This window comes from Macaca nemestrina, chromosome 4, assembly GCF_043159975.1.
Source record: "Macaca nemestrina isolate mMacNem1 chromosome 4, mMacNem.hap1, whole genome shotgun sequence".
Taxonomy (NCBI): Eukaryota; Metazoa; Chordata; class Mammalia; order Primates; family Cercopithecidae; genus Macaca; species Macaca nemestrina.
The window spans coordinates 166,946,576-167,090,754 of NC_092128.1; the positions used below are offsets into that span (position 1 = coordinate 166,946,576).

The 144,179-nt window shown below is 34.3% G+C and overlaps 2 long non-coding RNA genes across 3 annotated transcripts; both read left to right on the plus strand.

Moving 5' to 3' along the window:
- The first annotated feature begins 21,363 nt into the window (after positions 1-21,363).
- LOC105472830 (uncharacterized) lies at positions 21,364-42,597 on the plus strand. Of its 2 annotated transcripts, XR_011621756.1 has the most exons (6): positions 21,364-21,441; positions 28,918-28,977; positions 32,205-32,359; positions 33,180-33,222; positions 41,475-41,651; positions 42,295-42,597. It is a non-coding gene; the product is annotated as an uncharacterized lncRNA (long non-coding RNA). The 2 variants fall into 2 exon arrangements; XR_981848.2 differs by lacking the exons at positions 33,180-33,222; positions 41,475-41,651; positions 42,295-42,597 and adding an exon at positions 32,524-33,081.
- Positions 42,598-58,405: 15,808 nt separating this feature from the next.
- On the plus strand, positions 58,406-114,809 carry LOC105472829 (uncharacterized). Its single transcript, XR_981846.2, has 3 exons — positions 58,406-58,477; positions 58,592-58,648; positions 114,792-114,809. It is a non-coding gene; the product is annotated as an uncharacterized lncRNA (long non-coding RNA).
- Positions 114,810-144,179: the final 29,370 nt, after the last annotated feature.

The following is a 144,179-nucleotide window of genomic DNA, read 5'->3' on the forward strand; positions in this document are numbered from 1 at the left end:
GAAAACGTATCTTTCCACTTGCCTTTAAAGCATCTGTACTGAATTAAGTGAGGTCTGGATGTTATGGGAATGGCATCTAGATTTCAGATCTTATATTAGGATCATTACCATTTATGTAGCATTAAATATTTTAGCTCTTTTAGATTCTGCACCCTAAAGAAAACAGCTTCACTGTCTATGTTCAGATTTTTATGTTGTGGAAATTAAATAATTATAACAATACTGGCTATATAAGTGTCACAGATCTCAATATTAGAAAACAAATATAGCAAAATGAAGAATAAATATTATTTCATTAAGTAAATCTATATAGTAGAATAAAATATATGATATGAACGAAAAATAAAGTTTAATATATTTAACATTCTGAAATAATTTTCTGTTTTACTTTTTTATTACAAAACTTAAAATTACATATATGACCCACATTTATGTCTCATACTGTATTTCTTTTGGAGAGCTCAGCTCTGGAATGTTGCAAGAGATTGACATAATGGCTGTGAAGATTTTTCTATTGACCTTCAATTCCCTGTACTTACTTGCACTATATATATATATATTTTTTTCTTTTTGGCAAATCACACTCATCATATGTTAAACTTGGGTTAGTTAACCCGTATGATAATATTAAAAACAACTCGATTTAACCTGAGATTATTATCCTACTTGAGATGCAGATTTATTTTTGCTATATTTCTTTGAATATGACTGACATACCTTTAGTTAGAGGCCAGTGTTCTTCATGCAAAGTTTTATGTCAACCACCAGTACCAGAAGTCCAAATACTTCTGTCCAATTCATCTTGATATTAGAGTCACCACGGTAAACACAACACAGTCAATCACGGAATGGAAGAGTACTTTTACTCACGTACACAAAACAGAGGGAGACAAATCCCTATTGCATGCATAGATCTCCCATGGTTGGTGCCCCCCACAACTCAGAACAACTACCCTACGTGCACGCCTCTAAAACCACAGTACAAAGACCTTGACTCACACTGCATGGAATCTGAAATGCTGAAGCTGAGGATGTGTCTAAGGACCATTGACACACATGTGCAGGCTCTTTATCTCTTGTTGAGGAAGCGTTCCAGGCCCATGGTCTCTTCTTATATGGCTGGGTAACATTCAAAAGACTGTGCACATAAGACTGCTCTTCACTATATGTTTTATTTTCATCCCTCATTTCTTGGAACTGGAAAGGTGAAAGGAAACATTTTACATTCTACTTTGGGGCTATAGATATTGTAAAAAGAATCTGTTCATTTTTTATGTTATAAGATAATTTTTGAAATATTTTAATGGTGAAATTATTTAGAATTATACTGGTTTGATACTGTTTTAATAAATCTGTTGAGGTGTAAAGTTGCCTATATTACGCGCGCACACACACACACACACACACACACACACACACACACATATTTCAGCAAGAATTTGTTTTGAGCAATCTAAAATCAAATACAACACATGAAATTGGAGTTGTGGGTATGAATTTAAAAAGGCAAGAAATAAAAGTAAAACAAAATCTTCTGAATGTAACCATTGTGTAAGTAGTCATGTCACGTTTTTCTAATGCAAAATTCAAAAAATATTCCCATACTTTACACTTGCTGTTCTCTTACAGTTTTTTAAATGGGATTTTAAAATGCAGGTATCCAGTGTTTTCAGTGACTTTTATCTATCCTAAAGTGGTTTCAGATGAGTAAAATATCTCAGACTACAAGAAATAATTTTGCTCTTGACTAAGAAAAAAAAGGTGTATTAGAATACTCAGAGAAAATTTTTTTCTAGAAATTGTTATAATAAAAAAGGTGTACTACTTGTTCATATTCTGGTTAATTAGATTGTAGCACTGAGACTTCATTCTGTGTGACAGTGGAAATATGCCTAAGTAACATGCCCAGTAATCTATTACTTGGATTTCTCATGACTATTGCTTTTGTTCAGTAAATTATATAGCTGCTAAGTATGAGAAAATGGAACTAAAAAAATTAATTCATTAAAATAGTAACTAAAAGGGAATAATATCTATTGTAGCTTTAAACTTTTAGTATTTTTTTCTTTGAGATATTGTACAACAAATGTAATTTATCTGAGAACATTAAAATGTAACATTTTAGAAATTAACATTTGTTTTAATAGAATGTAATAAAAAGCAAAAAAAGAACATTTCCTTTAATAGAATATTATCATTCAAATACATTAACTTAACATGTCCTTTGATAGAATGTTATGAAAATATAGAAAATATAGAAAAGATGTAATGAATACAAGTGTATAAAAGCCATTATATAATTTATTAATATTTATTCCTATTATACGTAATTTTGTTCTTGACTACATAGGGAAAATACATAATTACTCAACTTATTTATTCGAGCTTCCCAGCATGAACCCTCTAATTTTGTCTACCTTCAGTCAGGACTTCCCTGTCTCACCCCCACCAACTCCCTGCCTTCTCCAAATTCAGCCTGTGCCTCCAATCTGAACACTCCCCATTTCCTGCTTCAGACCCCAGGTCAAGATAATCACCCATAGATTCCTATGCACTGCTCTGATATGGAAAATCTAACTGTGTACCATATCTGTGTGTAGATTGTGAGGCAGTGATGTGTAGAAACTATGGACTGTTTTAGCATCTGAGTACATAATCTATGCAAAACCTATGCATCCTTAAAAATATAGTCTAATAGACCTTCTTTGTCATTTCCACACAAAAAGAATCACTTACAGTGGTCTGTAATTTTTTGTGAACTTCTAACATTTACTACTCTTTAAGAAACCTGACGGAATGAATACCGCTGACCAGTAAACTAGACACTGCAGAGGAATCTTAAAACCAGAGATGCCTTCTTCCTTGGAGCTTTTATTCCAGTGGGGGAGATAGATAATAAATAAGAAAATGAAATATTACAACACAATTTAACAGTACATTAGACACTGCATTGTTCATAAATTGCAGTGACTCAGGTAGGACTACCAGTAAATTACACCTTAGAATGAAACACTTTAATAAACTAAGCAGATTGCTTTATCCTTAACCCTAAAGAGGGAATAGTCATGCTGAGAATATAAAGCTATCAACTAAGCTTGAGGAAGAGAGAATGGTATTCTTGGAGATTAAGGGGCACTAACTAGAATAAGCTGCCACAGCAAGGAGTTTTAGAGAGTCATAGAACATGTTTCAAGAGCCAAAAAGTATTTTGGCCTTTTGATATGATGAGGGGTGTAAAAGCCAACAGATTGCAAAGTTGTCCAGGAAGCGGCTTAATGAACTTTGCCACTTTACTTTGAGCTGGCAGCAATGCCAAGTTGTCACTGAAAATGACTTCTCTTAACTTAGAAGTACTACTGCATATTGTTTGCTGAAAATTCTGTTAAAAACAAAACATACTTTATAAAGAATTTATGTAATATTCACTTTTTTATATTCATAAGCATCTCTGTAACAGTGTCAGTTTTATATTTATAATAGTTGAATTTTTAAAATTCTGCTTGAGGTCAATTTTTAAGGAAGGGAACTTTTAAATAATTACAACTGAATTGTCAGTAGAATTGTCTTCTATAGTTTTCTAAAATTCTAGTTTAATACTTCCAAATTCAAACATTAACTTTAAAAGATACAAAAACAAAATTGATTTTGAATAAATATTTGATTTCAGTAATTATATTTGTCATCAGCTCCTCCTTTCAATTAATATCTCTTAGAGAATCTATCCTTATCTCAATTTTCACCTTGATAATGATGAGTAGCTGGATGCAGTTGTTGGAGACTTCGAGACACTTCTGAAAGGCCTTGGAAGGTTTCATTCAATCTGATGCTTCATGTTCCTCATAGGAAAGAAAATCGTGATAAGAAACAGAGACCTGAACTGTGTTTAGAATTTATTTGTAAACGACAAGGAACAAATTCCATGAACAGGTCCCTCAAACATGTGGCAGGACACATTTGCGTATAGAGTTATTAATGTATGCAATAGTTAGGTAACAACACGTTTCAGGAAATCTGTAAAATTTTAATGCAGAAAATAATGTACACAAAAATACGATGAATAATTTTTAAATTATTTCTAAACTTGCCCTAACATTCCTGTATCTATACCAAAAAGATATTTTTAACTTAGTCTTTTTTTTGTTGTTGTTTGTTTGTCTTTTTGTTTTTTGAGACGGAGTCTCGCACTGTCGCCCAGGCTGGAGTGCAGTGGCGCGATCTCGGCTCACTGCAAGCTCCGCCTCCTGGGTTTACGCCATTCTCCTGCCTCAGCCTCCTGAGTAGGTGGGACTACAGGCGCCCGCCACCGCGCCCGGCTAATTTTTTGTATTTTTAGTAGAGACGGGGTTTCACCGTGGTCTCGATCTCCTGACCTTGTGATCCGCCCGCCTCGGCCTCCCCAAGTGCTGGGATTACAGGTGTGAGCCACCGTGCCCGGCCTTAACTTAGTCTTTCTAAGGAGTTGGCATAATAAATTGAAGTGAAATAAATAGTGTACTCAGTTAAACAATCAATATTGATATCAGTTATTAGTAAAACATTGACTTTATTTATCATCACAACTTCTCTTCATCTGCCAGTAAAGTTACCCATGAAATTTATTAATAGACTGTATATGTTTTAGAAAATATTCCCCTTTTTTTTTGCTTCCAACATTCTAGAAGCAGATTTTAGTAACTAATAGAAATGTGAATGTTCATAATGTAATTCATATGAATCTTTTCCAAAGCAAAATTTCAATGGGCAAAAATATATGATTATTTAGGAGCAATGTAATAGTATTACAGTAATTTTCAACAAATCATATGCAAAATTAGTGTAAGCAAAATAGACTTGCATTAGTCTTTTCTCACACTGCTAATAAAGACATACCCTAGACTGGGTAATTTATAAAGAAAAAGAGATTGAATGGACTCACAGTTCCACATGGCTAAGAAGGCCTCACAATCATGGTGGAAGGTGAAGGAGGAGCAATGGCACATCTTACATGGTGACAGGCAAGAGGGCATGTGCAGGGGAATTGCCATATATAAAACCATCAGATCTTGTGAGATTTTTCACTATCACCAGCATGGGAAAACCTGCCCCTGTGATTAAATTACCTCCCACTGGGTCCCTCCCAAGACACACAGGGATTATGGGAACTGCAGTTCAAGATGATATGTGCATGTGGACACAGCCAAACCATATCAAGACTCATACACACACACACACACACACACACACTCTTAATGAATTTCACACATCCACATTCAAGATATGAAGACGTTGGAAGGGACAAAAGAGTCAACAATTCAGACGATACCTGTTTGCCTCTTTATAAAAATATTTTAGAGATAGGGACTCAATCTATTGTCCAGGATGGAGTACAGTGGTGAGATCATAGCTCACTGCAGCCTGAAATTCCTGGGCTCAAGCAATCCTCCCTTCTTAGCCTCCCAACCTTAAGTATTTCGGACTGCAGGTGCATGCCACCACACCCAGCTATTGCTTTTTAAAATTTTTTTAGTAGAGATGGGGTTTCCCTATGTTGTCCAGGTTAGTCTGGAATTCCTGGCCTAAAGCTGAACTACTTCCTCAACTTCCCAAAGGGCACACCTGGCCTTACCTCCTTTTACTTTTACTTTTTTTTTTTTTTTCCAATAAAAAAAGAACCCATTTTATTGATAATTTTGCATCTATGTTCATTAGGGATATCAGTCGGAAGCTTTCTGCATGTGTCTGTCAGATTTTGGTATCAGGCTGATGCTGGCTTCATAGCATGAGTTAGGAAGAAGCTGCTTCTTTTAGATTTTTTTGAATAGTTTCAGCAATTGGTATCAGTTCTTCTGGTAGAATTTGACTCTGAATCTATCTTGTTCTGGGTCTGTTTTAGTTGGTAAATTCTTTTTTTTTTTTTTGAGTTTCTTTGATATTTTATTATAATTAAATACTTTTTCTGCATATATTGAGACAATCATAATTCCTTTAAATTTGCTTTCTTAGAAACTTTTTTTAAAATTTATTTATTATTATTATTATACTTTAAGTTCTAGGGTACATGTGCATAACGTGCAGGTTTGTTACATATGTATACTTGTGCCATGTTGGTGTGCTGCACCCATCAACTCGTCAGCACCCATCAACTCGTCATTTACATCAGGTATAACTCACAATGCCATCCCTCCCCCCTTCCCCCTCCCCATGATAGGCCCCGATGTGTGATGTCGCCCTTCCCAAGTCCAAGTGATCTCATTGTTCAGTTCCCACCTATGAGTGAGAACATGTGGTGTTTGGTTTTCTGTTCTTGTGATAGTTTGCTAAGAATGATGGTTTCCAGCTGCATCCATGTCCCTACAAAGGACACAAACTCATCATTTTTTATGGCTGCATAGTATTCCATGGTGTATATGTGCCACATTTTCTTAATCCAGTCTGTCACTGATGGACATTTGGGTTGATTCCAAGTCTTTGCTATTGTGAATAGTGCCACAATAAACATACGTGTGCATGTGTCTTTATAGCAGCATGATTTATAATCCTTTGGGTATATACCCAGTAATGGGATGGCTGGGTCATATGGTACATCTAGTTCTAGATCCTTGAGGAATCGCCATACTGTTTTCCATAATGGTTGAACTAGTTTACAATCCCACCAACAGTGTAAAAGTGTTCCTATTTCTCCACAGCCTCTCCAGCACCTGTTGTTTCCTGACTTTTTAATGATCGCCATTCTAACTGGTGTGAGATGGTATCTCATTGTGGTTTTGATTTGCATTTCTCTGATGGCCAGTGATGATGAGCATTTTTTCATGTGTCTGTTGGCTGTATGAATGTCTTCTTTTGAGAAATGTCTGTTCATATCCTTTGCCCACTTTTTGATGGGGTTGTTGGTAAATTCTTTATTACTGATTCAATTTCAGGAATTGATATTGGCCTATTCAAGGTTTCAATTTATGCAAGGATTGAATCTTTTCCTGATTCAATCTTGGGAGATTGTGTTCTAGGAAGAATTTATCCATTTCCTCTAGATTTTCTAATTTGTGTGCAAAGAGTTGTTAATAATACTCTGATGATCTTTTGTATTTCTGTAAAATCAGTTGTAATACCACCTTTGTCATTTCTGATTGTGATTAATTGGTTCTTCTCTTTCTTTTTGTTTGTTAATACAACAAAGGGTCTATCAATCTTACTTATGTTTTCACTAATCATCAGATACATGCAAATTAAGACCACAATGAGATACCAGTCAGGGATGGCTATTACTAAAAAGTCCAAAACCACAGATGCTGGTGAGGCCACAGAGTAAAGGGAACACTTATATGTTGTTGGCGAAAATGTAATTTAGTTCAGCCACTGTGAAAAGAAATCTGGAAATTTTTCACAGAACGTATAGCAAAGCTGCAGGTTCACCCAGTTATCCCACTACTGGTTATATACCCAAAACAAAACACATTCTATCAAAAAGACACATGCCCTTGTATGTTTATTGCTGTGCTATCACAGTAGTGAAGACATAGAATCAATCCAGACGCCCATTAATAGTAGATTGGATAAAGAAAATGTGGTATAGATACACCATGGAATACTATACTACCATATAAAACAATGAAATCATGACTTTTGTGGCAATGTAGTTGGAGCTGGAAGCCATAATCCTAAACAAATTAAGACAGAAACAGAAAACCAAATAGTGCATGTTATGACTTCTAAGTGGGAGTTAAACATTCAGCACTCATGTACATAATTATGGGAACAATAGAGACAACCAACTCAGAGGGTGGTGGCGGGGGTGGGTGGAATTAAAAAATTACCTATCAGGTACTATGTTCACAACTTAGGTGACAGAATTTTTACCCCAAACTGAAGTTACCCCAAACTTCAGCATCATACAATATTTCCATGTAACATATCTGCAGATGTTATGTTAAATAAATAAAACTTGAAGAAAAAAAAAAAAAAGCAAAATGTGCTCAGAGGTCTTACAAAGCTGACTTCCAGTCTTGTCTTATCACTAGGAGATGTGTCACACACACCCCTCTAAATGGAATGTACTCAGAGAAAAAGAGATTGTGGAAGTAAATTAGATCAGTGAGTTAACGGTGTCTGCCATTTCCTAATTATTTATATTAGCTTAAAGTTTTCTGAACATTTGGGTTATGCCAAACTGAACAGCCAATTACTACTTGTTTAGCATTCCTGAGTCTCACCCATTCTATTCTGGTAGAGCCTTTTTGTCATTGTGAGAACAAAAATGCCTTTGGGCATTTTCGAATAATTCATAGCCTGATGTCACCTACATTGAAAATCACTTAGTTAATTTTATACGCAGTCATGCAGCACTTAACACTGGGAGACACTTTCTGAGAAATACACTCCTGGGTCATTTTTCCATTGCTCGAGCATCACAGAGTGTACTTTACACAGAATAGGATGGTACAGTCTACTACACACCTAGGCTATGAGGTATAGACTATTGCTCCTAAGCTACAAACTTGTACAGCATGTTACTGCCCTGAATATTGTAGGCAACTGTAATACAACAGTAAATATTTATGTATCTAAACATAGTTAAATATAGTACAGTAAAAACATAGTATAACAGATACAAAAATATTATCAGACTTATGTAGAGCATTTAACATGAATCGAGGTAGCAGGACTGGAAATTGCTCTGGGTGAGTCCGCGTGTGAGGGGTGAATGACTGAGAAGGCCTAGGATATTACTGTGCATGGCTATAGGCTGTATAAACACTGTACACTTAGGCTACACTACATTTATAAAAACTTTTTTCTTTAATAATAAGTTAACCTCACTATGGCTTTTTTACTTTATGACTTTTCAAATTTTTTGTAATAACACTTAGCTTAAAACACAAATACATGGTATGGCTGTATAAAACATTTCCCCTATATCCTTATTCTATAAGCTTCTTCTTATATTTACATTTTTTAATTTTTTTACTTTTTGAACTTTTAAATTAAAAATGAAAGCAGAAACAGACATTAGCCTAGCCCTACACGGGGGCAGGATCATCAAATATCACTGTCTCTCATCTCCACATTTTGTCCCACTGGAAGGTCTTCAGGGGCAATAACATGTCTGCAGCCATCATTCCCTATAATAACAATTTCTTCTTCTGCAATACCTCCTGTAAAACCTACTTAAGGCTGCTTTACAGTCAACTTTTTAAATCTAAGTCAAAGGAGTACACTCTAAAATAACAATAAAATTACAGTAAATACATAAACCAATAACATAGCTCTTTATTATCAGTATCACGTAGTATGTACTGTACATAATTGTATGTGCAATACCTTTATGCAACTGGAAGCACACTACGTTGTGAATAATGAATTGTGCTATGACTTTACAATGGTTAAGATGTATCTGGGCAACAGGCATTTTTAGCTTCATTATAATCTTACCGGACCACCTTCATATATGTGGTACATCAATGACCAAAACATTGTTATTCAGAGCATGGCTGTATTTTCAGATCCAAAAAGTAGTTATTATAGTATCTCCTTTCTGTAAAATGGCCTAGAATTATTTAATACCTGGATTTAAAAAGAACATACAAAAATGAGGCACATAATTGAGGTAATCGGCAAAATAAAGCTAGTGAGACTTAAGTTTATATAAAGTGGATCACTAAGTTTTACCTTAGTTTTAACAAAAAGAAAATATCTTGAAACACAAACTAAGCCTTAATTAAAATTTTGGTCTAGACCGTGGTTATCTTAAATGCACTTTTTCTCCTACTGCAATTCTTCTCTTCTTCCCACAACTAAACATCAGTAGTGACATGTTGCCTTCTACCTACTCAGTACATGAGTATTACTAGCACTGTTAGTTCTTTCCAAATTCCTCTTTTCTTTTCTCTCCTTTTCACTCATCCTCAGTTTTCTTTCTCTCTTCACCATCCATCAACAGTTTCTAGGAAATTTTCTCTCAATAATGTTGCAGAATGATTTGTTTTGTTACTTTGTAGTGGATATTATTGACTGAAAATGAGCCAATGTGTTACTTCTCTCTGGGCTACTAGCATTTCACCAGGGCAGCCTACATATCCACAGAAATAAAAGTGTAGTTGGACAACTTTAGGCGTTAGAAGCAAGTATAGCCTGTGCATAAAATTACCTCGCTACATTCTGGGTGTTAAGGGTGTGCAAAGAAAGAAAATACTGTTAGCTCTTGGAGAATTGTTTTTGACAACATCAAAAAAGGAAGGAACATTTTCTCTAATTGTCATGGGTCTCAGAAAACATGACTTTAGTCTAAACACTGTTCTTCTGTGACAATAATTGAATAGGAATTGCTGTCTGGATATTAGATCCACTTCTAAACTATCCCCCAGTTTGCCCCAACCACCTAGCTACCTCTTTCCAGATAAATACAGCCATCCCTATTCTCTTTATTTTCCATGATATCTGATATTCTTCCCTCTGCTTCAAATCATTGAAATGTTCTCCAGGACTCTTCTTACTCCTTGTATTTTTCTTCTCTGCTTGTTCCCCAATTTCTTTTTTTATCTGAAGACAATTTCCCAAAATGTCAATGAGTTAGCACTTGGATATCCCAGTCACTTTTTTATTTATTTCTGACAACCTACTCTACTAACTCTTTCCAGCCTGTCTCTCAGCAGATCCAATTAGAGATGTCCATGATTCAAGAACAAGATATATTAATGAGGCTGCATGGTATTCTCAAGCCAGAGTAGAAAATATCTTATCACATTTCTTTCTAAAGAGATTATGTCTTCACATTTTCCAATTCCAATAGAGTTTGTAACTAAATAATTATGATAGCATTATCCATTAATTCTTTAACATGAAGGATAAAAACAAAGTAACAAAACAGGTTCTTGACCATTTGTTATCTGCTCTGTAATCCCACATCATTTCATATTTTTACTTTGAGCTCAGTGAGTTTATACATTTTAAACATTTGAATAAACATTTTAGTGTGATCAGATGACAGGAAAAGGCTTTATAGTTTTTACTTGGTTGTAATTTTTAAGTTCCATCCTTCCTCATTCACAAATTATGTGTATTCTTACTATAATGGAACAGGAAGATAATATTGAGATAACATATTTCCCATGCTGGCATTATTTACTGGCAGAACTGACAATAATAGTTCAGACTTAGGTATTATTGAGAAATAGCTGGGAACTAATATAAGCCATATTTTAAGAGAAAAAATGATTATGTTATATGATAGACCTGAAAGTATATTTTATACACTATTCGCTAGACGTGGAACATGAATCTACTTGCTCATACCTTCAGAAAACAACACTTATGAGATTGCATAGAAATTTAATGTCTCTACAGAAACTTGGTGGGAATTGAGGTAACACAAATCAATACAATTAAACATCTATATGGAGAATAGGAAAGTAAAAATGAGTGTAATAATGTCACATTATGCATGAGAAAATGCATACAATTATCTTAAGTAGAATTTATTTCACAAATAGTTTGTATTTATCATGCGAAAATAGCCACATATATTTTAATAAATAGTTTCAGGCATGGTTTCTTTCCCATGTTTAGGAAACTATTTAATTTGATGATAGCTATGGTATTATATTAGTCTTGGCACATTAAATAAGTATTCTGAGCGAAGGAGAACTAACAAAAATTGGTAGTTTAAAATCAATTAGGAAGAAAATATGATAGGAACTAGCAATTGTGCTTGTGGCATAGTTTCTAAAGCTTAATTGACCTTCATAAGGTACTCGTAGTAAGTAGGTTGTATCATATTACACTGGTAATAAGAGATGGAAAATAGTTTAAAATGAGGTTTTAAAATAATAAAATTAGGTGTAATTTTTGTGATAAATTATATTCTAGTTACTCATGTCTACATATACAAAGAGTTTTAATTGTCCTTCACTTTTTTGCACTTTGCAGATACTACATTTCTTACTAATTGAAGTTTATGTCAACCCTGCATTGAACAAGTCTATCAACATCGTTCTTCCAACAGCATGTGCTTACATTGTGTCTATGTCACATTTTGGTAATTCTCACAGCATTTAACACTTTCATTATTATTATAATGTCTGTATGATGATATATAATCAGTGACTTTTGATGTTACTATTGTAATTGTTAGGGCACCACGACCTACACCTATACACGGTGGCAAACGTAATCCATAAATGTCATGTGTGTTCTGGCCATTTCCTTGTCCTTGCCCTCTCCTCTCCTCAGGCCTCCCTGTTCCTGGACTCACAACAGTATTAAAATTAGACCAATGAATAACCCTACAATGGCCTTGAAGTGTTGAAGTGAATGTGTCACACATCAGTCACTTCAAATCAAAAGCTAGAAATGATTAAGCTTAGTGAGGAAGGCATGTGAAAAGCAGAGATTAGCCCAAGGTTAGGCCTCTTGTGCCAAACAGGTAGCCAAGTTGTAAACGCAAAGGAAAAGTTCTTGAAGGAAATGAAAAGTACTACTCCAATGAACACGTGAATGATAAGTGAAACACCCTTAGTGTTGATATGGAGGAAGTTTGAGTAGTCTGAAAAAAAGATCAACCTAGCCACAACATTCTTTTAAGCCAAAGCCTAATCTAGACCAAGACCCTAATTCTCTTTAATTCTGTGAAGGCTGAGGGAAGACAGGAAGCTACAAAAGAAAATTTGGAAACTAGAAGAGGGTGGTTCATGAGGTTTAATGAAAGAAGACATCTCCATAACATAAAAGTGAAAGGTGAAGCAGCATGTGGTGATGTAGGATCTGTAGCAAATTATCCAGAAGATCTAGCTATGATCATTGATGAACGTGGCTGCACTAAATTGTGGATTTCAAATATACATGAAACTGCCTTTGGGAAAAGATGCAATCTACGATTTTCATAGCTAGAGAGGAGAAATCAATGCCAAGCTTCAAAGCTTCAAATGACAGGATGACTCTTTTGTTAGGGGTTAATGAATCTGTTGACTTTAAGTTGAAGCCACTGTTCATTTACCTTCTGAAAATTCAAAGGCCGTTAATAATGACACTAAATTTCCTCTCCCTGTATTCCATAAAGGAAACAGCCAAGACTGGATAAAAGCATATCTGTTTACAGTTTGATTTACTGAATACCTGAAGCCCACTGTTGAGACATGCTGCTCAGAATCAAAGAATTCTTTCAAAATATCATTGTTCACTGACAACGTATCTGTTCATCAACAGCTCTGATGGAGATTTACAAAAAGATTCGTATTATTTTTATGCCTGCAAACACAACAGCAATTTTTGTCCCATGTCTTAAGGAGTAATGTGGACTTTCAAGTCTTATCTATTTAAGAAATACATTTCATAAGGCTATCATAAATGCTGATTTCTCTAATGGATTTGGGCAAAGTAATTTGAAAACTTTCTGGAAAAGATTCACCATTCTAGATGTCAAAAAGTATATTTGCTATACATACGAGGAAGTAAAAATATAAACATTTATATTAGTGTGGAAAAAGTTGATTTCAACTCTCATGTATGACTTTGTGGTGTTAAAGACTTTAGTGGAGGAAGTAATTGCAGAGTTATTGCCTATCTCTGAGTTACTATCATGAGATTACTACAGTCTCATGATAAATCTTGAATTGTTGAGGAGTTACTTTTTATGAATGAACAAAGAAAGTGAATTATTCAGATAGAATCTACTTCTGGTGAAGATGATGTGAACATTGTTGAAATGACAACAAAGGATTTAGAATATTACATAAAGTTAGTTTGTATAGCTGCAGCAGGGTTGAAGAGAATTGATTCCAATTCTGACAAAAGTTTTACTATAGGTAGAACTTCTACCAAACATTATTGCATGCTACAAAAAAGTTTTATAAAAGTAAGAGTCAGCTGATGCAGTGAACCTCATTGTTGTTTTATCTTAAAAAAATTGCTCAGCCTGGATGACATAGTGAGATCTAGACTCACGCAAAATTTTTACTTTTTAAAAATTAACTGGGCATATTGGCATGCACTTGTTGTTCCAGCTACTTGGAAGGCTGAGATGGGAGGATCTCTTGAGCTCAGGGGTTCGAGGCTGCAGTGAGTTATATGATTGTACCACTGCCTTCAGCCTGGTTAACAAGATGTGACCCTGTCTCTAAAAATAATAATGATAATAAACTAAAAATCCTAAAATATAACCTAGAATATATTCTTCTCAACATTGGCCTTGGCAAAATTTTTTTCTTAAGTCTCCAAAAGCAATTTCCACAGAAACAAAAATAGACAAGTGGGGCCTAAGTAAACTAAGGAGCTTCTGCACAAAAGAAACTTATCAACAGAGTAAGCAGACAACTTACAGAAAGGAAGAAGATACTTACAAAGTATACATTCTACAAAGGCCTAATATTCAGAGTCTATAGGGAACTTAAATCAACAGGCAAAAAGCAAGTAACTGCATGAAAAATGGACAAAGGACTTAACAGACACTTCTCAAAAGAAGACATAAAAGTGGCCAACAGTCATGAAAAAATGGTCAGCATCACTAATCGTCAGAGAAATGCAAATCGAAACCACAATGAGATATCATCTCACACCAGTCAGAATAGCTATTTTAAAAAACTCATAAAGCAGCCGGGCGCCGTGGCTCACGCCTGTAATCCCAGCACTTTGGGAGGCCGAGGCGGACGAATCACGAGGTCAGGAGATGGAGACCATCCTGGCTAACACGGTGAAACCCCGTCTCTACTAAAAATACAACAAATTAGCCGGGCGTGGTGGCGGCGCCTGTAGTCCCAGCTACTCGGGAGGCTGAGGCAGGAGAATGGCGGGAACCCGGGAGGCAGAGCTTGCAGTGAGCGGAGGAGATCGCGCCACCGCACTCCAGCCTGGGCGAGAGAGCAAGACTCCGTCTCAGAAAAAATAAACGAAAAACAACAAACAAAAAAAAAAACTCATACAGCAACAGATGTTGGTGAGGCTGCAGGGAAAAGACTCCACACTGTTTGTGGGAATGTAGAAAGCAGTCTTAAGATTGTTCAAATAACCTAAAACAAAGCTACCATTCAACCTAGCAATCCCATTACTAGGATTCTTTATTTACCCAAAGAAAAATAAGTCATTCTACCAAAAAGACATGCATTCATATGATCATTACTACACTATTCACAATGGAAAAGACACGAAATTAACTCAGGAGCCCTCCAATTGTAGACTGGATAAAGAAAATGTGGTACATACACAGCCTGGAACACTACATGGCCCCAAAAGAGAATGAAACTATGTTCTTTGCAGCAACATGGATGCAGCCAGGGGCCATAATTCTAAGCAAATTAACCCAGGAGCAGGAAACCAAATCCTGCATGTACTCACTTATAAGTAGGAGCTAAACATTGAGCACACATGGACACAAATACAGGAACAATAGACACTGCGGACTACTATAGTGGGGAGGGAAGGAGGAGGGTGTGGATTGAAAGATTGCCCATTGAGTACTGTGCTCCCTACCTAGGTAATGGGATCTGTACATAGACCTCAGCATCACACAACATTTCCACGTTACAAAGCTGCACATGGAGCCTCTATATTTAAAATAAAAGTTGAAATTTAAAAAAAATACCATAGTCATCTTAACCCTCAGCAACCCCCACCCTGATCAGTCAGCAGTTATTATTAAGATGAGAGCTTCCAAAAACAAAAGGATTATAACTCACTGGAGGCTCAGATAATCGTTAGCATGTTTTAGCAATAAATTATTTTTAATGAACATGTGTACCTTTTTAGGGATCAAGCTATCATACACTTAATAGGCTACAGTATAGTGTAGATATAACTTTTATATGCACCAGGTAATGAAAATATCATGCGACTCATCTTACTGTGGTGTTCAGGAACCAAAATTAGCAATATCTCTGAGGAAGCGTGTATATTGAAATGTGCCTAATGACATCACCCTAGGCTTTAAAATATATTCAAGTAAGAAATTATTTAAACAATACATATTGCAAAGCATTTCAATAATTCTTGTTTATTTCTATGAAAAGGGCTGAGGTTTTGTACATTTTTTGTATTAAGAGCAGAAAGACTAACACATAGTAGACCTTTGATTAATATTTGTTAAACTAATGAATAAATGTATATACAGCTAATTTGTGGGTGTTACAAATTGGGCAATTTGTATATATAAATACATTAATAAGTTCAATAGTTAATATTTTAAAATAAATCTCCTTAATATTCTGTGTCAGAGTGGGAAAACACTGACGTGAATTAAGGGAGAAAAAAGATGATTATTTTTCCAAAAGCTGGTTTTCTCAACCTTGGGACTTTAGAAACTTTGGGGTTGGATAATGCTTTGTTGTGTAGAGATATACACACATCATAGGATGTTTTGCAGCATCCCTGTCCTCTGTCCACTAGATGCTGATAGCACCATCCTTCAGACTGTGACAATGAAAACTGTCTTCAGATATTGTCTTCCATATTTCCAGATGGGGCAAATTTGCCTGCTAAAAAAAAAAAAAAAAAAAAAAAAAAAAAAACTTTTCTAAAAAATAATATGGGTGAGAAAGGTCAGGAGTAGCTGAAGTAGGGGTGAATCCAGTATTTAAACTCAAATTTAAATCAATGTATTTTGACACGGATCAAGAATCTTTTGAATATATTATGATAATGTTAAAAATGTATTTGAATCTGAAACCATGCTAGGAACATTCAAATTCTACATGTTTCTGAATTTCAGAGGTAAATAAAAGATATCTTAATGTTTTTCATATTTCAATAACTATCAAGATAAATAATGATAATTTTATGACTAATTACTGCAAATGGTCAGCTCATTCAGACTAACAAAGTGAGTTTCAGAAAAACTAGGGCCTGCTCCTAATCCCACAGATTCTATTGCTATTTAAGCAGACTCTACTCCTTAAATCCTCCCATGGCACCCTCAGGTTCTCATAGGACTTTGTGTTCTTATTCATTTTCTCTCTTATCTGCTGCTTTTAAAACTCCCCAGAAAGATGTTATTTTTTTCACTATTCTCTTTTCTTGTTGTTGTTGTTGTTCCTAGTCTAGGCCTAGCTCCCAACAAAAGTTGAGTAAATGTTTTATAAGTGAATGAATAAATTAATAACTTTGCAAGAAATGCAAGTGGAAAAATTAACTGTATTTGGGGTAGCTGTCATTCACTTAGCTCACCTGGTTTTATTCCTTAATTCAGTACTTATTTAATATACTGAACATATCATCATGTCTCTGACTTAAAGGCTTCTCAGTTTTTCCATGAATTTTCCTGTAAATCTCATGATACACTAAATGGTGCTTGATCAACATGCCTAACACAGACATCTAATTTTACATTCAAAGAGCATGATGAATGTCCCATATTTATTACATAATTACAAATAGTTTTTAAAAACCACACCTTCAGCAGGAGTGCAACTATCTTCTGTTCAGGTGAAAATACAGATGTTTCAAACTTTTTAAAGTTCTATTTATGTAATTTGTTAAAAAATCTTTCTGTTACAGAAACATAATTGAGAAGGAACAAATAATATTATGGCATTCAAACCATGATATCTATTTGCTTCTTCCTGCCTGTGCTAAATTACTAGCTGAGAGAAACTTCATGTTTGGGCTATCATCTAGGCAAACTGAAGGAATAAATATGTTCTGCAAATTGATTTTGGAGAATAAACCCTCAGTTGCTGCCAAAATCTAGACATTATTGCTATTAATTATAGTCAAGTTAAGGTTGCATAATTATGGCTCAGAATAAATTAATACCAGGGTAAGTTGCAGGAAAGAAAACAAAAACAGTATGTTTCAGAATATTTTAAAAAGTATACGTACTTTTGTCTCTGGTGAAATAAACTAGGTGGACTCTCAGTAATGGATCATTACAGAGACATGCCAGAGATAGCAGTCTTATGTTCATACATTGGCTATGACAATAGTTACCTTATAACCACACCTACTATGTATTACCTGGTTACTGTGGATACACATTAACTAGATTAGCAGATTGAATACTTACAAAGTCAAGAGTAGCAGGTTCTGTCATGTTTCCAATGTTAGAGATGAGAGAAATGAGACAGATTACCAAATTTACCTATATTTACACAATTAGCCAAAGTAACTTTGACTCATTAATAAATAATCCATAACATAATTCATTCTTTAATTAACTAATTAGGGGATCAGTGTTTATTTGGAGGAGGATAACCAGAAAAGTACATTTTATGTGATTTAGTCCAAGACATTACTGTATAAAACAAATAGGATTAAAGCATAGAATGCCATAATGCCTAATTAAAAGAATTAATAGCAGCTATTGAGTTTCACTTTTATGCTGTTACATTATGAGAGTTGAGTGAAAATTAGTGCAGAATAAAATACAGAATTAGTGTCTTAATTTCATTTTAACTATATAATAACAAAATAGAATTTGAAATTTAAATATATAAATAATAATATTGTTTTTCTTTACAAGTCAGTTTGTCTTATTTTTTCTCAACAAACTTTCGTAAAAACGATTTTAGAATTATTACATTGACTTTCACTATGTACATGCTTTAAATTTTCCTCTTGTGTAATATTTAAGATATTACTGATCAACGAAGTGGGTAAAACAGGTAGACAATGGTGAAGACAAAAAAATATAGCAGTGCTATGTGAACCTCTGAATTATCAAAAATGAATTATAAAACTATTACATTCATCAGACTTTTTAAGGAGATGTATCTACAAGTAATATCATCCCCTTTCTCATCCAGAACTATGAATTTATCCTTGGATACATATTAGCAAAATAATAATTCACAATGTTTTTTAAATTTATGAGTGCCTTTTCAACATGTGGTGGAAGTGAATGTCGAAAACTCATATTCTGTTGAAATGTGTCACATAACTGTTGGTCAATGTCTGCAAAAAATCTGTTTACACATATATTTCTAATCTTATTTGAAAATGTCAGAGACAAATATGTGTAAGAATTAAATTTTTAACACTAACCTTGAATCTGAAGAAATTGGTACTCTAAAAATTCAGTTGACTTACTAGAATAAATATTTGATCTGTAAAGCAATAATAAATTTCAATGCAAATACAATATAGAATACAAATTCTGAAATATGCCACAGACTGTTTTAAATAAAGAAGGCTTGCAAAAGTGTAAAAGACAATCTGATCCCGTCTTTCAGTTCTATTCTTAGTAAATGATGCTGTGCGTCTATTCATCCTGTGAAAGCCAAAGAAATAGGACTATAAAAAAAATTCACCTCCCTGTCTTTCAGTGAGATATTTTTTTCTGCGTATTTTATAGGATTTTTCACATTATACCTTTGTCTTCACTGACAAGAAGTGTGACTGAGGGTCATCAATTGAATTTTGCAGTTCTATGCATCGAGGTCTCATTTTCCACCTTTTTTGCTTTATCCTTCATAGTTTCTAGAAAATTGCAATAGTCAGTTCAATGAAACCTGCAAAGTGGATGAATATGTACCTGAATTTATATTTCTAAATTAAATTGATGTTTCCCATTACTTCAAATCAATGACATTAATAGGAAGAACTCTTGGATATATCTGCTTCTAATAAAACTGCAGAGGATCTAAAAAACTAAATTATACTCAGCCCAAAGGCTTTTCACTTTTATTTTATGTCAAAATATGTAACATTATTTTCCACAACTAGCATTCAATGCAAAACGCCCCTAATTTCCAGGTTTGTCAATCTCAATCAATGGCTGATTGAGATTTCAATACCTGATGAAAATAATTAATATCAAAATGGTCCATATGGCTACATTCTGGAGCTTGAAATAATGATTTAGGTGAATACTAAAGTTTTAACACATATATTAAAGATGTAATGTACATGTTAAAGTATTTTAAAATTATACAATTTAGCAGATTTAGGTTGAAATTGTCAAATGAATGTAGTTAGATTCATAAGCCCCTTGCAAGAATCTGTGATAATTTCTCATTTTTAAAATAACTGATATTGTTTATATATTTGTGTTTAGAAACTAGTAAATAACATTTCCTTGAGTGTATCTGGTTGGCACAGCTGTATTATAAAAATGAGAAATGAATTATTAACAATTTAATTTGCAATCATGTGAAAGAAAACATTCCACAAAAATAATAAAAATTTTAATATTTTAAAACTTTTATATGAGCATAAATAGTGAAATGTTACTGTTGCAAAAGTGAACCATCCAAGGATTATGTAAAAAGCATTTATAGGTTACAAACTTAAGATATTTTTTAGTAAAAAGTGAATTAAGCAATAATTAAGCTATTATCACAATAACAGCCTACCTAAACTATAAATTTCTCTGCATTTTTATATAATTGTTTACTCACTCATTTCTAATGTCATGTTTCCAAATGAGTTGAACTTAGGGAAGGAGGAAATTAAGCACTATAGAATAAATATTCTATAACACATATGGAAGTGTCTACCATGGTAGATATATCCTCATTCACTCCATTTCCAGCAATGGACGTTACTTTCTTTTGGAATATCTAATTTTCATATGGTAGAGTTTCAAATTCTGGAATTTATTGGCTTAACCTTAACAATTTAAAATATGGAACAAAACTGTAAAGATATTTCCATATAGCAGAGTACAATTCTCTAAAGTTCTGAGCTTATAATCACTAAAGGGTTCAAAATTACAGACGTAACTCTATTTTTGAAGTAGAAAGAAACAGGCATACAGGGTGATGAATTATCTTCCCCCAAAAGACTTCTGCAATTTAAACTAATGGTGAAATACAGACTTGCAAAAGCTAGTAAGTTTGGTTTCTTGAAATCAACAGATTTGTCAAAACTGTGATTTGCTATTAAGGGAATAAGGTTCTTATAAATTTAAATATTACAATTGGAAAGAATCGTCTAAGAAATGAGAACAAAGGAAGTGGTTTCTTGGTATGCACACCTGTGTGAATTAAATGTCCTGGCCAATTTAACTTTTCAAACTGAGACATAATTCCCAGAACAAATCAAATGAAACAAAACTACAAGTATTCTAAGATTGTATGAGTGTCAATCAAATTAAAAAATGCTCTTTTTATTAATACAGCGAGTGACGGAAGCAGACACTTAATATTTGCAAGCTTCTAGCACCCGAATTACAAGAAATAAACTATGTATTTTAACTACATTTTTGTTTTGCCCTCTAACCCCACTTCAGCACTCTTCACGCATCTATTTCTTTCACCTCTCTCACAATTGTGCATAATATCTATAATCAGCCTGTGAAGAATGGGATAAAAGAATAAAACTTTTATAAAAGAATAAACTTTTATAAAAGAATAAAAGTTTACTAGAATCTGCTCAAAACATCGTAATAGAAACAAAACCAGACATACCGAAAACATCTTCTGTTCCTTGAATGAATGACAGGGGTCGGGGAGAAGTTCCGGTTTACTCTGTACTCAGAGTCAGCAACTGAAAAGATAACGGATCTCTCATTCATAAAGCACGACTCCTGTGCCTATGGAAAGCGGGGTGAGGAACAAACCTAAGGTCTAGGAATGAGGAGGGTCAGAACTGGTATATTTGAAGTCATTTATAAGAAATGGCTTAAAAATTTGGAAATTAGAGTTCGGAAAGAGGTGGGCTTGTATCCTAATTCCCTGACTTAATACTAGATTTATGAATGTAAGTGATAATTTCTTTTGTATTTTTTAAATGGAGACGGGTTTTCTCTGTGTTGGTCAGGCTCGTCTTGAATGACCTCGTGATTCGCCCGCCTAGGCCTCCCAAAGTCCTAGGATTACAGGCGTGAGCCACCGAGCCCGGCCTGTTATAACATTTTTCTACCTTTTCTGAATTGACATATTTATAGGGTACGATGTGATGTTTTGATGTGTGTATACATTGTGTAAATATTGAATCGGGGTATTTAGTATACACATCTCTATACATTTATCTTTGTGCAGAGATCATTCAAAGTCATCTTCTAGTTATTCTGAAATAAATAATACAATATTGTTACCCACAGTCACCCTATTATTGTGCAATAAAACGCCAGAACTGATTCCTTCTATCTAACTGTAATTTTGTACACATTTACCAATCTCTCCCTATCCCTTATCCTTTCTCCTTATCCTCTTCAGTCTCCGGTAACCACTTTTCTACTCTCTACTTTTGTGAAATAAACTTTTTTAGAGTCCAAATGTGAGTGAGATCGTGTGGTATTTTTCTTGCTGTACCTGGCTTATTTAATTTAACATAATGTCTTCCAGGTTAATCCATGTTGTTGCAAATGACTTGATTTCATTCATTTTAATGGCTAATAGTATTCCATTGTGTATACATGCCATATTATCTTTATCCACTCATTCATTGATGGATATCTATACTGGTTCCATATCTTAGATATTGTGAATAGAACTGCAATAAGCATGGTAGTGTAGATACATCTTCCACATACTGATTTATTTCTTTTGGATATATACACAGCAGTGGGATTGCTGGGTCCTTTGGTAGTTCTATTTTCAATTTTTTGGGAAGTCTCAAAACTGTTTTCCATAATGGTTGAATTAATTTGCATTCCCTTCAATAGTATCTTAAGTGTCATTGGTGCCAGCATTTTTTTTTTATCTTTTTGATAATAGCTAATTGGAATAAGGTACTATCTCATTGTGGTTTTGATTTGTATTTCTCTTATGATTAGTGACGTGGAGCATTTTTTCATATACCTGTTGGCTATTTGTGTGTCTTCTTTTGAGAAATGTCTACTCACATGTTTTACCCATTTATAAAGCTAGATTACTTTTAAAAAATTGAGTTGTTAGAGTTCCTTATGGTATCTGGATATTAGCTCCTTGCCACATGCATAGTTTGCAAATATTTTATCCCATTCTGGGTTTCATCTCTTCACTCTGTTGATTGTATCCTTTGCTGTGTAGAAGCTTTGTATTTGATGTAATACCGTTTTTCTATTTTTGATTTTGTTGCTTGTGCTTTTGAGGTCTTATCCAAAAAACCCTTGGTCAGACCAAGGTCATGAAGCATTTTCTCTGTTTTCTTCTACTGCTTTTATTGTTATAGGTCTTAAACTTAAGTCCATTTGAGTTGATTTTGTAGACAGTGAGAGACAAGAGACCAGCTACATTCTTCTGAATATGGATATTTAGTTTGCCCAGCAGCATTTATTGAAAAGAGTGTCTTTTCTGTAATCTATGTTTATTTCTAAAATTTTACTTTATTTTTCATTGACATATAATTGTACATATTTATGGAATACAAAATGATATTTTTGTAAATGTATACAATGTGTAATAAATAAATCAGAGTAATTTTCATAACATATCCATCAGCAAACCATTGATTATTTCTCTGTGTTGTGAACAAACTCCTCTTTTCTAGCTTTATGAAAATATACAATAAACTATAGTTAACCATATTTAACATACACAACTGAACATGAGAATTTATCCTTTTTATCTAGCTGTAATTTTGTATCCACTAACCAACCTCTCTCCAACCATCCCTCTCCTTATTCCTCCCAGCTTCTAATGCTCACAATTTTATTCTTTATTTCCATGATCTAAATTTTTTTTAGCCTGAATATGACTGAGAACTTGTGGTATTTATCTCTCTGTGCCTTACTTGTTTTACTTAACATAATGGCCTCCTGGCTCATCCATGTTGCCATAAATGATGGGATAGTATACTTTTTATGGCTAAATTCCATTGTGTATATGTATCACATTTTACTAATCCATATATCTGTTAATAGACATTTTGGTTGATTCCATGTCTTAGCTATTATGAAGAGTGATATGATAAAAATGGGGGCTCAGGTATCTCTGGGATATACTAATTTCCTTTCCTTTGAATAAATACACAGTAGTAGGGTTGCTGGATCATTTGATAGTTCTATTTTTAGTTTTTTGAGAGAACTCCATCCTGTTTTCCATAATGGTTCTTCTAATTTATAATACATTTCCACCAATAGTGCATACGAGTTCCCTTTTTTGCACATTGTCATCAGCATTTATTTTTTACTTTTTTGATAGTAGCCATTCTAACTGGGGTAAGATGATATCTCATTGTATTTTTGATTTGTATTTCCCTGATGATTAGTGATGTGGAGCATTTGTTCATATATTTGTTGGGTTTTTGTATGTCTTCTTTTAAGAAATATTTATGCTATTTGCCTTATTATTATTATTGCTAATTGTTTGAGTTCCTTGTACATTATGGATACTAGCCCCTTATTAGATGAATAGCTAATATAAAAACAAACACACAGGCCAATAGAACAGTAAATAAAACCCAGAAATAAATCCACATATTTGTGGCCAACTGATTTTAGCAAATGCACCAAGAACATACATGTGAAAAGGAGAGTCTCTTCAATAAATGGTACTTGGAAAACTGAATATTCATATGCAGATAAAGAAAACTGGACCATTACCTATCACTGTACAGAAAAGTCAATTTGAAATAGATTACAGACTTAAATATAAGACCCAAAATTATAAAACTACTGGAAGAAAACATAAGGAAAATGCTTCAGGACATTGTTCTAGGCAAATATTTTATGGTTAAAACTTCAAAAACACAGGAACACAAATAAAAAAGAGACAAATGAGACTACACTATATTTAAAAGTTTCTGCACAGAAAAGGAAGCAATCGACAAAGTGAAGAGACAGTATGTGGAATAGGAAAAATTTGGGGACAGGTGGTCAAGTTAAATAAACATACAGAACAGATTCATTTGCCTTTGAGTAGGATCTTTTCTCACATGCACCCAGGTTTTAATACTACAAATACTTAAATGTGTGCTTCACTTCTGGCTTATGATAAATAGCTGAAAATGGAGAAAGTTTGAAATTTTTGCTAAATAGCTAAACAAACAAATGTCTACAATGGTGGTAAAATTAAACAGACACAGATCTGATATGATTAAAATAAATAATTGATTGTTCATCAGAAAAATCCATTAGTTTCATCTGATATAAATATTACTAATTATAAAAAGGACACTATTTTAATAAACACCTTTTTAAACCAATTAGGGCATAACAAAATTATATATTTTTACCATTTTTTTGAGGCAGGATCAAGTGTTTTTCATTAAGCATTAAGTTCCATATTATCTTTCAAAAGACATTCTTTAGATATATTTAAACATTTTCTTTTGCTTTTTTAAAAGTAGAGTGAAAATGTCAAGATGCTTAGAAAACAGCCTAACTGCATATTCTTGTTGATTTTGACAGTTTAATTTTAGTCTGTGCCTGTTACCTGTTCTTCTGAATATTTTTTTAAACAACTTGCCCTTATCTTAGAAGAATAGATATTTGGTTAAAAAATTAACTTTATCAAGTCTTTAGAAACTTTTGACCTGTTTTTCTTAGGGGAAAGCTTATACACTATTGGGGGGGAACGTAATTTTTAGTTCAACCATTGTGGGAGACAGTGTGACAATTCCTCAAAGATCTAAAGAGAAATACCATTCAATCCAGGAATACTATTATTGGATATATACCAAAGGTGTGGAGCTTCCCAAAGCCTTGGGAGCCCACCTTTTGCATTAGCGTGACTTGGTTGTGACACATGGAGTCAAAGGAGATCATTCTGGAGCTTTAAGATTTGACTGCCCTGCTGGATTTCTGACTTGCATGGTTCCTGTAGCCCTTTTGTGTTGGCCAATTTATCCATTTGGAATGGTTGTATTTACCCAGTGCTTGTACCCCCATTGTATCTAGGAAGTTACTAACTTGCTTTAGATTTTACGGGTTCATGGGTAGAAGGGACTTGCCTTTTCTCAGATGAGACTTTGGACTGTGGACTTTTGAGTTAACGCTGAAATGAGTTAAGATTTTGGGGGACCATTGCGAAGGCATGATTGGTTTTGAAATGTGAGGACATGAGATTTGGGAGGGAACGGGGTGGAATGATAATGGTCTGGCTGTGTTCCCACCCAAATCTCATCTTGAATTATAACTCCCACAATTCCCAGTTGTCTTGGAGGGAACCCAGTGGGAGGTGATTGAATCATACGGGTGGGTCTTTCCTGCACTGTACTTTTAATAGTGAATGAGTCTCACGAGATCCAATGGTTTTGAAAAATAGGAGTTGCTCTGCAGAAGCTCTTTTTGCCTGCTGCCATTCAGGTAAGATGTGACTTGCTGCTCGTTGCCTTCTGCCATGATTGTGAGACCTTCCCAACCATGTGGAACTGTAATTCCATTAAACCTCTTTCTTTTGTAAATTGCCCAGTCTTGGGTATGTCTTTATCAGCACCATGAAAACAGACTAATACAATGGATACAATGTACATTGTTCAGGCGATGGTTACGCTAAAAACCCACATTTCACCACTATGTATATATCTACATAACAAAACTGCAGTTGTATGCCCGAAATCCATATTTAAGACATAATGATAATAATGCAACAGTTTCTTCATAGTTCCATTATATATGTCCAAATTTTAACAGTAAAGCAGCATCATTTGTATCTATATGATTTCATAAATGATTAGACAATTATATATTAAATATAAGAAATTAAATGTCTATAGTTTTGTAGACTTGCATAGCATATATTAAGGCATTGATATTAAAAATTCAGAGAAATAAAATAATTTGAATATGAATGTGAATGATAAAAAATCTTATTTAATTACAAAATAGTAGGACTCATTAACATGGAATATCTTTTTTCATCCCCCGTAAATGAAATAATCTCCATCTGCCAATGAGTTATTTTATTTAAAAGCTAATTTAAATCAATCAATATAGTAAATTTTTAAAGATATTCATTAAAAAGTAATATGCCATAAGCATCCAGGAGCAAATTTTAATACAATTTTTGAAACACCTAAAATTTAGGGTTTACTCTTCAAGAATATCAACAGTATATAATTAAAATAAGCAAAATTTGGGAAACAAAAAACCAATTTGGATGATGTTACATTTTAATGCATTTTATTTATTTTTATATAAACTTTGATTCCAAGTCAAAACTGTATTAACATGGATCAGAGATAATAATAATTATTATTTTTGAAATGGAGTCTCACTCTATTACCCAGGTTGAGTGCAATGGCGTGATTTCGGCTCACTGCAACCTCCACCTCCCAGGTTCAAGTGATTCTCCTGCCTCAGTCTCCCGAGTAGTTGGAATTACAGATGCGTACCACCACGCCGGGCTAATTTTTTTTGTAGTTTTAGAAAAGATGGTCTTTCACCATGTTGGTCAGGCTGGTCTCAAACCCCTGACCTCATGATCTGCCCACCTCTGCCTCCCAAAGTGCTGGGATTGCAGGTGTCAGCCACCATGCCTGGCCTTTTCAAGCAAGCCAAAACCTCCTTTAAATATTTACATGGTTATAATTTGTATTAAAATTACCCTTTTTTCCTCTGTGATATATTGAAGGTCAAATGTGATGAATCTGGAACCAACAGAAAAGAGATACAATTTTTTAAGATACATTTTAATGTACCATTGATTGAAAAGAAACACAAATGTTTAGGTTAGCAAGGAGGTGTTTGGCTACTAAGTAACTTAAAGAAGATGACAGTGAAATTTTGTGTTACAGTTTAAATCTTTGGAAGCAGTAACACAAATAAATTCAAATATCTCATCCATTGAAGAATTTTAAACCACTTATAAGGGCTTTTAGTGGATTGCTAGAAAGACATACAATATGAATTTTTAATTTATTATTTATTTGTTTATTTATTTTATAAGATGGAGTCTCGCTCCGTCTCCCAGGCTGGAGTGAGGTGGCGCGATCTCAGCTCACTGAAAGCTCCACCTTCTGGGTTCACACCATTCTCCAGCCTCAGCCTCCCGAGTAGCTGGGACTACACCCAGTTGGCGCCCAACACCACTCCCTGCTAATTTTTTTTTTTTTTTTTAATGTATATATTTTTAGTAGAGACGGGGTTTAAACATGTTAGCCAGAATGGTCTCGATCTCCTGTTCTTGTGATCTGCCCTCCTTGACCTCGCAAAGTGCTGGGATTACAGGCATGAGCCACCGCACCTGGCCAAATTTTTAATTATTTTAAACATACACAGAAATGACAACACGATCTAAGAACTGATGGAATGCACGCAGTCACAGTTCACAACTATTATATCTGAGCCACTTGAGTTTCCTAGGTAATTTCATTTCTTAAGAATAGCTCTAAATGTATGGGCTAAATTGACTTTATCAAAGTTGACATTTAAAATAATAGCAAGAGGTGACTGTAATTTGAGAAATGATTATTAACTACAGCATGTCAAATCTTGAGCCCTTTTAAAACACCTGGGCCTGAAATGCAAAAAGTTGTCTTGCCTTATTGGTCATTTCCAGGATATGATTGTATATGTTATATATAACTACCCAAGATTTAAACATCTGTAAGTTAAATCAATACTATTGAGGATGATAAGGGATATGAGTAAGAACTTATAGAATTAGTATTACCAAGAACTGTGAGTGCCCTAAGTAGCTTACTTATGTGATGCTACAAAGCTCAAACTTACAACTTAAACCCCAGGAAAGTTGCCTTTGCACTGAGGAACTCCGCTGATTCCCTGATGTCCCCCTGTGTGTGACTGGTGCTCTAGTGTGTCAACTGAGGGACACAAGTCATCTGAGCATCTTGTTAAAATGTGAGTGCTGTATCGGTAGCACTGGGCCCTGAGAGTCCGCATTTCCATAAGCTGCTAGTGGATTCTGATTCTGAAAGTCCCCAGACCACATTTTGGGTGAGATTTAATAAGTTTTTGAGAGAAACAGATACCAACATGGATTCTGGTTATTTTATTTTTATCATACTTTAAGTCTCTGGATATTTGTAAAGGATAATTATTAACCATTTATCAGCTGCCACACAATATAGTCCAATTCTTGTGTTTTATGTTTAATAGTCAACCAAACCACTGTAGCTAGATATTGTGAATTTAAGATATACTCATTTATTTATTTTATTGTGAATTTATTGTCTTTATTTATTGTATTTATTTAGTAAGCAAAGTTTCGAAGTTCTCCAAAGAAAAAGGAAAAAATGGTTGATGCTCAAATTTAGGTATGTCTGATTCCACATTTGTTATGGTTAGTTTCTAAATATGCTGTACTCAGATATTTAAATCAGATAATTTTGAAAAAGATACACACTTAGGCTAGCCTCTGGATTTCTATAGCTTCTCTATGTAGATATAAGATGGGGATTTGAAACTGTAGAGGATCATATAACTGGGCTCTTAGCTGATAATCTAAATCACTACCTCTTTTTGATTGTCTTTATTGTGTACATTGTTGTCCACAGTTTCTGGCCAGGGCCCGTTGGCCACTACTTAACTCATCCACACTCTCCTGCTCTCAACAGTTGAGTTGTGCACTCACCAAGAGACAGTTGAGAAGATTCCAAAACATATATATTGTTTGTTCAAATATTCTCTCAACTGACAAAATATAGTACAAAAGAAAAAAAAAAAGAGTTGGGGAGTGTGTGTGTGTGTGTGTGTTTTCACCTAGGAAAACCAAGTAGAAAATTTAGAAATATTTGATATGGGCAAATATATATATATATACACACACACACACACATATACACATACACATATATACATGTATTTGTATATATATGTATTATACATTTGCATACATTATATGTATGCAAATATATATATACATGTATTATTTCTGTACTTTTACCAAATATCTATTCTTCTAACATAAGGGTAAGTTGTTTTAAAAAATGTTCTCAAGAACAGGTAAGGGGCAGAGACTAAAATTAAACTGTTAAAATCACAAGAATATGCACTTAGGTGGTTTTCTAAGCATCTTGACATTCTCACTGTACTTTTAAAAAAGCAAAAACATTTAAATGTATCTAAAGGATGTATTTTTGAAATATAATATGGAACTTAGTGCTTAGTGAAAAACACTTGGTCCTGCCTCAAAAAACTGGTGAAAGTATATAATTTTAATAGGCCCTAATTTTTCTAAGAAAGTATTCACTGAAATAAATTATCCTTTTTATAATTATTTTTATATTAGATGAAACTGACTGATATTTCTGAATTAATAATCAATTATTTATTTTAACCATATTAGATAAGTGGTTGTTTAATGTATTTTACCACCATTGTAGACATTAGTTGGTTTAACAAGTTAGCTAAAATTTCACATTTTCCCCAATTTTGCGTATATATTCTGAGTGGACCTGAAGTGAAGCACTCGTTTAAGTGCTTGCATTATTTAAAACTGGGTGCAAGTGAGAGAAAAATCATACTCAAAGGCAAATTAATCTGTTCTGTATGTTTATTTAATTTTATCACCTTTCCCCAAATCTTTCCTAGCGGATTAAAGTTAGAATAAATTGAGTCCAATTCAGTAGACTGTTACCTTTGTAGGGGGGTTGTTTTCGTAAGACTTCTCTAAATAACGTCTCTCTCTTCCCATCGCCACTTTGCTTGTAAGAACAGTGTCCCTGTAGCTAGAGCCCACACTGACTTGAAGCACACATACAGAACTACAAACTGTTTAAACATTTAATACATAAGTAAAACCAAAACACACAACAAACCGATGTTAGGAAACCTACACTAAAATAAGCAGTAATATAGAACTGCAAATCAATAATAAGAGAAATATTTACTCCTAAAATCTGGTATGCAACACTGATGTACCACTAGAAAAGAAATTGTCTAGATAACTATAATATTCAACAGTAACTCTGCACTGATGGAAAACACTCTTTTTTTTTTCAGTATCAGTTATGTTTATGTTTTGTTTATCGATTCTGGGTTTTCGCTCTTGAATAAGATTTCTCTTGATTCTATAAAGTTCTCACAGTTTCAAGATTCTCCTCCAAAAATATTTTTTCTTTTTTACATTTAAGTCTTATACATATGTCTATCATAAATAAATAATGTATTCAGTGCTTTTATCTGTAAATATGTCCCCAATTTTGATTATGGCTGATCTTGTATATTTCTTTGCTTAATGGATATTAATTGGTTGTTTTATCCAGTCTAAGTGAGAAGTCATAGAAATAACGTTATTTTCATCATATGTTTAATGATTAATATATATTTTCTTTGTGTAAAACACTTTTGTAACTTAAAGGTAATTTTTGGAAAGATTCATAATTCTGTTTTTCTTTTAGTTGTTCTTTTAAAAAATCATTGTTGTGAAAACACATACCATAAATTTTGCCATCTTACATCTATTTAACTGTACATATTAGGGCCAGGCATGGTGTTGACTCACATTTGTAATCCCAGGATGCTGGGAGTCCAAGACAAGAGGATTGCTTGAACCCAGGATTTTGAGACCAGCCTGGGAAACATATGGAGACCCTGTCTCTACAATTTTTTTTTTTTCTTTTGAGACAGAGTCTCACTCTGTTGCCAGGCTGGAGTGCAATGGCACGATATTGGCTCACTGCAACCTCCGTCTCCCAGGTTCAAGCGATTCTCCTGCCTCAGCCTCCCCAGTAGCTAGGACTATAGGTGTGTGCCACCATGCCCAGGTGATTTTTGCATTTTTAGTAGAGACAGGGTTTCACCATGTTGGCCAGGATGGTCTTGATCTCTTGACATCGTGATCCGCCCACCTCAGCCTCCCAAAGTGGTGTGATTACAGGTGTCAGCCACCGCACCTAGCCAAGAATTTTTTAAAATAGCCAGGCATGGTGGTGTGCACATGTGGTCCCAGCTACTGGGGAGACTGAGAAAAAAGAATCACTTGAACTTGAAAGTTTGAGGCTGCAATGAACTGTGATCGTGCCACTGCACTCCAGCCTGGGTGAGAAAATGAAACCCTGTCTCAAAAAGAACTGTATATCTCAGGCATGTTAAGTATATTCACATTGTTATGCAAAAGACCTCTAGAAATTTTACATCCTGTAAAACTAAAACTCAATACCCTTAAGTGACAGCTGCCCACTTTACTCTCTCTTCAGCCGTTGATAAACACCTTCCTCCCACTTTCTGTTTCTATGTGTGTGACTACTTAAGACATCTCATATAAGTAGAATCATATTGTATCCATCATTTTGTTACTGGCTTATTTCAGTTGACATAATATTCTCAAAGTTTATCTGAAAATGTGACAAGACTTCTTCTAAGGCTGAATAATATTTCATTGTACGTACATGTCAAATTTTTTGATGTGTTCATCAGTCAAGAAACATCTGGATTGTTTCAGCCTTTTGGCTTCTGTGAATATTGCTACAATAAAAAGGATGTTAAAAAAAAAAAAAGAATTGATGAACCCTAAAACTAATCAGCATTTTTTCATTGATAGGACTAGAAAGAAATGAGAACATCTGTGATGTCGATCAGTGATGTGAAAATAGTACATGGAAATCAAGCAAGTAAAAATGAGAAGATCTATCAGAATTGTTAACACGGTTACTTATGCTAAAATCACCTCCATTGATGAAAAACCTAATCACTAAGGTCATTCAACTTTCACTTTGTAAAATTGTACTCTAAACAAAGGACATATCCTAAGGATGTGAAACAAAAATAATACATCTTTTAATAAACTTCAAGCCATTTTTCTCCAAGTGTAAAACTTAAATCAAATTAAAACTATTAATACTTAATTTCGTTTTTTCCAGAATATTATATGTGATTTAAAGGCCACTGTACAGCTATTTTCTGGCTCTGAAGGACCCTCACGAGATATCAAATCTGTTGGCACCTTGATCTTGGACTCCCTGGCCTCCAGAACTATGAGCAATAAATTACTAATTCTAAGGGATTTTGTTATAGCAGCTCAAATGGACTAAGATGAATCGTCTAAAATCTAAGCATTTTTTTACTTGACTAAACACTTTCTAAATTTTATTGAAACACGTTATTGTAATTTAACAGTGTATTTGGACATTTTAAAATAAGCATGTTTATGTTTGATGTCGGAATTCTCTGTTTCTGAAGTAGTGAAAGTTTTAGAAAGAAATTCAAGGGAGATATTAGCATATGATAGTCTTGTTTACTTCCAATTAACACAGAAATACTTTTTTTGTAACAAACACTAAAAATAGTTAAACATTATTAATCGTTTTTGCCAATGTGTATCTTTGTAAACTGGGAGTTAAAACACAACATGTGTTTCCCCACTCTTCTCTTTCATAGTGTAACACTGTGATTTTGTACTATGAAAATTTATTATATTAAAGCCGACTTGCTTTTTAAAAGTAGATTATTATCTTGATCTTTTACAAGATCTTTTACTAGACTGTAAGCATCATGTTCATTTTATTCACTAGCACAGGCCTGGCATCTGGTACAGAGCACAGCATATACTAGCAAGCTCAGTAAGTACTTCTCACATGAGCGACTGTTTTGATTTATGAGGACATGGTGATGACTGTTTTCCTCTCCCTATTCCTTCCTCAACTTCCTTCTTCTTGTGTGTCTTTCACTTTACACGCTTCCTGTTCTATTGTTTTGGACAATGTCTTGCTCTCTGTCCTTTTTTTCTGTCACTGATGTGTCTTACTCTTTTTCTCTTTCAGAATAGCTTTCTTTACCCATCTTTGTGTTTCTTTTGTAAACTTACGTTCTCCTGTTCTCTCCTCTGTCAAAAACATGATATGAAGTAAACATTTTTTATTTGTTGTATTATTAAATGAGTTTCATCTTTTACTAATTATTTAGAGAATAAGGTAATTACAATATGTTTATACATTTTTTCCTCTTAAAAACATAAAAAATATGATTCCTATTGCAGTTTGGTGTTTATTTTTATTTTCTATTGGATTTTTTGTATGTGTGTTTCTAGAAACCTAGATTTTTTAAAGAGCTAACCTATGGAAATGTAGACTAATCCAATTAACCAAAAACAAATCCCCCAAAATTAAGTTCATTGATCAAATTTATTTTCTAAATTATTGGTGCTATATAGATGAAACTTTATTCTGCATTATTTCTAAATTGTTTGTTTAAAATTATTATTGAGTTTAACTTAAATTTAGAATATTTGTAGCACAATACTATTTAAATATAACTGTAAATTAAGTTCAAAAATAAAATTCTTGTTCTTGTAGTATAATTTCACTAATACAACCAAAGTAATATTACTTAATAGCAAAAAACATTAAGAATCAATATAAATCAAATTAAAGACATTTATCTTGTTATATACCATCATTTAAATACAACTATATTAAGTGTAGCATTTTATTTCATTTTTAATTGTTTATTCTTTTGTTTAAAGTAAAATGCCTTATATATGTATATATGCATAAATATATACAAATATTGAATACATAAATATTATTTGAAATTTTTGTACTTTAAAATTAATTATCCTTTTAAACAATGTACTTATTTTAACCACTACTTATGATTTCAAAGAAACATTTAGCTAAATCCCCCTAAAATAATATTGTATATATGAATTGTTTCAATACACACACATGCAAATGTTTTCCACTTAGTATTACTATAAAATTGTTTAACTTGGTAATAAAGCCACATGCTGGTATACTCTGCTGAAATGTTAGTATTTTATAGATTATGATGTTAAATATTTATCTCATATTTTGTTTTTAACTTACCTAATATACTTTGCACAATCTAATCTGTCAAAATGCTACCTCTTTTCTATATGTGAATCCTCATTTACACTATTTTTTATGGTATAATTTAAATTTTCTTCACACATAAAATGCAATGAATTCAAGATTCACGTGTTCGTATTTGGTTGTAAAGAGTTTATCTTGTTGATCCAAAATATGCTGCTATTTATTTATTTTTATTATGATAAAATCTAAAACACCCAAATAAATATTGGAAAGAGCTACTTAGTCATGGAAATCTGAGTCATTTGAGAAATATTATTATACATACCTACATAATTTAGATAATATAACCTTATCAAGTCAGTATTTATCATGTTCATTTTACAGTTATAGAAATTAAGGCTCAAATAAATTGACAATATTATATACATATAATCAGCAATGCAAGTGCAAATTCAATTCTGTCTGATTCAAACTCTATGTCATCTTAACATGATTTAGTTACTCCTGTTATCTGTTATGTATCCGATAACTTTGTCTTTTTTTAATGTGTACATAATTGTACCTCACTATTATAAAGAAACCACCCCAAATTTGGAAAGATTATCTCCAAAGATAAAATGTAGCATCCAAAAATGGGCCCACACAAACATAGTCAATTGATTTTCGACAAAGTGTGGTGGTAATTCAGAGGACAGATATCTTTTCAACAAATGGTGATGGAACAATGGGATGTCCTTATGTAAAATAAAGAAGCTAGACACAAATCTTACACTTCACACAAAAAATAAATAAACTTCATATCCTGAGGTATATCTACATCTCTCACTCTCTCATGTTCAGTCTCACTCTCATTCTTGCTTCTTGCTCTCTCTCTCTCTGGGCACCCAATAACTTATCAATTGTAGGATGCTAATGCCTGACCAAGTTGCCTCAACTTGAGACAAATTTGAGGGGCCATTCCAGTCTCACAGGATCAGTTGAAACTTATACATTAACTCCTTTGCAGTCCAAGGTCTCCTCCTCCTTGCTCCCACAATGATTTTATAGATGTAACTCCCAAGAGCACTCTTAAGTAAACATCCATCACTCAAAACCATCTCAAAATTTGCTTTCCAGCAAACATGATCTAAGAGAAACTGGAAAAAAGACTAGAAAAAACAATAGGTCCTTGAGATTTATGCTATCTTACAGTTAGGCCATAAATAGTAAAACTGTAAAGTAGGAGAGAAGGAGAACAGTCTTCAATGGGGGGGAAGATGATTGCTTATCAAGAACATGTGAAAATTAATTTCTTCATATGGGATTTTCTAAGCTAATCCCTGTCCTCCTTCCTTTAGTTTCCAAGGGATCTGACAGGATGTTCTTTGTGTTATTCTCTTTCAATTAATCTGCAGTGATTTAATCCTCTCAGCCCATTATTTAAAGCTAAATTAGCAGTGCTGTAACATGTATTAAGATGTTGAGTAGGATATAGTAGAGATAGAAAAAATAGTGTCAAGATAGAAGATAATTATGATGAGTGACTCTTCACCTGAGTTTATTTATTATCAATAGAATGAATACATCATCTGGTTTTTCAATGAGTAATAATTAAATATATCATCCTCTTTTTTTTTTTACTTTAAATTGAGCTATTACTGTATTTTTCTTGTTTTTTGTTCTACCTTAATTCATTTTTTCTAGACCATTAATAATCTGTTAAAGAAAAAACCACATTTTATAAATATCACTGCATATTTTGGCACAAAATAATGTAGGTGTTTTCCCCCCAAAATCTGCCCTCTCTTTTCTATCCTAGTGTTTTGAAATAGTCTCTGGGTAAATTTTATGTTGCAAAATTTAGTGTACTTTCAATTTATTTCACCCTTTCCTCATGGTACAAAATCCATTCCTTTTAAATTAATAGACACTGACTCATATTGAAATTAATTCTTACATTTGCTTGCAGGTTTTAAATGAAATTTACTCTAAATATTGTTAAGATAATTCAAAGTTATGAATCAAATTACAATGGAAGTATGAAATATACCTGACAAATGAACATATTTCACTGGGTGTTTCAGAAAAATTGAGAATTCCACAAAAATAGAAGGAGGTTATTGAACCTCCTTCCTGTAAGTAAAAGAAACCTAATTCATCCTAGCTGATCTTAAAGTAGGAAACGGCTATGAGAAAATTTGATTTCTTTCAAGGGTAGACCAAGACACGTGTCCTGAGTAGGTTCATGGAGTGAGTGGCACATGTCAAGTGTGACACCATTGGTGTGATTATATAATAAGAGCAAAAATGAAGGTCAACAGTCACTCCAGTCACTTATATTATTTTTTCTTTTTATTTTATTTTTTCCCTTTTTTACTCTCACTGACATATAGTGCAGGCGAAGATTTTTGAGTTTTTGTAATAGTTAACAGATGAATGGAGGAGAAAAGCAGAGATAGAACATTATAAATATTAGTTCCAAGGACTTGCATGAAGTGTTAATAGGATATTTCTCAGTGTGTTACTAAGGGAAATGAAAAGTCAGGTTGAGTCTTTGTTGTGATTATCCTCTTAAGGTGAGGAGATGTTGAATTTTCTATTTATATTTTAGTCAATCCTGGCTTTTGCACATGGCAGGTACTGTTTCTCCAGAAATATTAACATTTGGCATTTTTCCTATGATTAAAAAAAATTTCTAAGAAATCTCATAAGAAATTCCAACGGATAGAGTAGCGAAGTTCAGGTGTGTGTTTGCGTAGATGTGTCGTGTAGACACATGTTTTCAAACGTATCCATGAATTGAAGAAGAAACAGAACAGATTGCACTTTGGTTGTGTTTTACTCTTTAGAAGTTTCTCCAAATTCTACATTTTACAAAGGGATATTCAAAATTCAATGCATGGAAATTTTCACAAAATTAAGAGCAAGTTATTAAAAAATAACACCTATGACTACATATACATATATATATCTGTTGCCAAACAAATTTTATTCTTAGATAACGCATGCTGATTTATTCACAGGTGTCTACAACTCAGAAACCCTTCAGAAGCTGTCATATTCCATATCCACCTTGTACTAGTTTCAATGCCAATGTTTCTAATACAGAAGGAAAAAATCAGCCCCACTTAAAGTGCCTCACTGTACACCATGTTCACTCACAACACACTCACACACATTGTTACCTTGTGTAAAACAAGAAAGTGTTATTCTGTTTTCTCCCATTTTATGTATTATTTAGGACAGGCTTGACTGCTACAGTTACAAATACACCCTGAATGGAATCTAGCAAAAATTAATTCTCACTCATTCAAGTCCAAAGCTAGTTGGTAGCTCTCCAGAGCAATTTTATTCTTGTTGTAACTCAGGAATCTAGGCCACTTCTATTTTACAGTAACTTTATGTCCACTTGTAGCTGCCATAATTGCAGTGTCAGTGGAACAGTGGCATGGAGAACTTCCACTTGCTTCTAACAGCCTCCTACCAAAAGGGACACATTCCACTTCCTTTCACAGCCAATAAACCATCTAGTCATGTGGTTCCAGCTTTCCTTTTTGGAAAACTTGGAAGTCTTCCCAAATCCCAACAAAAGAGGGGAGAGCCAATATAGTGAGCACAGCCACAGCTACCACACTGTATATTAGCTATGTGATCATGAACACTTCCATAAACCTTTGCAAATTCTAGACTTTTCATCTTAAATTTAGGACGTAAAACTGATCTCAGAAAGTCACTGTGAAGATTAAATAGGATAACTTATGTACCTCAAGTAACACATCGTGTAGGAAACAAGACATGTTAGTTAGTTAGTTTAGTTAGTTAGTTTATTTATTTATTTTGAGACAGAGTCTTGCTCTGTCGCCCAGGCTGGAGTGCAGTGGCGTGATCTCAGCTCACTGCAAGCTCGGCCTCCCGGGTTCACCCCATTCTCCTGCCTCAGTCTCCCCAGTAGCTGGAACTACAGGCGCCCGCCACCACGCCCGGCTAATTTTTTGTATTTTTAGTAGAGACGGGGTTTCACCGTGTTAGCCAGGATGGTCTCGATCTCCCGACCTCATGATCCGCCCGCCTCGGCCTCCCAAAGTGCTGGGATTACAGGCGTGAGCCACTGCGCCCAAGCCAGTTCTTTCTTTTTTTAAAACAAGACCCATAATTATGTGATGATGAATTATCTCCCTTGGCTATATGCTTAAACACATTTATTAAAAATCCTCAAGTTCCAATTTTCACTTAGTACTGTTTTTGCAAGTCTTTCAAATTAGAGACGGAAGATCATTCAGGGACAATGAGAAATGTAACATGAATGCAATGAGTCTTCCGGGAATATGCATTGACAAAAGCATTTTTAACTACCTGCTCATAATACGTTTACTTGGAAAATGAATAGTAGGTGAGTAAAAATTCTCTCTCCCCTCTTAGAGTCCCGGCTGGCTCTGATAATTAAATTGATCTAAGATAGATTAATAGGAGAAAAGCATACAAATTCAATATAAGTTTTACATGCCACAAGAGTTCTTACAGGGAAATGAAAACTCTAGTAATTTGCAAAACCTATATGCTTTTGTATTAGGTTGAACAAAAAGAGGCAATTGTGGAAAAGTAACTGAATTATGTAGAGTCTAACGGAAGATAAAAATAATTAAACGACATTTATTGGTACAGATTCTCTCAGCTATGAGAGAATCAAAGAATTTTTCTTTTCTCCTGATACGAGGAGGACATCTTTTGTGTGAGAGTTTTAATCTGTTTTCAAGACAGAAAAGGGAAGATTGCAATGACATCCTTTCATTCACTGTTTTTCAGTTGCCTTTAGATGAAAGCAATCTTTATGGTAAAGTGGCATATTTCGGGGTGCATATTCTGTCATCCTTCATACTTAATATCAATATGTCTATAAAACTTTTAAAATTGAAAAGTTCATGGGACTATCTTGTAGAACACATATTTTCTTTTTAATTTTATTTAGTGTTAAGAAATTCTATATGCCTGAAATATCTATCAAACTAGAACCATGCAATGATATCAGGAGTAGAGCAGACAATTATTTGGAGTAAATAAATCATATTAAATATGTACAATGAATACTAAAAGAAATATTAGAAAAGAAATCTCTTTACAGCTGAAGGGAAAGTTACAGCTATTCTCAGGAACATTTATAGTACGCATTCTCATTTTATACGGTGTGGGGGCTTTCCGTCTTCAAAATATTAGACATTACCTGTTTTTGCTTTCTGAATCAGAAAATATTGTGTGTGTGTTTATTTAACGTCTAAAAGTTGTTTCAAAACAGTATTTAATGTAACAGGGATGCCTGATTAATGTCTGTCATTGAATTGATAGTTTAACAGATTGCATTTGTTTTTTAATATGAATATACACTGAAAAACAAAAACATACACTCTCTCTACATATATATGTAATACTCTCTCTATATGTATATGTCTCCTCTATTTTAGAGTTTTATTTTCCCACTGCCTCATTTTTACCCTAACCCAACTGTCCTCCTCCACATACGCTTTACAAATGGCTTCCATAGTTTCCTTTTCTTCTGTTCCCCTTTCACTGTAAAATTTACTTACCTTATTAATAGTAAACAGAACTGGTTTCCATCTTGGTTTGGACACATGTGTGACAGGTTCCATGTGATCTACATTGTTAGTAAATAATTTCAACCACTTCGTTGTTTATTTTTATTTTTATGTTTTTATTTTTTATTTTATTTTATTTTGAGATGTAGTCTCGCTCTGTGGCCCAGGCTGGAGTGCAGTGGCCTGATTTCTGGCTCACTGCAAGCTCCGCCTCCCAGGTTCCCGCCATTCTCCTGCCTCAGCGTCCCGAGTAGCTGGGACTACAGGCTCCCACCACGTGACCGGCTAATTTTTGTATTTTTAGTAGAGACGGGGTTTCACCATGTTGGTCAGGCTGTTCTCCAATTCCTGACCTTGTGATCTGCCCGTCTCGGCCTCGAGCATGAACACATAAATTGAAGTTGAGGCAAGATAAAGAATAAGCAGTCTCCAGCAGAAAGATTGCCTTTTAATGTCCTATTGCGTCTTTAGGGAACGGAAGTCTTCTGTAAGCATCGTGTATCTGTAGCAGATAGAAATCTCCTTTGATCAATGTTGCATCAGCAAAGAACATTCCTATGTAAAATTGATACAAACTTTGAGTGCACACATTGTGAAATCTATGTTAGAGATCAGCAGACATGCTCACATTGATCAAAGGAAATTTCTCCTGATCTCTAACACAGATTTCACAGTGTGTGCACTCAAAGTTTGCATCAGTTTTACATAGGAATGTTCTTTGCTGAAGCAATACATTTCCCAAGCTAGAATTGGAAATCTGAATTTAATAGCACCTATCAAATGTAATTTTAATATGATGGATTTTTCTTTTTTAGAATGGAAAGCTTAATTCTCCTTATCTGAGTTAGATGTAAAAATTCGCATCCTAGATGACAGTTTAGCTCTTTCGTTTGTGGGTGTTTTCATATGTTTCCTTGACCCTTTTAAGTCCTTTTAGATTCCTAATTAGGCCAAATTCTTCTTCTGAATTACTGAATATAAAAAACAGTCTTTAACAAGATTCACAGACATTCCATATCCTTTGCCAAACTTACTAGTATTGCTGTCAGTTTTATGCTCCACCTAGGTAACATTAGGAAGCACTTTGTTTAACTGGCTATGAAAATTATAGATGAAATGATGTGTAATTTGAAGTTTTCCATTTTTTTGGCATGTAAGATTTTAAGACTGAAATAGTTTCTTGAACTCTATATTTATTGATAGCGAATCAAGGAAGACATCAATAATTAAATAATAGAGAGAACATTATTTTATTTAAAAGAGGCATTAACAATGCCCAATGGAAAATTTTAGCTCAATATTGTATGGTACGGTTTGATTGTTTACCCTCTCTGAAACTCCTGTTGAAACGTAACCTCCAATGTGGAAATATTGAGAGGTAAGGCCTTTAAGGGGTGATTGAGTCATGAGGAGAAATTGGGCCATTCCTGGATTAATAGACTATTGGGCTAACGAATTATTTGGTTTTCCCAGGAGTGGTACTTGTGGCTTTATAAGAAGAGGAAGAGGGAGTTGAGTTAGCACATTCATCTTACCTCGCCACATTATTATGTCTTGTGCTGCCTGGTGATTTTGCACAGAGTCCCCATCAGCAAGAAGGCCCTCACCAGATGCGGACCCTGGACACTGGACTTCCCAGCTTCCAGAATTGTAAGAAATTTCTGTTTTAAAAAACAAATTACCCTCTTGGGTGTTCAATTATAGCAACAGAAAATGAACTAAAATATTATGTCTGAAATTTGTGTGGTACAGGTTTCCAGAAAGGAATTTCTTCATTAGCATTTAATCAAGATAATCATGGGCTTTTGCTTATGTTTTCAGGAAGTGTCAAGGCACATTATTTAAATGATGAAAAAGGTTATAAAGAAATAACATAGCCTTTTCATAGTCAGATAATGTCATATTTAAAATGGAGCGTTAACCTGTGTGCCCAGCCAATGCGGGGAGAAACATAATCTGTCAAATTTCAATACCATTTTAACACTCTTTTCAGAGTGCGAAATACAGGCAAAACAGTTGAGAAAAATGCAACATATAAACCAAGTAACACAGGAAATACGTAGAAGTAATAAATGCTGGTCAACTCATGGTATCTAACTATGTATAATTTTTAAATTAGTATATAGAAACATAAGAACTTATAGTGTGGGTATCAGACTAAACCCAACTGTTTACCACCTCCTTTCCAAAGTCTCATTCAGTGTCAGAAATCCTGAAGCTCAATAGGATTTATGTTTGGCATACATTAAACTACATTGTGTTTTACATCTCTCCTCTCTTTGTTTTCTGTTAGGTCTTCATAGCTTCTGGCTTGGTCCACTGGAGGAGTCTCTTGCTCACTGGCTCCTTGCCTCAAATCCATTTGTGTCATGGCCGGCCACCAGAGTGACCTATCTAAACATTGTATTTCACCATGCTTTTCAGTGTTTTAAGCATTTCTCTGGCTCCCCACCATCTAGAATATATAAATTCACAATACAAATATCACAATATAAAGATTAACATGATGGGCCCCTCCATATTATAAATTTCACAGGATTCTCCTCTTTCTTAGTCACTGTTCCCTTGTATTCCTTGTTTCAACACCCCAAATGACTTGCTGTTTCCTGAATAAATCCATACAACATACTGCTTTCTCCCCCATTCCTTTCTTTTATCTTTTTTTTTTTTTTTTTTTTTTTGATGGAGTATCACTCTGTTGCCCAGGCAGGAGTGCAGTGGCATATCTCAGCTCACTGCAACCTCTGTCTCCCAGGTTCAAGCAATTATCCTGCCTCAGTCTCCCAAGTAGCTGGGATTACAGGTGCCTGCCACCACACCCGACTAATTTTTGCATTTTTAGTAGAGACAGGGATTCACCATGTTAGCCAGGCTGGTCTGAAACTCCTGACCTCAAGCAATCCATCCGCCTCAGCTTCCCAAAGTGCTGAGATTACAGGCCTGAGCTGCCATGCCCAGCTCCCCGTGCCTTTCTTAATGCTGTCCTCCACTCTGCTGTGACATTCTACTTGCCCTGTTTGTTAGGTTTTTCACTTGATTCTTCCTTTACTATTCAAGTGTTATCTAATTAACTTAGCTCCTCGTGAGTAATGTTCCTCCAGCCAGGTTAATTTACCCCTTCTAAATACTTCTGTAATGTCCTCTGTATATATTATTGCTTACTGCAATTGGCATTTGCCTTAAAATTATCTTTTTGTGATCTACTTTATGACCAGGTTGGTAGCTCCTTGAGGTCAGCAACAATGCCTTAATTATCCCATTCTTAATTATCACATTCTCATGTCAATGGAAATACTAAATAGGTCCTTAATGAGCTGGATCTTAACCTCTGAGATGTTTAAAGAGATGTACTGAAACTTTCAACATCACTGTTCATTTAAATAGACACACTTTTTAAATCACAATTACATATATGCTCAAAATATAGTCTACATATTAAGTATATAGGAAATAAATATTTATAGGTATATTTATTAGAAACATTTACTGATATATTTAACACAGATGAGGTTAAATATTAAAGGTTTTCTTCTCCCGGTATAGTGCATTAGTCTGTTTCTTTGAGCAGCTGCCCCTGGTGTCAGCTTGCAGGAAGTCATTTAAAACCAGGGACACCAGGGTAGTTTCCATGGAAGCAGAAATTAACCATTAACAATCTCCTACATGGTTCACATCTAGTATAATCCCCATTGCAGAGAGAAACGGAGTCAAATTACTATTCTAAAAGACAAGTAGAAGTAAGAGCAGTTATCTTAGTAGTTATTTTGTATATTACTGCAAAGGTTCCTTGGTGATATGTATCATACGTTAATATAAAAAAGAAAAGAGCCACAATCTAACGACTTTTCCAAAACATATTTTTTAAGTGACTATATGATAATAACCTTTGTTATTTTAGGTTGTTAAATATCTGTCCTACCAAGGTTGGACGCAGTGGCTCATGCCTGTAATCCCAGCACTTTGGGAGGCTGAGGTGGGAGGATCACGAGGTCAAGAGATCAAGATCATCCTGGTCAACATGGTGAAACACCGTCTCTACTAAAAATACAAAAATTAGCTGAGCGTGGTGGTAGGTGCCTGTAATCCCAGCTACTTGGGAGCCTGAGGCAGGAGAATAGCTTGAACCTGTGAGGTGGAGGTTGCAGGGAGCCGAGATCGCCTCACTGCACTCCAGCCTGGCGACAGAGCCAGACTCCGTCTCAAAAAAAAGAAAATATATGTACCCTACCAAGTATCTCCCCACCCTAGGTTTCCTTTGTTTTAAAAATAAATACTTGTATTTGCCCATAGTCAATTATTTCTCCACTGCAAAATAAGAAAATAAAACAATTATATTTTAAGTATTAATATAAATTCATGTATTAAAGTGCTTTTTTTCAAAATACATACATAGCTATATTTCTCTAACTCTGTCCTTAGAAATATACCAGAAGCAATGTCAGGCCACATAATATATTCTAGCACCTGAATTCTGATTACTATCTTATCACTAAAAAGAACCATGGTAAGCTTATAAACGATAGGATTTCATTTCTCACAATTCTGGAGGCACGGGAATCCAAGAACAAGGTGCTGGCAGATTTGGTGTATAGTTAGGGCCATTTCCTTTACAGATGGATGTCTTCTCACTATAACGTCACTAAACTCCCTTGGGACTATTTCTTAAGGGTATTCTTCTCCTTCATGAAGGGGGTATCTCATGACCTAATCACCTCCCAGAGGGCTCCACCTCCTAATACCATCACCTTGGGGCTGGAAACTTCAACATATACATTTGGCAAGGCATAAATATTCAGCCCATTGCAAGAGCAAAATGTGTATGTGACACTGATAGTCAGCATCCACGATGATGCCTGATGGTCTTTCTGATGTTCGTGCCCAGGCTGATCGACATGACCAATGGAATATAGCAGAAGTGACACAATGTGACAACAAAGGCTAAGTCATTAAAAACAATTGCTTCTGCATTGTGTTTTTTTTTTTTGAAACACTGTATGTACAGCCAGCTGGCATGCTGTGGGGCCCCTCAGCAGTCCTATGAAAAGCCTACATGGAGAGAACCACCACCAAGCATGAACTTCTACCATATCACCTTGAAAGCAGCCGCAGTCAAGTCTTTCAACCTCTGTCACTTCAGATGACATCTTGATTGCAACTTCACGACAGAAATCCCCAGTGAAGGCTTTCCCAAATTCTTCACCCACAGAAACCATGATAGCTTTTGCTTTTAAGCCATTAAGTTTTGGCATTATTCAACATGCAGCAACAGATAACTAAGGCAGTTATATAGGGCGAATTATATCGCCAAGTGTACTCACAAGATTCTACAGAAAATACAAAAGTAATTCAATAACAAAGGCAAAGAATTTCGTACGGCAGGAAGAAAAATACTGACAGTCATCAGAGTGGACTGAAACTTTCTGGTGTTGCACCGTACCCAGAGCCTTTTCTCAGTTGCATAGCACGTGCTCTGTCTTCAAATTACAAACCACTTCAGACCAACTAAATGAAAACATTGGAAGCTCAGTAATTTGTGATCCATCAACTTGCTGTGATTCTGATGTGTGCAAAAGTTTAAGAATTACTGCTTTCTGTGATCATCTCCCTCTTGGAGGTATGGAATTACTGATGTAATAACCATAAACAAGGTTCAATGTATTCCATCAGGGTCACAACAGCAATCTAGAAGCCATGGGTCTAAGTCCCATGAGGACAAACAAGAATCTGCAAGTGGCTTGAGATCCTTTCTGTTGTCATGATGTTCACATAGGCTACATTTCAACTGACTGTGGGGCTCAGACCATACAAATTGTTACAAGGCCCATGAAAGGGCAATGCTTGGAGGATGTTTTTGTAGTTGTTGTCAATAACTCATCTCTTTCCTGACTTCCTTTTCTGCAGAAGTGTGAATTGCTAGGCCATCATGATGCTTTATATCAGTAGAACAATTCCAGGCGAAGGCTGTGTTTAAATAAAAGAAATTTGACAACAGGAATCCATGTAGATTGTGCCTTGTAAAATTACTTTAGACACCTGCCAGAGATGGTGAATTCCCCTTCAAAGGGTTTAATAGTGTAATGCCCTTGGTTTGGAGGCCCCACCTCCTTGTACTTTCTTGTTTTTAGCCTGCAAGGAGCACTCCTGCTCTTGTTGTGCCCTTACTTGCCTAGACATGTCCCGACATGCCTTGTGCTGTAGCAGAAGAACCACTCCTACCCCCTTCCTCCCTACTTGGAAAAGTTTAAGTCTTAGCCAACCGGGATCAGCTTATATTGTGCAGTCCAACCCCAGCTAATAAGGGAAGGACACAGGGATAGGGACTGCATTAGGGATAAAAACCCCTTCCCACCTTTGTTTGGTGTGCTCTTGTGATCATGGCTGACACACACAGCACCCTTCTGCAGAAGTAAATTGCCTTGCTGAGAAAACTTTTTGCCTAAATGCTGGTTTTCACTTTGTGGCACCAAGCACTTGTTTCTAACACACCCTCACAGATACACACAACTCAAAGCAAGGTAAGCATGCATTACAAATCAGAGATCCAAAGACATAAATTATAACCACATCAAAACTGCCGCCAAAACAAGGTGGGCCTGACTCTTCTGGAAATTGTGTATGTCAGTAAAAGCCATGGAAGTCTCAAGTGGAATCACTAAGTTTTTACTGAGTCATGGTAATATTAGTCTGAAAGATAAAATGCCATAAAGATGAAGGAAAATTAACTCTGGTCTCCCGGTATGAACTAGAAAACCACTCGATGATATCAAGGGACTATAAAATTTGTATGTGTTTATGTTGTTTACAGATGTATCTGCTGCTTTCTCTCAGGAAAGCTTTTCTTTCCTAGCATCTCATCATACCTATTTCCTTCAAGCGTCTCTCACAGTGATGGTGAATATTTATAATCTGTAAAAAGATTATATACTCCTAAAGAAAATAGACTTATTAATGTACAGATCTTTCTATAAACAGAAAAGATAATCATAAGTGAAATCAGCCTGCTCAATAATCAATAACAGTCTATCATACATATTCAGACAATTTGAATATAACCAACAAATCACCATGTTTACCAACTCTGCTTGCTTTTACAGCATATTTACATTTACATATGTAAATGTAAATCCCTTTACAAATACATATTTGATCTTTTTTTTTTTTTTTTTTTTCTTGAGACAGAGTCTCACTCTATTGCCCAGGCTGGAGTGCACTGGTGAGATCTCAGCTCACTGCAACCTCTACCTCCAGGGTTTAATCCATTCTCCCACCTCAGCCTCCTAAGTAGCTGGGATTACAGGCATGCACCACCATGCCTGGCTAATTTTTTATTTTTAGTAGAGAAAGTATTTCACCATGTTGGCCAGGCTGGTCTTGAACTCCTGACTGCAAGAGATCCGCCAACCTCAGCCTCCCAAAGTGCTAGGATTACAGGTGTGAGCCACCACGCCTGGCCTGATCTAGCTTTTTAATTAACTTCTGTGTTTTCAAATTTAAATCATTTTTCTACTTTTATTTATAGAAAGTCTTAAAGTTTGTGAATAAAAGGGTTTCTCTTCTCTGAAAAGGTGGTTGGTGGGGAAATCTTTTATTACACTTGAGTACAAAGAAGAATCATTGAACTATTGTGTTAGTAACTGGAGTGAGTTTAACTGGCTTTTGGCTCCAGAATCCCTTTGTTAGTTTTTTCCTCCATGGAGATTTTTTATTAAGTGATGAAAATGATATTAACTACTCAAAAGCAGAAGGATCTTATTTGCACTATGTAAAAAGTAATATGTCTATGACAGTTGTCTTGTTTTGTAAGGTTAGATGCCTTCCTTTGCTAATAATTTATTAGAAACTCCATTTTTGCAATCCATCCATCCACTTACCCATCCATCCACTTACACATCCATCCATCATCCATCCATCCATCCATCCATCCATCCATCCACCCATCCATCCATCCATCCATCCATCCACTTATCCATCCATCCAACCATCCATCCATCCATCCATCCATCCATCCATCCATCCATCCATCCATCCATTTGTCCATCTCATCCATTTACTCACTCATACATGAATTTAAATTCATACATTGAGTATTGGTATATATTTGCTGTAATAGGAAGCCATTAATTATTTTAAACACTGACAATTCTCTTGAAGTTTAGACCATTAGAACATATTGATATCCCTTCATGTAAAGGCCTAATTTCTAAGCATGCAGTAAGGATTCATTGTAAAGCTAATTTTGAAAATAATAATTAACCTAACTTCTAAGAGAACTTAATTGGACTATTAATATTCTGCTTTTAAATCGTATTTTGAATTTTGTTTTAGGTTTTCTATGTCATGTTACATTTTGATAATACCTTAGTATTTATTTTAAAATAAATTTTATAAATTTGATTTCATTCAAAAAATCGTTCTAAGTTTTTTTAAGAGTAAAGCAGAGAACATCTTAAGACTATTTTTAGCTTTTTTATTTGACTTAATGTTATTCTATTATTCAATACTCTTTACAAGGCAAAACCATTTTCATGTATGTATTTGTCTAAATTGTGGTAACTTCTGATTTTCATATACCTACTTAATTTACTGTTAGTATATGTGTGTTACACTGACCTGGACCTGTTTAGTATTATCACTCCTCATCACTATCTCATGTATATCCTTATTTTTCCTATTGAAAACATTAGTCATTATTTAAAAGAATTACATATATTTGCTTTATATGACTAGACTATTGTTTCCTAAGGAAAGAGAATGATACACCTTGTTTACTTCTAATGTGATCAATGTCTAGTCTTGTCTTGGCATATTTTAGATATTCAAGATGCATATATTTGCAAGACACCATCTAAAAAAAATGCATGTATTTAATAAAGCATTGAGTATTTCCTAGCTGCATTTCTGATAGTTTTCTATTCCCTAACTTAGCCTAAGTGAGCATCTCATTTAGTTATTTTTCTGCCAACTAAAACATTTTTCATTGTCTTAAGGATTTCAGTAATCAATAATTATATACATGCATATTAATATAGCCTCATGTTAAAAGCATTAATTCTGTAAAGGATATATTAGGATGGAACACTTTCCTAGCAGTTCATATCCAATGTATTAAATAGATGTTGCAGGTGCTTTCAAACAAAACCAATTTGAAATACACACTGACCTTGCATTTATTTAACAACTAGTTAATGCAATCATCATTATTAAAGTGTCCATTGATCCTGGGCATGTTTTCATTCAGTCTCTGGGATGAAGTTCATTTCATGTCTTAATACTTTGAAGCAAAATAGGTCTATAACAACTGTGAATATCTAGGATGTTTTAAATAAAAAGATTTAGATCATGTGGTCACCATATTACCTATTATAGACTTTCAATAAATAGCCTATTATAGAAATATAAATTATCCCCATTACACAGCACTAAATACATACGTTTTCTCAAAATTCATATTCTGTTATTTGGGCATGATGGTGCATGCCTGCAGACCCAGCTACTTGGGAGGCTGAAGTGGAAGAATCTCTTGAGCCCAGGAGTTTGAGGCTGCAGTCAGCTATGACCACAGCACTGCAGTCCAACCTGGGTGAGAGAGGAAGATCCTGCCTCAAACATAAATAAATGAAGAAAAAGACAAACAAAAGAAAAAGAAACAAAAACTATATTTTGAAATCCTAATCCCCAAAGTGATGGTTTTAGGAGCTGGGCTTTTGGGAGGAGATTCAATCAAGGGAGTGGAGGCTTCGTAATTGGCATTTAGTGCCCTTATAAAAGAGAGACCAGTGAGCTAGCTGCGCCCCCCCCCCCGGCCCCCGCACAATGTGAGGTCATGGTGGGAGTGCACCTACTATGAACCAGAACTTGGGCCCTCCCTGAGCCATGAATCTGCTGCCACCTTAATCTTTGATTTTTCAGCCTCAAGGAACTGTGAGAAATAAATGTCTATTGTTTATAAGCCAAACAGTTTCTGATACTTTGTTATAGCGCCTGAACAAATTAAGACTACCAGATAAACTCTATTTTTTTTCACTTTTATTTTAGGTTCAGGGGTACATGTGCGGTTTTGTTACATAGGTAAATTATCTGTGATGGGGGTTCGTTGTACAGACCATTTACTCACCCAGGCAACAAGTATAGTACCTGATAGGTAGTTTTTTGATCCTCTTCCTCCTCCCAACCTCCTTCCTCAAGTAGGTCCCAATGTCTGTCGTTTCTTTCTTTGTATTCCTTGTTTTCAATGTTTAGCTGCAATTTACAAGCAAGAACATGCAGAACTGGGTTTTCTGTTCCTCTGATAGTTTGCTTAGGATAATGGCCTCCAGCTCTATTCATGTTGCTGTAAAGGATAGGATTTCATTCTTTTACACTGGCTGCATAGTATTCCATGATGTATATGTACTATGTTTTCCACTGTTTTCTTTATCCAGTCTACTATTGACGGAGATTTAGGCTGATTCCATGTCTTTGCTATTATGAATAGTGCCACAATGAACATCCACATGTATGGGTGTTTATGGTAGAATGACTTACATTTATTTGTTTATAGACCAAGTAATGGGAGCGCTGGGTCAAATAAAATTCTGTTTTAAGTTCTCTGAGAAATTGCCACACTGCTTTCCAAAATGGCTGAACCAATTCACATTCCCACCAGCATTGCATAAGTATTTCCTTTTCTCTGTAACCTCTCCAGCATCTTTTATGTTTTCACCATTTAATAGCCATTCTGACTGGTGTTAGATGGTATCTCGTTGTTTCAATTTGCATTTTTCTAATGATTTGTGCTTTTGAATACTTTTTCATATTCTTTTTGGTTGTTTGTATGTCTTCTTAAGGAAAGTGTCTCTGCATGACCTTTGACCACTTTTTAATGAGGTTTTTTCTTTTTAATTTGTTTAAGTTCCTTATAGATTTTGGATATTAGATATTTGTCAGACGCATAGTTGTAAATATTTTCTCCCATTCGGTAGCTTGTCTATTTACTGTGTTGATAGTTTGATTTTTGTATATGGTGTAACAAAGGGATCCATTTTCAATCTTCTGCAAATGATGAGCCAGTTATCTGAGCAAGATTTATTGAATAAACATTTTTCCATTTGTTTGCATCATCTCTTATATTTTGAGTAATGCTCTGTCATTCTCACTATAGAGATCTTTCGCCTCCCTGGTCAGTTGTATTCCTAGATACTTAGCCCTTTTGGTGGCTATTGTGGATGGGATTGCATTCCTTTATTTATTTATTTGTTTATTTATTTATTTATTTATTTATTTATTTATTTATTTATTTTGAGATGGAGTCTCGCTCTACGCCCAGGTTGGAGTGCATTGGCGCGATCTCGGCTCACTGCAACCTCTGCCTCACGGGTTCAAGCAATTCTCCTGCCTCAGCCTCCCAAGTAGCTGGGACTACAGGCATGCACCACTACGCCCAGATAATTTTTGTATTTTTAGTAGAGACTGTGTTTCACCATGTTGGCCAGGATTGTCTCAATCTCTTGACCTTGTGATCCTCCCACCTCGGTCTCCCAAAGGGATTGCATTCTTGATTTGGCTCTCAGCTTGGACATTATTGATTTCTAAAAATGCTACTGATTTTTGTACATTGATTTTGTATCCTGAAACTTTGCTGATGTTGTTTATCAGCTGAAGGGGTTTTTGTCTAGAGACTACGTGGTGCTCTAGTAGAGAATTATATCTGCAAACAAAGATAGTTTGACTTCCTCTCTTTCTGTTTGGGTGCCTTTTATTTCTTTCTATTGATTGATTGATTGGCTAGGACTTCCAGTACTATGTTGAGTAAGAGTGGTGGGAGTGAGCAACCTTGTCTTGTTCTGGTTCTCACAGGAATACTTCTAGCTTTTACCCATTCAGTATGACATTGGCTATGGGTTTGTCATAGATAGCCCTTATATTAAGGAATGTTCCTTCAATGCCTAGTTTGTCCAGGAAATGAAAGCATGTTGAATTTTATCAAAAGCCTTTTTGCATCTATCGAGATGACTATGTGATTTTTGTTTTTAGTTCTGTTTATGTGATGAATCACCTCTTGATTTCCAAATCATATGTTCTTTGTTACCCGCTATGATACATTGTAGATAAAAATGGCCATCATTTTTCTCCTCCCTGGTTCTATCCCCCTTTACGCCATGGTTTTAGTCTTGTCTTCTCAAGGAGTGGTGTCTATTTCAGCAACCCTAAATTCTGTGACTTTCTCTGATCAACCAGATGTGGTGGAAGGTTTGTGGTACCATCACAAAGCAGATTTATGCTTGGCTTCTTGGATCCCTGTGAACAAGATCAGGCTAGTTGGCTGACAGATGAGACAACAGGTGGGCCATAGGTTAGTCTTCCCAGTTATTCTAGCCATGCCATATTGCTTTGTTTTCTATTCATTAGTCATAAAGTAGTTATGGTTTAAGTACATTTCATATAAATTATGTTATCTATTGGAAAACCAGCACTTAGCTATAGTCAAGCAGACATAAGTATCATAAAATATTTGTAATAAAACATAAATAATGCATAAAATGCAAGGTTTGTTTAAATGCTGTCAATGATCCAGTGAGAGATGTGGAACAGGAATTATTAATCTCATTTTATACTGAAGGCAGAAGAATCATAAAGAATTAACTTCTTAAACTTCTTAAGGAGGCTGTGTCAGAAATTTGAACCTATTTTTATTCCAGAATCAATGTCTTTTTTATTATAGTAGAAAATGTGTTTTAGAAGAAATACATTTGCATTCTTTTTGTTTTAATGAAAATGTGTGTTTTCTTTTTCTTTTTATAGTTTTATATTTTGTTTCCTTCCAGTATTTGATATCTCATTACTATAAGTGATAGTGAGGTAAGACTCATGAATAACCTATACTTTCAGATTTCTCAGGAAGATGAAACAAAGGAGTTTGAGATATGAAATGACTAAAGACTTCTTGATACATATTTATTTTACTCACCTACTCTTACCTATGAGTATTATTATGTTATCTATAACAAAATTCTATCATCCATTTATTTAATTGATAATTCCTGAGTTCCTGCTATTTGCCAGGCACTGTGCCACTACTGTCTATAGTGGTAAACAAAATAGAATCTCTCAGTTCCTGGCCTCATGGAGCTTATAGTCCAGTGTGAGAGACAGATGACTAACAAGTAAACACACATACACATACATTACACATACATACACACATGCACATACACGTACAAACACACATACGTTAATTTGGAAATGATAAATGCTAGAAAAGAATCAGAAGCCAGAGAAAAAACAAAGGGCTAGGGACTGGTGATTTAGTGGTGAAGTATGAGTTCTGCTCTGGTTGATAAGATGTGGAATCAAAACCTGGAAGCAAAGGCAGGCACGGTGGCTCATGCCTGTAATCCCAGCATTTTGGGAGGTCAGTGTAGGGGGATCACTTGATCCTAGGAGTTCGAGACCAGCACATAGGGAAATCCCATCTCTACAGAAAATTGGAAAGTTAGCCAAGTGTGGTGATGCATGCCTATAGTCTCAGTTACTTGTGAGTCTGAGGTGGGAGGATTGCTTGAGCCCAGCAGATCAAGGCTGCAGTGGACCATGATCGTGCCACTGTACTCCAGCCTGGGTGACAGAGTGAGACTCTGTCAAAAATCTCCCAAATACACGAAAACAAAAAACCTGGAAACAGAGATGGGGTGGAGAAGCAAGCCCCAAAATCTGTACTTTGTGGGCAAAGGCTGTAAGGTGAGCAAGAGTTTCAGACACCTGAGAAATTGAATAAGCCTCATTAAGGCTGAGGGAGAGAGAATGAAGCAGAATGTGCCAAAAAATAAAGGTGGGAAAATAGGAGCCTTATAGGCCAAGGCATGGCATTCAACTACATCTCACTGAGGCATGCAGAAAAATAGAAGCAGAAGAATTACGTAAACTTGTGATCTACCAGCGGAAGACCAAATTTGGGATCATGAAAATGGGAAAAAGCTCATTGTTTTAATAGAATGACTTTTCCAGTGAAGATGAGTAGAAATAAAACGTTAAAAATATTTTACAGGTAAAATGAATAGGTGATAAATTAATGTGGGATTTTTGAAATAAGTTGATATAAAGCATGAGTCCCAGATACCTGTCTTGATAATAAAAGCAAAACCTCTCTTATAGACCATTTTTTTCATAACTTGGAAAAGGTGAGCAGAAATCATGTGAAATATATTTAACTCATCAATATCCTATGAAGTTTTAAGTGAATCTATAAAAACTGCCATGGATACTCAAGAATATAGTTTATATAAATGCATGTGTAATGTATTTATATATATAAACTAAAAATAGAATTATGGATTGTTGTTGTAGTTGTATTTTGAGTTATATTCAGATATGCACTGTGAATATTTTGAATGCCCTGTTTATTGAATTTCTAGGCATTTTATGTCCTTATTAAGGTCTAGAATTGTATTTGAACTCATTTAAATAACTTTCATCTGACTCGTTTTTTATACCAATAACTTCAATTCTAGCCATAAATTTTTATTGTCAATCATTCCCAGTTTTTATTTTCACCTTTTTTTTTTTTTTTCCTGAGATGGAGTTTGCTTTTGTTGCCCAGGCTGGAGTTCAATGGTGCAATCTCAGGTTATCACAACCTCCACCTCGCAGGTTCAAGTGATTCTCCTGCCTCAGCTTCCCAAGTAGCCAGGATTACAGGTATGCACCACCACGACTGGCTAATTTTGTATTTTTAATAGAGGTGTGGTTTCTCCATGTTGGTCACGCTGGTCTCAAATTTCCAGTCTCAGGTGATCCGCCCACCTCAGTCTCCTCAAGTGTTGGGATTACAAGTGTGAGCCACCGCACCCGGCCTTATGTTTGCCTTTTAAAATATTATTAAAATATTATTAGCCAAGAAAGAGCCTTATCTTTATATGCCGGTGTGTTCCTTAAATCTATTTTCTAAAGTGAATCAAAATTTTGGAGAATTTACTTTCCTTATTATTATCTGAATGTGCCAATTCCATATCAAGTAGGTATTCAAAAACTTCAGCAGCCTGTAGGATTACTATTATAATTGATAAACCAAATGGAACCTGAACTCTTTGAGTGTGGAAAACAGCTCTGTCTCCAGAGCCTGGAGCAATGTCTTACACATAATAGGTTTACATATAATAGTTTACACACAGTAGTTTTAGAAAACTGTTTACCTGATACAGTGGGCATGACTTGTCCTGCCCTTAAACTAGAAGAAAGAACTCAAATTTCCAGGCTTAGTTACACATAATAATAGTTACACATAATAGTTTTAGAAAACTGTTCACCTGATACAGTGGGCATGACTTGTCCTGCCCTTAAACTAGAAGAAAAAACTCAAATTTCCAATCTTCCTTGCAACTAAAATTCAGGCATGTGGCCTAAGTTCTAAATGAAACTTTTATTTGAAAGTTGGTAACATGAGGGAACAAGCTCTGCAAATGATAGCTTTTACTAGAGGAGATAATGGCAAAGGTATCTGGAGGTTGTTATGAGGCTAACATAGAAGAGGGAATGGTAGTTGTTACAAGGCTGAGTGTTAGTGTTCATGGTGAACTTGGGTTCAGGACACGAAGTTCATCCCATAACTGTTACATAGGAGAAGTGGCATCTTCTCATGAGGCCATTTTTTTTCTAAATTTCTTTCCCTTTTTTTTTTTTTTTGGCAAGCTTTTCTGTAATTTGAACTTCAAGACTGTATCTGAATTTTCCAATGATTGTGGATGCTATCAACTATTACATTATTTCAATCATCAGATATTTTCTGAGTGTCTACCAACAGGATAAGAAAAGACTAGAAGTATGCAGTCTTTGTATTTACAGATTCTAATCATGAATGCACATGACCAATAACAAGCAAAACATTACAGTTTTCATGTGATAAGTGCTCCGAATACATCCCCATACATGTCTATAGAAACATGCAAAAAGACACCTAATCTAGGCTTATGGGATCAAAGTAGGCTTCCTCAGAAAGGCAAATCTGAACTAATCTCAAAGCAGGGCTTGCCAAGCTGTGGTTCACAGACCATCTGCATCAGAAACCCCTGGGATATCTACAGTGAAGAATTCTTGACCACCCTCTAGACTTACTGATTCAAAATTTATGAGATTTTACACAAGAATCTTAAATTGTATTAAACATCACACATACACAAAAATAAAAATCTAACATAACAAATGAAAATGAGTTGACTGAGAGAAGAAAATGGCTCTAGAATTTAAGTATCAGATAATAAAAAGAGTGTTTGAATGATTACTGTCCAATGATCGAAGCACTTGCAAGGATAGATATTATCAAGTGTCTGTATATTAACATGTTTTTATACCAAGAAAAAAATTCTACAGTTTGGGATCAAAGAGGTATTGATTGAATCCTACATTCCCCACTTAACCCATTGGCTAATTTGTGAAGCTTTCAATCTCAATATCTTCATTCAAACATAAAGGAGTACTTATAATCTCATGGGAAGAGAGCTAAGACTAAGTAAAACAAGGTTGTATAAAGGCAATAACCAGCAATAAATGTTGGTTTCCTTTCCTTTGTGCACACATTTTTTTTAATCTAGAAAAGTTGCCTATGGATGGCATATGTTTAGTAGTTATGAGTGCTGATATTAACAACACACAAAGGAGTATCAAGAAAATCAGCTGTTAAGTAGAAGTTTACCAATGCCTTTTACTAATGGTCTTAATATAAGCTCAATGCCATGTTTATAGTGCACATTTCAGTTCACTTAGGAACACATTATTTGTAGTTGGAATATATTATATTTTATGAATAGACATATGGGTATGTATTCTCTTACTATGAGAATGTTGTCTCTGATCAAGCTTGCCAAAAATATGAATAGCAAAAGAAAATAAAAGGTCACATTTGGTCAAAACCCAAAGAAAGGTATTTTAGATTTATTAAGAGTATCTTATGAATTTTCTAATATTAAGCATTATTTATAGTGAAATGTAATGTTGGCACAGTACTATCATTCAGATCTAAAGTCCTTTCTTCTAAGAGTCTAAAACAATATTTTATCCTTTCATTATTAGCATTTGTTCTCAATTTAAAATAGAGAGTATGGACCAAAAAATTATAATGGAAATTACTTCTTTTTGTGCTTTTTTGATTTCATGATACCCTTGATACGTTTTTGTTGTTTTGCTTTTCAATGCAATCAAATATTATTTTCTGATTATAGCAACTCAATAACAGGTGAGCTGTATTTCCATGGTACTAAGGTTAGTAAACAAGGTATTCTTGATTCTAGCAGATGTCTCTGATTTGAAACCTCTGTTTTTAAGGTGGGGATGCTCAAGCCAGACACATGACAACAAACCCAGAAACTATATGTTAAGAACTTAGTAGCCTCAGGATAGAAGCATCGTTTGCCATCAACCATGCTGATTATATGGTCATTTATACTGAAATAGTTTTCCCTTTCTTCTCTCTTATGCATTACTGCATAATTCTTGATATGCAATACAGTTGCATTGTAATACATATATATTTACATGAGAGGACTGTAATATTTTCAATGCAGTTCAAAATCACAAAGTTTATCAATTTGTACTTCCTTACATATTTACAATAGTTCCCATGGTTCGACATCCAAAACAAAGACCTACATGTTCTCATGTGTTAGAATCTGTATTTAAAGATAGATAGATAGATAGATAGATAGATAGATAGATAGATAGATAATAGATATAGATAGATGACAGGTGTAGATTTTAGAAAAATAGTAGATGGATGTAGACTTTAGGAAGATGATAGATGGATAGAGAAATATTTTATATGATAGCCAGATAGATGGATAGATAGATACATAGATGATGTAGATTTTTCTCTTCTCTGAGATTTTGGGGTTATGTTTTGATTTTTTTAGGTTTTTTTTTTTTTTTTTTTTTTTTTTTTTTAACTCATGCTTCCCAGAATAAAGTAATAATTTCCATGCTAAGCAAAGTGCTCCATATTTGGTTTCTTCTAATATTTTAAATTAATCTTATATTATACTCTTTTAATACACTGTACTCCAACTTAAGTTGTAAATCTAAAACTGAAATGTTTCCAGGACAAGACTTTACTTTCTTATGTTTTTAATTACTTTTTATTTTTTCCTGTCATATCCTGCTTTCATATCTCTAAAAGCCTAGACTTAAATAACATTTTAAATGTTTTCCCTTTTTGATTAATAGGTAGGCAAGTATTGCTTTGTTTTAGCTTCTACAGAGATGTTCCCTTGGATATTTGTTTTTGTTTCCCATTGCTGCTGTAACAATTTATCAGGGGGCATAAGCAATCCAAATTTATTATTTTAGAGTTCTGCAGGTGAGAAATCCAACAGAGGTCTTACTGGACTAACATGAAGATGTTGGCAATGCTGTATTCCTTTCTACTTTAGGGAAACATTGCCTCCTTACTGTTTTCAGTTTCTAGAGGCTTCCTTGGCTCCTGGGCCTATTCTCCCGCTTCAAAGCTAGAAAAGGTGAGTTGAGTTTTTCTCATATTGCATCCCTGAGACCTTGCAGACATCATTATATCTTTCTCTGACTCTCACCTAAATCTCTCTTCTACTCTCTCTTCCCTGTGATTACATTAGGGCTTATCTGGATAATCAGGACTCCCTCTCCTTCAAAAGTTTATTTTGAGCTAAGTGGTAAGTTTAAATATATACTATTCTTTGTTACAGCTTTTAGCTAAAATTAAAAAGAAAGTTTTAATTTTTAAGCTTTCAACATTTTTAAAATTACTATGATTATTTTTATTTGTGATTCCTCTGTTACAAAAACACATACATATAAACACACCCACAAGAAAATGCTTTCTTCCTGAGGTAGTTAATCTAACCCCACTAACCAGAAGAAAAATCACATTAACTACCTTAATAAATTATTTCTATAATTCTTATTAATCGTTTAGTTATTTTTGTAGATGTTTTTGCATCCTCGTAAAGTTCTTTAGAGAAGGACATGTGTTTTAATCTTCTTTCTTTGCATTGTAATTTTGAAATAATAATTTGATGAGTGAATATATAAAAATAACATTTGAAACTCTTACCAATCTAGTCAAGGGAAAATACATCAACTGGAATTACAAAGCACTGTTTATTCTTTGAATCTTGCATGGCTGTAAGATTCTAAAATCAATGTTGGGTAAAAATTTCCTATTGTAAAACTACCGTTGAAAGACATCCAGTCTCCTGGAAAATGCAACCCATTTGATCTCTCAGTAAATCTAGCATTTCTTTTGAAAGCTGAACTACTGGACCAGATCAGTGTTCCCTCTGCTGAGTGTCAGTGAAGTAACTGGCTTGGATTTTGATGTCTGTGGCACAAACATAATGCAAGTTTTAACATCACACTGAACCCGATGAGATGCTCACATGAGTGGATGCCTGAGGGCCTAAAAATAGCTTTTCAGACCGCCCCCCACCACCCGCCAAAATAAAATAAATCATCCTTAAGTCCATTACTTTTTCTTCACTCCACATACTCTTCATCAGGAAAGCCAGTTAGATCTTTTAAAATACCGAATAGCCATAATCAAACCACGTCTTCTGCTCATTGCCTCTATCCTGGTCTAAATCATCATCAACATCTATTGTCTTAGCTGCAGTAGTCTTCCAACCGTTCTTTCTGTCCCTTTACTTACACAGTCTGTTTTCAATCTGTTCTTTTAAAACTCCAATCAAATGATGTCACTTTCTTTGCAGATTTTTTTTTCTTTTCTTTTTTCTCTTTTTTTTGTGACTGAATTAGTCTGTTTTCATAATGCTGTAATGACAGAGTGGGTAATTTATAAAGAAAATAGGTGCTGGGCATGGTGGCTCACGCCTGTAACCCCAGCACTTTGGGAGGCTGAGGCTGGTGGATCACGAAGTCAGGAGATGGAGACCATACTGGCTAACACGGTGAAACCTCGTCTCTACTAAAGATACAAAAAATTAGCCGGGGGTGGTGGCGGCGCCTGTAGTCCCAGCTACTCCGGAGGCTGAGGCAGGAGAATGGCGGGAATCCGGGAGGCGGAGCTTGCAGTGAGCTGAGATTGCGCAACTGCACTCCAGCCTGGGCGACACAGGCGAGACTCCGTCTCAAAACAAAAAAATAAACAAATAAATATAAAGAAAAGAGGTTTAATTGACTGATATGGCTGGGGAGGCCTCAGTAAACTTATAGTCCTGGCGGAAGGGGAAGGCGGCACATCATATGGCGGCAGGAGAGAGGGACAGCAAGAGCAGGAAAAACTGCCTCATGAAACCATCAGATCTTGTGAGAACTCACTCACTATCATGAGGACAGCATGTGTGAAACTACCCACGTGATCCAATCACCTCCTTCCACTGACAGTGGGGATTACAGGTCCCTCCCTCCTCAACATGTGGGGGGATTTGGAGATGAGATTTGGGGGTGGGCACAGAGCCAAACCGTATCAGTGACCCTGCATTTACCCAGAGTAAAAAGCAACATTCCTTTGACCAATGATGCTGTTCATCTTGAAAATATAGTTGGTGTCTTTGTTACTATTTATATTTGAAATTTGATATATGCATATTTCTATATTCTTAGATTTGAGTGGAAAATGTTTGTTTTTAGGTTTTCTGGATTTCAGAATTGTAGATAAGAATCAGAAGGTCTACCTTTTTGAATATGGCAAAAATGCTAGCCTACGGTTCCCTTTTTATGACCATTTCAGCAACCCTGTAGAATTAACTATGAGGAAAGAAAAAGAATCCCAGTAGCTGTAATCTTCAATAAAACTTCTGTGCTACATATAATGTAGTAAAGAAGAGATGTCCTTCCCTGAGAATAGCACCTGTTCCATAGGTAATTGGATTTGGTCCTGTCCCAGAAATTTACCCCCTGGCTTAAAAAAAAATGGCTGGAAAAGAGAATTTATATCATTGACTAGGCACACAATAGAATAGGTTTGCCGAGCTAAAGCACAGTATATCTGAGCAGGAAAAGTACTGTGAAGGGCCAGCCTGTGTAATTTTACTCAAAACTCTACTTTGTAGCTGGGTTTCTTAAGTGGTTTTCAGCATGTGTGTTAAAATAGTCTCCAGTTTAGGAGGGTCACAAAAATGTCACTATATTCAGAGTAACTAGAACCAGCAGTAAAACTGAACTATGTAGAGACTGCAAACTTAAAATGAAAACTTTTCCCCCCAAGTCCCATTTATACTACTGATAACTTAACTGCATGACATGTGCTTAGTTCCACTCTTCAGTGGTGAATGCATGCCAGTGCTACAGAGAAGTTATGGGTCTTAGTTCCAAAACCTTTAAAATCATATTTTGTGATTTCTACGTTCTACTAATCATTTCCTTATTTAAAATAGAAGATATATAAATAGATAGAAACATATAATTTAATTTTTTGACATCTGAGTGAAAGTAAAAACTTCTTTTATGTGCTATTTTGGAATGACCTTCATTTTATTTATTTATTTATTTTTTTTGAGACGGAGTTTCGCTCTTGTTGCCCACGCTGGAGTGCAATGGCACAATCTTGGCTCACTGCAACCTCTGCTTTCCAGGTTCAAACAATTCTCCTGCCTCAGTCACATGAGTAGTTGAGATTACAGGCACTTGCCACCACACCCGGCTAATTTTTGTATTTTTAGTAGAGACAGGGGTTTCGCTGTGTTGGCCAGGCTGGTCTCAAACTCCTGACCTCAGGTGATCCGCCTGCCTCAGCCCCCCAAAGTGCTAGAATTATAGCTGTCAGCCACTGCGCCTGGCCTGACTTTGAATTTGATAACATGTCTTATGCGTGTAGCTTAGGTTTCCTTTATTAATATTTATATTTGAAATTTAATATACACATACTTATTTGTACATAGGTTTGAGTTTGGTACTGAATGTAAACTATGAAAAAAGCCAAAATCTAACAGAAATTTAGTAAAATTTCCAGATAAATTATTTTTGTTCCATACGTTTTAATTGTTTGGTCAAGGAGTTTTATGGAAACTTAAAATTAAGATCTAGGCTGGGCGCGGAGGCTCATGCCTGTAATCCCAACACTTTGGGAGGCCGAGGTGGGTGGATCACAAGGTCAGGAGATGGAGACCATCCTGGCTAACATGGTGAAACCTCGTCTCTACAAAAACTACAAAAAAAATTAGCCAGGCGTGGTGGCGGGCGCCTGTAGTCCCAGCTACTCGGGAGGCTGAGGCAGGAGAATGGCGGGAACCTGGGAGGCGGAGCTTGCAGTGAGCCGAGATCGCGCCACTGCACTCCAGCCTGAGCGACAGGGAGAGACTCCATCAAAAAAAAAAAAAATTACCATCTTATTTCTATCCTTTTTGCTTCTTTCTGTTTTATATAATTTATTGATTAATTGCTTTGAAAACCCAATGTAATGAAAACATCGTTATCCCAGGTTGCCTGTATTCAATTTTAAATTGAAAAATGAAGTTAATTAAAATATTCATTTGTCAAAAATTAAAAAATACATTTTTATAAAAATATGAACACTGTATACTACTTGTATTAAGATCTTGTTTATATTTTTTCCAATCATTTGATCCAAAGATATTAATAAATTAAAAGTTGCAGTCTATAGTAGGGTAAAGATTGAGGTTTTTTGTACTACTTAAAAATTTTAAAAATTTTAATTGATTAGCCATGCTGATATTGCTTTATGAATTTAATTTGTAAAGAAAATATTTTCTAGAAGCTCTTCAAATGGATTTAGTATTGAAAAACATGTTACATAACAAAATTTGCTTTTCATTCTTTCGTAAATGTATGAGATAAAATAATCTTGAGGATTGAGTGCTATAGAAAATGAGTCATTCCAGATATCAAGAAAAATGAAATATCTAATTTTTGAATCTCAAAAATAGCCTCTCAGAAAAAGAGCAATATACAGAAGTGTTCTAAGGATAAAGAGGAAAAAAAAAGCTGTAAGAATTTTCTAGCAGTAGTGTTTTCCCAAGACATAGAATCGAAATTATGAATAAAAAGCATTAATAGTTGTCATCCGGTGATCTACTAGTTTTATTTAAACTTGAGGTGTTTTCTTAATTATAAAAACTCTAAAAGACCATCATAGAAATTGAAATATTTGAGTCTGACACTGTTTTGCATACACAGAATAATCTAATATAATTTAATTTCTACATAAAAGAAAACTAGATGTGAACTGTAGTTAAAGTGGCAATACTGGATTTTATTTAGGTACTATTGCAACGGGGAAAAGAGGCCTCTGCATAAACCTGGCCTCAATTCTGAGTACAGCATTGACAAGTCAGGAATGTACAAGGAGTAGAGTGGGGCAGGGGCAGTCTGTGCGTGCAAAATTACTAAGAGGAAACTTCAGCCATAAAGGGCAATTCAGGAAATCAAGGTCATAAGAAAAGTAGCCAAGTATTTGCAGTCCCAGATGTACCGGTTCCTTAGTAGGAATAACTGAAAATTTTTAAATAAAATATAAAAATATTTAAATGATCAAATTAAAAATAAACATTATACTTATGTTATACGAGAATAACTAATGCAATGTTTAGGGGTTTAAATACATATAATGAATGTGAACAATTAATATGATCAGTCTATCTTTTGAGTAACACACATAAAGTGTTATTTGACCAATTAATTTAGACTTGCAATTCTTAAGTTGATGGGAGATTAAGTTTATGAATACTGCTGCAATAGTCAGTGAACTTAAGTTTCACTATATTTGTAAATCTGCTGGATTTATGATAATTACTTAAGAATTTAAAAAATGCATATGTATCTACATATATGTATTAGGCAATGGGGAATATATTTTTAAAAGAAATAAAAATGCATTATATATAAAAATACAGTTTGACATATTTAAGGGCATTTTATTAGCCAAGTCTGTGAATAAAACAAAAGATTAAACAAAGACAACTTTAAAAAATTTCTCTCAAATTTGCTAGATTTATGAATAATACAACAGAATATACAGATTGAACAAATGGACAAGGCAGGTATTACTGCCACTATCTTGCAGATGCGGAAATTTGGATGTAGAGAGGATAAATTATTTACAAAAGTGATAAGCTGAGACTTTGAACACATTCTGTTTGGCATTTTCCCGTAAGTACATTTTTTTTTTCAGGGTATTTACCTAGAAAGTTTTTCTCTACCTAAATTTATGGTCTTGAATGTTTTATTCAAAAGTTTTCTAGCAATTCTCAAAACTGCAGACATAGAAATATATCCAAGGACTATAACTCTTACTATGTGTTGTTTCTTTGTATTGGGTCTGTGAGTATATACATGTGTGCGACTGTGTGTTTGAGGTGGCCATTTGTGAGTTTAGAACGATAAACCTGCATAGTCTATTGGTGGCCTTAACCAGTTAAAGAGGCATGAATAATGATCCTACATGGTTTGAAGGTAAATTTTGTATGATTAAGTCCACCACAGTAAACGCTAAAAATTCTATTTGTTACCACGGGATTTTAGCTGCCAGTCATCTCTCAGATTTTGAACGGAACCTAGACTAGCAGCAGGGTGATTGTGTAAGTTAGGTTTGGAAAAGATGATGGGTAGGTGAGGAATGGTCAAAGGATTTCTTAATTAAGCTGGTATTTATTTAAAATATTTGTTCTTTTCACCCCTCATTCATGCCTTCGTAGAAAAGAACCTCATTTGTATTCCCAAACCAAGACTGACTCAGAAGTCTCATAACAGCCTAAATCAAGGGCCTCTTTTTTTATAACCTAGGCTTATATGACTTCTCTAATTTGTGTTGGAAACCTTTTCCTTCCTTGACCTCTGAAAACATGTCTTTGTGTTGACCCTCTTCTCGCTTTCTGGGTGTCCATCTTTGGGCTTCTGTTTTGATTCCTCTTGCTTTCACAGTCCTTCACTGCTGCTCCTGAAGTCGGTCTTCATCGGTTCTTCTCCACCATGGGCCCAGGTGAGCTCATTCTAGAGCTTCAACCATAATCTCTTTGCTCATGCTTCGAAAGTCTTCCCTAATATCTGAATCTCTTAGCTTATTTGTTCACTCATTTAATAGTACCGATTTAACAATCAACAAGTAGGCCGGGCACGGTGGCTCAAGCCTGTAATCCCAGCACTTTGGGAGGCCGAGACGGGTGGATCATGAGGTCAGGAGATCGAGACCATCCTGGTGAACACAGTGAAACCCGTCTCTACTAAAAAATACAAAAAAAACTAGTGGGGCGAGGTGGCGGGCACCTGTAGTCCCAGCTACTTGGGAGGCTGAGGCAGGAGAATGGCGTGAACCTGTGAGGCGGAGCTTGCAGTGAGCTGAGATCCAGCCACTGCACTCCAGCCTAGGCGACAGAGCGAGACTCCCTCTCAAAAAAAAAAAACAAAAAACAATCAACAAGTATTTTTTCAACTGGATCTCCTCAACATTACTGGCTAGATCTTCCCCAAGAACCATGTATTCAATTGGTTTCACAATGTCCCTATTTTTTTTTTTTTTTTTTACCAGTAATTACAGTTCCCTTTATGTAATCATTATATTATTTTATGCATTGGCATCAGTGAGTATCTTCCACTTATGTTTGAAACTTTTAGAGTTTTCCTGGGTTTCTTCCTTTTCTGCATACACTAAGTCCAATCAACGTTCATATGATTCAAGTTTCTACTTTGGAAAACGCATTAGTCCCTTTATTCATTAGCTCAAAAATCTGAACTTGTTTTAATAGTTACATCTGTCACTTTTTATTAACAAATACTAAAAGTTACTTGATTAACGAGGCAGAAACAAGAGGAATTATGAGTGTTATCAAACGTGTGTAGAGTTCAATATTCAAAATTTACTCTTAAATTGTAAGTTTACTAAATGTACAAGAAATTAATGAGGACTTTTCAATATCCTAAAGCATAACTTGGAAGTTTCTATGGTATATCTAAGAATGACTAAGTACAAATGAAAAACTACCACAACAGGAAAAGTTACTGTTTGAACTTTTTTTTTAATTTCAATTTTGTTTTTTATTATTATACTTTAAGTTCTGGAGTACGTGTGCAGAACGTGCAGGTTTGTTACATAGGTATACATGTGCCATGGTGGTTTGCTGCATCCATCAACCCATCATCTACATTAGGTATTTCTCCTAATGCTATCCCTCCCCGCCCCCTACCACCCGACAGGCCCCGGTGTGTGATGTTCCCCTTCCTGTGTCCATGTGTTCTCATTGTTCAACTCCCACTTTTGAGTGAGAACATTCAGTGTTTGATTTTCTGTTCTTGTGTTAGTTTGCTGAGAATGATGGTAAAATTAGAATTACCATTTGACCCAGCAACCCCATTACTGAGTATCTACCCAAAGGATTTTAGGTCATTCTACTATAAAGACACATGCACACGTATGTTTATTGTGGCACTGTTCACAATAGCAAAGACTTGGAACCAACCCAAATGCCCATCAGTGATAGACTGGATAAAGAAATTGTGGCACATATACTCCATGGAATACTATGCAGCCATAAAAAAGCATGAGTTCATGCCCTTTGCAGGGACACAAATGAAACTGGAAGCTGTTTGAACTTTTAATTTGTGTTTTAGAAAACCTTTCAGAGGTCCCATTATTTAATGTAAAGGGCCCTCAAAGTCAGCTTTGTTGAAAGTGATAAGATTATACAAGAGAGAGAACATTTGTGACATCATATCACTGTCAAATGACTTATTTTAAACATCTCAAATGAATTGATTAATGAAGAATTTAAAACCTGATTGTGGCTAATCATGCCAGGCTACATGGCCTCTATCCTTGAACTTCTGAAAAAGGAGTTTACCTTTTATATAAAATCAACTGAATTAGAGGTCACATGCTTATTCAAATGCATGTATTTTATGATTTAATTATTTTTAAATTCTTAGACCACTTAAGGAAAACTATGATGACTGTGAGACATTAGGACCGATGAAAATGTGGGATGTATTTTTCAAACATGCCAAACATACCTATGAGACTGTACCCTTTGCTTAAATTTCTCTATATCTAAAATTTCTGTTTAAATTGAACATATTTCTTATAGGAAATGTATGTCACTCACTTTGTGAACCTTATCCTAATATCCTTGATTTCCTTGATAACCCATTATTTCCTTATCTGTGTTTTCATGAAACTTTATTTGTACTTATTCTATTTATCTGTGTTAAAATAGTATACAACTAATTAAATATATGTCTACTAATCACTTTCAAAGCCCTGCCATCTAGCTACTGAAGTGTGAGATTTTTGAAATCAAGATACATTACCTTTCCAGACTTATATTATATAATATCAAATGGCATAATGCCTTAAATAAAATAACTATGCAGGAATTATTTCTATGCTTCACGATATGTTTTGTGTAACCCAATAATAGTTCAATTCTCAGAAATACTACCTTGGATTTTTGATTTAGAGTTTCAATAGGTCTTTGGTCCGTGCTCAACCAAATTTTATACCTTGGTGTCATTCTACTTGTAAGACTAAAGAAAAAATAATAATAAGAGAGAAGACAAGCCATTATATGTAAGTATATTCTGTTATTGTCACAAAAATCTACCTTATATATAATTATTATTTATTATGATCATTTATTAACTACAGCACACAAAATCAACAAAAAATATATAGAAATTACCTATGCAGAAGGAAGGGAAAACATTTTCTCATCTAATCCTGCTGTAGTTATTTTCCATACAAAACTCACTAGGCTTTTTCCTTTAATAATCAATATTCCATCCTTTTTCTATACAGGAAAACCTTTAGGTTGATTAAAGTTCACATTGCCATAAATATTTTCAACATAGTGAATGAATTCCAGGGAAAAAGCAGCTGCTGTGTAAGTTATGTTAATGGCTGGGTTTTCCTTCACACAAAATTGTATACTATTCCCCATACCTCTGACACAGAAATCACCTCTTGTGGGCTGTAGTGCAGTTTTTTTTTTCAGGCCTAGAAATTGAAACATGGATATTTATTGCAGTTAAGGAACTAAGAATTTTAAAGAGGCAATTTCTGGAAGTTGGCTGAAAAATGACCTCATTCTCCTTCAAGTTTATTGTCAACACAATGCTGTGCTGGCATTCCAAGATGCACGATGTGGTTAAAGCCTTTCTGCACAGGCTTCAGGGGCATGATTCTCAATAACAAATTGTGCCCGAATGCCTGATTTTATTTGTTTCCTAAAGATTGCTCATTTTATAATTCATTCCAGTAGGAAAACAACGCTTAAACATTTCAAAATATTTATAATTTAGAATATTAAATAACATTTTCTATGCTTTGATAGTTTAGAATGAGCCAAAAATTTTAACCTCTTAACAGTGACAGATTGGAATCTACTAAGTAAAATTCCATATTTTCAGTTCCCTGAATTACCAGTTTAAGATCATCATTTGACCAGTTTGAAGTATGATCTAAGGAATGGTAATGATCAGTGAAATAATTATTATCCGTAACTGACAATATCACTGTAAAAATTGAGATGAAGCAAAGAATGTAACAATTTGGGCAGGTTAATTTTATGTCCAATAAATCTAACAATTAAAAACATGATTTGCACTTGCAGTCCTCCTTTTCTGATAAAAAGAAAATACTATTTTTTTCAAATAGCATTTTATTTTTAAATATACTTTGCTAAAGCTTAAGATTGGAACATATTAGGAAAAAATGATTTTCAACACAGATAGTTTGAGAAGCACTGAATTCTAGAAAAACAGTTTTCAAGATTTGTTTGAAATATTATGTAGAGGCTCGTCCTTGAAACAATAAATATGGAGCTTGTCTGGTCAAAGTATAGATAGGGATGAAATGCAGCTCCACTTTCCTCACTGGGGCAGAAATAGGGAACCTCGGGGGCAGAGAAATTACACCAAGAACAAGGAGCACTTACTTGTATGCAACAAAACACACCATGGAAAGTGTATAAAAACTTCAATGATGGTAAGTGATATTTGCATGATTATAGACAATTAAAATTATAAATATAACTTACAATTTAAAATATTAAATAAATGCTCAAATAATAACTTTGATCTAATGTGGCTTAATGTATGTACTATTCTTAGTTATTTAACCTACAGAGAATAAAACAACCTTTGACCATCACGAAGCTTATATTCTAGCAAGAACTGCAATTCTTAGTTTCATAAAACCTGCATTTAAACATCTGAAAACAGAGTAGAACATATTAATAAATCAGGGTATCAGGTATTTCTGGTAAGAATAATTTTGAAAAAATTACCAATAACTGAAGGAGGGTATTAAGAATTAAAAACATTTCATCAATTAAAAATTAGAACAAAGCAAGTTGTATCTGTCTTGTAGCAGAAACATCAAATAAATCAGCTTATTTATGTTTCTCTAAAATGAACAATTTGGCTGTACATTACCTCTCTGTATTTAGTATTTATTCTAAGTTTTTCTCACACGGTCATAAAGTGATGGCAAAATTAACTACCTGTTTTAATGGATATACTGAATATTCTTTGAAATGATGGCATCGGAGACCAGAATATACCACCCTAAGATATATTAATACTTCTTTGGCATAAGAATTGTTGACCTGAAGGTGATTAGGAAGAAGCACATGCTAGAAAGTTCTCTGACCTATCTCTATTTGCCCAAAAGTGAAACATAAATTTGCAAAAACGAAAGATACTCCACTTCTCCTCTCTACCAGGAAGGCCAAAGGATAACCACTGAAGAAAACTTTAGATGGTTATCAGTCTGGAGATGGTACCTGTTGTGGTTTAAATGTTTGTGTCTCCTCCAAAATTCATGTGTTGAAACTGAATTTGCAAATATGATAGCAGTAAGAGGTGGTGCCTGTAGGAGGTAATTAGGTGGATCCCTAGTAAATGGGATTAGGCATTTATAAAAGAGGCTTGACCACGTTCGACTCTCTTGCTCTTTCGCCTTCCCCCACGCCAGGACACAGAAACAAGACAATATCTTGGAATCAGATAGCAGCCCTCAGCAGACACCAAAGCTAGTGGCTTAATCTTGGACTTCCCAGCCTCCAGAACAGTAAAAAAAAATAAATTTCTGTTTTTTATAAAATAGTCTGTTGTATTTTGTTCTATCAGCATGAGCAGACTAAGACAATAGCAGAGGAATCCACATTAACAACATTACGACATAACCTTTATCTGCTATTTATTTGCATTTCTACAGGTTGCTGCCCCTAGAGGCTCAAAGCCCCTTTCCTTTGACTTGTCACTTCTCTAAAATCTTCTATTCTTTTTGGTGATGTTATGTAAGATGAAATTCAAAACCACCTTTGCGAAAATTACTCATCTTCTATGTGTTTCTGGGTGAAATACACATATAAATCAATTTTTGGTTTTTCTCTTGTTAATCTGTCTTATGTATCAGGGGTCCATTTCAACTATGAACCTATGGGAGCTATTATTTTTTCCCTATAACCATAGGATTCTAAATGTTAAAAAAGTAATTTAGATTGAATTATTATTAAAATGTTTGGTACTGCAGAATTCACCAAGACAATGTAAATATATTATATACCTTGTGAATAATCTTAACATTAAAAGTACATTTTATTGGATATTCATCTGTTATTGAGATACATAAAGCTGACCTATTCTTCAAATATTATATTTTTATTTTTCTTTGTTTTTATAAATATAAAAGTTGAGAAACTCCATTTACATAAATACATATTTGGGATTGAGTGGAAAATCATTCAATTCATTTAACTACTTCCAAACTATAACTTGTAAATAAAAATAATAAACACAATACAGTAAAAAAGAGTTTGCATTGTATTAGGTGTTATAATAACTTAGAGATAATTTAAAGTATACAAAAAGTATACACGAGGTATACATTTGGAAAGGAGAGTTTTATTTTTCATAAAATGTTGCGGTCTGCAGGCTGGCCATTCTGATCAACTGGGAAGCATAGCCTCTCCTCAGAAGCCACAAGCAGACTATTTGAGGGAGGGGCAAAGGAAAGAAGAATTTATACTGAGTTGGTTGGCTGAATATTTATGAATATTTAAGAAGGAGAAACAAGAACATGCACAACCAAGCTTTGTTCACTAAGGGGCATCTGTGAAAATTCGCCTCTCTCTGGAGCATCTTCACTGACGGATTATATGCCCAAAATATGCTGGGGCAGCCATGTTCTCTTTTCACCCACTTGTATGTAAACAACAGAATAATCAATGGATTTCAGTGGTCTGGGGAGTGTTTCTTCAGGTTAAATGGAGTGTCCAGACTCTTTGAGACCTCTCTATGGTTTCACTGTAATACATAAACACAAAATCTGCCTTTCTTTATCACTTAGGAAAATTCAGCTCTATATTATCCAAGGAAAGATGCCATATATCCTTGAGATAACATCACAACTGAATTTTTCTGCATTTAATGCACTGACATTTGGATAATTTTTGTTTGCTTGTTTCTAACTAGAGCATTCCTATAATCCATGGCAAAGATTATAAAAATCTCGGGGGGCTGGGCGCGGTGGCTCACGCCTGTAATCCCAGCACTTTGGGAGGCCGAGGCTGGCGGATTATGAGGTCAGGAGATTGAGACCATCCTGGCTAACACGGTGAAACCCCGTCTCTACTAAAAGTACAAAAAATCAGCCGGGCATGGTGGCAGGTGCCTGTAGTCCCAGGTACTCGGGAGGCTGAGGCAGGAGAATGGCGTGAACCCGGGAGGCGGAGCTTGCAGTGAGCCGAGATGGCACCACTGCACTCCAGCCCGGGCGACAGAGCTAGACTCCATCTCAACCAAAAAAAAAAAAAAAAAAAAAAAAATCTCTGGTATGATATCTGGTAAAGGCTTCATGTTTAATTCCACCTAACACTATCATAAGAGAATCTTTTTAAAAACAAAAGACTGCTCAGATTTTAGAGAGAAGCATTGTCAAGGAGAGTTTCAGTGTTTTAAGATTCAAGATTAATTTCTGGATTTTAAATGACAAGTCTGCATTTGAAGATGGACAAGTAGAAACTTCAGTGCCAAAATCAGACATCTGAAAGCACAGAAGAATCATGCTATTATGTCAATCATCTGTGAGTATTAGGAACCATGTTCAGTCACCCAAGAAGTGCATGTGCTTGCTACTCACTATTTTTCATGGGAGAAACTGTGATTGGATTCAACTACATATTGAAAAAAACATGGTTTTGGTAAGATAATTATAATGATTTTTAAAGAACTGTAATATAGCATGCACTTTTTGGAATAATATCTTCAATCACTTATTGTGCAGTTATGCTATATACTTTTTTGAATCGTTTTTATTTAACTTGTCCTATCTTGCTAAGCCGTAATTTGGGATAAAGCTATCATTGTGCCTTCTCCCTCAGTATTCACATTTAGATGGTAACTATGGCTGGAAGAAGTCATTCAACTGTACAATTAAGCACCAAAATTTAAGGAAACTTCCTCACTTAGGCACTCGCACACATCCTACTCTATTTTTTTAATTAGTCATCTCAGCACTTTCCAGCACAGTACATTCACACATTCTCTACTCTCCCCAAACTTCTGAACATTATCTTTGCCTTTCTCTACCAAACCCACTTCCTGATCTCACTTCTTATTTAAAAAATAAAGAATCAGACAGAGAGCACTTCAGACAGTGACTACTAAGAAGGTTTTGGACACATGCATTCATCTCTTTCTCCTTCCTTTTATTTTAATTGAGGGATCACAGCTCTTTGAAAGAACCAAAAGAAGTACATTCAAAGATGAGAAGAAAGTAGGTATAGTAATGCTACATTTTCTCTTATCTTTTCCTCCTCTTCTTTGTTCTTGGCTTTTCCTTTCTTTCTTTCAGCCTTCATGCCTTTCTGTTATTAGGGGAGACTAATTCTATTAGAGCAAATAAGCAACATAGGCCACTCAAGACATTTACCTAATTCAATGAATTGAATAAAAGTGACATGAGCATGGCCCAATGTTATTATACAATAAACTGCCTAAAATCCATTCAATTCTCTGTAGAAATATTTTAGAATAATAAATCTTAGTATAAGCATTTAGTGAACATATCATTCTATGTAGGTTTTTAAATAGAAACTGGCTGAATTAATTATAAATAGTAGTATGTTGCTCACATGATGTATTTGATTTTTGGAAATCAGTTCAAATAAATGTACTCAGACAACTCTCCAAAATAAAAAAAAAAGACACAGTAAGTATTTACTTGATAAAGAGTACAAAACAACTCATGTTTTTAATACTAGGTAGAAATTAAGAATGAAGTAGAAATAATCACCTAATCCTTCAAAACACATAACATCATTTCTATGATTTTCAACCATAAACTATATGTGTTTACATGCCATCCCCAGATTTTAGAATGTCCTTTCTTGTTGCATAGCACAGAAACATGCACATGGGTGTACATATTTGTAAAAGCAACTTCTATTCATCTCAAGCTTTCTTAAGAAAAGTTCTCAAAGAAGTCTACTTTTACTAAGCCCTTGGAGCATCCATTTTACATTCCCACAACAACAACAAAATGTTTCCAAAGCATTTAAAAATTATCCAGTATGTTCTCTCACTTTTCAGTTTTATTTTATTTTTTGAGACAGAGTCTCGCTCTGTCATGAAGGCTGGAGTGCAGTGGCTCAATCTCAGTTCACTGCAACCCCCTCTCCCAGGTTCAAACGATTCTCCTGCCTCAGCCTCCCGAGTAGCTGGGATTACAGGGGCACACTACTACTGCCCGGCTAATTTTTTGTATTTTTAGTAGAGACGTGGTTACACCATGTTGGCCAGGCTGGTTTCGAATTCCTGACCCCAAGTAATCCGCCCACCTCAGCTTTGCAAAATGCTGGGATTACATGCGTGAGCCACCATGCCTGGCCTCACTTTCATTTATAATTGGTTTTGGCATATCTGCCACATACTTCCAACATTTCCATACATATGAGGAATTTTTTTGTTGTTGTCGTTTAATATTCTGGCTATTTTTTTTTTTCAGTATTCTATCAATAGCTGATAATGTTGAAGATCCCAACTATAATTATAGACTTCTCTAATTCTTTTTTCATCTTCATCACTTTTTTTACTTTACATATTTTGAGGTTTTATTGTTTTGTGCATACATGGTAGGGTTTTTACACATAAGTATCTTTGTTAATTTTTCATTTTTATCATTATGTTATGTTCCTCTTTGTCTCTATAACTAATTTTTTATTTGAAATCTACTTTAAATGATATTAATAGTCAGTTCTGTTATTTTAGTAATGTTTGCATGGTATTTCTTGTTTTAATTCTTATGGTTTTTATTTTCTTAAAAGCACCATGATTGACACAAAGATATTTTCATTTATAGGCTTATGAAATGCTCTCTTTAAGCAGTGACTTTAAACAGCCTAAAGAATTTATATTATTATTGGTTACATGGATTTTTGCATGGTTGTAAGTAAATAGAAGAAAAATGAGATCAGAATTGCAATAAATAAACCAAGTATCTACTATCACCATGGCTGGATTAACACAGCAAATGACTTTGGGGTTCTCAGAGCCTAAAACTTTAGAAGAGGCCTGTGGATTTGAAACCTAGATTTTTTGGGAAAGGGTTCTGCCTGGCTGCCAGTGGTGTCTCTGAATAGATGAGATTAGGTGAATTTTAGAAACACACACAAACACACACACACACACACACAAAATAAAATAAAATAAAATAAAATAAAATAAAATAAAATAAAATAATGAAACCAACAGCTACTAGCTCACTGTTTAGTTGAAAGACAATTAAGGAAAGCTGAATGATAAATCATGCATGCAGAAAGAAGACATTCTTCTGTCTACTCCTCCCTTTTAATTTTCTGCAAGTTCTTTCTATGCAGTACCTATCAGAAAGGCCCTGTTAAAGGAGAACTCTGTTTTGCAGGTTCAAGTACAAGCTCAACATCCCAAAACAAATAAGCATAGGTTTATAGCTAAAAGATAGTTGCAATCTCTGATAATTTTGTGATAGTTCAAACATGGACAAGATGGCAATTAATTTTGAAAATTAATAATTCAAACTTTTATTTAAAAGTACAAAATATGAAAGGCTCAAAAAAGCCAATTACATACAGTAATCTTTTAAACATATTTATTGTCCTTATAGATAGCATATGAATGAACATGTGCTTAATCTTGTTTCATGGATGTTAACTTTTACTTTATTCACATAAATATTAATGATGACATTAAAATAAATAGTGCTATCATATCTTTTATCACTTATTTTAAGTTAATGATACAGGGATATATGCTAATATATTTTAATAGATTAATATATTTTAATAGAAGCCACACTGATTAGTAGTACTACTTCCATTTGCACTGAGAAGCTTTATGAACTTGGCTTTCTCCAACATTTGATGTATAAAACATAAGAAACACCTGAGTTGTATTTTCAGTTTTAAAATATATGAAACCCATTTTAAACTGGAAACTTATTGTTATCCTGGCTAGGTAAATAGAACATACTGAACAACATAAAACTCAAATTTTGAACTATTCTAAATTTTTTCAAGAGGATTTTTTTCTAAGAATTCAAAAATTATTGAGAATTCTGCTAGCCTTTTGTGCTGTAATACCTCAAATAATTCTCAAACATTACTCAAATAACACTTAAGCAATTTCATAAATGCTAGTAGAATACTATATGTTTCAACCAAGTCTTTAATTGTGCCTTAAGAACAGCAGTACAGAGCTATAACTCAAACTGAGTGGTGTAAACTACCAATCACTCAATCAAGTTTATTTATAGGTAACTGTAGACAATGTAACATGAGATATATTAGCTGTGATTTAGGAAACCTAGATTTCTTAAGGGTTAAACAATCTGTGAATATTAACCACATCACATTAATGATAAGAACTCAACTTTCACTTATTCTTGCAAATGTAAGTCCTTTGTCTTTTCCCCTAAAATGTGAGCTCTGTGCAAACTATATTCCTGTATACTTCTTTCATCAATATTTCCTTATGTTGTAAAGTACAAAGCTATACTTAGTAAACCATCAATCGATGCATGAATGCATGAATTAATCCACTGAAAGTCTTTTGAACCCAATAAGAGAATGAAAGTCATTTTAATGATATACTCATTTAATATATATATACTTTTTGAGATGGAGTTTCTCTATTGTTGCCCAGGCTGGAGTGCAATGGTGCAATCTCAGTTCACTGCAACCGCCGCCCCCTGAGTTCAAGCAGTTCTCCTGCTTCAGCCTCCCAAGTAGCTGGGGTTACAGGCATGCGCCACCATGCCCGGCTAATTTTGTATTTTTAGTAGAGACAGGGTTTCTCCACATTGGTCACGTTGGTCTCAAGCTTCCGACCTTAGGTGATCTGCCCGCCTCAGCCTCCCAAAGTGTTGGGAATACAGGTGTGAGCCACAGCACCCAGTCAGTAATATAATATTTTATGAATACGACACACTTGTGTTTCAGGAAGTGCTGTTTGCTTATTGAATTTACTGTAATCTTATTTTATTTAATGAACTGCATTGTACCCTATTTTGTAAACCTAAGTCCTGAATTTACCTAGTCTAGTATATGCTTTTTGTGTCCCATGTTACATTTCCTTGACCTAACTCTGTCTTTAGCATAGCAGTGGCAAAGAGTCCATATAAACTATCGTGGTCTGAATGTTTATGTTCCCCCGAAATTCATACATTAAAATCCTAACAAACACCCAAGGCAATGGTATTAGGAGGTGGGGCCATTTGGGAGGCCATTAGGTCATAATGGCTGATCCCTCGTGATTGGTATTAGTTCCCTTATAAGAGCGATCACGGAGAGATAGCTAGCCCTCTCTGCCATACAAGGACACAGCAAGAACCCTCTGTCTATGAAGAACTGGGCCCTGAAATTTTTCAGACTCCAAATCTGCTGATCCCTTTATCTTGCACTTACCAGCTTCCAGAACTGTGAGAAATAAACCTATGTAGTTCATAAGCTATTCAGTTTATTGCATTTTGTTACAGCAGCCCAAACAGATTAAGACAGACATTGGTAGCGGAAGTGTAGTATTGCTATAACATACAACATGTAGTACTGCTATAACATAACATGCATGGCTTAAGGATGGGGACATGTTCTGAGAAATGCATTGTTAGGTAATTTTGTCGTGTGAACATCATGGATTGTACATACACAAACTTAGATGGTACAGCCTATAACACTCTTAGCCTATATGGTATAGCCTATTACTCCTAGGCTGCAAACCTGTAAAGCTTATAACTGTACTGACTACTGTAGGCAATTGTAACACAATAGTATTTGTATGTGTAAGTGTATTTAAATATAGGAAATACAATAAAAATACAGTATTATATTCTTATGGGACCATTCTTGTGCATGTGGTCAGTCTTCCATGACTGTGTCTCTAAAAATGTGTAAGCAACTGTGGAACTGGGTAATGTGTAGAGTTTGGAAGAATTTCCTGGTGCATGCTAGAAAAAGCCTACATTTCCATGAATGCACCATTAAAGGTGATTTTTGGTGAGGGTCCAGAAGAACAGGAGAAAGAGAGTCCAGAAGAAGAGGAAGCCTCAAACTTAGAGATTACCAAGTGGCCATAGAGAGAACGTTGGTAGAAGTATTGATGATAAAGGCCATTCTGATGGGGTTTCATATATAATGAAAAACATATTCTTGAAAACTGGAGAAAAGGGTCAGGCATGGTGGCTCATACCTATAATCCCAGCACTTTGGGAGGCCAAGGTGGGATAATTGCTCGAGGCCGGGGATTCCAGACCAACATGGGAGACTCCCATCTCACTCTAAAAAAAAAAAAAAAAAAAAAAAACCAAAAAAACCAAAAAACAAAAAAAAAACCCCAAAACCAAAAACTAGAGGAAAGGTGACCCTTGTTATAATGTGGCAAAAACTTGGATGCATTGTGTTTATGTCCTAGTGTTTTATGAAAAGCAGAACTTGTGAGCAGCAAGATAGGATATTTTGCTGAATACATTTTTAAGTAAAGTGTTGAAGGTGTTCCATTGCTTCTCTTAAATGCTTATAGTAAAGTATAAGAAGAGAATAATTATTTAAAGACACCATTTTTTAATCAAAAGGAAAGCAGAACTTAAAGATTTGAAAAATTCTCAGCCTGTAAACATTAGAATATGTGTTCAGGAGAGAACACCAAGAGTATGGCCAAGCTACAACTGAAGAAGGAGAATTAATATTTATCATTAGAAACCAGGTGCTATTGATCATGGCAACGGAGGGAGGACCTCCAAAGGCATTTTAGAGATCATTGAGACTTCCCCTTCTATCACAGGCTCAGAATTTAAGGGTTTTGAGGCCAGAACAATCTCCACATCCCGGCTCCCTACTCCTTAGCAGTCAGCCCAATACAGCACAAACTGTGGTGTGTGATCATCCAGAAAGCACAAGCCACAGAACTTGGTGGCATCTGCAGGGTGCCATCTCCACCAAGCTGAAGGGACATTGCTATATCTACCTAGATTTGAAAGAATGCCCTAGGCAGCCATGAGGTCCAGTTAGAGACCTGCACAGGGTGTGGCCACCGGAGAGAGTCCACACTAAAGCAATGTTTATGCTGCTCCCATGACCCCAGATGGGTAGAGTCATTAGTGTGCAACTCCAGACTAAGAAAGCTGCATGAACTTGGCTCCAACCCATGATCACGTTAAAGTCATGGTGATGCAACTACCCAGATCCAGGGTTTGAGGGACCAAACCCTGCCCCGTGTGTCCAGAAAGAAATACAAAGAGTAAAGTAATATTATTTTCTAGACAAAATTTAATGTTGTTTGTCCTGTTGGGTTTTACACTTGATTGGATCTATAACTCTCTCCTTTTTGTTTCTCCATTTGGGATGGGAAAGTCTATCTTATACTGTCCCATTTTGTTGGAAGCACATAATATGTATGATTTCACAGATTCACAGCCTGAGAGCAGTTTGCCTCAAAATGACTACCTTGAGTTTCACTCTTATGTGACGTGGATGATTTTTAGATGACACTTTGAACTTTAGACTTTTACATTGATGCTGGAATGAATGAAGACTTTTGGGGCTACTGGGATGGAATTAATGTACTTTGCAAGTGATAAAGACATGAATTTGGTCATGGCAGGGGTGGATGGCTACTGTCTGAATATTTATTTCCTCCAAAAATGCACATGTTTAATTTTTAGTAATCTCCAAGGTGATAGTGTTTGGAGGTGGAGTCTTTTAGGAGGTGATTAAGTCATGAAAGCAGATCTTTTATGACTGGGATTAGTGCCCTTTTAAAAGAGATCACAGAGAGCTAGCTAACTTCTGTCATGTGAAGACACAGCTAGAAGCAGCCATCTATGAAGAAGAGGACCCTCACCTGGCACTGAATCTGCCTCTTGATCTTGGCCTCCCCAGCCTCCCGAATTGTGAGAAATTCTGTTGTTTATAAGCTACTTAGTTTATTGTATTTTGTTATAGCAGCTTGAACGAACTGAGACACACACCATCCTCAGTCTGAAATATGTGTAATGGGGGTGCTTACTCAATCCCTACTGTGGTTCTAATGTCCTCACATTCTTCTATAAATAATTTATTTTAATTATCCCTGGCCCCTGCAAAGAGGGGACAAGTTAGATAGACATGTACTGACAGTGACTTAATATATACCTTTGAAAATTGAGCTGTAGAAAAATATTTTGATTAAATGTATGAAACATGTGATCTATGTGAATGCATTTAATATAATTTTCTAATTATTTTAATATATTTACTAATTAATTTAATATATAATTAATATATTATATATAATTAATACATTAATATTAATATATAATTAATTAATATATATTTATATAATTAATATATTTCTAATATAATTTTCTCAGTTTTCACGTACTCTCTGAATTGATGACGTGGGTTTATTCAAGTTAGCGAAAATATAAATGAATCTACAGCTGTACCCTCTTCTACTTACCATGTGGATAGAGAAGGAGAATTTTTCATAAATATCATAAATGTTAGAAATGAACTGTTGACAGACTTATCATTGCACTAACATCTTATTCTCATCAGAAAAATGTTGTGAATGTTTAGGTCATCCTTTATATTCTGAAAGTCAATATCTATTGCCAACTACAGGAGCATTTGTCAAACTAACAAGAATAAAAATGAATTTCACTCACATGGCCCATTTCCAGATGTGTCCTTTCCATTATCCCACGAGGATCATTCTTCATTACATAAATCACACCATGACCCATTAATGCATTTTGTGTTTTTATTGCTACTGTTACTGTGCTTACATATAGCACAGAAGGCAGAGCAACTCATTTATTGTTTTACCCCAACACTGTATTTTGCAATTCAATCACAAACTTGCTATCTGAATATACAAAATGATCAAATGAAAGTTACAAATAAATTCATTCAACAACGACCTTTTCAAGTCCTATTATATGTTACGCATTCCAAAATTCTATTTACTAATTTGTTAATAGTTAACACACATTCAACTTTAGTTGTTTCTATGGCAAAACCATAGAATAGCTATGGATGACAGAATGCAAAACTCGTAAGAAATAGAAAATAACCTAGTCCAAGGTCCTTTATTTATTTTTAATCAGTGACGTACATCACTGAGACACCTGTTAAGTCACTGGCACAAGATTAGTTAGCGCAGCCAAGTAATAATAAAACAAGGAACAAAATCAAATTTCCTTATTTTTATCCACTGTTTTCCAGCAATTCCACACTTCAATTATTATAGTGTATAATGTCAGCCAATATCCATGTCATTATCCTAATAATTAATTATGCATTCATATGCAAAATGTTTCTTAAATGCCTAATATGTGACAGTTTCTCTTTTAGGAACTTGGCATACAATAGTAAACAAAACAGACTAGAGTTCCTGACTTTGATATCATTATGCAAAATAAAAATGAATAAATTATATAGTAACTTAAAAGGTTGTAGCTGCTAAGGAATTTGTAAAAGTATATCAGGATGGGATGTGGTGTGCAGATGACGTGTGAAAGTGGGGAAGCAGGGAGTTCCAATTTGACATGGGTGGCCAGGAAAGCCTCCATAGTAAAAAGATACATATATATATATCTTTTGCTGTGCAGATGCTCTTTAGCTTAATTAGATCCCATTTCTCAATTTTGGCTTTTGTTGCAATTGCTTTTGGTGTTTTAGCCATGAAGTCTTTGCCCATGCCTATGTCCTGAATGGTACCCATCTGACGAAGGTCTAATATCCAGAAAATATATATATATATAAAACCAATATATATTTTATATACATACATACATATATATATATATATATTTTTTTTTTTTTTTGCGGGTTTGTTGCATGTGCCATGGTGGTTTGCTGAACCTATTGAACTGTCATCTAGGTTCAACTCCCACTTATGAGTGAGAACATGTGGTGTTTGGTTTTCTGTTCCTGCATTTATTTGCTGAGAACGATGGCTTCTAGCTTCATCCATGACCCTACAAAGGAAATGAATTCATTCTTTTTATGGCTGCATAGTATTCCGTGGTGTATATGTGCGACATTTTCTTTATCCAGTCTATCATTGATGAGCATTTGGGTTATAGACCAATGGAACAGAACAGAGACCTCAGAAATAACACCACACATCTGCAACCACCTGATCTTCAACAAACTAGAAAAAATGATTCTCTATTTAATAAATGGTGCTGGGAAAACTGGCTAGCCATATGCAGAAAACTGAAATTGGATCCCTTCCTTACACCTTATTCAAAAATTAACTCAAGATAGCTTAAAGACTTACATGTATAAAAGTTCAAACCATAAAAACCCTAGAAGAAAACCTAGGCAATACCGTTCAAGACATAGGCATGGAAAAAGAATTTTTGACTAAAACACCAAAAGCAATTGCAGCAGAAGCCAAATTTGCCCAGTGGGATCTAATTAAACTAAAGAGCTTCTGCACAGCAATATATGTATATGTGTGTGTGTATATATATATGTATATGTGTGTGTGTATATATATGTATAATCAAAGTGAACAGACAACTTACAGAATAGAAGAAAGTTTTTGCTCTCTACCAATCTGACAAAGGTCTAATATCCAGAATCTACAAGGAACTTAAACACATTTACAAGAAAAAAACAACCACATCAAAAAGTGGGCAAAGGATATGAACAGACACTTCTCAAAAGAAGATATTTTTGCAACCAACAAACATAGGAAAAAAAGTTCAGCATCACTGAGCATTACAGAAATGCCAATCAAAACCATACTGAGATATCATCTCATGTCAGAAAGCCAATTATTAAAAAGTCAGAAACAATAGATGGTAAGGTTGTGGAGAAATTGGAATGCTTTTTCACTGTTGGTAGGAGTGTAAATTAGTTCAACCGTTGTGGAAGACAGTGTGGCGATTCCTCAAGAATCTACAACCAGAAATACCATTTGACCCAGCAATCCCATTACTGGGTATATACCCAAAGGGTTATAAATCATTCTATTATAAAGACACATGCACATGCATGTTTATTGCTGCACTATTTACAATAGTAAAATATGCATTTGACCAAAGGTTGAAAATAACAATACGGTTAGCCAGGTGGATATATGGGGAAATAATATTCAACACAGACAGGACAGTCTCTGGAAAGGTCCTGAGCTGTGTGAGGAAAACCCTAACAAAGGGGTCAATATGAGTAGAAGATTAGTTCAGATAAGTACTTTGTGACCCAGTATATATATAAAAGGAAATTTTTTCTGATGTAAGAACTTCATCTTTTACTGTGAGAATGATGGGACACCATTGCAAGGTGTTGATAGATTTTCATGAATCAAATCATATTTTTTTAATTTTTAATTTTATTTAATTTTATTTTTTAAATTTATTTTAAGTTCTGGGATACATGTGGAGAACATGTATGTTTGTTACATAGGTATACATGTGCCATGGTTGTTTGCTGCACCTACCAACCCACCATCTAGGTTTTAAAGCCTGCATGCATTAGGTATTTGTCCTAATGCTCTCCCTCCCCTTATCTCCCACCTCCTGACAGGCCCTGGTGTGTGATGTTCCCCTCCCTGTGTTCATGTGTTCTCATTGGTCAGCTCCCACTTATGAGTGAGAACAGGCAGTGTTTGGTTTTCTGTTCCTGTTTTAGTTTGCTGAGGATGATGATTTCCAGCTTCATCCATGTCCCAGCAAAGGACATGAACTCATTCTTTTTTATGGCTGCATAGTATTCCATGATGTGTATGTGCCACATTTTCTTTATCCAGTCTATCACTGATGGCCATTTGGGTTGGTTCCAAGTCTTTGCTATTGTAAACAGTGCTTTAATAAACATACAGGTGCATGTGTCTTTACAGTAGAATGGTTTATAATCCTTTGGGTATATACCCAGTAATGGGATTGCTGGGTCAAATGGTAACTCAACTCACATTTAAAAAAGACAATCTGGCTGCTGTATTGAAAAAAGGACTCTTGGGAGAAGAACAGAAAAAAGGAGAAGCTCTATTTGGCCGCTGGTCTCATATAATTAAGGATGATGGGGTTCAGATCAGGGGACTAGTCTGTTATGGCAAAACAGCTTCCTAGTTCTGACATATGCACACAGCATGATGAATAATAGTAATTGGAGACTCAGAAGGGTGAAAGGATGGAAGGTGATGAGGGATGAGAAATTACTTAATGGTTACCAATGGATACTATTCAGGTGATGATTACATTAAAAGTCCTGACTGTACCACTATGCAATGTATCCATGTAACAAAACTGCATTTGCGCCCTTTAAATTTTTACAAATAAAATTTTAAAAATAAATTATATAAAAATAAAACATATTCCAGGCAAATAGGGTTTCCAGCTGTCATACAAAAATAGATGTTGAAAAAATGAGGTGACTGTTCAAACCGGAAGTATTAGGGTAAAAATGAACATTATAAAATAGTAGTATAACAACTTATAATGACAATAATTTCCTAACTCCTTAAATCCTAGGAATTTAATTTCCTTTTTGAAAACACAAGAAAGCAAAAAGACAAATGAAGTACAGAAATGAATCCTATTTCCCCAAATTAGATTAATATCAGGAAACTATGTACATTGGGATTACTTTTGGAAGAAGGTGCTTCAAATTAAGTTTTTTTCATTATGTTTATGGTAAAGTCCATTGAATTTGCATACACAGTTCATCTCTGTTCGTTTTTATTTTACATAAGTAATTTATTCATTTATCATCGATTAACTCGTCCTATGTGTTTACATTCTAAAACCAACATTTACATGCATTTCATAAGAAAGCTGTCATTAAGGCTACAGATTATGATTTCAGACAAATTAAAATAACCGTGTAAAATATTTTTATATGGCAGACAATGCTGCATTCACATACTAAGACCATCTTAATATTTCATATGTTACACAGGCCATGCAAACTGAGTATTTCTTCATAAATGTCATTTTTGAAGTGAAAATCTCTTTTATAGTTAAAAGGACAACAGTAACAGCAACAAAATTGTGACTTCAAAACTTCACATTTTTAACAAGTCCCACTTTTGAAATAGATATCTAAGAGAACTCTTCAATTAAACTTCACTATAGTTTTGAACTCTTACATTGCATTATTTGAGCATTTTATTGCTTTCCCCAAACACATTTTTGCTATGTGTGTAGCACTCTCTAAGTGTTAATAAACATTTTTTTACAATGTAACTTGTAAATTCAGTTCCATCCATCAAATTAGATGGAAGTTTTAGCATCACCATGAGAAAAAGACTCATCAGCTTTTTCCAAGCAGGTATAAATATGAGATATATAACTTGGCTACAAAATAAAGTTGACAGAATGTACATAATCCTGTACACACACAATCTTTATACACTTATACAAGCTGTTGTAAGAGTAACTTTAGTTGACAGGGCAAAAGTTAAATGTAAGGGAAGCAAACGTGTGAAAAACCTGAAGTCACATTTGGTAACCGTGACTAGATCTAAGACGTGCAGAAGGAAATGTTAGGAACCACTGTCTCCACTATTTAAATGCTGGACATAAATACGACGACTATGAGATAAATGTAACAAGTCTACCTAAACTTTCTTGTTGATATGTGCCTTTGTAATATTCAGCATTGCACTTTCTTTCCACCTATGTAATTGTGTTACCAAGAGCATCAAACCTGCCTTAATTTGAGAAAGTTTTCATCCTCTCTGAGAAATACCTTTTTCTTTTTCTTTTTTTTAAGTCTAGACCAGTCTCGCTCTGTTGCCCAGGCTGGAGTGTAATGGTGCATTCTCAGCTTCTGCAACCTCCACCTCCCGGGTTCACTGGATTCTCCCGCCTCAGCCTCCCAAGTAGCTGGGATTACAGGCACCCACCATCATGCCCAGCTAATTTTTGTATTTTTATTAGAGACGGAGTTTCGCCATGTTGGCCAGGAAGGTCTCGATCTCCTGACCTCATGATCCATCTGCCTCGGCCTCTCAAAGTGCTGAGATTACAGGCTTAAGCCACTGTGCCTGGCCCTCTGAGAAATATCTTAAATCCATGTTTCAAGACTGAAATGAGTCTTCTCACAGTTGAAGTTCCATTTTTCTTTTTTTCTCCTTTAAGAAATTAAGCTATATCCACATACAAAGATAAATAATTTTTGTTAAATCTTTTCACTAATCATTAAATCAATACACATAACCCATTGAGAATAAAAATGTTGCCATATACTTAATTAAACTTTACAAACTGATCACCAAATGAAGGTTATCACTCAATTTTTAGCTACAAAACATTTTAAAAATTCAATAACAATGTGATGTAGGTCATTAAAAAATGACCATACAAAAAGCAGCTCGTTTTTCTCAATAAATCTAAGCCTCACTTCTTCAGAAAGTTCTCAATAACACATCAGAAAACTGATAGAAAACAAATGACTGAAGTGTCTGAAAATATGACAACATAAAATGCATTGTGATGTCAATAAAAATCATTAATAAAAATATGTCAAAATGTCTATTTGGTTTTACCTTGTCATTCTGCCATACACTTCAGCACTGCAAATAATATCACAAAAGAATGTTTTATATTTTTGCTGATTTTTATTTTTCATCTGATATAGAGAAGCAAATTAGGAATAGGCCATATCTTTCTAAATCTGTCATATTAAAATTTAGATTTATAAAAATCTGAGAGCTCAAAATTTTATACAAAGTGAGTCTCATTTGTACTCTAAGGTAATTGAAAATTGTTTTCTAATTCTTCAGTGAGGCATACAGGCAATTAAAGTAAACTCTTCAAAAAGAGGCATAGTTCAGGACGTTTAATGTTTGTCTCATGGTATTTCTGCTGTTGCTATTGGTGGGTGGAAGTTACTGTAACTGGCCATTTCCCTAACAGATTTGTCTATTAGAATGTCCTATAATTATCACTTATTGCTCCCTGATGTCCCTGATGACATGAAAAAGCTACATTCAATTGAATTCAAAATTATGTGTTGCTAACCCACTTATGTGTTGCATAAGCCTAGGTTCTTAAGATAATAAAAAATTTAAAAATGAATTGATAAGAAAGTAATGATTTCTGCCTTTAGGAAGTTTTTGATCAAATGGTAAGGACCTGAACACAAAATAGTAAATACTGATATGATGACTGCAAAAATAAGATTATATTTAAACGACCTTGCAAAAAAAAAAAAAAAGTAAGTAATTTATTCTTGCTAGTTTGGTGCGGGAGGGAAAGATTATTTTAAAAGATTTGTACTATATTTAAAAGATTATTTTAAAAAATTATTTTAAAAGAATAAGGAATTTAACCTCGTAAGTCAATCAAGAAAATGACAAAAAAAAATTCAGGCAGAAAGAGAAGTAGATACAAAGTCAAAAAACATAAATTCAGCATAATGGTTTTGAGGAATTTTAAATATTATGAACATGCTGGAATATGTATTTGTCAAGAGATAATAGATGTGGTAAGAATGTTAAGCTGGAAAAAGATCTGATGTCAAGATACTTTCTGTAAAAGGCAGAAAAGTAAGTATTTAGTAATTTCTGGCTACACACTCTGTATCACAATTGCTCAACTTTGTTATGTAAACAAATGGATGGGTCCTATTTAAGTAAAACTTTATTTACACAAACCAGCAAGGGGCAGGATTAAGCTTGAGGCTATAGTTTTCTGATTCCTGAGCTATGCAATTACACATATGCATATACCATTCTGCAGATATTACTCCTGAATTATTTTTTACATTTTATTTCTATTTTTTCTATTTCAGCCCTGGACCTCAATCACATATCTTCTTGAATTAAAGAAAGTTTGCATTTAAAAATTTTAAATTCATTTAAAAAATGTTCTACTTGAATTGTATGTTTCAATTAAACAAAAAACAAATAAAACAGGCTAAGATGGTAATGGACGAGGACATAGTCTCTCAATTTGTATTTTTTTCACACCTAAAAAATTAAACTGCTTCATGTTAAAATAAAAAAAGATAGAAATTCCTTAAGCCAGTTTTTCAATTTGTTTTATTTTATTTACGCTAAAGTTTTAAAAATCTTCCACAATACTTACTGCTTTTTATTGCCTTCTCCCCTTGGGTTTTGTATATACATTTCGCTTCCAACATTTCTTAGTTTTTAGTATATAGGTAAATTAATATTATGCATATATATCACATGTTATATATATATAATATAGGTTACTTATATTATTTTTATACACAAATGTATGTGTAACAATAAACAATGTATAGTGTAGCTATGTGAATTTTGAGGCTTATATAAATTTTACGTAAATCTCTTCATTCCTTCAACTTCATATTTATGATGTTTATTCACGAATTTTTTTCTCATTTATGATCTTATTTTATGCCTTCATAGCATATTTTCTATTGTTTTCATCTTTACTTATATGTAAGTTATTTATTATTATTTTTTGAGACAAGGTGGAATGGTACCATCATGGGTCACTGCAGCCTCTACCTCCTGGCTCAAGCGATCCTCCCACTTCAGTCTCTCAAGTAGCTGGGACTAGAGGCATGCACCATTACACTGATACAGGGTCACCCTTTGTTGTGCAGACTGATCTTGAACTTGAGGGCTCAGGCAATCCTATCCTCTCAGCCTCCCACAGTGCTGGGATTACAAGCGTGAACAAAAACATTGACTATTAAATTTTATTATTTTTTGTTTTCACTTTCTACTATTTTAGAAATTACACATTATAATTCTACTTTTTATGTGAATATACTTTTAAAAATCTTTTTCTACTCAACAAAATCTAAAATGTAGCAGTGTATCTTTCTTTTCAGCATTTCAAGTAATACAATGCAAATAGAGTGTACTCAATCTAGACAGAAATCCTTCTACTTTTCATTTTATTTATCTACAATTTCTACAAATTTTTACCTCACTTTAACACCCTTCAAGTTTGTTGTCTACATCACTTTATCATGATTATTTTTATCAATTATTTTTATAATAAATATGTATTTAATATACCAAAATGTTTAAAATTCTTTAGCTAAAGCTTAATACTTTTATACCATTTCTTCCTCAAAATCTTTCATTCTAAAATTCAACAACCATTTATTTTTCAGTAAGAATCTGTGAAAAGTAACTCTGTTTTTATTTCCTACTCTATTTCATTGTCTTGAAAAGATTCTTTCTTATTGCGGTTTTATATTGATATTTTTTTTTAATAGTGTTTGAAAGACATTATTCCATTTCATCCTGTTTTATATTTTATAATAGTGGCCTGATTGTTAGTCCTTTTTAAGAAAACTATGTTTTTTTAATATTTTTTTCGTAACTGTTACGGTCTGAACTATGCCCCTCACCACAAATTCCTATGTTGATGTTCTAACCCCAGGGTCTCAGAATGTGACTGTGTTTGGACATAGGGCCTGTAAGAAGTGATTACGTTAAAATTAGGGCATTATAGTGGACCTTAACGCAGTCTGACCGGTGTCCTTATAAGAAGAAAAAATTCTGACATACAAAGATACACCAGCTCTACATGTGTAGAGAGAAAAGACCATGGGAAAACACAGTAATAAGGAAGCCATCTGCAAGCCATAGAGAGGCTTCTGAATGAAATCAACCCTGTCCACACCTTAATCTTTCAGTTTCAGCCTTCAGAGCTGTGAGAAAATCAATTTCTGCTGCATGTGGTACTTTGTTATGACAGTGCTAGCAATACAATAAGTGTGATTGTTTTCCTCCAACCTCTGAGGGTCTACAACCATTTTATTGAAATGACTCTAAGTGCAGTCATTTTACTAGATGTGTGAGGGGTTTCTTACCCTCTTCTGTATAGATTATAATTTGTCTCCCACATATATCTCATGTATTATCTCTCTTCCACGTACTCTACTTGAATTGTATGTTTCAATTGTATGTAAGGTTTTCTCATTTCCATCTTCTAATTGACTGGATCTTCTCTTTTGTATATGTATATTTAGCAACCAATATACTATTTAAACGTGTCCTCTGAGTTTTATTTCAGTGGCTGCCTTTTATCATTTCTAGAATTGTTATTCTGGTTCTTTTTCAAAGTATTTTCTGGTTTTTTTTGAGATGAAGTCTCACTCCGTCACCCCGTCTGGAGTGCAGTGGTGCGCTCTCGGCTCACTACAACCTCTGCCTCCCAGGTTCAAGTGATCCTCCTGCCTCGGTCTCCCAAGTAGCTGGGATTACAGGCACCTGCCACCACACCCAGCTAATTTTTGTATTTTTAGTAGAGACGACGTTTCACCATGTTGGCCAGGCTGGTCTTGATGAACTCCTGACCTCAGGTGATCCACCTGCCTCGTCTTTTTTCCATGATATACTGTTTGTACCCTATGGAGTACCTGTTTTTCTACCTAATTTTGAGGACTAAGACTGAATATTTTAAATTGCCCTTTATATTACTCTATTGTGAGTTCTTGCAGTGCATAATCTGACATTCATTACATCTACTGACTCTCATAGCAATTAGCTTCTGTATGTATGTAAGTATGTGTGTGTGTGTACTTTTTTCTGTGAGTTTTTCTTCAGAGGTGATTGGTTTCCTATAGGAGCCATAGATACCTGAGTTGGAAATGCGTACTTATGAAGTGATCATTGTTGTGGACTATAGGAGATCAAAATAATTTTGTGTGGGGAAAAGAAAGAGAGAACAGCCTGTTACTGTGTCTATATAGAAAGAAGTAGACATTAAGAGACTCTATTTTGTTCTGTATTTGAGATGCTGTTAATCTGTGACCCTACTCCCAACCTTGTCCTTGCAAGAGAAATGTGCTGTGGTGACTGAAGGCTTAATGGATTTTGGGCTGTGCAGGGTGTGCTTTGTTAAACAAGTGCCTGAAGGCAGCATGCTTGTTAAAAGTCATCACGATTCTCTTAATCTCAAGTACCCAGGGACACAAACACTGCGGGAAAACTGGAAAACCGCAGGGACCTCTGCCTAGGAAAGCTAGGTATTGTCCAAGGTTTCTCCCCATGTGATAGTCTGAAATATGGCCTCATGGGAAGGGAAAGACCTGATCGTCCCCCAGCCTGACACCCGTGAAGGGTCTGTGCTGAGGAGGACCAGTACAAGAGGAAAGAAGGCCTTTTGGCGGTTGTTGGCAGTTGAGATAGAGAAAAGCATCTGTCTCCTGCCTGTCCCTGGGCAATGGAACATCTCGGTGTAAAACCCGATTGTATGCTCTGTTTACTGAGATAGGAGAAAACCACCTTACGGCATAAGGTGGGACTTGCTGGCGGGACTTGCTGGCTCAATGCTGCTAAAAGGTTTATGGAGATGTCTGCATATGCATATCAAGGCACAGCATTTTCCTTTAAACTTATTCATGTCACAGAGATCTTTATTCATATGTCTTACTGCTGATTTTCTCCCTACAATGATCCTATTATCCTGCCACTCCCTTATCTTTAAGATGGTAAAGATAATTATCAATAAATACTAGGGAACTCAGAGACCGGTGTGGCGTGGGTCCTCTGTATGTCCTATGCTGAGCGCCGGTCCCCTGGGCCCACTTTTTCTTTCTCTATCCTTTGTCTCTGTGTCTCATTTCTTTTTTTTTTTTTTTTTTACATTTATTTATTATTATTATACTTTAAGTTGTAGGGTACATGTGCATAACGTGCAGGTTTGTTACATATGTATACTTGTGCCATGTTGGTGTGCTGCACCCATCACCTCGTCATTTACATCAGGTATAAATCCCAATGCAATCCCTCCCCCCTACCCCCTCCCCATGATAGGCCCCGGTGTGTGATGTTCCCCTTCCTGAGTCCAAGTGATCTCATTGTTCAGTTCCCACCTATGAGTGAGAACATGCGGTGTTTGGTTTTTCTGTTCTTGTGATAGTTTGCTAAGAATGATGGTTTCCAGCTGCATCCATGTCCCTACAAAGGACACAAACTCATCCTTTTTGATGGCTGCATAGTATTCCATGGTGTATATGTGCCACATTTTCTTAATCCAATCTGTCACTGATGGACATTTGGGTTGATTCCAAGTCTTTGCTATTGTGAATAGTGCCGCAATAAACATACATGTGCATGTGTCTTTATAGCAGCATAATTTATAATCCTTTGGGTATATACCCCATAATGGGATGGCTGGGTCATATGGTACATCTAGTTCTAGATCCTTGAGGAATCGCCATACTGTTTTCCATAATGGTTGAACTAGTTTACAATCCCACCAACAGTGTAAAAGTGTTCCTATTTCTCCACATCCTCTCCAGCACCTGTTGTTTCCTGACTTTTTAATGATCGCCATTCTAACTGGTGTGAGATGGTATCTCATTGTGGTTTTGATTTGCATTTCTCTGATGGCCAGTGATGATGAGCATTTTTTCATGTGTCTGTTGGCTGTATGAATGTCTTCTTTTGAGAAATGTCTGTTCATATCCTTTGCCCACTTTTTGATGGGGTTGTTTGTTTTTTTCTTGTAAATTTGTTTGAGTTCTTTGTAGGTTCTGGATATTAGCCCTTTGTCAGATGAGTAGATTGCAAAAATTTTCTCCCATTCTGTAGGTTGCCTGTTCACTCTGATGGTAGTTTCTTTTGCTGTGCAGAAGCTCTTTAGTTTAATTAGATCCCATTTGTCAATTTTGGCTTTTGCTGCTGTTGCTTTTGGTGTTTTAGACATGAAGTCTTTGCCCATGCCTATGTCCTGAATGGTACTACCTAGGTTTTCCTCTAGGGTTTTTATGGTATTAGGTCTAACATTTAAGTCTCTAATCCATCTTGAATTAATTTTCGTATAAGGAGTAAGGAAAGGATCCAGTTTCAGCTTTCTACTTATGGCTAGCCAATTTTCCCAGCACCATTTATTAAATAGGGAATCCTTTCCCCATTTCTTGTTTCTCTCAGGTTTGTCAAAGATCAGATGGCTGTAGATGTGTGGTATTATTTCTGAGGACTCTGTTCTGTTCCATTGGTCTATATCTCTGTTTTGGTACCAGTACCATGCTGTTTTGGTTACTGTAGCCTTGTAGTATAGTTTGAAGTCAGGTAGCGTGATGCCTCCAGCTTTGTTCTTTTGACTTAGGATTGTCTTGGAGATGCGGGCTCTTTCTCAAATCTCTCCTTCCACCTAACGAGAAACGCCCACAGGTGTGGAGGGGTAGGCCACCCCTTCAATTTTGTAATTAAAGAGCAGTTATGTTAACTTCTCAGCTCCAGGATGATCAACATCACAGATGACAAGATTTGGTACTAACACTAACTTGGGACATGGGGGTGGGGTTTGGGGTTTCATGGTAATTCCTTTCTACCCACTACCCCAAGTGGATAGCTAACTTACATAACGATTCCTTTTCTACCCACTACCCCAAGTGGATAGCTAACTTACATAATGATTCATTTTTTCCCACTACCCCAAGCGGATAGCTAACTTACATAATGATTCCTTAGACTGTTGAATAGGATATTCAAATCCTTACTTTAGAGACAGAATGAACGTCACAGATTATTCAAGGACATTCAATATTTTCACTGGGCTTGGGCACATGTGATGTTCACTCTCATGTGGACATTAAAATGTCAGTAACCAGACCCCAAGGGCTGTATCCTGTTTGGCTGTCCCAAGGTTGTGTGTCTTTGGTGTCCTCTACCGGCTTTGATTTGGAGGGTTCTCCTAATTTTGACACCTAAATATTACCTTTATTTTACTTTGTACTAACACTTGTTCTAGAATGCAAAATGCTATGCTTTGTGAGTTTTTATATGTTTGAAGCTGAATTTCTCATATCGGCTCACCCTACCATATAATTAAAAATTTTCTTTTTCAACTATCAGTGAGGAAATAGGTTTCAGATGAATTATACTTAATGGCAATTAAAAATCAGATTTTCTACTATGACTTAATAGAAAGTGGTGTTCCAGAATAATAAGTTGAAGGAGACTTCTATAGTTTCTAAAAGTCATAGCCAACTACTATTTGTTAGTGAAGATCCTTATAATTGTAAACATGTCCTCCAAAAAGAAATTTGAAAATCATTTGGAAACTACTAATGAAATACCACAAAATTACAACAAAGAATGTTTCCTCTCGAACCACAAATTAAGGAGGAGGGAAAAGAATACTGAGTTATGATGGAATATAGAGTAGAAACGCTACCTACAAATTTATATTAAGGAGAAAAAATGAAGCCTTTCTCTCTGCATTGTTTTAATTTTCATATCCTTCTCTTGCCTCATTATTCTTGTATATATTTTTTATTGCTTTCGCTTTTTTTGTTTTTTTTGTTTTTTTTTTTTGAGACAAGGACTCCCTCTGTTGCCTAGGTTGGAGTGCAGCGGTGCAACCTTGGCTCACTGCAACCTCTGCTTCCCACATTAAAGCGATTCTCCTGACTCAGTCTCTCAAGTAGGTGGGATTACAGGTGTGCATCACCATGCCTGGCTATTTTTTGTATTTTTAGGAGAGATGGGGTTATGCCATGTTGGTCAGGCTGGTCTCGAACTTCCATCCTCAGGTGATCTGCCTGTCTTGTAATGCCCAGACCGTTTGTTCCCCAAAGAAGACCACCAGAGTCCAGAGTCAAAGCCAAGCGGCAAGGATCTTTTACTGCAAGTTCGAACTTGGTCCCTCCATTCCACAGCATACAAGAGGGCCTCGAACAATGCGAGTGCTTGCTTTTTATAGCCCGATGTAAATAGGATACGTAAAGTTACAGAGGAACAAGGGAATTACAATTGGTTTACATTTTAAGTTATACATTTAGTAGTTTTTCTATTGGTTCCCGTGCTTTCAGTAAAACCACAAACGGCTGTGTCCTTATCGGGGATTTTCCAGGTGGTGTTTGTACTGGGCTCAGGAAGTTGAGAGATATATGGTGGGATGTGTTTGTACTGGGCCTGTTTGTGTTGAGCCCGGGGCTGAGGAATGTGCCTGATTTCTTTCAGTCTCAGCCTCCCAAAGTGCTGGGATTACAGGCATGAACCACCATGCCTGGTCTTCTTGTGTATATTTTTAATTCAAGATTTTTTCACATTATATTTTATTTAAAACTAAAATTATCGAGATACTCACTAAAGTGACATTTTTAAATAATAAAATTAGGGTAGATTTTAGTTTTCTAAAATGTCTATATTACTATACTAATTATGTAGTAAAAATAAAATTTATGAATTTAAATTTCTGTATGTCTTAGATTCTTATTTAACCTGAAAGAACAGCAAGGAATTAAAGAGAACTAAAATGTCAAACTGCCTCTCTAGAGAGAGTATGTCTTAAATGAGTTCATAAACTGAACTGATATTAAAAATACAAAGAGAAGAAATAGAAAACGACTAATGACCGGCCACAGAGGACTTGCTATGAGATGATGAGCTTGGCTTTCTCAGCCTCTTGTATAACTTTGTATTGCAAAGTATCTAAATGTACAGATATGACAAATATCAGAGAGAATTAATGCAATCTAATCAGCTTAGTGTCACATGATATTAAAGACAGTATCAAAAACAGACAAGAACTGAAAATTCACGCTTGTGTCAGAGGAAAAACCAACCAACAGACAAAAATAAATTTGTCCATGGGTTTCTAACAAGTTGGTAACTAAGGAAGTAATTTATTGGGTAAATTTTATTTCTTTCAAAAACAGATGTTTCTCTCTGTGATGGTTGATTTTATGTGTCCATTTGACTGAACAACAGCACCCAGACATTTAGTCAAACATTATTCTGAATTTTCTGTGTGGGAGTTTTTGGATGAAGGATGCATTTAAACCAGTGGACTTTGAGAAGAGCACGTTGCCCTTCCTATGTGAGTGGGCTTTCTTCCTTTAGTTGAAGGTCTAAATAGAACCAAAAGGCAGACCTCCTCTGAGCATGAGATAATTCAGTTTATATATATATACACATATACATATATATGTATGTATATATGTATATATAAGTATGTATAAATGTATATATAAGTATGTGTATATACATACATATATAAAACATATGTAAACATACATATATATAAAAATATATATATATATTTCTGTTTCTCTGGAGAACCCTAACTAATACAGTTCTCACAGCTTTCTCACTTCTTATTTTCAGGGCTAAAATCTATGCCTGATCTCTCATTCTGTTTATCTAAGATTGCAAAGAGTAAAATGCTATGAATTTTAGCACAGTCCAGTTAAAGGCCAAAACAAAAACGATAATCTATGAACAACGTTATGTTGAGTAGTTTTTTCACAATCATCTTTTCACTTTTTAGATGACATATTTTTGGATCTAACAGATTTACGTTTTAATTATTTTGAAATTACATCTATCCCAATTTTAATGTATTTTGCATTTTTTAAATTGTTTGGTTGAAATTTTGGTGTTATTCCATCGAATTCACAGAATTAACAAATGCTTGTCCCCCTTTTTTTTACCACTCAAACATTATCTTAATCATAAAAGAAAATTATAAAACCAGAATAAGTTAAGACATGGGAAACATAATCCAAAACTAAGATGTTTAACATAATAACATTCCCAAATGAGAAATGTCAGTTCAAACGCCAAATTAAAAATCTTTTAAAGTTGTATTTTTCTGTTCATATAGATTTTTAAAAAAATTTTCCACACTCCCCCTGTATATTTTCAAATATGTGTTATCTGTAATAGTCTTTCAACAAATATTCATCACACAACAATCATGTGTATGGCTCTGGGAATATAGTCGGGAAAATGGAATAAAAAATAAATCTCTACTTAGACCTTAATATTATTTATTAAGAACAATGGGCTCTGGTGTCAAGCAAGCATGAGCTTGAATAACATGTGTTAGTTATATGGCTGCGGGCCTGGTGCTTCATCTAATAAACTTCAATTCCCACATTGCAAACCAGAAATGATAATGATACACACATGCAGAGTCTCTAAAAAAATTAATAATGACAATGCACTTAGTGGGCTCAGCCTAGCATCTGGCAAAGTATGCCTCCATCAGTGTTAACAATTATAAGTACGTTTCCTGTCTCTAAAGCTGGTGCTTATTGCACCATCCAATAAATGACTCAATTTTATCTATTACCTGGCTTTGTCCATGCTGTTGTCGTTTCTACTTTGTATAAATATCTATTCTAGGGATTACTGCGCTTTTAGCAGCTTGTCAAAATCAATATTAAAATAATAGCATCCATATTTTATGAAGATTAGGAATAAATGGAAGACAATTTACTTTATCCTCAGATAGACAGGATTTTACTTAAGTCACTCAAAGAAAAAATCAATTTTAATCTTTATCTCTGCAGTGTCTCCTGATAATATTTTAATCAACTCTTAGAAATCCCTACCAGATCTTGTCTACATTTATATGTTGCTCTTCACTCTTCATTCTGCATGATTGGGCTTAGTGGAGACCACCTGGGTACCATCATTGACAAAGGAGCTCTTATGTATTATATAATACAATTTGTCTTCTCAATATTGTCACACCCAAAATATTCCTTTTTCCATTGCATTTCTTTATCACGAATTTTAAAACGAATTCCATTGCTTTCTCCAGAACTCTCTTTACATTTCCCAAAGCAGCATTGATTTTGATTAAGAAAACAAGTCAAGGCACTGCTGAATATAACATAAGAATTACCTCATGGTTTCTCAGTGCCTGTCTCCTGTTTAGGAATTCAGCACTGTATTTGCTTTCTCCAGAGCTGTATCACTGATCATGGCTAGATTGCTATCTATTATGACACTTAGCTATTTCTTTCTGCCATACTTGCATCTCCTGTATTTTTGCATTGAAAATTTATGTTTCTCTTCAAACATACTACCCTCATCTTACCTTGACTGCATTTCTTCCATGTACTTTTTCATTCTCCAAGATTACGTTAAAGGTGGTGATTTTATCTTCTGCATTTGTAGCCACCTTCTTGTCCTCTCTTGTTCTTTAATGTTATCTGTGGAGTTAATGAGTACAGAGAATATTCCATCACCCTGTTTTCATAATGTATTCTGTTAAATAATTCAGGAATTAACATTAACCACACATTTCTACTAAGAATTTTATTAATGCAATGGTTATTTCAATTAACTTTAAGTGACTAGACTGAGCATGAATCCTAAGTCTTGGTTTTGACATCTTTCCAGTGATGATTACTTCGCATTAACTCTCCACTTACTAAAATCTGTGTTTAATTATACACCCTAATTTTCAGCACTGTCTGTTACTTGATTCTAACGTGATTTGAATGTTATCTTCCTTTATGTTCAGAAAGTATAAATATTATTTATAAGAATGAAGACACAACTATGGTTGACTGGTGCGGAAATGGAGTAAAACCGGGAGGAGTAGCAACAGAAACATGTCACATTACTTATTTGCTACAGTCTGAATGTCTGTGTTCCCCCAAAGTTTAAATGTTGAAATCTAATCCTCAATATAATGATATTAGAAGGTGGAGCCTTTGGGAGGTGGTAAGGCCACGAGGGCAGAGCATTACCGAATGGGCTTAGTGGCCTTATAAAAGAAACTCCTGAGGACAGCCATTATAAATTAAAAAGTGGGCTCTTTTCAGACACTGTTGGCACCTTGGTCTTCCCAGTCTTCACAATTTTGAGAAATAAATTATTATTGATTTACACACAACATGTCTATAGTGCATTTTTATTAGTCCTAGTAAATTAAGACTATTATTATTATTTATTTATTAATTCTAGTAAACTAAGACTAATTATTTTATTCTTTCAGCTTATTAATACATTGCACCATGGACTGGAGATTCAAAGATAAACAATATAGGAGAGATGGTGGGGTTGTAAAGATTTTATTTGAGAGATAAAATATTAGGAATGCAAAAAAATAAAGATGTGATATGCTCACTCATGGAGGCATGGATTCAGAAGAGCCCATACAAATGGCTTCTATTCTAGAAAAGTATGGAGAGAGCATTCAGGAAAACTTGACCTGGGAACTGACGAATGAATAGAATTGAGTCGTGTGTGTGTGTGTGTGTGTGTGTGTGTGTGTGTGTGTGTGTGTGTGTGTCTGTCTGTCTGTCTGGAACTAGGGGCCAAGAAAAGGTGGCGTTAGGCAGAGGAGAAACTTGGAGAAAGAACTGCTGACCAAACAAATGTGAATCTTACAAAGAAGGACAGAATTAAATTCTGTGTAGATGGTGGGACATGGCTTGAGGTGTTGTTTGAAAGGGAGACAGGTGTAAGCTCTTGAAGTGCCTTGTAAGCTGGGTTGAACAGTACCAATCGTGTCCTAATTTTGGATAATTGTGCCATCTACTGAGATCAGAAATTCAATTGGAGGCCGGGCACGGTGGCTCAGGTCTGTAATCCCAGCACTTTGGGAGGCAGAGGCGGGCAGATCACCTGAGGTCAAGAGTTCGAGACCAGCCTGACAAACATGATGAAACCCCATCTCTACTAAAAATACAAAATTAGCTGGGCATGGTGGTGAACACCTGTAATTCCAGCTACTCTGGAGGCGGAGTCAGGAGAATCACTTGAATCTGGGAAGTGGAGGTTGCAGGAGGATCACTTGAACCTGGGGAGGGGAGGTTTCAGTGAGCCAAGATCGCACCATTGCACTCCATCCTGGGCAACAAGAGCAAACTCCATCTCAAAAAAAAAAGGAATTAAAAATTAAGGAGGCTCACAAAGATAGTACCTATAATATACGTATATATATATTTACAAATGGGAATGTATGAGAGTGCTTATTTAAGGTAATTCTAAATTTCTGATACAGACAGCTGGAAAATTAAGTGTACAATAAATCTAACTTGGAAACAATTCATTAATTAGAAATTGGCATTTTAAAAGACCTCATTTCTGTTATATATTACATATGTGTGTTTGCCACAAGTTAGAAATAGAAATTATTAACTAGGGGTTTTATTTAAAAAATAAAAGGAGTCTGGAGTTCCAAAAACAATTAATAATTATCAGATATTCAATTACATTGTTTATTTGGTGAAATCTAGATTCTTCTGTCAGCATGACTCACTATATTGGACAGTCATTTGATTGAGTACAAGATCTGATACCAGGTTAGAGAACAGGGAGGAAAATAGAAACGTTAGTAATAGCATCTATCCTAACTATTTAATGGGAAAAGATACAGATTTGCAGCCCGTTTATTAATGACATATATGTAGTCTACAAGAACTAAGGGTCAGATGTGGTGGCCTGCACCTGCAGTCCTAGCTACTAGGGATGCTGAAGCAGTATGCTGTGCCACTGACTGAAGATTGAGTGACAGAGCAAGATTCTGTCTCTTACAACAACAACAGCAATGAAGAATTAGGAAATTGTAATCTGGTGAGGCAGCCATTTCCGTTTGAGGAAGGGAGTGCTTGGGGATCCCATCGTCCACAGCCAGTATTACCTAATATAACTCTTTTCACAAATAACTCTTCTAGATAATCTCTGGGCAGTGCCGTTCTCATCAAGAGCCAGCATTCTTGCCATGGCTGATGTTTCTCCAATCTCTACCTAAGGTTTTTCCATTATTTTACTGTTTTTAAATGTATATTTACTACAGTAACTAAGGTTTTTCAAATACGAATCTAAATGGCTAAATAATTGCTTCCCTAGTCAATTCTTACTTGTTCCATCCCAAGGAGATAAATGTAATTTAAAGTATCATAGAGTCCAAATGCTAAGAAATACATTTCAGAATAATTCCATATAGTCTCTTTGCCTTTGGTAACACTTCTTTTCGCTCTCCTAGGAAACTTTTTTTTTTTTAGAAATAAGAGGCATACTTCTTTTTTCTTTTTCTACTGTGGTGTTAAATATAATGGGGTGGGATGCAAAATATATAAAGAAAATTTTTTTCCTGTTATTATTTCTTCATAAAATCCTAAGATGTTATTATACCTAAAAGTCAGTTTTCTTTTTTTATTTGCTTTATTTTTATTTTTATTTTTTATTTTTATTTTATTATTATTTTTTTTTTGAGACGGAGTCTGGCTCTGTCGCCCGGGCTGGAGTGCAGTGGCCGGATCTCAGCTCACTGCAAGCTCTGCCTCTCGGGTTTACGCCGTTCTCCTGCCTCAGCCTCCGAGTAGCTGGGACTACAGGCGCCCGCCACCTCGCCCGGCTAGTTTTTTGTATTTTTTTTAGTAGAGACGGGGTTTCACCGTGTTAGCCAGGATGGTCTGGATCTCCTGACCTCGTGATCCGCCTGTCTCGGCCTCCCAAAGTGCTGAGATCACAGGCTTGAGCCACCGCGCCCTGCCAAAAAGTCAGTTTTCTAATGGTAGTATATTACATAGTTTAGATATGCTAAATGAAAACTTAAGATCATATATACATTTTTCAATGTATGGGATTTAAAAACAAGCCATGTCTAAATAATTTAGAAGCCTCATTCTTGTAGCATTTTGGATTAAAATATAAGAAACATCCCCAACATAATTTAATAGTGCATTTTTAAATTCAAGATCTAAATTCAATGAAATGTTAGAAAAATATTAAAAATATTTCTATTAAAAAGTAGACTAACCAGAGTTAATATTCAAGAAGGATAATTCTAACATCAATCAATTAAAAATAGTATTCTCCATGAATCATATCTAGGTCATTTTTCTCAAAAAATTTCATATATATATATATGTATGTATGCATATAATACATATTTCTATATTATATGTGTGTGTGTATATATATACACCAAACTTTGCATAGCAAAAATTTAAAAATATGCAGTGTGTACACATTTTTCCCAATGCCTGAAGGCACTGAGATAGAAACCTCACATTCTCCTTGATTTATCTTTCTATGATGAATTGTTGACTATCACAGATTTGCATTAAACATGGGAAAATCTAAAACAAGATTCATAACAATGCCACATACTTACTGCACTTTTGCTACAGTAAGTTTAATGAATGAATCTCAAACTCTCTGCAGGAGGCAAGTGTTCCAATTCCTCCATGTCTTTCTGAGAACGACTTAATCTCAGTAAAAGGACCAAATTGCAGGCACATCTGGCATGAAACAACACATGCACTACAGCCCTCAATACAGTGAATCACTTCACACTGAGCCCTGGCATGAGTCAGGTGTTGCCAAGGGTCCTTGCAAAGCATATACACTAATATATCTAATAATAATGAACAGTTATTATCAGAGTTAGATAATCTTCAGACATGTAGCAGTATGCCTGAGAGGAAGTATTACTGCTAACTTTCATTGATATTGCAATATCCGCAAAAACTGTAATCAAGTTAAAGCAGTTCACACCCTCCCCTAGAAGTATATCTTTTTCAGTCTTCTTTACAATTATTGTGCTGTATTCCGGGATTCTAGATCTCATGTCTAATTTTGGACAGATTTTAGTTCATTATAAAAAGCATTAATGTGAATTGCGTCTGTGTTCCCTTGATTTGTAATACATGTCTTTATATTAACGGATGTAGAGAACTCTGTCTATTGAAAATCAAACAAGGCAAAAATAATAGATATAACTTTGTAGATTTAGTTGGGGAAATGTACATATGTTTCTGTTTTTTATTTGCAACATACACATAATGTTTCTAACTTAGCTGTATCAGTTGACTTTAGTTGTCTTCCAGCCTGCCCATCTCACACTTGTATCATACATATTCTTATCCTAAAAGAATTATAGTCTTATATTTTTATCCTAAAATATATTCTATATAGAATACATTCTTTATCTCTATCTAAAATATATTCTTATCCTAAAAGAATTAACACATAGTATAAACAAAATGTTTAAAGTGCTGTAAAAATGTGAGAAACAGAAGTGTTATAAAATTATGTCCAATTTTTTTAATCAATATGCCACTATTTAAAAAGTATCATTTGTATTATATTTTTATATGTATTTACAAGACCACACAAAGTGAAGAGTGTTATGAATGGATCCCAAATAATTATTTTTAAACTTTTGTTTTTATGCTTAATAGACAGATCAGAACACATGCTATTTGGTCAAATATATAATAGGACAAATTTAGCTACTAAAGTAAGGAAGAGTTTTACAAGTCTTATTATTTTTTTCTTTGGGTAGCTAGTGTCTGGATTCAGTATTTCAAATCTTTGGGAAAATTGTTTAATTTTTACATAGTATACTTGTAAATACTTATAAAATAATAATAAATACTTGTAAGAGCTAGTTTCCTGTTTTTGTATTCACGACAATCACTGCTTAGTATCATGAGAGTCCCTATGAAAAATGCAACACATTTTTTGTTTCTTCTTTATTATTAATGTATTTAACACTATAGAGTTGTGAGTTGAACATAAACCAGGAACTTTGAAAGAATGTAAATATAACATAACAACAAAATGGCCCTAACCATAAGCTTTATAAAGCCAAACTGGCGATAACATTCTTTATTTGTTTTTTACCCACATCACCTTCTAAGGAAAACCATTCATTATTCCCTCCCCTATTCTACATGGGCAGCATCCTCAATGGCCAATTTTATATCAATTAATGCATATCTTCTCTTTTATGGTCATAATGATCAGACCAGAAAGTGGATACATTACTAAGTTTATGGATATATTGAAAATTCTGTCCCATCACTGGATAAAAGATATCATGTATGTAGATTTTCGTACTTAAGGATTTATACTAAGAACATTGAGGAATTTGCCTCCCCATGGTGCAGAATCCTCGGCAGGGTTTTGAGTTAGAAAAATAAAGACAATTATGGAGCATATGTCCCTGAAGGGTGGGAAACCACCTTGCCATCTGTTTGGATTCTGAGTAGCACGGGCATTTTGAGGTCAGGGATGTCAAATGAGGGTAGGTTAAACAGGGCAGCTTCAAAGAGAAATTTTTCTGGTACAATCAGTGAAACAACTGCTGCCTAGATAAATTCTATTCTTTATGAGAGTGATCTAACTCTATAAATATTGATACAGTCACATCCAGTTACATTTGATGATCATTAGTTTGCGCTGAAGTAAATCCAAAGCGACCCACTGCTCATCAGACCAACCTAAGGTCTCAGAACGAAAAATGCCAGCCTCAGGCATAAGTGAAATTCTATGGAGAAACATTGTCTTACAGAGTAGCTCTCCAGCAGGCAGAATCCTAAAAAGTCAGATGTTTTATCTAAGAACTTAATCTACTGCAAAACACACACATACACACACGCACATGCGCACACACACACACACATACCAAAAACAAATGAATAAACCAAAAAGAAGAAAACAAGAGAGGGAGGAAGGAAGGAAAAAGAGAGAAAGCCCATGTAATTAACTGCCTTACGAGATACTTTATCTTAACAGATGGTTATTTTAGAGAGGCAGCCAGAGCTTTGTGCTGTAAGCCGTCCTTTCTCTCCTTCCTTAAAAAGGAAGTGCTTCTGCAGCCTTGCTGCTCTTTTCCAATTATTTTATATGGTAGTGTTATTGGTGTTAACATTCACTATTTATTTCATAGGCTGCCAAAAATTAGAAAATGTCTAAATATAATTCATATGAGCTACGAAGCTATGAGCTATGAAAATGGTGAATATGACTTGAATTTTGGGGGCTCTAAAACTAAAAACACTTGGAATGGCTGTGACACTTTATATCATTACACATTCCTCACTTTTTCTTAAGAAAGGGATATGTATGTCTTTGGCGGTATGCATGGTGGTGAGATCAACATTTAGGTAGAAGTATATTGGTAATTAGAAAATAAAAGTGTACATAATAATGATTAAAAGTTAAAATGTTTTGAATTAATCTCAACCTCATACATACACCTTCCTAATGTAAAGTTTTTGATCCACTACTCCTTTAACTAGATAGTCTCAATTTTAAACATGTCATCATAGCATCAGAATAAACAATCAAGAGCAATTAATCTGAAGACTGCCCAATTACATATGTGGACTCTATCACCTTTCTTACAAAATGATGTAGCTTAATCATTCACAATGTTTTTCCAAACTAAGAAACAGATATATGATAGCAGTGTGTTGCTGGAGTTATAGCAAACAGACTATGAGGAAGCAGTGAAAGCAGAATGCCCTGATGAGCCAGGTGCAAATTAAAGCAATGCGGGGAAAGTGTTGTGCAGCGATGCACAGAAGTTGCAAGTGAATTAAGTTGTGAAAAGAAAAAAGAGCATGCAGGATATAGTTGGGTCATGCAGACCACGAAAAATGGTATTTCATGGGATCTGGTTGTGCAGTTGCTATAGTTGCTTTGAAAGCCAGAAGTAGCTGCACTGTTAATCTCTTTGAGGCCAGGCTCACTATGAGTCATGTTCTGGAATAGGCATAAGAGCTGCCTCTTCCTTATTTAGTATTATGCAATCCAAATAACAAAACCCATTAGTCACTATTCCTTGAGACCAAAATAATAATAATAATAATAATAATAATAATAAATAAAAACAAATTGAAGCAAGTGTGCTGTAGAGTGAATTCACATATGATTTATGATTATTAGGAGGTAGGAAAGAAATCAATGAGAGAACAATATTTGAGGTGAGTCAAGTAAAGATCGTAGGGATAGTCAAGGCAAAGAAAACAGTTCACAATCCAAGTAAATTTATGTAGCATTCTGAAGTTTAGGGAATTAAAATGACTTTAGTGTAGCCGAAGTACAAATTTCTAGATACAGCCATTTGAAGAATGTGTTTAGAGATAGAACCAGGGGTCAGATGATGGAAGGGATTACATCCCATTCTCTGGAGTTAGTATCTGATGTCTAAAGTAGTGATTATTCACATTTCATATGGGCAAGTGATCTGTCTAAACATGCGTTGGAGAAAGACCCTTTGAAGAGCCCAGTGAAGAATCCTGAAAGAATCCAGAAAGGTCACTGTAGTCTCTCATAGTACTCCAGGTTATAGATGGATATATTAGGTAGGTGTAAAAGGAATTGCAGTTTTTGCCATTAAATGTAATGGCAAAAGAAGTTAGAATTAGCAGACTGAGTAACTGGCTAGATGTGAGGAGCAGAGTAAATAGCAGGCCTAGAATGATATCCAGGTTTCGCAGTTGATTGAATGAAGAGAGGTGCTATTCTCCAAGATTGTGAGAAGAGAAAATTAGATTGGGAGGGAACTAGGTCAAGCAGTAACAGGCTTGAGTCTGGCCATGTTGCAGTTGTGGTGGCAATACACTTAATACCAAGTGGAATTAAGCAGAGTTATAGCAAACATTCTGCTTGTCTTTTCCACTGAGATGTCTGATACACATCACCATACCACGTTCACAGCTGAAATCCTCATTCTGCTTATTTTCTCATTACCCTAAATGGATATAATGTCCATGAAAATAGAGGCTGCATTTGCTTTGTGGACCACTCTATTATCTGCCCAGCATTGCCCCAAAGCCTCAAATATCCATATAATAAATCTTTAAAAGATAAGTGAATAAAAGAGATAAAGGCTGAAATTAGAAAGTTGATTGTTACCAGGCTAGAGATGGAAGCTAAAACCTTAGGTGTAAATGAGATTGTTCAGGAATTAAGAATAGGGTGTTCTGTCTATGAGGCAAAAAAAAAAAAAAAAAAAAAAAAAAAAAAAAAAAAGATAATATTGTTGCATTTCCCTTCCTCCTAGAATACCTAGAATGTAAATCCTAGAGTTAAGGATTGATGAGAATAGGAGATTGAAACACGTATCTAATGAGCATCAGACAGTGTGCTGGCCACTTTACATATATATGACCCTGGCATAAGGTCTCTGAGAACTTCATCATGTTTTCTTTGATTGATTCATACAAATTTTAGAAAAAAGTAAGCATTAAAGCTTGAATGTGTTAATATATACTTTCTTCTATCACAATGGAAATATATCACATGCAAGTATGCAAGCTGCACCTGATTAAAAAAATAGCTACATCTATTTCAGCAAAAGAGTAAAATAATTTGTTTTGGGAAAGGCTTTGTGCTTGAATACATTAAGCACTAAAATTTACATCATGGCTAATTTACATGTTTTGCATAAGCCTGGGTTTGACTAGCAATAAAAAACAAAATCCTACTGTTACAATATCTGAAAAACAATTGTCATAAGAAAATTTGTAACTGATACTCATGCTTCCATTGCAGAGACATCACTAACAGAAGTCAAAGCTGATAGCACAGCTGTATCTTGTATTCAGTTTTGTTCTTGTGATATATGACACTACCTTGCTATGAATCATACCAAGACTCGGACGTTACCAATGTGACACTATTTAGTTTTATATAAAGCTATATTGTTTTTTATTTCCTTCCAGTTTTGGTGTGACCTTTATTTTGCTTATGGCATCCTTTTTTTTCTAGCTTTACTGAAGTGTAATTAAAAGTAAAAAAAAAAAAAAGTACATATTTTAAGCTGTATCAAATGATTCGGTATATTTTTACTTTGTGAAGTGACTACCACAATCAAACTGATAAATGCATCTATCAGCTCACATACTTTTACTTTTATGTGTGTGCACGTGTTGTGAGAACACTTGAGAGCCAGTCTCCTAGCAAATTTCATATATAAAATGCATTATTAATTAACTATAGTAACCATAATATACAATAGATCCTCCAAACTGATTAGTCTTATTACTGAAATTTTGTACTGTTTTGAGCAAAATCTCCCAATTTCCCGCACACCTTAGCCACTGGCAACATCATTCTATTTGTGAGTTTGACTATTTTAGATTCGATACATAACTGAGCTCATACAGTGTTTATCTTTTCTGACTTTTTTCACTTAGCGTAACTTTCTCCAGTTTCATTCACGTCGTTATAAATTACAGGATTTTCTTCATTTTAAATGGTGAATAATATTCCATTTTGCATGTGTGTGTGTGTACAATTTTAAAAATGTATTCATACATTGACAGACATGTTTCCATATTTTGCCTATTGCGAATAATGAGCATGGTAGTGCACATAGCTCATCTTGTTACTAACTTCATTGCCTTTGTATATATACCTAGAAAGTGTATTGCTGGATTACATGAATATTCTATTCTTTATTTTTTTGAGGAAACTCAATATTGTTTTTCATAATAGCTGTGATAATTTACATTACCAACAACAGTGTATAAGGGTTCTCTTTTCTCCGCACTCTAGACAATATTTGTAATTTCTTGTCTTTTTGGTAATAACAATCCTAACAGGTGTGAGGTGATGTCCTGTGCTTTTGATTTGCATTTCCCTGATGATTAGTGATGTTGAGCAACATTTCTCGCATTTGTTGGTTATTTGTATGTCTTCTCTGGAAAAATGTCAACTCAGGTCCTTTGCCCCTGCTTTTTTTTTTAACTTTCATCGCCTCAAATATTTATCATTTCTTTGTGGTGAAAACACTTAAAATCCTCTGTTTTACTACTTTGAAATGTATAAGACTTCATTATTAACCATAGTCACCATGTTTTCCAATAAATACCAAAATGTATTACTTACATGTAACTGAAACTCTGTGCCCATTGACCAATGTGTCCCTTTTCTCCATCCACCTTTGCTGCTGGCACCCCACACCATTTTCAATCAGGTAAATTACCTTATCGCTGTTGAGTTTTATGTATGTCATATATATTTTAAATATTAGCTCCTTATCATGGTTTACCCCCATTGTATCATTTATTTTGTCTCTATTACATGGTATATTTGCCCCTTATTATATGGTTTGCCCCTATTATATGGTTTATAATATATTAGCCCCATATATGGTTTGAAAATACTCTGTCTCATTGTGTAGGCTGTCTTTTTACTTCATTGTTTCCTTTGCTGTGCAGAAGCCTTTTCATTTGATGTAGTTCATTTGTTTATTTTTGTTTTGTTGCCTGTGCATTTGATGTCATATTAAAAAAATTGCCAAGGCTTCAATGAGTTTTTACATTTAATTTTTTAATCCATTTCAATTCATTTCTGTGTACGGTATAAGATAGGGGCACAATTTTGTTCTTTGGTAAGTAGCTATCCAATTTCCCTGGCATAATTCATTGAAGAGACTATCATTTTCCCATTTGGTTTTCTTGGTACCCTTGTCAAAGATTAATTTACCATATATGAGGGGAGGCTTTGTTTCTATTTTGTTCTATTGGTCTATGTATCTGTTCTTAAGTCAGAACCATACTGTTTTGATTATTATCACTTTGTAATATAGTTTAAAGTGAGGATGTTTCTCCAGTTTTGTTTCTTTATTCAAGATGCTTTAGCTATTCATGGTCTTTTGTGGTTCCACAAATGTTTTAGAATTGCTTTTTCTATTTTTGTGAAAAATGCTGTTACAGTTTGGATAGGGATTGCATTGAATCTGTAGATTGCTTTGGGTAATACAGACATTATAACATTATCAATTCTTCGAGTCCATGTACACAGAATAACTTTCCATTAATTTTTGTTTTCTTAAATTTCTTTCATCATTTTTCATAGTTTTCAGTTCACAGATCTTTCACTTTGGTGGTTAAATGTGTTTCTAAATATTTTATTGTTTTATTGATGCTATTAGAAATAGGATTGTTTTCTTAATTTCTGTTTTGGATAGTTTGCTGTTATGTATAGAAAAACAACATATTTTTATGATGACTTTTTATCCTTCTATTTTATGAATTATTTTATTGGTTCTAAAAGTATTTTGGTAGTGTGTTTAGAATTTTTGATATTTAAAATAATACGCTTTGCAAACTGAGAACATTTAGCTTCTTCCTTTCTGATTTGAATGTCTTTTATTTTTTTTTTTTTCTCGCCCAGTTGCTCTAAGACTTTCTGTACTATGTTGAATAGAGGTGGTGAGAGTGGGCATACTTGCCTTGCTCTTGATTTTTGAAGAAAGCTTCTGGCTGTTCACCATTAGGTATGATGCTTGTTGTGAGCTTGTCATTGTGGCCTTTATTAAGTTGAAGTACATTCCTTTTAAAAATAACTTGCTGAGTTTTTTTTTTCCATAAAAGATTTTTGAATTTTGAATGTTTTTTCTGTGTCTATTGAGACGATTACTTTTATTATCCATTCTGTTAAACAGGTGTATCTTATTTATTGATTTACATATGTTGAACCATCCTTAAATTTCACAGATATATCCCACTTTATCATGGTACATTACCTTGTAATAATTTTTTTGAATTGAGTTTCCTAGTAGTTGTGACTTCTTCACTCCCCTGGTTTGACAAGTGAGAGGGAGTGTTACAGTTCTTCCACTCCCATAGTTCAGCAAGCAGGAGGGAGTGTTACCATCTTTTCACTCCCACATTTCGGCCAGTTCTGAGCTCTCGTATCACAACCCAGAATAATGAGGGACATGGAAACCAGAGAGTGCATGAGGCAGAGTAGAATTTTATCAAGCGACAGAAAGAAAGCTCTCAGCAGTGAGAGAATACCTGAAAGAGGGTTGCCAGCTGCGAGGCTGAGTCCAGGATTTTTATGGGCTTAGAATGGGGAAATGAGTGCTGATTGGTTTATGGGTAGGCTTAGAAAAGGCGCCTTTCAGAAACAAGAACCAAGCAGGGGCTGAAGTGAAGACTTGGCCAGGACCTTGGCCTGAGACCAATCAGGAGTTGAGAGGGAATATAAGTTCTCATTCCAGTCTGCAGACTCTATCCGGAATTGGTAGTTTGGTTTTCAGGCTTCAAGACGTTGCTGGCTTGAAGGTTGAGTTTTGCCAGGGACCCATCACTATCTGTCTAGGAATTCGTCTGCCTCTGATTGCTATCATTTTGTTGAGGTATATTGCATCTGTGTTCATCAAGGATATCAATTTATAACTTTCTCTTTTTTTTGTAGTATCCTTATGTTGCTTTGTAATAGAATAATACCAGCCCAGAAAAATGAGTTTGCATGCATCCTTTCCTTTTCAATTTTTTGTAAGAGTTTGAAAAGTATTCGTGTTAGTTCTTTAAATGGAAGAATTAACCTGTGAATTCACTGTGAACATCCACTTGGTCATGGATTTTTTGTTGTTGTTGTTAGAAGGATTTTTATTAAACCTTTAATCTTCTTACTTAATTTTTATTTCAGATTTTCTATTTCTTTATGATTCATTCTCAGTAGGCAGTATGTTTTAAGAATTTATTTCTTCTAGGTTATTCAATTATTGGATTATAATTTTTCATAGTAGTTTTTATGAACCTTTGTATTTCTGTGTTATCAGTTGTAAGTTCTCCTTTTTCATTTATGATTTTATTTGAGTCTTCTCTCTTTTCTTAATATAGACATTAAAAGCTATGTACTTCCATCTTGTAACTGCTCTTGATGCAGCCAAAAAGTTTTGCTATGTTGTATTTCTATTTGTGTCTGTAGATACATTTTGATTTTATTTTTGATTTCTTCTTTGACCTATTGTTTTTCAAGAATGTGTTTACTTTCCACATACTTGTGAGATTTCCAATTTTCCTCCTATTACCTATCTCTAGTTTCAAAATATTGTAGAGAAAATTTACCTGATATTACGTTATTCTTCTTAAATTTATTAACACTTGCTTTGTGGCCTGCCTACTATACTTTATTTAGAATCACGGGCTCTTATTTTCTCCAAAACCTTCCATATGTATATTTCTGAATTTAAAATATTGCAATAGTAGTTCATTATTAATTGAAATTCTTCACAGTGTATCAGTAAAATTTTAAATATTTTGTAAAAGTAAATCAATATAAAAATGCTATAAATGTAGGTGATTCTGGAAATTGTATTAACTGTACAATAATGTTTACTTTTATGTCTACCTATGTTTCTCAAACTTAGGGGGAAAGAGCAAGTCTTCTGTTATAAAGGTTTCCAAATGCATAAGCTTAGATAATTATTTTCCTCGAGTTTAAAATCTATTTTTTCACAGATAAATTTATTATATAAAAGAATTGAGGTTTCTAATTGAAGAACAAGAAAGGTTCCAATTCAATTCAAGAGAAACTTTGCTATTTTATTTAGGCATAGATTGTTATGTGTGTGAATATATTTATGTTAAAAAAACTTGCAAATATTACAAAATATATCATCTAAAACACACAAAAAATTGTAATCATGATGTCTAAATAACTATTTATTTTTAGAAATATCCAGGAGTCCAGAGTTTTCATTTTTTTTTTTGGGGGGGGTAAGGAGTCAGATAACAAATAATTTAGACCTTTTAGAATATATACTCTTTCTTATGACTACTTAGCTCTGCTGTTGCAGTTTAAAAGTAGTTAAAACAATTGGTAAATAGAAGGAGTCAACTATGTTTCAATGAATGCATTTAGAGAAATAGACAGCAAGACAGATTTGCCTGGTGAGTACTATTTTGCTGACCTGTGCTCTAGGATTCGAAATATTTTCTTTTATAGGATGAAAAAATTGAGCATCATATAAATAAAATAAAATACTTAATGCATACAACTAGCTAAGTAATGGGAGGACATTTCAAACCAGATCAGATGATCTCCAGCATATTATAGAGTATTAAAGCTCATTTTATCTTTTCACTACTCCATATCTGTGTTAAATTTTGTGATGAATAACCTAACCTACATTAACACATGTTCAAATATTTTCTTCCATTGTGTAGCTATACTTATGGCCCTTGGACCTTTTATCTGCAGGATTAAAGACTAGAGACTAGAAAATGCTGCATAAAACAGAAGGTTTCTCTTTTCTTTTATTGTGAGCTATATAACCTTCAATGGAATGTGAAGAACTCTAAGGTGTTTCATGAGAGCAAATATATTTCATAAGAAATATGGAAAAGATGATATATAGAAAGTTCTAAGAATCAAGACAGTTTTGTCTACAGGAAAAAAGGGTTTACACTGATTTAATTGCAATATTCAGCATATGAAAATATGTTCTCATTAGAATAGATTCTAGATTTCTTTACACAGTAGGAATTATAAAAAATGGATTTTGAAAGTTTCAACTAGCAATCACTGTCTCCTTTTAAATACAGGTTTTTAAGCAAATCATTATATTTTATTTTCTTTCATCAAATTTTAAGAGAATAATATTAGTATATATTAGACATAATACATAACTGGAAAAAATGTGGTATAGTCCTGATTTTATATCTAACTAGAAATGTAAATTGTGCAAGCTAATTCATTGTTGCATTGTTTCTTATATGGAAAACAGCATCTGTGCACCAGGCTTTCTCGTTGAACCTAAAATATCATTGTTTCAAAAACTTCTCAGCTGAATACAGCAAGAAAATATATATCTTTACTGACACATACACACAGACACACACACAAACCGAGATCAATAAATTCTATGTAACCATATTCATTTACATAAAGCTAAAAAGCTAAATATGAGTTCATACTGATGCCTCCACCTCAAATCCATTACCATATTGACTTTTCTAGACAACTCTTTTGCTTGTATTTATGTATATATTCTTAGTCCAATAGTAAGAAACCTCGCTCCCACAACCTGCCATCCATTAATTCAATTGTTCAGTTCCAGTATATATGTTTTTTTGATGTAAGATTTTTTAACCCAGACCTCTACTGGAAAAACTTTATCAACTAGAGAACAGTACATATGTTCTACACAATAAAATTCATTTCCAAAGTTATGTAAGATGGCAACTTTTCCCTGCAATCCCTTCACTGAGGTTGTTTTATACATTTGAAGTGCAGTTATATTCTCTTGTCACAATCTGCATTCCTTCCAAGATCACGTTTTTCCAATTACTTTTAAATGTCACATACATCTTTGTGCTATAGTTTTATAAGTTTTGACAAATACAAAACTTCCTATATGGAATATTAAAGAATTATACAGATTATTTTAACTGCTTTCAAAATCTCTTGAACTTCATCTATTCAACCGTCCTCCTTTTCTGCTGAATGTATGCCAACCACTGATACTTCTATCATTTCTGTATTTTTTTCCTTTTCTAGAACACTGTATAATTGGAGTAGTATAGTATGTAGCATTTACACACTGGCTTTTTTCTCTTAGCAATATCCATTGGTTTCACTGATTCTTTTCTTGGTTTAATAGCTCATTTATTTTTATCCCTGAAAAACTTTCCATCGAATGAATGGATAGACCACAGTTGGCTTATTCATTAATCTACTGAAAGACATTTCAGTAAATCTGAATTTTGGAGTATTATAAATAAAGGTGCTATATACTTTCATATAAAGTGTCTTTACTTGCTTGTTTTTGCTTTGATATTTATTGGTTTTGTAGATGTAGGCTTGCAAATTAATTTAATAAATACCTGGAAGTGTAATTTTTGGAGAGTATAGTAACACTATATCTGGTTTTTGTCTTAGTTCATTTTCTGTTGCTATAACAAAATATTATGGCCTAGGTAATTTGAAAAGAAAACAAATTTATTTTCTAAACTTTTGGAAGCTGGAAAGTCCAAGAACATGGTGCTAGCATCTGCTGAGAACCTTCTTTGTTATAGCATGGTGAAAAGGCAAGTGAGCATGCAAGAGAGAAAGATTAAATTGGGCCAAATTCCTCTTTCTCATGAGCCCACTTTATTAGGAGCTTACTCCCACAATTAATAACTCACTCCTAAGATGGCAGCATTAATATATTCATGAGATAAAAGTCTTCACAATCTAACCACCTCTTTTTTTTTTTTTTTTTTTTTTTGAGACAGAGTTTCACTCTTTTTGCCCAGGCTGGAGTGCAATGGCGCGATCTCGGTTCACCGCAACCTCCGCCTCCTGGGTTCAAGCAATTCTCCTGCCTCAGCCTCCCGAGTAGCTGGGATTACAGGCATGTGCCACCACCCCGGCTAATTTTGTATTTTTAGTAGAGACGGGGTTTCTCCATGTTGGTCAGGCTGGTCTTGAACTCCCGACCTCAGGTGATCCACCTGCCTCGGCCTCCCAAAGTGCTGGGATTACAAGCGTGAGCCACTGCGCCTGGCCTCTAACCACCTCTTAAAGGCTCCACCTCTTAATGCTGTTACATTGGCAATTAAATTTTAATACGAGTTTTGGAAGAGACATTCAAATCATAATATCTTTGTAAGAAACTGCCACTATCTTCTAAATTGACTGTATATTTCACATTCCTAATGTCAAGGAATGAAAGTTCATGTCACTCTACATCCTTGACAGCAGTTAATATGGTCAGTTCTTTGGATTTTAGCTAATCTAATATGTGTGCAGTAATATGTTAATGCTGTGTTAAATTGCAATGCTTTATTGACAAGTGACGTTAAACATATTTTCATATGCTTATTTTCAATCTGGATTTTTTTTTTCTGGTTAGGTGTCTGTTCATACCTTTTGCCCATGGTGTAATTGTATTGCTTGATTCTTTATTACTGAGTTTTAAGAGTTCTTCGAATATTTTTGAGATACATTTTTATCTTTTATGTTTTGCAAATATTTCCCCTTAGTCTATGATTTGTCTTATCATTTTCTTTAGTTTCCTAAACAGAGTGTAAACTTTTCATTTTAATAGTGCAATTTACAATTTTTAGTTTCATGGGGTAGAGTATTTGCTGTTATATCTAGAAATTCATTACAAAGTCCAAGGTCACCTAGAGCTTCTCCTAGGTTTTCTTATAGAAGTTTTATACTTTTGCATTTTGCATTTAGGTCTGAGATCAACTTCGTGTTAACTTTTGTAAGAGGTAAGTTCTATGTCTAGATTCATTTATTTCTGCATATGAATGTATAATCATTTTAGCATCATTTTTGTAAAGATTCTTTTTTCTCCAATGAATTGTCTTTGCTCATTTTCCAAAGCTCATACCCAAATATATTTCTGTGCCCATATTGTTTTAGTTGTATGTTCCGTTTCATTGCTCTATGTGTGTATTATTTTATACCACACTATCTTAATTATTTTCACGCTTTGTTATTAGGTACATATATCTTTAGCATTATTATGTCTTCTTGAGATTTGCCCTTATTATCATTATGTAATGAACCTCTTTATCCCTGATACCTTGCCTTATTCTGAAGTCTTCCTTGTCTAAAATTAACATATTTATGCTACATTTTATTAGCATTAGCATTATATATCTTTCTCCATCAATTTTATGTTTAGTCTAATGGTATCTCTATATTGAAATACTTTTGTAGATATATAGTTGGATCTTGTTTAATACTCTTTTAAATTAAAAAATAATATATGATGTTTAGATGGCATTTAGATCACTCATTCTAAAATCTGCCCCAATTGTAGCTGTTTTCTATTTGCTACATTTGTTGTTGTGCCCCACCCCCACCTCTGCCTTTTAACTCCTTTCTGGATTAATAGAGCATTTTTTTTAGGATCCCATTTTCTCTTGTCTCTTAGCATATCTATTTCACTTCTTTTGTAAAAGAGATATATATTTCCTAGAGTTTGCAATACAATTTTACAACCAATGTAAGTCCACTCCAAAATAGTACTATATCACTTCACGGTTTTGCATGTACCTTCAAACACAGCATTCTCAAGTCTTCTCTTTTGTGTCTGGTAATATTATTGCTATTCATTTCACTTAGGCAGACAATATAGTTACTCAGTACAATGCTTATTATTATTTTTAACTAGTGTTGTCAATTAGATTAGATGAAATAAAAGTAATAATTTCCTTTTACCTTAATCTATTCCTTCTCTTAGGTACTTTATACAGATTCAAGTTTCTCTTCTATATCATTTTTTTCTCTCTCTGAAATCTGTTTTTAGCTTTTCTTTCAGGATAGCTCTGTCAACAAATTTGCTTGGATTTTTGTCTGAAAAATCTTTATTTCTCTTTCATTTTTGAAAGGCAATTTCCTGATTGTGTTTTCTTTACTTTTCTTCCATACTGTCTTTGTTGCATGTTCTTTTAAAATGAAAAATCCATGTCATTCTTTTACTTGTTCCTCAATGTTTTCTATTTTTCTTTTATTTTTGGAACTGCAATGTAATATCCCGGTGTAGATTTTACAGTATTTTTTCTGCTTGGTACTCTGAGAGCTTCCTGTTTGATGTCATCCATTAATTTTGGGAAATTTCTGGCCATGATGATCTTAAATAATTCTGCTGCTCTATCTTTCCCTCCCCATTGTATATACCAGTTGTACAAATGCTGCCTTTTTTTTTTTTTTAGAATTTTCTCACAGTTCTTGGATTTTTTTTTCTCTTTGCATTTAAATTTGAGAAATTTCTATTGACATATATTCAAGTTCAGAAAAGCTTTTCTTTACAGTGTCAAGTTTACTAATGACTTACCAAAGGCATTCTTCATTTCTGTTACAATGTTATTGATATCAACCATTTTCTCAGTATTTTCTTAGTGTTCCCATTTCTCTGCATACGTTATCTATCAGATTTTGCATTTTGTACCCTTTTTTAATTAGATACCTTAACATATTAATCACAGTTATTTTAAATTTTCTGACATAATTCTAAATATTGTCATATCTTACTTCAGTTCTAATGTTAGACTTAGTGTGTGTGTGTGTGTGTGTGTATATATATATATCTTTTGTGAGTTATGTATGATGTTTATGTAATAGGACTGAGATAAGTAGGCCTTTTGTTGTTTTATGTTATTCTGGCTAGAAGTTGTTCTAGGTTTGATGCTTACTGTATCTATGTCCTTGTTTTTTCAATTTTTAGTTCTTCTGTTGCTTCCCTAAAAACTCCTTCCACAATAAAATCTGTGCGTTGCAACCCTTTTACCTGTAATCCAATATTGAAATCTTGTTGATGTAGTGTTAAGATGTAAGGGAGGTAAAGTGTTCTATAATTTTATAATTATGTCTTGGTCTCTTAAGGATATGTGTTCCTGATCTATGATTTTAAATATGCTTTTTATCAGCCTTTAAGTAGGAAAGGAAATCTAGTCAGAATAGGAGTCAGGAATTGCCTGCTCACTGAGTGAGACAAGGCTCTGATAAAGTATTCTCCCCGATGAGTACTCATTTGTTAAGAACATTTTGGTTGTATTTCTAAATGATCACTTCCCTACACTCCTGCCAGAGACCATGAGGGGATTTTTCTTGACAATTCATTGTTGTAGGGATGAGAGGAGAGTTTCCAAACATCTTACTTTTCACAAGTAAAATCAGAAGCCACTTGCTTTAAAATAGCACTAAAATATATAAATTAAAATATTTCAAATCTAATAGATTATTTACTGGATCCTTTCTCAAACAATTAATTATTACATATTTTCCTGCTTTTGCTGGACTACACAAAATCTAAACGCATTTTTTTTCACCTGTGGATACTGATTCACCTTTCCCATGTCATTAATGTTTAGGTGTTCCCAAAAAACTTTGTAAATGTTGTTTATTACATTTTTACCCTTTTCCACCGATACTCTATATACTCCCATAGCTCCAGTTCAATCAATTTTGTTGATTATTTTTACCTTTATATTTCCAATAATGTCTTCTCACTTACTATTTAGTACTATACTCAAATTAGTAAGCTAATACTCATCCTGTGAAAAATGCTACCTTCTTGCAAACACCAACAAACTTGCTCTCTTTATTGAACAACTCCACCTTTGACAATGACACAATGGTGCATACACATATCATTTTATAAATATTCACGATATTCATAGATATATCCTTCCCTGCAGTTCACTCCTATGATCCCCAAATATTATTGGGATTCAAATAAAAAGCCTTATTCTTATAGTCATAATATATGATAATTAATTATAGCTGAAAATATAGGAACAATCTACTTTTTAAAAACATTACATATTTACTTTTTCTCCATTTTATTATTTGGATGAGTGGGAGTTTATCAGTGTTAATATATTAAATATGAATTTCTCATGAAAGGCAGGTGTAATTATTTAATATTTTATACACTGCTTTAGGACATTAAATTTAAAACAATTTCATTATTTTATTTACGCATGTATATGTATGCGTGTGTGTGTGTGTGTGTATTACACTTACCATTGTATGCCTAATGAAGATGATTTAAAATTTGCTAAATGCTGCATATTGTGTAGTAAGTGTGGTAGGAAACAACATTTATTGTTTTACAACATGAAGAGTTATAAAATACGGCAATTGATTTCCCTGGCATAAAAGCTTAGTTTTAGATGTAATTTTTAAAATAATGAAATGCAACATTTCAGTACCTCCTTCAAAGAGAAATTATGTAAACCCATAGAAGAAAATTTGATGGTTTAGGCAGGGGAGTGAAGCTGTATGACACCTGATAGGTGGTGTCGAATCCTATTGATACAGTTAGTAACTGATTCTACAGATCAATAATGGCAAAAATCATGGTGATTTACTGTGAAGGAAACATATTTTGGTGGTATTCAGGACTTGACTGACAGTATTTAAAAGACGGATTGAATAATCTGTCATGTTAAGCTTCTCATGAAGACTTTAATGTATCTTTGATTTGCCATAAGAAGAGTGAATTCCTTATTGTTTAAAAGCATTTGTGTTGAATCAGAATATTTTATTATATCTGTGCAGTGTTTATATGTTAAAATACAAAACTGAAGTTAAATTGCCTTTCAGTGAAGGTTCCTAATATTGATCTTGAGTCCTTTAAATTCCAACTCACTACGTGTGAAATAAAGTTTCACCTCTATTTAGCACATTTCAAGGAAAATATATATCACTGACGTATTTTCAATATAGTAACACTGCAAAATGATATGTTGTTTCATATTCCAAGAAAATTTCAGGGTTAAATAAAGTTAGATACTTTTGAATATTTTGGGGAAACAAATATTGACATTGTTTATGTTTATTTACTGTGAAGTTTAACAAAAAAATGCAGTTGATATTCTAAAGCCAATTTCAGCATATTTGTGAGTAACACGAAAAAATAGAAAAAACACATTAATATTAGATCGTCAAGTTTCTAACATCCACACTCATTGTATTTTGCACAATTTTTCTATAAAGTGTATATATATACATTTACAAAATAAGTGTAAAATATAGTTTATATAGCTAGTTTAAGAAAATATATACTTTGATATTGAAATTGACCATTCCCCCTATTAGTTGACATAGTCGTAGTATAGTAGAGAGATATGACCAAGTATTTTTATCAGAAAGATAATTGTCATATAATAATGGATTAAGAGGCAGGGAATCTAAATTTAGTTCCTGTCACTTCCATGTACTGGCAAATCACTTCACTTTATTTATTGGAGACTCTATTCTCTCATCTATTAGATAGAGATTGGGCTGCCTACCTAACAGATTTTGCTGAGTCAATAAAAGGGGAAATATAAACTAGTGAATTATCTAAAAGATTGATCATATTACAAATAAACAGACAAAAGCTGATCTTGATTCCTGGATTATTATTTGAAATGACTTTAATCCCCATTCCCAATAAAAAAGACAGACCTGTTTACATTATCATGATTGGGATATGATCTCTATTTATTACCTTTGATTTCAATAGAACTGTAGCAGCTTTACTTATTCTAACAAGAACATTTATGATGATTAGAACCTTGATCTTTTCTTTATCCACTCTGTCATTGATGGGCATTTAGATTGGTTCCTTGTCTTTGCTATCGTGAATTGTGCTGCAATGATCATATGCGTGCATGTGTTTTTATAATAGAATGGCTCATATTTCTCTGGGCGTATACCAAGTAATAGGATTGCTGGGTGGTCGAATGGCATTTCTATCTTTAAGTCTTTGAGGACTTGCCACACTGTCTTCCACAATAGCTGAATCCATTTACACTCCTACCAACAGTGCATAAGGGTTCCTTTTTTCTCCACAATTTCACCAGTATCTGTTATTTTTTGTCTTTCTTATAATAGCCATTCTGACTGGTATTGGGTAGTATCTCACTGTGATTTTGATTTGCATTTCACTAAGCCACCGTGGAATACTATGCAGCCATAAAAAAGAAAAGATCATGTTCTTTGCAGGGACATGGATGGAGCTGGAGGTCATTATCCTTAGCAAACTAACACAGGAATAGAAAACTAAGTACTGCGTTTTCTCACTTATAATTGGAACCTAAATGATGAGAACACATGGACACATGGAAGGGAATAACACACACTGGGGCTTTTGGGAGGGTGGAGCATGGGAGGAGGGAGAGGATTACGAAAAATAAATAATAGATACTTGGCTTAATATCTAGGTGGTGACATAATCTGTACAACACAGCCCCAAGACATGAATTTACTTACGTAACAAACCTGAACTTGTACCCCTGAACTTAAAAGTTAAAAAACAGAACCATGACCTTGCCATCATCAGTAACTGTAACCTCTTTATAATCTCCATTTCATAGATAAGACCTTCTGACTATCATATAAATTGAAAGGCATAGGTTTGCTACCTACTCAATCCCTCTAGTTTCCTGATTTCAACAATCTTTGACCCAGAAAAACATGCAATCCATTGGTTCCAGCATCCTTTGACTGTCCTGTTCCCCCTGAATATTTTCTCACCATTTGTTTCTCGATTTGTTTCATGGTCAATCTCTATAATTACTCTGTTGCTTACAACTGCAAATCATTTTACAGTATTAATTCTATAATTTCAAAATCCTGTTGAATCTATCTTATTTCTAATTCATGTATACCCCTCCTCACAAGAAGCTTAATGAGAATGGAGCATGCACTCTACCCTGGCATTCCAAATTTTTCTTAACCTATTTTTCTTTCTTTTTTTAAAAAATTGTAATGCTTACTTTTCACTTTATAATATTTTACGTAATATATTCTGTACATTGCTGATTACCTATTTATTATGTATATTTCAAGAATGCAACATCTCATGCAGTAGGAAATCTTTGTTTTTTGTTCATTGAGCTATTCCAAGATGCAGTTCCTGGTACCTAGTGGGTCACTCAATGTCTAATGTTGAAAAATAAATTATGTATTTGATATTTTTTCTTATTCTACACATTATCTTGGATTTTTTAGAATATTATTTCACGTTAGCCACACAGACTATGAAGATTGATTTACTGTCCTACAGTTTCTGCAGATTTTCTGTGTATAAAGTTCTAAGTCCCATTTTCTTCTTATGCCTACTTTTAGTTCATGGTGGGTATGTATATATTACTGGAGAAAACGCTTGCAGTATTGCTGTATCTGCTCTGGCGAAGTCTTCTCATTTTCAGTTCTCCCTTACTTCTGGGTCACATCATTTTCCAGAGATGCATAAATATAAAGTACAGAAAAATTAATTTTCAGTATCATAGGAAAGATGTGAATTCATCATACTGCAAGTTTTATTTTTACATAAATGCACTTAATAGAAGTTTTTTCAGTGTTTATCTAAGATGGTTATGTTTGATAAATAAACAGTGTAACTTACTTTTTTTTTTTTAACTCTTATTCAGTCTCTGCTTGACATAATAGAAACCTAGGTTATAAAAATATTGAAAGGTACATAGGTGAGGTGTGACCTAATATTATTTGTATCTAGATCCATCTCTAAAATTAGAGTCTCTTAGTCTTAGACTAAAGATCATAATCAGTGAATATATATTCGTAACTACAAAGCTCTTTATAATCTTTGAATTTACCCAAATATCTATTTTAGAATATTTTTACTGAATTGCTCAGGTGTTTAAGATAACTTCAGAAAAGGTAGCATAAGCAGATTAATTGCTCTGAGATTTTGTAATTACATAGAACTGTTCTTAATTAGTGGAAGTCAGTAAGAAGCCTGTCCTGAGTAACACAACGTACTGAATAGCAATATCCTTTACTTGTATCCCACCATGTCTTTTTTCTACTCCTATTTTATGTGTAATACATTAGAAGTGATTTAAATGAAGTAAAAACTCATTTCTTGATGGAGTGGAATATTTAACATTCCTATTTTTGTCTTAAAATTATGTAATTTTAAAAAAATATTGACCAGTTAGTAATGTCAGTAGAACAATCAGTCTAATTACTTTTAAGAAAGTGATTAGTTGCTTAACTACTTAGTGGTTAGATGCGGGCTTAATCAGAACAATTTCACAGACTAAATCTCTTCCTAAAATACGAAGTTCTGGGGAGTAAGTAAATGTCAATGTCTTGAACATAAAATAATAGGCTAATATGAAGGAGTTTCTTATTTGCTAAACTAATTACTTCAGACTTAACCTATACCTCTAAAAGTTCTGAACTCCATAGAAAAATAACAATATATTCTCAGGTTGAAATATCATGTTTAATTCTGTAAGTATTTGCTACATATCTTTAAATACAGGGTCATTAACTGTACTAATCACCTTTCTCAGACAGGAGCAGAGATTTCCCTGCAGGTGCCAGCAGGAATATGTTCTAATAGGTTATGAATAGAGGATTACATTGTAGAAGCACATAGTCCATCTACCCATTGCCTTCCATGATTTTTGCCACAACTTAAAAGCAACATAGAAACTTGGAATGGGTGCTCTAAAATGATCAACATTTTAATTCTTAACTACATAACACATTGAAGATTCAAAAGATAAATTCAATTATTGAAGAATGTAAAAATAACAATTATTGGATATCTGAAATTGCATTGTCAAAATGCATACCTTTACAAAAATGTTACCTATTCCTCCAGAGTGAATTCATAAAGAATAAGTGAAGTCATGGAAAGAGCATTTGACAATTTAACAAAGATTGGAAATGTAAAATCTGAAAGACAACTTTAAAAAGCGAGGCATACAAAACTTAAGGAAAAAGATAAACCAACATCAGGGAAGAGTTCTTGCAAAAACCCTGAAGTAGAAATGAGCTTGATTTATTCAAGAAAATGACTGAACATCAGGGCTTTTGAACATAATTATAGAGGAGAAAAACGAAGCGGTGGAGAAGTCGGGAGTCATTAGCAGATATTAAAATCTGAGTTTCCCCAAAATTTAGAGATGCTAGCATGGGGGAAAGGAACTTAGAAAAGCTATTGAGATGAAGCAACCAGTGATGACAGAAAAAAAAAGAGGACATTAAGAGATGATATTTCAAGTAAAATGAGAATGGTCTACTCTGTGATATGGCTGAACATTAAAATGAGATAAGATAAATGAAGTGGCAACTGAAATACATATATTCTTCCAACAAGGTTCACTGTCAATTATAAGATTTTTAAAAAATGAAGATTGATCTAGAAGATTTGAAAGTTTACCAAGAAAGAAAAAATATCAGAGCCAAATAGGTGCTATAAAAAGAGCTTGAGTAACAGATCTATACTGCATAGAAACATGAAGTATACTTTATAAGGGAAAATAGTCCAGATAATTAGTTCTATAACAAGGGGGTTGGATGCTGACGGACAACTAAAGCTAAGATGTTTGGTAGGCAGCGAGCATGGACACTGAGGTTACCTTGAGTAATGGCAGCAGTTTTAGTGAAGAGGGTTTTAAGTCAAGTGTCTAGTTCTCCATAGAAGAGGGAGTTTGGCCAGAAGATAGAGAGGTGACAACAAACAGAAACTTGTAGGATGGAAGATGGAAGAGAGATTTTATTAAGTTTTATAAAAAGAAGAGTACTGGTAAAAAAAGAAATTGCAATGTAGATAGATGGAAGTATGCTACCACTTACATGCTTCCGTGATTGGGAGAAAAAGAGAATCTTTAGAGAAATCTCCAAAAGGAGAGTTATTTCTGGAAATCTTAGCATATAGAATAAACATTATACATGTATGGCATGGGAAATGTTACTCATATTAACATCCACTCCTCTTTGTGTCTACCTTCCTGCTACACTCATGGTATGGCAAGAAATAGGGGTAGGCTCCAAGGTGGTTTCAAGTCATTTGTCTGTCCTTTAAATTATCATCCTTCATTCAAGCATAACATTTGAAAAACATGTCTATAAAGTTACTTTGTTTTGTTGAGGTATATGTGTGTTTCTGTGTAATCATGCCATTTATTTTAATTATAAAAATATTCACATGCTTTGAATAACAAAATCCCTGATTTATATGTTTGTTTTGGTGAGAAATGTTTGTTAGAATTCAGAATGCTAAAAATATTTATAGTGACAATTATTCTACAGTTTAAATTTAAATAGTATGAATTTTTCTCTTCAATTAAGTTGTATGCAATAAAATTTAACACATGCTTAGAAAGCAATTACCATCATATAAGAAGGAATGGGAATATTTTAATTGGTTTGTGAATTACTTTTTCTAAATACTACAATCATTTTCCTTTTGAAATTGAGGTTAAAAAGCCAAAATCCAAGCTAACCATATGTACTTATGTCCTAGATATCTTTGTTTAATGCCTTGTTATAATTATGCTGAATAATCAAAGAAAAATAGGAAATTTGAAAGACTGATGGATAGAATACTATTTTAAGTCAAACAATTATTGACTTGTATTCTTTGTGGTTTCACCAAACTTATTTTCACCATTTACTTACTTGAACTATAATGGGGACACGTACCTTATCTTAGCTGTGTAGATTAATTCTATTTAACACTCTATTTCTCAAATACTTGTAGACTCCCATTTTTATCTCATAATTATTACCATAATTGAAGATAACTTCCATGACATCCATTGTATTAACTTTTCAGAAAGACAGGAATCTTCGTCAAGATAAAGTTTTATGATCTTTTTGTTGAAATAATTGTTCGGCTCTGATCTTCATTCCCTAGTTTATTATACCAATTTAACATTTAAAATTAACATGAATTAAAACATTTTTTAATTTTTAAGAAATGGTTAGTGTTCATTAGTGAACAAAAGTCCACCTAATAGAGATGTTAACACTACTCTTATTAAAGACACTTTGTGCGACAGTGCTTTCTAAAAAATTATGGGCCAAATAAAATTATACCTGTATTAATGCCTCTAACATCCTCCTGGAGGTGTATTGCTTTGAGTAACAAAGGGATAACTTTGAAGATCTACAGTTTTTAGGCTAATGAGCTTTTTCCCGCTGTTATGCTTAATTCCATTTCCTCATTCCTCTTCATATTCTCAATTTAATTTCCTCACTTAATAATTATTTATTAAGTATATACTCTGTGCCAGGAACTTATATAAACACCGTGTTAGATGTTGCTCATTCTGTTCAAGTATTATATTTTAACAGTAATTATTTTGTCAGTTGCCTGAACACTGGTAGTTTTTACCGAACATATCCATCCATGAGTGATTATAGAGACAAGTGTTTAATTCTTCTCCATGATAAAAATAGTTCTAATATACTCTATTTGAGAACTCAGACTTTGAGGTAAGCTATTTGTTTGATAGTTGACATTGCCAATTATAACTCACGGTTTGGAATAAACTCATTAAATTTGTTTAATCAATGAAAAAATGTATCCATTTTCTATATGTATACAAAATATATAAGTTATTTTAGAAATAACTCACACAAAACATTTCTTGTAGGTTGTAATATTTATTAAAGGGTAGTAATTGGTGTTGATCTTTCCTAGTTATGACACCATTTTTTCTTTCTTTGTTCCTGCCACAATAACACACTAAAAGAAAACAAAAACAATTCTTCCGACAACTATGCAAATACATAGTATATGCCACTTACTATCAAAAGAGATGTTCAATGTCTCTTACTGTTATATACCAGTAACTCTTCTAGCATCTTTCAAAATAAGCAAAATAAACAAAAAATGTCATATGTATTTTCCTTCTAATGATAAGTGCATGCTGACACTGGTTTCTGAATAATCACCTTAAAAACCTGTTTCTATGAAAAAATAAAATTTTTTTAAAAAGTTATTTACCTAGTTATTCTCGGGATTTACCATTCCTATTAAAATAATATTACCTGAAATAATTTGCAAAAGGCTATTCTAAAATGTCTAACAGTGAGACATTTAACTTTTTTTGCCTGCTATTCAGTTTACTAAGGATCTCTAATCCAATAAACAGCAAATTTGTTTGTTTGTTTTCCCTGTGAATTACTCACATATGACTTATTGCAAACCACGGATATAGAAAGTCGTGAAGATAAAATAATTATCAGAATTGAGCAGAATATAATCAGCTGACTATTAAAAAGTTGAAATGCATAGCCTATACAACATAGAAAAAATAAATAAAACCTTAGAAAATTTCTAAATACCTAAAATTCCTTTTGGAAATAATCATTCTGTGAACTCAAATTCCTCATGGGTAAAATAAATAGTTTATTTACAGTATAAGCTATTTTGTGAGATTCTATTTATGAAAAAGACAGTCTATGCAAAAATGCTTTTAATAAATCACCCTATCAAAACTATTTCTTTAAGCACCATTAGTAATACTTTAAGTTCACAAGAATGTGTTTTATTTTAAATTGCATGGTAGGATTTTTTTAAATGTACATAATTGAAGCTGGACTAATATTCCTCATCATCCACATGCTATCTTTGTTTAAGAATTATTTAGACATAAAAAAATAGGCCACTGGACAATCTAGAAAAATGAGCAAAAAATAAATAAATAAAAGAGCTGAATTGTCCTGAAATGAAACGTAAAGGCATTTTATCCATTAACAGTTTCTATTTGTTTGTTGATTTAATGATAGGGTAGGAAGAGATGCAGGCAAGCAGCGTGGTGGAGGCTTATGCATGAATGGAGAAGTCTGAAGAAACGTTTAAATAGTAAAATGTTTACTACTGAATTTCCAATTGTTATGTTTTTTTCCACAATTTGACCAAAATTTGAGTTAAATTTGCTGCCTTCGCAAATACCCTCATGCATGTTTACTGTTTTCTCTTTTATTTTTTTGAACTCAGAAAGGCACCTAGGTAAACAGATTAAATCTCAGTACACAATAATATACTAATATTTGAGAGCACAGCAGGAGGAGCTGAAATAATAACTTCACTGCCTAACTGAACAGAAAGAGGCAGAAGCTTGAGTCAGTGCTGACTAGTTGAGCACTTTGTCTCTCCTACCACCAAATTTCCTTACCACCCAAGAGACACAATCTTCAGAGAACTTGAGAGGCATTCAAGACTTCTTTAACACCCAGGGTGAGGTTACCGAAAGTTTCTTGTGGGAAAAACACACACACACACAAACAAAAATAAACAAACAAACAAACAAAAAACAGGTGCCCTTTGTTGCCTTCACTACATTCTTCAGTGGCCCCTTTCATCCTGTTTTCTTCTGTTTTCAACTTTCACTTTCATAGATTTTTATATATATATATTTATTTATGTTACCTTTCAAGAATATGCAAAAGCAAATTTTCTGTTATAAGGGATTCAAAGGTTATTTAATATTAGGTATCAAATTAAGATAAATCAAAAACCTTGTAGTAGGAAGGAGACAGAGGCATAATTAGAAATTTATATCCTATAAATTTCCACCAGGATTTTGTAATCTTACTTTTTAATTGTATAAACATGAATTCTAAAAATAGAATAAATTAATAAATCCTGAAGTTTTCATTTATTTTTCAATATTTCCATATTCCAAACCACAAATTGATAGTATATATATAATCAATTTATTGAATTATAACTATGTCTATCTACCTCTGTGTATTTATATGCTTGTATATGCACGAGAAGAACAGAACTGAGAGTTCAGAAATAAATTCATGCATGTATAATAAACCGATCTTTAACAAGGGCACCAAGAATACATAAAGAGGGAAGTATGGTCTTCTCAACAAATGATGGATTATCTGCATACCAAAGAGTGAAAATGGATGCCTATATTACACCATTCATAATGATTAACTCAAATTAATTTGTGATCAAATGTTAGGACCTGAAACTGAAAACTCCTAGAAGAAATCATAGAGAAAATGCTCCTTCACATTGGTCTAGGAAATTATTATTTTTTTATATGATACCACAAGCTAAGGCAACAAAAACAAAACTAAACAAATGGGACTACCTTAAACTAAAAACCTTCTGCAAAGCCAAGGAAATAATCAACAGGGTGAAAAGGTGATCTAAGGCATGGGAAAACATTTTTGCAAGCCATACATCTAATAAAGGGGCTGGTATTTAAAGTATATAAGGAATTCCAACAACTCAATAGCAAGAAAACAAATAACTATTGAAAAATGGGCAAGGAACCTGAATAGACCTTTCTGAACAGAAAACATTCACATGGCCAACAGGTACATGAAAAATTGTTCCACATCACTATCATCTGGGAAAAGTAAATGAAAACCACAATGAAATATCATCTTATACCTATAATGATTGCTATTATCAAAATAACAAGTGATAACAAGTGTTGGTGAGGATACTGAGAAAATGGAAGGTTTGTGCACTGTTAATGGGAATGTAAATTGGCAGAGCCATTATGGAGAAAAATGGAGAGGCTACTTAAAAAAAGAAAATAGAACTACTACATGATTCAGCAACCACATTTCTGGGTACATATCTGAAGGAAATGCAATCAGTATCTTGAAGAGATACCTGCAACTACCATATTCATTGCAGAATTATTCGCAATAGCCAAGAGATGTGGAAACATCTTAAGAGTCTGATGACAGATAAATAAAGAAAGAAAATGTGACACACACATACACACTCACACACAATAGAATATTAGGCACCATAAAAAGAAGAAAGTCTTGCCATTTGGGACATGAACGAAACCTGAGGTAATGCTAAGTCAAATAACTCAGAGAAAGCGAAATACTATATGATCTCACTTACTTATGGAATCAAAGAAAGTCAAACTCATAGAAACATAGAGTAGAATAGTAGTTGCCAGAGGCTGGGAGATTGGGGAAGTGGGGAGATGTTAGACAAGGGTACAAAATTTCAGTTATAAAATGAATAAGTTATGAGCATCAAATGTACAGCTTGGGGACTATAGTTAATAATACTGTATTTTATAACTGAAATTTGCTGAGAGAATGGATCTTAAATAATCTCAGCACACCAAAGGAAAAAATAAATATAACTATATGATGTGATGGATATGTTAACTAAATTGATCGTGATCATTTCAAAATATATATGTATATCTAATCATTATGTGCACCTCAAATTTATATAATTTTATCAAGTATACATTATATACCTTGTCAATTATATGTCAATAAAGCTGGGGAAATGTTTGTGTAAGAAGAAAGAAAATGTGTTCTGTCTCTAGTGTTCTTTTATAGGTAGATGATGCAATTCTCTTGTTACTAAATACTGTGAATTAGAAAATACATGAAACTTAGCAGCTATAAATTATTTATTATGGTGATCTACAGGTATAGTGGGAAGATGTATTACATTGAGCAATATAATGTCTATAATATATGTAGGATAATTTACTACATAAGATAATTATTCTAAATATTACAAAATAAGCTAATTTTACCTTCCTCTCCCAACGTGACATAGGTGCACACAATAATTGTAGCCACTAGCACACAATTACTCTGGTGATATCCTATTTGGGAGAGATTTTTAAGGTCATAAAGTCTAACATTGTCTAACATTGCAGTGTTTTTTGCATCTTATAAACATCCCACTTCAGCTTCAGCTGCAAATATTCTAAAGGCTAACTGTTCTACTCTAAGAGACAAGGTCACTGGATTCAATCTATATATTGCTATTGTATGTATTTTCTTCCTCCACTGAATCATGCCAAATATTTCTAATTCCATATCCCAATTGTCATAGACTTTTAAGTGTTTTCTTCCTCTAGCCATCGTACTACCATCTCCTCTAACATTTCCTAAATTTTATGGCTCTAATTGCTCACATCACCCTTAAACCAATTTTCCAGGTGAAAATAATCGGCACAGAAAATAATTCAATTATTGTCTGTCTCCCTTCTTAAACGTTCAACATATGATTTTCCCAACAATTTTCCATTATTAGACACTTAGAATGTTATTTCATTTTCTAAATACCCTGCATTAAGATAGCTAATATTATATTACTATCATGCGATCTAGTTTCTAGATTTAATCATTTGAGGGGGAATGAGTTGGGTTTATTTCTTTTTCCAAGTCCACCATCTCCTTGGTTTCAGATAATTGCTACCATACAATTGACATTGGTTCAATGATCTCATCTACAAGTTCTTTCAGTGCACTAGGGGCAAATGTTTTGTCCTTTGCCTTGAGCTGATTTAGAAAGTTGGTTGCTCTTGGCTGGGCATGGTGGCTCACACCTGTCATCCCAGCACTTTGGGAGGCTGAGGCGAAAGGATCATCTGAGGTCAGGAATTCGAGACCAGCCTTGCCAACATGTTTAAAATCCGTCCCCACTAAAGATACAAAATTTAGCTGGGCATGGTCACGGGCGCCTGTAATCCCAGCTAAGCGGGAGGCTGATGCATGAGAATCGCTTGAACTCTGGAGCGGGAGGTTGCAGTGAGCTGAGATTGTGTCATGGCACTCCAGCCTGAGTGAGAGAGCAACTCCATCTCAAACCCTTTAAAGTTGCTCAATTGCTTTGTTTGTTTGTTTGTTTTTCGTAGAGATTTGATTTCACCATGTGCAGGCTGGTTTCGAACTCCTGAGCTCAAGCGATACACTGGCCTCGTCCTCCCAAAGTGCTGGGATTATAGGAGTGAGCCACCGCGCCTGACCTCTCAATTGCTTTGAATAAGTGTTTTCTCATCAATATTGTTCTACCACATTTTATTTGGATATACTTGATAGATACAAATTATATCTAAATAAAAAGTGGAGGGAAATAGATTTGACAGAGTTATAGATTTATTACTCTTTTATTCTTTAACATTTTACCATGTATTACAAGCAACAGATTTAGGACTGCAGTGTTCTTTCTTTTTCCCTCCAAATAGAGTCAAGAAAATCTTCTCCTATCCTTTAAATTTTTGCAAGTAGTAATTTAATCTGGGTTTCTACTCTCTGAACACTATTCTTAAGAGTTTATAGCATTCTTGTTCAATGTAACTATGCCCTTTTTGTTCTTCTTCATGTTGTTTTTCCAGAGCTTCATGTTATACATAATAATATATTTAAGTAATCCATCTTTTCTTCCTCATTTTCCCATTTGAAATTACATTATTACATTATCAGAATATCATTTTAAGGAGCTTTATAATTTTTTATATGATCTTCTCTTTAAACCTAGATTTTACTTTTAGAACCATATTTTCTCTGAAAGTTCTGAAGATTGTCATTTCTTATAATTTCCTTTCTTGGGTATTAATAATAGTAAATCATTGTAGATTTGTTTTAGCATCTATTAGAAGCCAGTTGCTAATTGACAGTAAATATTGTGCCCATATAGTAATTATCACCTTCTTTATTGTTTCAACTTTTCTGTTTGTTTGTTTTGTTTTGTTTGAGACGGAGTCTTGCTCTGTCACTCAGTCTGGAGTGCAGTGGCGTGATCACTGCTCAGTGCAACCTCTGTCTCCCGAGTTCAACAATTTCCGTGCCTCGGCCTCCAGCATCGCTGGAATTACAGGCGCCCACCACCATGTCTGGCTAATTTTTGTATTTTTAGTAGGGAGGGGATTTCACCAGAGCTTGGCCAGGCTGGTCTCAAGCTCTCGACCACAATGATCTGCACACCTCCGCCTCCCAAAGTGCTGGGAATACAGGCATGAGTCACTGTGCCCAACCCAGTCCACCTAAAATCTCTTACTTCATTCCTATGTTTTCTATTTTTTCTTAACTTATTTAATTGCATATTTTTACTGTATTTTACCTATCAAATAAATTCCTTATCTCAAGGTTTTTTGTCTTTAACTGTGTTAGTTTTGATACTGGTTCTTGCTAAATGTGTCTAGCTTCCTTTTGTGTTATATATTTTTTAATTGTTAGCTCTTTTACTGGGGCCTTTTTCTATAGGTAATTATTAGAAATTTATTCCAGGTTTTTCAGAGAGTATTTTTATTTTTTTCCTTTGAGACACCAAATTTCTATCACAATGGTACCACTTTGTCAATGTCTGGTCTTAGAGTTTTCTAAACCAAATATGCCATGGAAATTTGAGGCTGAAATTTAAATGAGAGCTTGATATTCTCAGTGGACAATGCTTCTTTCAAAACTCAACATAGGGACTGACATACTCCGTAATAGTTGCATTTTGCTTACAGATAGAATATTTTTTGTAGTATATATACCCTTTTACTAAGAGAGTAACCATTCTAATATGATAATGTTACCTTAGAAGTATTTAATACCCTGCTGCCTCCCACCCCCCATTGCATGGAAGCCACTCTCCAGTCCTTTTATCCTCTTTGTGACACACTTACAAACTCAAGGCTCTTGGAAAAACAGTTTTTCAATACTTCGAATGGCTAAACATAGAGTTATAATATGATCAGGCAATTCCATTTCTAGATATATACCCCAGGGAAAATTAAAACATATGTCCACACAAAAATTTAAGTGTTCCTAGCAGCATTATTCATAATAGCTCACATGCACATCAATTGATGTGTAGATAAACAAAATGTAGTCTATCCATACAATAGTATATTAGTTGGAATGAAATAAAATAAAGTATTGATACATGCTACAACATGATAAATCTTGCAAACATGATAAATCTTGCAAACATGATAAGTGAAAGAAGCCTGTTCACAATGGCCACATACTGTACAGTTCCCATTTATACAATATGAAACGTCCAAATTAGGCAAATCTGTAGAAGCAGAAAGTAGATTAGTGGTTGCTGTGACTTGGGGGTGAGAGGTGGGACAGTTGAAGTGAAGGCTGAAGGACAGATGGGTTTTGTGGAGGTAAATGAAAATATTCTAAAACTGACTGTGGTGATAGTTGTACCACTCCATTAACATTCTAAAAGCCATTGGATTGCATACTTTAAATGGGTGGAGTCTATGGTAAGTGAATTATATCTTAGTAAGCTGTTAAAAATGTTACCTACTTTCATCTTATTTTCAAGAGATATTCTATTTCCTGAAATAATTCAGTTTAGTAAATTTATTCTAAAAAATTTACAAATGTTGGATTAGAACAGAAGTACTACATATTTAATAAGCTCCACCCTTTCTATAACAAATGAATAGCTAGATAGATAGATGAAAGACAGATAGGTCGATAGGGAGATAGATGAGAGAGATAGATAGCTATAAAGAGATATACTTATGGACCAAAACAAATGAAGAGATGAAGCTGTGTCTAATGGCTACCCTAGGGCTTAATGCAACTTCCATTATTCATGGTCTGATAAGTGAATACTAAATCTTGTAGCTGGAAAAATGAGAATGCAAAATAGATACAAAAATACAATAGAAGAAAAATATAACACAATATGCCAATCACATTGTGAGTTTGAGGTATTGCTTGGACTTTAAATGAAGATATTCATCAGGCACTTAGGAATATGAGATACAGAAAAGAGGTCGAAACAAGAAGCAAGTCAAGGGAACTTGTGCTTTTCAAGTGTCACATAATGTCATCATATACCACATAACAAAATATTATTGAATTTTAGTTTGTGCTTGTTTTCAATTTGATGAAAATTATAGTTTATAGTAATAGTAAGTTAACAGTAATAGTAACTTAGCGTAATATAAGAAATACTCTATCAGACAAAGATTCAGGCTGATTTACTTAAAAATGACTTCAGAAGCATTGCTTAGAAAATCAGGTGGTTTATGGTGTAGTCTCCATAATGAGTCCAACAAATGATACTATTTATTCAACATTATTCAGCACCTCTGTGGCCCACCGAGATCTACTACATGGCTTACAGTAAAACTCATGATCTAAACTTTGTGCTTTGCTTCTTATTCCCCATCTCTTCCTATCTAATGACAGTAAATTATACTTTAAAATTATTTTTATAATGAATTTAGTATACATATAGCCATATGTTTTTCAAAATATAATGGTAGACTCATCTTGTTTTTATTTCTTGGAATCTATAATGAGACATCAACAAACATAACTAACAAGAAATACACTTTTGTACAAAACAAAGTCTATCACAAAAGTGAATACAATTATCATTAAAGAAATTAAAGGATCCCTAGGCCCACTGAGTTAAACACATTAACAAAAACAAATGTAAACAAAGAACAGGCTATGAGAAATTTGGAGATTTAGTCACCAAAAACAGAAAAAAAATAAGATAAACATGGGTAACTGTTTTCAGCAGTCATCTGCGGCAGGTTACATCATTGTGGAGCAAATATTCACTCTTTTTCCTTCCTTCATGGGGGAAGTATTTTTTTCCACCCCACTAGGTTTAGCTCCTTTTGTCCCTGACATTTTCCATGAGAAGAGCATGTCTTTGGCAGCCATCTCCTTGTCAGATTGAGTTCTGATTGAGAAGACTGGTGGAATTGAGCTGAATTCAATCTACAACCTGGAGGAAAATCATTTGGGTCATCTGCAGATACGATACTGAAAAATAAATTTTAATATATATTAAATATATTTAAATATATTTAAAATATATTATGGAAATTTTAGCTTACCTTTTGTAGCGTTACTGCAGATAAGATGACTAATTTAACATCTAAAACTATGGCTAATACACTAGGAGAGGTAACATCTTAACTAAAAGAATTAAAATATTCTGGTCTTATTGGTAATTGCTTATTTTATGCAAAGATGGATACATCAAACCATCAGAAAATAGTTAATAATTTCTTTGTTCTAGTCACATGTTTTTAAGGAGTCTACTGATATAACTTGGCTACTCGTGGTGGAAAACAATGATAAATGTATTATGCTAAAATCAAAATATACAGTGTAACCCGCCAATTGTTTTTTGATTTACAAAGAATATAATTTTTAAAAATTTCAATCTCATATTCTTGGTAAAAGCTTCTGCTCAACATGTGAATTTATTCTTAACTTGAAGACCATATCAAATTTCAGAGCTTGCAGGACTGAAAACCAAACTTGAGAATGTGATAAGTTTTCTAAGGTTACTAATGATCAGCTGTACTTGATTACAGTTTTAGCTATGGGCCAAGAGAAATTTATTTTTCTATATCATAGAAGCATAAATTATTATAGAAAACAGGTCTGTAAACTGAGGAAATTCTGATACATCAGTGAAGTATTAAATGTAATATATATATACACATATTATTACTAGCATTTTCTTATTTTTGATCCAGAAAATTGTAGAGTTTTGTTTAATAACGTTTTAAAAAGGTATGATTCACTAATCCAACTTATGACAATATGAACCAAGGAATGTAAACAAATAAACAAAAAAGGTAGTTGGAAGGAGTCTTATCAAAGATTTGAATAAAAGAAAATATCTCCACGAATTTCATTTGCTGTTCTGCTAAATTTAAGGTCACGTGTGTGTGTGTGTGTGTGTGTTCCTCAAAATTTGACAGAAGGCCCTACGTAATCTTGTAAATTAGGGGCTGTGCAATACTGAGCTCAATAAAATGGCTAGTGTGAGCTCTGTATTTTTGAACCTATGTTTTTTTTTTTAAACTCAGTTTTGGTTTGGGTTTTGGGGGATAAGAGAAACATAGGAACTAGCCCTCGATTTTTCTTGTTTCGCAAAACAGGGTTGCCTGACATCTACCTGCCTGCAATTGGCTTATTCTACAAGTCTCTACGGACTTCTCCAGAAGCACATTATGACATCCTCATTTGAAAAAAGGTTTGGGTATAGAATAGAATCCATGATCAATCATGCTCTATTCTAAAATGCTATATATTCAAAATAATATCATACCTAAATGTGTATTTATTTGATTATTTTATTCTCACGGTCCATTATCTCAGATTTGGCTACGATATTTTGAGAGAGAGACTTTCAGATCAGGAATATCCAGAAAAATAAATGAGTTTATGAAAATCATTTTTCAGTGGTCTCTGTGAAATTAAGAAGCTGCATATAATTATTTAAGAGACAAAATAAAGTGCTTTAAATAAATTAGTGAACACATAATTTATGTCAAATTCTTCTGAAGCTCTCAAAAGTTTAGATCTTCACACAATTTTGAACATTGACTATAAACAGTATCATTCAGGACTGGTTAAATCTATGTAAGACTGAGGTAGGATCCGTTATCAACAAATATATTGTATATCAGCTCTAATTTAGTGAATTTTGTTCAAGGATGAAATTAAATACAATGATTAAATAATTACAATAAAGATAATACAGCAATCTGTTATGGATTATTCAATATATATTATTAATATGAACATTGACTTTTGTTTTACAATTTTTAGAGAAAATTTGTTGTAAGAAAACGTGGCACATATACACCATGGAATACTATGCAGCCATCAAAAAGGATGAGTTTGTGTCCTTTGTAAGGACATGGATGCAGCTGGAAACCATCATTCTTAGCAAACTATCACAAGAACAGAAAACCACACACCGCATGTTCTCACTCATAGGTGGGAACTGAACAATGAGATCACTTGGACTCAGGAAGGGGAACATCACACACCGGGGCCTATCATGGGGAGGGGGGAGGGGGGAGGGGGGAGGGATTGCATTGGGATTTATACCTGATGTAAATGATGAGGTGACGGGTGCAGCACACCAACATGGCACAAGTATACATATGTAACAAACCTGCACGTTATGCACATGTACCCTACAACTTAAAGTATGATAATAATAAATAAATTTAAAAAAAAAAGAATAAGTATAAAAAAAAGAGATTAGATAAACATAGTAGATGATGTTTTATGAGAGACATGGTGTTATATTTTGTGGTCACATCATTGACTATAATTGAATAAATTACAATTTTTTCAATTTTTAATTTTTCAGAGTATATTGTATATATGATTTGTGGGGCACGTAAATTATTTTGATTCAGGCATATAATGCATAATAATCATAGCAAGGTAAATGGCATATCTATCACCTCAAATATTTATCCTTTTAAAGTGTTACAAACAATACAATTACACTGTTTTAGTTATTTTGAAATGCACAATAAATTATTGTTGACTATAATCGCATGTGGTATTATCAAATACTTATTCGTTCTAGCTAACTATGTATTTGTACCGGTTATCCATTCCTGTTATCCCTGACCCTTCTCAGCCTCTGCTAACTATCAACAAAGTAAAGCTATACCCCCTAAAATGAGAGAAAATTGTTGCAAAATATCCATCTGTCGAAGGATTAATAAGAATATTTAAAGATCTCAGACAACTCTATACGAAAAAAAAAATCTAATAATCCAGATAATTCTCAAAATAAGTCATACAAATGCCAAATAGGTATACAAAAAATGTACTCAACATCATTGATAATTAGAGAAATGCAGATCAAAACTACAGAAAGACATTATCTCATTCCAGTTCAAATGACTTTTATCCAAAAGACAGACATTAACAAATGCTGACAAGGATGTGAAGGAAAGGGAACCCTCGCATACAGTTGTAAGAATGTAAATTAGTACAAACACTATGAAGAACAGTTTGGAGGTTCCTCAAATAAGTAAGAATAGGGCTACCATATCATCCAACTATCCTACTACTAGGAATATACACAAAAGAAAAGAAATTAATATATCAAAGAGATATCTGCACTCCCATGTCTATTGCAGCACTATTCACACAAGCCAAGATTTGGAAGTAACCTAAGTATCAATCGACAGATGAATAGATAAAGATAATGGAGTACATACACACAATGAAGTACTATTCAGCCATTAAAAAATGACATCTTTCCATTTGCAACAAAATGGATGGAACAGGAGAACATTATGTTAAATGAGATAAGCCAGTAACAGAAAGACAAACACAAACTTTACATGTTCTCATTTATTTCTAAGAGCTAAAATTTAAAACAATTGAATAAATGACTTGTTATTATAATGGAAAAAAATACTAGTATAAAACTTGTTTTAAAAATTTAGTTAACATAATAATTGTACATCTTTATGAAGTAAAATATGTGTTTACATGTATATATTGTGTAGTCACCAAAACACGGCAATTAGCATATCCATCACCTTCAACAATTATTGTCCCTTTGTTGGCTTCTCAGCCTATTGAGTAAGAACAAGTATAGTATCTGTTCTTATCCGTTTGAAACAAAGCTCTTTAAATATAAAATTGTAGAATTATTAAAATTTTATATAGAAGACATTTTTGCTTGTGGAGGGCATTTGGTTGACAAAGAAGACCTGCAAACTAATTGTTAGCTCTGCTCTTGTAAATTATTTGCATTGCTTTCCCAACTTCTACAAGAGGCAAATATTTATACTTTCTCATAATTCATAGTAAGTAGGTCTTGCTGCTCTTTCCCAAGTCATCAGTGATGGCACAGAAAATAACAACATCACCCCATACTGCCCATCAGCTTTTGAAAATTTGGCATACGTAAATTTTATTTATTGAAAATACAGATTGAGCAATTATTATAATGTCTAGCTTTATATAGTAAGCCTTTTCCAGATTTTGTTATATTTAATATTAAGATTTTAATGTCTAAATAAGATTTTACTAATTTTGTGTTCTTGTTTCTAGTATTCTTATATTTTAAAAAGAGTAGTAATATATAAATTTGAACTAATTTTTTTTTTTTGCAATTTCTTTAGGATAAATCTGTAAGAGAAACTGTATTTGGTTTAAAGTATGAACACAGTTATAGCTCAATTATAAATAACTTTTTAAAGTCAGATGGGAATACATCCATTTACATTACTATGTGCAGTTTGGATGTATTTGGAAATTTACTTTCAAGTTACTAAACTCCATAGTGCACAAGTCTCTAGCATTGAATATGACCCATAAAATTTGTGTCTAAAATTCAAGGAGTATTATTGTGTGGAAAAAGCAGAATGAAAATTACAGGGACATTCTCAGAATAAATTATTTCTGAGTAAGAAGAAAAATAAATTAGTTCTGAATAAGAAGAAAAATTATTTCTGAGTAAGAAGCTTATACGATAGTCAGTGAAATTGCAACACCATATTAAGACCATAATATAATTTTCAAATTTTGTTCTCATATGCAAGCTCCTCAATTGAATTGAATTTAAATGTTGGGCCTATATTTCAACTTACTCTTCTGACTTGTAAAATCTTATCTTGAAGTATTTTTTCAAAATATGTCCTGAATACACTATTGGTTTATAGTAGTGGTAAAAAAGTAGGGTAACTTTAGTCCTCTATTGGAGATTTATTCATTTATTTCACAAGTAGCATTTGAGCTCCTGATACGTCTTAACACTGTTCTAAATCTTGAAATTAGGATTTTAGAAAACTAAATCGACTGGCAGCAGTGGCTCACGCCTGTAATCCCATCACTTGGGGAGGCCAAGGCAAATGGATCACCTGAGGTCAGGAGTTCCAGACCAGCCTGGCCAACATGGAGAAACCCCATCTCTCCTAAAAATACAAAAATTAGCTGGGTGTGGTGGCATGCACCTGTAATCCCAGCTACTTTGAAGGTTGAGGCAGGAGAATCACTTGAACCCTGGAGACAGAGGTTGCAGTGAGCAGAGATGGTGCCATTGCACTCCAGCCTGGGCAATGGAGTGAGACTCTGTCTCAAAAACAAAAAATAAATAAATAAGTAAAATAAAATAAAGAAAACTAAATGAATAATTAAATAAGCATGTGCTCTGTCTTACATTCTGTATGTAGATGTATGTGTACCTATATATGTATATCGATAAGTAAAACATATATATGTATATTATTTGTAGGGGGAAGAGAGATTTGAATGTAAATGAAGGAAGAATGGCAATGAAAATGAGAACAGACATTTCTATTCAAGCTTAGAATGGATTATGTGCAGACAGTCTAGTAACTGTTCTTGGAAAAACAATAATAATATGGTCACTTCTCAAGATAGAGATGAACATAAACGTAAGAGCAGTAACCTTATAAAAGTTTAAGCACTGTTTTAAAGATTTTACTTAGATTATCATATTGAATCTCACAAAAACTCTGTGTGCATGATAATTTTATATCTGTCTTAAAAATGAGGAAAAAGAAGCCCAAAATGATGAAATGATCCTATTCAAGACTGTATCATTAACTTTCAGAGCTCAGATTTAAATGTAGTTTGTATACTTGTAGGGTGTACAGTCTTGGGTTGTGACCGGAGGTAGAAAACATACTCTGATGTGTGGGTGCTTGTAGGCTGAACCTAAAAATAAATGTTAGAATTGAGTGCAGTTTGCCCTAATTCAGGTATATATTACCAAATACTGAAATAGACAGTTCTAATTTTCCCTGCATGACATTTTTTCTAAATAAAAGTGTGTATGAAAATTGGTTTTAATACCAATTTGAATATTATTCTAAATTGCTGAGTGGACCAAGTCAGTCATTTAAAATGGAAAAATCCTGAATTATTAAGACACATTGCATATTTTCTTTTTTCTTCACATATGTGCTGTTATCTTTGCAAGTTAAAGTTTAATAAAAGATAAAATCATGTCGAGGGAGTTTAGGCCTGAACAAATTATAATTAAGTGTATTTATAATATTTCGCCTTTTCCCAGAGGTGGTCAGAGCAACTGAGGAATGGTTTCTAAATAATTGGGTTGTGAATTTATCTATTTACAAATAGGAATTTAAGCTAATACTTAATGCTGCAGGTGCAGTAGCATAATTGTAACACTCAGCCAAATGACCACTTGGACAAAAGAAGGACAGCTTTGACCATCAGTTTCTGCAGCTGATAGAGCAGAGCCCTGCCATTTAATCCCCAGCTGGGCTTATTATAGAAAAATCGCAGCAATGATTTCGTTACTCTTCTATTAAGAGAGTGTTTATGGTTCAAATAATTTGCAGAATGTAATAAATGCGCTTGAAACTTGCTAAAGAATTGATTAGCACTTTTTGGGGTGGATTTCTATGTTAAAATTTGAAGGAATTTGGCCTGCAATATATCAGGCATATGCTTATGTGACAAATGCTGCATCTCACATGAGGCACGTAAGTAATTGTAGTAATACGACAATTTTGGGGTTTTTAAAAAATTCATCAAAATAGTCCTAGCCAGAGCAATCAGACATGAGAAAGAAATAAAGGGCATCCAAATCAGTAAACAGGAAGTCAAACTGTCACTGTTTGCTGATGACCTGACTATATAACCAGAACACCCTAAAGACTCATCCAAAAAAGATCCTAGAACTGGTAAATGAGTTCAGTAAAGTTTCAGGATAAAAAATTAATGTACGCAAATCAGTAGTACTATACTCCAACAGCGACCAAGCTAAGGACCAACTCAAGCATTTTACAATAGCTGCAAAAGTAAAATATAAAATACTTAGGAATATACTTAACTAAGGAAGTGAAAGACCTCTTCAAGGAAAACTCCAAAACGCTGCTAAAAGAAATCATAGATGACACAAAGAAATGGAAACACATCCCATGCTCAGGGATCATCCTATTTTCACAATCTATATTGTGAAAATGACCATACTGCCAAAGGCAATCTACAAATTCAGTGCAATTCCCATCCAAATACCAAAATCATTGTTCACAGATCTAGAAAAAACAATCCTAAAATTCATACGAAACCAATAAAGAGCCTGCATAGCCAAAGCAAGACTAGCAAAGAGAACGAATCTGGAGGCCACAGTCACCAAAACAGCATGGTACTGGTACAAAAATAGGCATATAGATCAATGGAAGAGAATAGAGAACCCAGAAGTAAAGCCAAATACTTAGAGTCAATTGATCTTCAACAAAGCAAACAAAAACATCAAGTTGGGGAAAAACACCCTATTTGACAAATGGTGCAGGGATAATTGGCAAACCACATGTAGAAGAATGAAACTGGATCATCATCTCTCACCTTATACAAAAATCAACTGAAGATGCATCACAGACTTAAATCTAAAAACTGAAACTATAATAATTCTAGAAGATAATATTGAAAAAAAAAAACCCTTCTAGACATTTGCTTAGGCAAAGACTTCATGACAAAGAATGCAAAAGCAGTCTGGGCACAGTGGCTCATGCCTGTAATCCCAGCACTTTGGGAAGTCAAGGTGGGCAGATCACCTAAGGTAAGAAGTTTGAGACCAGTCTGACCAATATGTTGAAACCATGTCTCTCCTAAAAATACAAAAATTACCTGGGCTGTGCTGGCATGTGCCTATAATCCCAGCTACTCAGGAGGCTGAGGTGGGAGAATCACCTGAACCCGGGAGTGGAGGATGCAGTGAGCCGAGATTGTGCCACTGAACCCGGGAGTGGAGGATGCAGTGAGCCGAGATTGTGCCACTGCACTCCAGCCTGGGTGACAGAGGGAGGTCCTTTCAATAAATAAAATAAATAAATAAATAAATAAATCCCAAAAGCAAATGCAAGAAAAACAAAGATAAATAGATGGGACCTAATTAAACTAAAAAGCTTCTGCACTACAAAATAAATAATCAGCAGAGAAAACAGATACTCCACAGAGTGGGAGAAAATCTTTGTAAACTATACATCAGACAAATAACTAATATCCAGAATCTATGAGGAACTCAAACAAATCAGCAAGAATAAAACAAACAATCCCATCAAAATTGGTCTATGGATCCCTCGTTTACACTTTATAAAAAAATTTAACTCAAGTTGGATTAAAGACTTAAATGTAAGACCTAAAACCATAAAAGCCCTAGAAGAAAACCTAGACAATACCATCTAGGACATAGGGATGGGCAAAGACTTCATGACTGAAACACCAAAAGCAATAGCAACAAAAGCCAAAATAGACAAATGGGATCTAATTAAACTAAAGAGTTTCTGTACAGCAAAAGAAACTATCATCAGAGTTAACAGCAACCTAGAGAATGGGAGAAAATTTTTGCAATCGATCCATCTGACAAAGAGCTACTATCCAGAATCTACAAAGAACTTAAACACATTTACAAGAAAAAAAAAAAAAAAAACCATAAAAAATGAGCAAAGGATATACAGAACTTCTCAAAAGAAGACATTTATACAGCTAACAAATTTATGAAAAAATGCTCATCATCACTGGTCATTAGAGAAATGAAAATCAAAACCACAATGAGATACCATCTCATGCCAGTTAGAATGGTAATCATTAGAAAGTCAGGAAACAACAGATGCTGGAGAGGATGTGGAGAAATAGGAACACTTTTACACTGTTGGTGGGAGTGTAAATTAGTTAAATTATTGTGGAAGACAGTGTGGCAATTCCTCAAGAATGTAGAACTAGAAATACCATTTGACCCAGCAATGGGATTGCTGGGTATATACCCAAAGGATTATAAGTCATTCTACTATAAAGACATATGCACATGTATGTTTATTGCAGCACTGTGCACTCTAGCAGTCTTGGAACCAACCCAAATGCCCATCAATGATAGACTGGATAAAGAAAATGTGGCACATATACACCATGGAATACTACACAGCCATAAAAAAGGGTGAGTTCATGTCCTTTGCAGTGCCATGGATGAAACTGGAAACTGTCATTCTCAGCAAAGTAACACAAGAAGAGAAAACCAAACACCGCATGTTCTTACTCATAAGTGGGAGTTGAACAAAGAGAACACACGGACACAGGGAGGGGAACATTGCACACTGGGGTCGGTCAGGGGGTGGGGGACTAGGGGAGGGAAAGCATTAGAAGAAATACCTAATGTAAATGACAAGTTGATGGGTGTATCAAACCAAAATGGCACATGTATACCTATGTAACAAACCTGCACGTTCTGCATATGTACCCTAGAACTTAAAGTATAATAAAAAACATTTTGACTATGGACATGAATGGATACTTCTCAAAAGAAGATGTAAAATGGCTAACATATGAAAAAAAAGTCCAACATCACTAATTGTCAGGGAAATGCAAATCAAACCCACAATGTGATACCACCTCGCTCTTTCAAGAATGACCATAATCAAAAAATCAAAAAAGAACAGATGTTGGCTTAGATGCGGTGAAAAGGAAACCCTTTCACACTGTTGGTGTGAATGTAAACCAGTACAACCACTATGGAAAACACTGTGGTGATTCCTTAAAGAACTGAAAGTAGATCTACCATTTGATACAGCAATCTCAATCCTGGGTATCTACCCAGAGGAAAAGTCATTATACGAAAAAGATATTTGCCCAGGCATGTTTATAGCAGCACATTTCTCAATTGTAAAAATATGGAACCATCCCAAATGCCCATCAATCAACGAGTAGATAAATAAAATGTGGTATACGTGTGTGAGTGTGTGTACATATGTATGTACATATGTATATCAGAAGTATGAGAAATGATTCCTTTATCTTAACAAAAAGTATTGTGTA